Genomic DNA, 144,179 nt, shown 5'->3' on the forward strand with positions numbered 1-144,179 from the left:
GATTTGCGTAGCTGGAATCACCTGCAAGAAGAAAGAGACATACAGTAGCCCTGCACAGTGGTATGGGCTATGACTCCTGAAGGCATACACTGACATACATTGGGTGGGGACTGAGGCTCACCTATTAGCTACACTCTGTGCCTCTGTAGTTGTGCTATCAGCTGTGGGACACTGCTGTTCCTTAGGACAAAGGTATTATGTACGACACTGGATACTTGTCAGTGACATGTGAGATGTACTGGTCAACAAGGCACACCATCTGGACATTGAGTGAGTGGAAACTTTTCCAATTCCTGTACACTTGTTCATTGGCCCCGGTGGGGACTAAGGCAGTATGGGTCCCGTTGATGGCCCCAATAACATGTGGTATGTGTCCCATTGCATAGAATCCAGCCTTCACAGTGGGTAAATCATCTACCTGGGGTAATGCAATGTAGCTGCACATGTGTTTGAGCAAGGCAGACAAAACACTTGCAAGCACAATAGAGAACATTAGCTGTGACATCCCTGCAGCCAAGCCCACTGTCACCTGGAAAGATCCAGTTGCAAGAAAATGGAGAACTGAGAGTACCTACACAAGAGGGGGTATTGCTGTGGTGCTATGGATAGCAGGTAACAGATCAGGCTTCAATTGTTCACACAGCTCTGTGATTGTGGCCCTATCCAGACGATAGGTGAGTATGATGTACCAGTCCTCCAGTGTAGCCAAGTCTTCAATGGGTCTGTACATGGGTGTGTGTGTCTTCCTATTCCTCCACAGTGGTTGGTACCTAAGGGATCCAAATGGAAGAAAGGAGTGACAACAGGAACCATGAACTCAGTATAGTCGTGTGCACAGATCATGATTGTATGTTGGATACTGGAATTGTGTAGGTGAGTACATTCGACTACAATGAAGCACTTTTCAATCTGTACATGTGTACCAGCATTAGAAAATGGCACCCGCCTGTTCTAGATTCATGGACAGGTGGAAGTGACCTCACTTCACTGGTATTGGAGTCATGGCAGGAGGTGGTCTGCACTGCCGTGCAATTCCTCATTGGCTAACATTGCGCTCTAAGGTGAATGGGAACCAATGATGATCAACACCGGTGGTGGCGGTGTTCACCACCGTGGACATTACCGCCATTTCCTTTCTACCACTTCACTTGATCCCTGACATTCCACAGGATGACATCTCCACTGCGTGTGCTGCTGTGACCTGTGTCTGGAACCTGCCATGGCTCTTACGACAGGGGAAAGGGACCGGGTCCTACCCCAGTATGCACAGTTGTATGGGCCTCCAGACCAACAGGTGAGTACACCATGGGTACGTTGCATGCGACATGGCTGCAAGGAGATGTGTGTGAGCTGGCAATGTGTCAGGTGGGGGGATGCCTGGTGGCAGCGCTAATGCAGGGGTACGGGTCATGTGTGTGCCTGATGAGGGGATAATGCTTTTTGTGGGACATATGTGTGACAGGCTGCATTTTCAGGTTCATGTTGTCCCACCTTCTGTGTTTCCTCTGCAGGTCAGCACCCATCAGAAGAAGAGGTTGTGGCATGCCATCGCCAAGGACGTGCGGACCCTAGGGGTCTATAGCAGGTGGAGCATCCACTGCAGGAAACGGTTGGAGGACATGAGATGCTGGGCCTGGAAGACTGCGGAGGCCCAGCTGGGGATGGCCTCTCAAAAAGGGAGGAGTGCTCGTCGGAACCTGACCCCTCTGATGACCTGCATACTGGCGGTGGCCTACCCTGAGCTGGATGGGCGCTTGAGGGCATCACAGCAGCCACAAGGGGGTGAGTACAGTGTGTTTGTCATCCATCTCTGTTGCCTGGCATAGGATTTGGGCACAGGGTACTAGTCAGTGGATGCCCCAATATGCCAGTTCAGATATTGCTGCATGATCCAGCTCAGGTTAATAGGGTGGAAAGCATGTATTAGTTAGCTAGGTAGGTGGCTTCCCATCTCAGACAGGGCTTAGCTGGTCCCAGTTGGTGTGTAGCTTGCCGTGTTTAGCTCCTACCTGCTGTTGTACTTAGCCAATGGTGTACTGGTGTGGTCTGTACTGCCCATTCTCAGTCTCACTGTGTGACAGTGATGTATCTGCCATCTGTGCTGTTGGTGCTGAGATTGACCCTGTGCTCCCTTTCTCTCTTCCCCCTCTCTCTCCTTTTGTCATCCTGTCCATGTGTGCATTAGTATCATCTGGCGATGGAGCTGGGGCACCGGTGAGTGAGGGAGCTGCAACCCATGGGGCCCAGGAGGCAGAGTCCACCAATGCCAAGGGGACCAGTGGGACGGAGGGTAAGGGGAGCACCACGGCAGAGGTGATACCACTGACTCTGATTCATCCTCCGATGGGAGTTCCTTGATGGTGGCGACCCCTCTGGGACCACCCCAGCTACAGGTTCTACCTCCACCCCTACTAGCCCCCCACCGAGTTGCCCATGCCCACTCACCCAGGATTTGGGTATCTCCTTCGCCCTAGGCACCTTAGGCCCTGTCCCAGTCAGCCCTGCTGCCATCAGCGAGGAGGGTATTGACTTCCTGAGATCCATCTCTGTAGGACAGTCAACCATAGTGAATGGCATATAGGGGCTGGCATCCCAGATGCAGCAATGCAATGCCTTCGTGGAGGGCATCCACGGTGGCTTGGCTGCCCTACAGAGATTGTTTCAGGCTCTGGCCTCTTCACTGACGGCAGCCAGTGTCACTGTTTCATCTGTCCCCTCCTCGAAGTACCACTACCCAATCCCAGTCCCCTCACCCCCAACCCATCCCACGCACACATTCTGACAAGCATGCACCTAAAACAACACGCAAGACTTGCACAGACAAACACAGGCAGCACACTTCAGTCCACAGGCACTCACACAGCCAACACACAGATGCACATACAACATCATCTACTGCCTCTACTGTGTCCATCTCCTCCTCATCCCTCACAGTCACATCCTCACTCATACCTGCATGCACTGCATCAACAGTCCCAGAACCTGCCACCTGCACAGCCTTGTCCACAGTCTCCACAACAGCAGACCCACATACATGTACCCCACACACCACATGTGCAGTCACCTCCACCACATTTCATCCCCCACACCCACCTCACTTGTAGACACCACCACAACATCCATCCACGCATCATGTTTGCCTTCCCCAACCCTGTCTGCCCTGCCTCTCCAGAGACACACACACACTCACACTCAGACATGTCCATGCACCTGCACCCAAGACCATCACACCTCCGCCTCCTACAACCACTCCCTCTACCTCCACTCCCATCCCTCCTCCCACATCCCACCTCATTGTCCCTAAGAAGGTTTTCATTGCCCACCTTGACCTCTTCAACCACTCCCTCTACATCTACTCCTGTCCCCCCTCCCACATCCCACATCCCACCCCATTGTCCCTAAGAAGCATTTCCTTGCCCGCCTTGACCTCTTCCCTCCCACTCCCCCCAGCCTGCCCATAACAGGAAGGTCCTACCACCCCAGCCCAGTACCTCAAGCGCCCAGTCTGAGACAGCTCCACCCCCAAAGTCTCCGGCTGCCACTAAGAGGCACATGAGTGCGACGTTGCCCCCCCCGCACCAAGGACACTCTGCCCCAAAATGGAAGGCTAAAGTGCAGCCCCCAGACTAGCAAAACCATGGGGCCACCTCTAAAGCCTAGGGCCAAGGATGCCCCACCCAAATCCCAGGACAAGGAGGCCCCTACAAATTCCAAGGCCAAGGAGGCCACAACAAATTCCAAGGCCAAGGAGGCCACACCCAAATCCCTGGCCAAGGAGGCCCCACAAAAATCCCTGGGCAAGGAGGCCCCACAAAAAGCCAAGGCCAAGGAGGCCCCACCAAATCCAAGGCCAAGGAGGCCACACCCAAATACCTGCCAAAGAGGCCCAACGAAAATCCCTGGCCAAGGAGGCCCCACAAAAATCCAAGGCCAAGGAGGTCCCACACAAATCCATGCCCAAGGAGACCCCGCTCAAAAGTATGGCCAAGGAGGCCCCACTCAAAACTGTGGCCAAGGAGCCCAATCCAGAACAAGATTCCATGGAGCAGCTAGATACCTTGTTTGCTAGATGGCTGTACTTACCGTCCAAGTCTTCATCAGCGTTGGTGCTCTAGGATGGCCATGGTGTGATACAGCATCAGGAAGACTTGCAGTTTTAGATTCATGGTTGCCGCGGACTCCTGTGTATCCCTGGAGGTGAGTGTCTTCTTTAACATGATGCATTTCCACCAGGCTTTTGGTGTTGTTGCTACCGCCCCGGAAATCGTGGCAGTGTGGTATGTCATAATATGGTGGGCGGAACCTTGTCTTCCGCCTGCCTGTAAGTGGGTACCGCCATGTTCAGTGTTCATACCGTGCTGACGGTTGGTGTGGTACATTGGCTGTCTATGGGAGGGCTCACCGACATGGTCATTATTTGGCAGTGATTACCAACAGCCTTTTGGCAGTGATACTGCCACATTAACCCTGGTGGTCAGAAGAGTGCCAGTGTCATAATGACCACCTGTGTCTCTGTTTTTGGTGTGGGAGCGTGTATAGGCGCAACCTGGGCAACCCTCACCCTTACAGTAATTGCAAATGGTACTCCCTGGTGTGCTAGTGGGCTTTCTGACCCTCCGGGAGATCAGTGGCTATTCCCCCACCTGTTCCCCAGGGGAGAGAAAAAGACTGTGCTCATTCTTTAATGGAATGTCGGGACACTGTCATGCCCATTCCAGCAGCCCCCATCCCTACAGTAGTAAAACAAATCCCTAGTGCCTAGCAGGCTTTCCGCCCGCCAGGGGGGGAAAGATTGGGGGGCTAGTGTCCCCATCCGTCCCCAAGAGGGGCAGAAAGACTGTGCTCATTTTTTGGGGTGTAGGGCTATTATAGGCCCGTCATTGGCAGCCCCCACCCATATTGTAATTACAAAAGATATTTCCCGCTGTGCTAGTGGGCTTTCTGTCCCACAGGAGGGTCTGCTCACCGGGGGGAAGAAAGACTGAAAGTTACCCAAAAAAAGGAAGAGCCAATGTCCTTCCCTGAGGGGCCTCTCGCCCTCCCTGGTGTCTAGTGGAATGGATTCCTTCTTGAGGATTGCCCTTCTTGGGCGATCTGCAAACAGGGATCCACTTAGTAAAGATACCATTCAGAAGGGTAGATTCTCCCCTTTCCAATGATACCTCTCCCATCTACCGTGGTGCTCAGATGGTTGAGATAGCCACCTGGACACTGAGTCAGTGAAAGTGAAATGAGCCGATCTGCTCATTTTGCTTTTGTTTTCAGAGAAATAATATCAGCGTGCCATGTGTACGGATCATTATTTCCCTGAAAACCAAAAAAACTGCCTCGGGAAAGAAGAATCTGTCCCCAAACTCCTAATTCTGTCTTTTGCGGGAGGAAAATCCCCTGTGCCGGCACCAAAGGGATTTCTAGTACGATGTGTCCAGATCACTGGGAGCAGTCTGACGCATATGAGCAGGGCAGCTTCAGATGACTCCCGGCTGTACGACACATGCAAGTGGTTAAAAAGGTGGATTCAATAGGCCTTTTTGGGAGCTCATAGAATTGCAGAACAAGGTAAAATGAATGATTTCCTGTTGAGACGCCTGGTCGCGGTCACAGTGAGTTAGATAAGATGCCTCTTGCCAGCACTGAGGAAATGCTAAAATCTGGGCCAACAGATTTAACCTAAATCTGGTCAGCAAAAATCAAGCATGACTAGTGGTGACAACTTTACGATAGGGTTCCATGAACAAATTGGTTTTCAGCAATAGGTAACCAACACCTTCTGGAGGACCTTGGATTCCCTCTCTATCAGTCTGCATCTTAAAAAATTATGAGTCACCGAGCCCCGGTCTGCCTTTACAATCTTTTCAGCACAAGAAAACAAATCCCCTCTTACTAAAATCTGAAACAATGCCTTGATATACTTAGTTGTGCTCCTTTAGTCCAGCTGTCATACCAACATAAAAGGGGGCGGAGACCTACAATGTCAGTAAGATAAATGATCCCCAGCTCTTCACGCACTCTTTAGGAGTGATGCTCTGTGGGACCAATAGAAGGCATCTCAAAGTCCCATCTGGAACATCTGAAGTTGTTCATGCCTTGTGCATCACTAAATTTTACTTCCTTTTTCTCCTTTCTTTTTCTCTTAGGGCCCTGATGGATTAGATTGGCTGAAAGCAGGGGTTGGTATATAACTACATGTGTCTCGGTGGTGGCAATTTTTACCAGACTCAGGCTCTCATTTCGACTAAAGTCCCAGGTCGGGATGACCGCATATGCGGTCGTCCCTCTGCGGTACCTATTGCCAGTTTCCCTCTGGGCCAGTGAGCAGAAACAACGTTTCCACCTGCCGACCTAGAGGAAAACACACCACAACATTGAAGCTGGCTTGTAATCAAGCCAGCAGCAATGTTGCAGTGCATCGGGTGCTAGGGCACCCGATGAGCTTTTCACTGCCTGCAAATTGGGCAGTGAAAAGCGCAACAGGGCTGTCAATGGGGCCCCCGGCTTCACCTTTCTGCCAGCCTCTTCATGGGGGTAGGCCCCCATGCAAAGCCTGGAAGAAAGGGGACTCGTAATCCAGAGGGCAGCGCTGCATGCTATGCTGCCCAGGCGTATTGAGACCGCTGGCACCGCCAGGCTGTCGGCAACCTGGCAGTGCCGGCGGTCAGTCTGTGGCAACTCTGCCACAGTCATAATAGGGCAGTTGGACTGCCTCTTTCGGTGGCGGTCTGAGCGCCACCGCGAGTCTGGTAGTCCATGGACCGCCAGACTCGTAATGAGGCCCTCAGTGTTTTTATCCCGATTTACATGAGTCACAGTGGGGGTCAGAGGTGACAAAGTTTTTGGGGCTCAATGTGCAAGTATAAACCTGAGTCTAAGCATGAGAAGCCACCTTGTCTATTTCTAAGGATAGTATACCCACATCTGAAGACAGATAAGTTAGGATGGATGACTTGCTTGCCTGGGGGCCATACCATCATTCTCCATGGGGGCTCCTTAATGGGACTTGCTTTCCTTTTGCCCATGATGATGTAGATCTGTCCCAGTGGTCCTAGTATGCTAAAAGACAGAAGGGGGGCGGTTCTGTTTCAACTGGCCGCTGATAAGCACAGGCGGTCCCACCCTTGGCCTGGGCTTTGCCTGGGCTTGGCCTGGGTGCATGCTGCAGCTGCCCTGCACTGTAGGAGGCCAGGGAGTGCTTAGCACACATTGGTACTGGTGGGCTCACCCCTCCTCAGTCACTGTAGAGCCCCAAGGCTCTGAGGGTTATATCTACTGTGGTCACTTATGGTGGGAATTGTAGGGTTCCTTGTGGAGCTGCTAGGGGTTTGGGCCCCCTCTCACTCTCACTGACCCAAACAGAGTCCCACATTATAGTAGGCGGAGCTTGCAGTGAGTGTGTTGGTGCTGGGGCCCCATCCCCTCCTTCATCATTTCAGCACCTCTGGGCACTGAGGGTTATGGCTACTGTGGTCCCTTATGGAAGGACTTGTAATGCTCCTTGTGGTGCACCAAGGGGTCAGGTCCCCTTCTCACTGACCCAGAGTCCCATACTGTGGGAGGCCAAGTCATGCTTTGAGCACATTGGTGTTGGTGGCCCCACCCTCTCCTTGGTCGTTGCAGCACCTCCAGTCCCGGACAGTTATGGCTACTGTTGCCCCTTACAGCGCGATTTGTAGTGCTCTTTGGTGTACTCCAAGGGGTCTAAGCTCCCGCATACTCACTCAAACAGAGTCCACAGTTTGTCTACTATATACACTGACATATGTAATCAGAGCAATTTATGTTTGTACATGACTGTAGACACTTTACTAACAAATGATTTTCTTAAAATGATGTAAAGATTTATGAAGAAGTGTGAATAAGGGTATCATGAAGGATGTAATCAGAGATGTAATTTGAGATAGAATTAGTAATGTCATCAACAATGTTATTTAGCATGTCATGAATGATAATATATGTGAGATCAATGGAAGTGCATGACGGGATGCAATTTTTATGGAACTAAATTGAAACTTGTTACATTCAGTAGGTGTTTGTTTTTTCTAAATGTATGTTTTAACAAATGTGAACATCTAACTCTAACATTACTTTTACTTTACACTAGTATGTTAAGATCTTATTACTAAACATAGTTATAACATCACTTTAGCCTATGTTTTTCTCAGTGAATTCCTGTGTTTCTTTGATCCTATTCTAAATTACATAATTTTAACCTGACCTCCATTAACATTTGGCCAAGCCCTGTGCCCAGTCCTTTGCGGCGGCCAACCCCTGCCAATTACATACTTTGAGATTTCATAAGTGATGGCATCAATGGTGTCATTTAACATGTGATTAGTGATGTAAAATATGAGATGATAAGCAGACCGTGATGGGGAAGCAAGTTAAAGTCAGTGTAATAAATTCTAACTACTGAAATAAACTTTTTTCAGTTCAAACTTTTAATTGACAAAACCCTACTATAACATGATGTTCATACATATTTTTAGTATATATATGTGTATATATATATATATATATATATATATATATATAAATATATATATATATATATATATATATATATATATATATATACTACTAACCAGTGAAGGTCTCAAGGATCTAAGGGGGGTTGTCCTCTGAGCATCAGTCAAAGAGCCAGGCGTAAAGGTCATTTCTGAATTGGGGTAGCAATGGTGACTGCCTGAGGAGGTGTAAGGGGCAGGATGTTCCATTTCTTAGCCACAAGGTAGGCAAAGGATTTCACACCAGCTCAGGTCCTCTGTATGTGGGGTACGGTGGCTTGTGCATGTTGAGTGGAGTAGAGAGGTCTGGTGGGGGAGAAGAAGCTGATGAAGTGGTTGAGGTAGGCAGGTCCTATGTCATGGAGGGCCTTGTAAGCGTGGGTGAGGAGCTTGAAGTTAACTCTCTTCTTGATAGGGAGCCAGTGGAGGTCCCTTAGGTAACTGGAGATATGTTTGCGGCGGGGAATGTCAAGAATGAGTCTGGTGGAGGCGCTTTGGATATGCTGTAATTTCTTGATGTTCTGGGTGGTACCGGTGTAGAGAGCATTGCCATAATCGAGTCCGCAGCTAACCATGGCTTGGGTTGTGGTTTTGCAGCAGTCCTTTGAGATCCATTTGAGGATCTTCTGAAGAAGTCGGAGTGTGTGAAAGCAGGAGAATTTGACTGAGTTGACTTGGCAGGTCATGATAAGCAATAAGTCTAGGATGATGCCATGGTTGCGTGCTTGGTTTGATGGGGTGGTAGAGTGGCGAGGGTCGATGGCCACTTGGAGTCATCCCAGGCTGACGCGGATGGTTCCAGGATGAGGATCTAGGTCTCGTCCGAGTTGAGCTTGAGGCAGCTGTCCTTCATCCAGGTGGCGACGGCTACCATCCCGGTGTGGAAATTCCTCTTAGCAGTGGTGGGGTTTTTTGGTCAGTTAGATGATCAGCTGGGTATCATCGACATAGGAGATGATGTTCAGTCTGCCGTCCCTGACAATGGATGCAAGAGGGAGCATGTAGACATTGAAGAGTGTGGGGATCAGGGAGGAGCCCTGTGGAACTCTGCAGTTGATCTTCGAAGGTTCTGGTAAGGCAGGAGTCTGACTCTCTGTGTTCAGCCAAACATTAAGGAGCGTATCCAGTGTAGGGACTTTCTGTGAATGCTGGCTGTGTGAAGCCTGGAGCAGAGGTGTGAGACAGTTTCAAAGGTAGCCAATAGTTTCAGTAGGATGAAGGCTGCTGAATGGCTGTGATCAAGGAGTGAGCGGATGTCCTCTGTGGCAGTGAGGAGCGTGGTCTCCATGCTGTGATTGCTCTTGCAGCCTGATTGGGAAGTCTCCGGGTTGTTGTTGTCCTCAATGTGCTTATGGAGCTGAGTGTTGATGGCCTTTTTGATGACCTTGGCTGGGAAAGGTAGTGGAGAGATGGGGTGGTAATCCATGAGGTCCAGGGGCCGGCCGTGGGTTTCTTCAAGAGCAGGTGGATCTCGGCCTGCTTCCAGTCTTCTAGGAAAGTGCCTCTCTCTACGGAGCAGCTGAGGATGTGTCAGAGCTCGGGTGCAATGGATGTGCTGGCTTTGTTGAATATGTGGTGAGGACAGGGGTGCATAGGGGCCCTGGAGTGCATAATGCTCGTTATGATGTGGGTCTCATCTGTAGTGAGGGTGATCCAGCGGTGTATGGTCTGCAGTGGTTCAATGGGATGGATCTGGACGGTTGTTGGAGGATCAAAAGCTGTCGAATATGTCTTTGATTTTCTGGTGGAAGAAGTTGGCTAGCCTGTCGCAAAGGCTTAGAGATGAAGTGATGCTTGCTGTTTCTATTTGGGGGTTGGCAAACTCTTTAACCATGGTGAAGGGATCTTTGGTGTTGTGAGCAGTGGCGCTGATCTGGTCCTGCAAGGCAGTTTTCTTTGTGACTCTGATGAGGTGGTGTTGGGATTTGGTGGCCACTTTGAAAGCCTCAAAGTCTTCCAGGGACTTGCAATTCCTCCATCTTTTCTCTAGCTGTCTTCAGGTGCACCTGGAGTCCTGGAGTGCGGGGGGAGAACCAGCTAGTCTTCTTGGAATGGTGTTTGGCAGAGGTCTTACATAGAGAGGTGCCAGGGTGTTGGTGCATTCAGAGATCCAGTGATGGGAGTACTGTGCTGAGATGTTAGCATCTGCAGTGGGAGGCAGGGGAGATTTGTAGAGGGTATTGGAGAGCTGTTCCTCGGTGATCCAGTTCCATTTTCTGCTTGGCGCTTGGAGAGTGTTGAAGTGGATGGTCGGGGAGGTAATAGTGGAATGGATGCAGTGGTGGCCAGTCCAGTGAAGTGTGGAGGTGTAAACGGTGATGTTGCTGGTGGAAAAAATGGCATCAAGCATGTGTTCTACGATGTGTGTTGGCCAGTTGTTTTAGTCCTATTGTGGCAAGGTTGTCAAGCATGGAAGCGGTGTTTGTATCGTCGATGATGGAGTCGCTAAGGGATGGATAGGGGCCGGGTGGCCTGTAGATGAGGGTGCCATGGAAGGTTAACTTGGGGGTGGGGTGTATCTCGAAGTGAAGGGGCTCCACCTGAAGGGAGTGTTCTTCTGTGTTGGTTGTCAAGTGAAAGGAGGTTTTGTGTAAAATGGCCTGGCCCCTTCCTGGGCGAGAAAGCAGGTCTTTGTGGAGCAGTTTCTAGACACTGGTGATGGCGATTGTGATGTCTGATGTAGATGCTGGGGTTGTCTAACTTTCAGTGAGAAAGGCGATGTTGGGGCAGGTAGAGTCGAGTAGGTACCAGAGTTCTACAGCGTGTTTGTGGAGTAAACAAATGTTGAGGAGGATGCAGTTGAGATGCTCCCAGATGGTGTTTGATGGTTCTGTGGTAGGAGGGTCCGGTTTTTGGTGTAGTGTGAGGGTGCGGTGGCAGTGGAGGCAGGAGAACGTTCAGTGGGTGTCTCTGGGTGATGCGAGATGGCAAGCAGTGGATCATCCTGTGTTCAGCTCATGGAGGGTCTTCGTGTTGTAGCAATGGAAGGTTGGAGGGCCAGGAATAGTGGCGTTGGGCACGGTCCAGCCCTGGGTGGTACAGACGGGCATTCTTTTGGCGCTCCTTCGGCATGCCAGCAGCTGCACAGCATCCACTATTAAGAAGAGGAGGCAGGCAAGGGGTTTATTCAGCTGGGATGTGTGAGGGCAGGAAAGCATTTAGGATGGGGGCCAGGGACCACAGGGGCAGCAGCGGCACGGAAAATGCAGGGAGAGTGAAAGGAGAGAGAAAGAGACAAGAAAGAAAGACAAGAAAAAATGAAATAAAAATGACAGAAAAATAAACAGAAGTAAAAACCAGGAGTAAAGAGGGACAACAAGATACTTACGGGCAGATGGACACTAGACCACCAGGGATGAGGTGCAGGAGGGAGCCTGCGGGTGGAGGTAGGCCTCCCTAGCAGGGGCAACAGCAGCAGCAAACAGGTGCAGCTCTACAGAGGAGAGCGAACAGATTCTGACCAGGAGGTCACCATTAAGAAGGGGAGGGAGGCATGGGGTCCAGTCAGCTGGGAGGCAGGAGAACAGAAAAGTGCCTCACAGGGAGAGAAGGGGTAGGGCCGTAGGGGCAGCCGCGATGCAGGAAAACATGGGGAGAGTGAAAGGAGAGAGAAAGAGACAAGAAAGAAAGAAAAGAAAAAAATAAATGAAAATGAAAATGAAAAAAATAAGCAGAAGTAAAAAGCAGGAGTAAAGAGAGACAGCAAGATACTTAGATTCAGATGGCCACTAGGCCACCAGGGATGAGGTTCAGGTGGAAGCCTGTTTGTGGAGGTGGGCCTCGAACTGAGTCAGGCAGGCTCTCAGTTTGCTTGCAGTAGAGGCAGCAGCAGAAACAAACAAGTGGAGCTGCACAGAGCAGGGCGAACCAGGAGGTCCTATAAAAATATATCTATCCAAGAAAGAAGTGACTCAAACAGATGGTCTCACCAAAGAACAAAAACACATTTCCACTACAACGTTTTGGCTTCCACCTTCCTCAGGTAGTACAAGATGGTTTGCTCAGTGGTTGCACAGCTGACACTGCTGGATTTTCTAAAAGCATCATGAGTGAATATTCTACTTGGAATGTGGAATCAATGCAGTCGTGAGAACTCTTCAGATATGCAGAAATCAAGTGGTATTGTCAGTGATGTTCAGTCCATCTAGATGCAGTGATTTTAACCATTACATCCAGAAGTTTTCTCTGATGTGCAGTAGTTCTTCCTTTAAGACATCTTCCACAGGGAAAATCTTCAGATCTGATAGTAAATGGTCCACAAGGTTAAAATGATTGACTACAGGCTGGTCAAGTTCCTTCTTAATAATTGCTGATTTGGGGTTCCTGAAATATTGTTATATACTAATAACAAGTGTTTTAGTGTATGCATATATGTATATATGTATGTATATATATATACATAGATATATATATATGTATCATACATATTCATATTACATATAGATATATATAGTATGAACAGATAGATAGATAGATAGATAGATAGATAGATAGATAGATAGATAGATAGATAGATAGATACACATTTACACAGGAAAATAATTTTTTGTCATGAATGATGTCATAGAATGTGGGACAACTGGGTGGATTGTAGAAGCGCCCTCACGTTTTGCCCCCATTTTTAGCTGCCCTTTCCTGATTGGTCAGCCTCTGGCAGCCTGGCTGCCTTAATGAGGAGTGAAGTGGCCTGGGCTGAGACAAAGTGGCATCTGGTGAGAGGGGAACTGCCTCAGTAGATGGCAGAGAAAAATGGGGGTAGAGTAGCCAAACTGGTCTTCAAAGGAGGGAAAGCCACTTGGGACGTAAACTGGACCTCTCCCATCTCCTGCTCCCCACAGACAGATGGGAGACCCAATATTAGATTAGGAGAGGGGCTGGAAGGGGTGTGTTAAGTGAGGCTTAGCCACACTGGTGGTGGGCTCAGTCAGATCTAACCTCCATGGATGAATTTTTCCCATGTTGGATTTTGGGAGAATGTTACTTTCTGGAAGTGAATTTTACCACACTGAAAGTGACCACTCCAGAGGGTGTTGCCCTGCATCCCATTGGAAAGGAGTACCCTGTGACTGACAACCCAGGAACAAGGATGCATATGCATAGAAGAAGGACTGCCCGGCTGAACCACTGGTCTGCCCCTGAAGGACTGCATTACCAAGGACAGTTGCACACTTTGGGCTTCACCAATAAGATTACTCTGCTTTGCTTCTGAAACTCCAAGAGTGGACTCCCTGTAAGCTACAGGTACAAAGGAGTTGCCCAGAGTGCCCTGCACCAAGTCCTGCTAGTAGAGACCAGCTGGCCAGCATCCAGGAGCTATTTGAGGATTCTGACCAAGTGCATTTTGGGAATCGTAGCCCCAACTCCAAGCAGCAACTCAGAGCTTCTGGAACCTTGGATTAAGTTTGTGGACACTTCAAGGACCCAAGAAGGACCTCTGGAAGAATATCTAGAAGTTTGGAGATGTTTGGAGCAACTGTTTTTAAAAGCTCCATAAGCTGAAGAGGTGCATTGGGGGAGATGTAGTCCCAGACCTCAAAAGGCTAACAAGAACCTCTGAACACTTAGCTGGTGTTGTGAACCACTTTCCTGAATCAAGAAACACTTCTGAAAGTAAGTGTAACAGTGTTACATAGTGGGTGGCCGGATCTCTGGACTTTGTCCCTGTCCAGTGCAACTTTTTTTTTGTAACCCTTTGAGCGCTATTTCCTTCCAAGCACCAGATTTTCTTTTCATCTTAAGAAATTCATTTCACAGGCTCCCTACATTGAATTTTTGCTTTGTTGCGTCATTTTAAGGACAGCAAATATTTCCTATTTTCCATGAATTGGTGTTGGATTTTTATTGAGTGTTGGATTTTACTTATTTACTCTTTTGTTGATATTAAATGCTTTACACACGTGCCTCCTAAGAAAAGCCTAACTGCCCTTGGGCCAAGCTACCATTGGTTGAGCACTAAATCATTAATTGAGATCGTGACTCGACCTAGTTGGGGATTGTGGCCTATTGCTATGTGTAGGTACCTACCTGCCCTTACCAACAACCCACTTTCCAAAATAGAACATGTCATGAATGATGTCATATGTGAGGTCATCAGCAGTGCATGGCTGGGGCGCAAATTATAGTTAGTGCTGCTAACTATAGCTGCTGAACTTCTGTGTTTTAAAGTCCAAAACATTAACATTGTCACTGAGAAATTATCCTTACTCTGACATTACTGGCTGTCCAGTGCTAAACGGGAGCCACGGGTGGTGCTGATTTTACCACTTATACAGTGCTGCAAGAAACAGGATTTAAAAACAAAGCAGAGGCCTGGTTGCTGAGGTTGGATGAAGGTTGTACGGTTCCAAGCCAAGGATGAGTATTGTTCACAAAGTTCCAAGTCTGTTGCCTCAGGGACAGAGTATCCCTTTTTAACTTAGGTGCTGTCGACAACGTCCTGTTATCAAAAATATGGATCTCCTCTTGGTCCTTCCCTGAAGTAAGTTGTTCAGATCTGAGGTTCTGGTGTTAGGGGTGCCCTTTAAATCCTAGATTTAGGTGACCTACGGGTGTGGAGGCTAGTAGTCAATGGACAGAAAGCCACCTCCTGCTGCTAATCTGTCCCTGAGGTGACCACATCCAGTGGGGTGGGTCATTTTTTATACCCAGAACCCTCTTTTCTGCCACTCCTAAACATGGCAGAAAACTACGTTTTGTGTACAGACCAGGCTGCTCAACATGGAGGTGTGGTCAGCCTTCTGGGGTTTACACCACCTTGTATATCTAATTTCTCACCTGTCCAAGAGTAAATGTGCCTGCAGCAGCGAGGGTGTGTTTCCTCCACTGAAAATCAGCTCTGAAGCATATCAGAGGAGGAGCAGCCTTTGAAGCTCACCACCTTCATGTGCCAATTCATGAGCTTGCTTTGGAGGAGAGAGCTATGACCTCCTTCCTGCCCTTTGTTCAGACTGCCTGGCAGGAGCTCAGGATATTGTCATGGAAGCAGCAAGTTGGGGAAAGTGTTTACTGGTCAGCCAGAGCACAGCGAAGCTGGGGCAACCAGGTGAGCAACATCTATGTTCACCACCGGGGTGCATGCCATGCCAGTCGGGGCACAAGGTTCATGCCAATGGTGAGGAGCCATGTTGTTTAATACCTAACATGACATATTTTAGTCGTACCACGAAGGAGCTGCCAATCTCGAGTTTGACTGGTTGGCAGTCCATAATTTTATGGACCGCTACCATTTATACTAGTTTCAAGTGGAGATGCCTGACATATATTATCGGCAGTGATTTGACTGTGCCAAACATGTTGAGGGCACAGTTGAGTTTGAGCAGTTTGCACTTCTTCTGTAGCCTGCAATGCCAGGCCCACTATAAGTAGTTTGCTTGGGTTGCTCAGGGTGGCACAAAACTGTGCTGCTACCCTGGGGACCCCTTTACAGCCTACATCCCGAGGACCCCTGGTACCATATTCTCCATACTTATAAGGGACTAAATAATAAGGGAATTAAAGGGTACAGAGGATAATTAAGGGAAAGGAGGAGAGGGAAATGAAATGTAAATAACCCTAAAACAGCCTATCCCCAAACTAACAATACTCACAACAGACTCCCAACAGTAAAAAGACAAAATTAGACACCAGAAATGACAAAAATATACTTACACAGGATACCACAGACACTTAGAAAACACCAAAAGACAATATTAAGAGCACACAGGAGACAAATTCACAATATTCACAGAGGGACAAGTCCAAATACAGTCACACAGTCAAGAAAAATCACAGACTGCAAAGTGAAAGTGAAAGTACACCCACTGTACCAATTCTGTAAACAGAATATCCTATTACATCACTTCCTGCCTCAAATGCGGTGCGTTTTTATTATGATGCGTCAAAATATTATAACGCTTACAGTCTGTGCGTCATTTTTTTTTTACGCACATGCTTAGAAATTACCCCGCATCCATATTTCCAAATATTTTTCATTGTTAACCAATTTCATGGGGTACAGTGTGGGAATGACCACTCGGGCCAATGGATGTATCATGGCAGTGAGCGTAATTTTTCTACGCTTATGCGGTGTTTTTTGACTCATATGCATCTTTTTTTACGCGAATGAGTCAAAATGTATGTCTTTTACTGGATTTGGTTCATTTCTAAAATTTTTATAGTACATGACAGCTGTAACTATACAGAGATAGGCTGTTTGCACCTCCATTGTGCATTCCAGTGTTTAGGCACATGTGGCAGATCACACTACTGCGGACCATGATCCTCTAGTTGTTGTACCAGATTTGCACTCTTCACTGACGCAATAGATACCCAAACTTTTGGAATACAAATTGGTATTACCCAGTTTTAGCAGGTTGTGCGTCAATAGAGGATAGCAAGGCTACGCAGCTTAATACAGTAACTCATTGCCTGTGGCTCAATGTGTGTGAATTGGCTATTTCAATTTTAGTTGTCCCACTGTGTGAACATCACAAGACATGTTTTCATGAATGTGTTTGTATGCATGTGTTGTCAATGTGGATAACATCAGATGCTATTCAGTGTGGAAATGAGTAAGGAAATGTGTTTGTCATACACGTAGCAACAAACGCTATGTGAACTTCCCAGAATTTTGGAACAAAAGCATCTTCCATGACAAACCATGCACAGGATAGATAGAGGACGGTTGATCATGGCAATGTTCCAAGACTAAGCCATCACATGTCCTGGAATGTTGGATACCACTTCCTAGTCACTTGTTTGGATATGTTGGAAAATGGGTTATTGGTAAGGGCAGGTAGGTACCTACACCTAGCAACAAGCCACTAACCTCCACTTAGGTCCAGTTAGATCTCAGTAAATTAACCCCAGCTCAACCCTTGGTAGCTTGGCAACGAGCGTCAAGGCTTAATTTAGGAGACAGTGTGTAAAGCATTCAAATATCACAAAACAGTAATTAAATAAAACACTGGAAGCAGTTTAAAAATCCAAAACCAATCTATAAAAATAGTTTATATTTTTATCTTTAAAATGACACAAAAACGAATAAAATCGGATAAAGGGAACCAGAGATATGAATTTTTAAAGAATTATTATTTTTCTAGCGCTTAGAAACAAAAAGCGCCAATCGGGTCATCTGGTTGCACCTCGACCGGGGAAAAGTCAAAGTTTCAGGCCGACGGTGATGGAGCCCTGCTCGGCTACAGGTCGCGGGAGGCCTCGGTTAAAAAGTTACCTTCTGACTTAGGGGGTGATTCTAACCCCCGGCGGTCAGGGTCGGCGGGAGCACCGCCGACAGACCGGCGGTGCCCCGCAGGGCATTCTGACCGCGGCGCTTTGGCCGCGGTCAGTGCAGGAAAACCGGCGGTCTCCCGCCGGTTTTCCGCTGGCCCTTGGAATCCTCCAAGGCGGCGCAGCTTGCTGCGGCGCCGAGGGGATTCCGACCCCCCCTACCGCCATCCAGTTCCCGGCGGTCCGCCCGCCGGGAACCGGATGGCGGTAGGGGGGGTCGCGGGGCCCCTGGGGGCCCCTGCAGTGCCCATGCCACTGGCATGGCACTGCAGGGGCCCCCGTAAGAGGGCCCCTAAATGTATTTCACTGTCTGCTGCGCAGACAGTGAAATACGCGACGGGTGCAACTGCACCCGTCGCACAGCTTCCACTCCGCCGGCTCGATTCCGAGCCGGCTTCATCGTGGAAGCCTCTTTCCCGCTGGGCTGGCCGGCGGCCTGAAGGCGGCCGCCCGCCAGCCCAGCGGGAATGTCAGAATTACCGCCGCGGTCTTTCGACCGCGGAACGGTAACCTGACGGCGGGACTTTGGCGGGCGGCCTCCGCCGCCCGCCAAGGTCAGGATGAGGGCCTTAGTCTTTATTTTGAAGATTTTCTTCAGCGGGACGAACCTGCCAGTCCTATCCGACCTCCTGGAGCCCTTCTCCGGATACGCGAGGCTGGATTCCTCGGTGGAGATTTTTACCTTCGGACTTAGTCGATTTTTCGAGGTGAAAATCCTTCGACCGGGGTAAACCTGGATCTTGATCCGATGTCCATGGAGCCCTTCTCGGATACGATGGCTGGGAGGTCCCGGTCAACTTTTTCAGAGATTTTTCTTTACCGGGACGCACCACCAAATCAGGCCGGGTCGCGGTTGAGGCAAGCCGGCTAGAATTTCCGCGGCGGGTCGGTCCCTCTATGGAGCTTTTTAAAAAAAATTCTCAAATCTTCTCCAAACTTCTGGGGCTTCACCCAGATGTCCTTTTAAGGTTATTTTGGGGTCCACAGCTCACCCCAAGGGTCCAGAAGTTCTGAGATGGTCCTTGGGGGGTGCGGACTACAACTCCCAGAATGCACCTGGCGCAAACTCCTTTTTGGCCACTGGGCAGTGGTCAGCTGGTCGCTTTCTTCAGGAGTTGGTGCAGGGGACTCTGGTTAGCAATTTTTCACCTGTAGCAAACAGGGAGTCCCTCCTTGAACCAGTTGAAGCCAGGCAAAGTCCTTCTTGTGGTGATGCCCAAGTGTGCAGCTAGTGCACTCCTTCTGAACGCAGGTTCCAGGTGCAGGCCAGGGGTCCAGCAGGGCAGTCCTTCTTCTCCTTTAGTTCTTCCTTGTTGGAATCTGATGGGGATCTGAGTTGTGGGTGCAGGTCTGCCAGTTTTATCCTTGCTCCTGGGTGAAAAGCAGGGGGGTCCTGGTTCTACAATCAGGTACAGGGTCGTTCCCCTGTGATGACCACTTCCTGGGAAGTGTGGCAAAAATCCATCCCAGAAGGCAACATTCTCTAAAAATCCATCATGGCTGAATCTGATTTTTGGAGGTTACATCTGGCTGAGCCCACCCACTGGAGTGGCTAAAAATCATAAACACACCCCTCTCCTGCCCTCTCCTAATCTAATCAAGGGGGCACCTAGTTGTCTGGGGTTGCAGGATGTGGGGGTGTTGCTGGTTGCTCCAATTGTCCTTCTCTGCCTTTGAAGACCAGTTTGGCAGCCCTCCCCCTTCCTGCCTCACCATCTGCTGAGGGGAGATTCTCTCCCACAGGCACATTCCTTTGTGTGAAGCCAGGCCACTTCACACCTCATCAAGGCAGCTTGGCTAAGCTGCTGCAGGCTGGCCAGTCAGAGCACAGCAGCAAAAACAATGCAGGGCTGAAATTGGCAACTTTTTAGGTAAAGTCTAAAACTCTTTACCTGAACAAGTTATATTAAATCCCACAACTGGAAGTTGTGGGATTTATTACAACAATTAATTTGATACCAAATTCTTAGTATGCATCTTTTAAGGAGACTTTAAAATTTAAAACAAAGTCTCCCCATTCTAGCCTATGAAGGCCATTTACTACAATGAGGGAAACACAAATTTGGCTGTTTTTACCTCACCAGGGCTTATAAAACTATTTTTATAAAGTCCCTGCTTATAGTTACATGGCACCCAGCCCTAGGGGCACATAGGGCACACCTTAGGGGTGACTTATATGTAAAAATAAGGTAGTTTAAGACTTTGGAACTACTTTTAATTCCAAAGTCGAATTTGCATATAACTTTAATTTAAAAGCAGCCAGCAAGGCAGGCCTGCCTCTAAAATGACACTGGGCACCTCAGCAGTGCACCTATGGGTGCACTACCTATGCTGTGGTCCCTAAACCTACATGCCCTACCATATACTAGGGACATATAGGTAGGTTAACTTAGCCAATTATAATTAGCCTAATTTGCATATCCATTTTACACAGAGCACAGGCCCTGGGACTGGTTAGCAGTACCCAGGGCACCATCAGAGTCAGGAAAACACCAGTAAAAAGTGGAAAATGGGGGCAAAAGTTAGGGGGCCTCTGCAATCAGCCCTGTTTTCTCACAGGATACTACCCATGAGTCAGGCATTTGAAAATGCTATGTGGGTACGGTGTTTGTGACACAGAATCATAAAAACAATCCACAAATGTAATGTAACTCCACAGTTTGAGTCATATAAATTACCTATGTTTCTCTTGTGGCAGTGGAGGACAGGCAGACCAAGCAGCATGTGTTCACATATTTCCAGTGGTTAATTGCACATAGGTGTCCAGTTCAAGTGTGTGGGGCCATGTGTAGCCTGTGTCATTATTGGGGTCCATGTTGTCACAGTTACGTGCAGGTCTGGTCATGAGTCTGTGGAGCCATTCCCTGCATTAACAAAGTATCCTTCACAGATGAATTGAACGAAAGCCAAAGAGGAATTGAGAACACACATGGGGATAGTCCAGCTATGGCACTGCAGATGTTTTATGAGACTGACAACAGGGCAACCTTGGTGTGTTCATAAAGTTAATGGATCAGTAATTTAAAACCAGCAGGTTTCCTCACAACATTTGTACACAGGGTGGCCTCTAAAATTCCCACTGCAGCCGGGAACATCAGTGCCTCTGTGCTGATTAATCTCACAGCTATTCACAATGCAAGCCCCATCAATAGGTTGGGGCCGATGTGAATCAGTGTGTCGACCGTCAGGGTACAAACATGTTTTGATATTTCATGCACATTATCAAACGTTGTTTGTTGTGCTGGAGGCACCATACCCAATCCATGCATACAGCCATGGTACACTGTCACTATTTGTCACTCGTGCATAAATGAAACCCAGACAAGGGATGGGCCGTGATTAGGCCATTTGAAAACATGTCCCACCCCATGATACGATACGTGAACTGATTACGCTATACAATGTATTTGAGTATTCATTATAGACCTACCTTTCCCCAGGAGGAAAGTGAGGGCATGAAAAGCAACTCTGAGACAAAAGTAGCCACATGGAACCTTTATGGTCACAGAAAGACAGGGACCAATCAGGCTTACAGGTTGGAGGCTCTGTCAGGAACTAACATGAACAAGGCAAATACACAGTGAGCAAACTAAGACTGGTCAAAGCTGGAACAACAATGTGGAAATTGAAAACTGTATTTGTCCTGTGTGTTGCAACGTTACACAAGGCCTGTGTTACACAAGTGATTTATACGGCAAAGCATAACAAGGATATACATATAATGACAGCTTCTATGCTGTTCCAGGCAGCAGCAAGGGCAGTGCATGTTCAAATGGCTGGTCTGCATGGAAGTGCTCACAGGTTTGTGCAGCTTCAGTCTCTGACAAGTCCTGTAGGTAAGAATCAGGTTCAAAGGGCCAACAGTGGGAAGCAATGTACAGGTGATTACAGGTCCTACAGACTACCAGGCAGTGCATTATCTGACCAGAAGTCCATGCAGACAGATGAACTATGACTATGGCATGCCATACTAAAGAGGGAAGCACACTGGAGTCAGAATGTGAGTCTGGGTGTGTGTAGATGAAGGATTATCTGGGTACAAATAGTCCATTTCCAGGGCCCCCAGTGAAGGGTGGGAAGACACTGAAAACATGGCAGTCGCAGGACTTATGACTTGGGATGGCATGTGCATGGCATGTGCAGGGGATGTCTTGTGAGCAATGCTAGTCATACCTGGGGCACTCGTGCTATCCATTTGCAGCTTACATGGACTTCTTGTCACACATACTCCTTGCAGAGATAGCTGATGTCTCACTTACTGCTGTTAAGGGTGTGGTCATACATTCCTTTTACCAATGCAATAGCACATCCAGTGCCTCATATATGAGGCATTTTTTTCCTTATGAATGATGGTGTCTTAGTTGTGTGCCATATGCTGCAATGAACCATGTTGCCAACATGTATGGGGTCCTCTGATATTGCCCTTCACATGTGAAATGGACAGGATATATGTCATTTACAGTGTGTGTGAAGTTGGGTGTACATTCATACCCATCAAATGTGATGTGGATTTTTCAGTATCCTAATCTGTGTATCTGCAATGCTCCATGAGACTACACTCTGATTATGAATCTTAGGGATAATGTGATGCATAACTGATTACCCAGACCATGTTACAGTGATCAGAATAGGTGTTTAATGACATATGGTAAGACAGTGGTGATGGTGACTATAGTTAAAAGAAGTTTTGTACAATGTGTTGTCTCCGACGCAATGCTGTTGCAGTGTTTGGATGGTCCCCCTCATGTTGATGGAAAGCATCCTCCTCTTTCCCATCTTCAGCCATTTGTGGGTCTGGTTCATAGAGGGGAATGTTCCTCCTTACACAAATGTTGTACAGGATCGCACAGGTCAAAATAATCTTGCAGACCATTTCTAGTGAGTGTAGGAGGCTGCCCCCGGTGATGTCGAGGCACCTGAATCTTGACTTCAGGATGCCAAAGGTCCTCTTGATTATGGTGTGTGTCCTCCAATGTGCCTCATTATAGGCATGCTCTGATGCTGTGCTTGGGTTTGCAAATGGTGTCATGATCCATGGCTTGATCCCATTCCCCTGATCAGCTGAAAGAGAAAATGAGTGAGAAAATTTTGATTTTGCTCGCACCATGATTAGCACTTTGCATTGCAGTTTTTCTCTTGTGTTGTCTGTGACTCATCTGTGTTTGTGTTATTGTGTGGAATCCTAGGCTTCTAGGATGTACCTTCGGCATTGAGATGTTTCATTATCTGAACTGGTGTTTGGCTGATTGACCTGATGTCAGAGGTATTTTTGTAGACTTGCAGTACATTGTGTACTCCCATTCATTATGTCATGTGAAAGAGGTGTCCATGTGTCTTAACTGGGGGTGACATGATACTTCCATACACGGAATCAATTGCACAGTGGTGGTAACACGGTGGCATCCATATGGCCTGTACATCCCATCCAATTTAACATATGCAATAGAATTTGTTAAACATCAGTGAGGCCCTTTGATTTGGCTAGGTGACATTGTACAACACATCTCCATATGTTTGCAGCACTGGCGTGTTGACAATTGACAATGCACAAATATCCCATGTGTGACAAGTTCTCTGCAGACCTATTTATCTGCCCTTACTGAGTTGACTAATGTTCAAACGTGTACCTATACTACTGAACCTGGTCCAGTCCAGCTGGCTAACTTGGTTGTGAGGTTGACGGTTTGAGTGTCAGAAGGTCCATATGCCTGTACATCTGTTGTGTGTATGTGTAATTGTCTCAAACCTTATGTGTAGGAATGTGCACTTTCAATATTGTCACATCAATATGTGTTCTTAGCACAGACCACTTGCTTATTGGTAGTGGGCAATGTCAGAGCAGGAGTGATGTGAGATATTGGTACAGCCTCAATGATTCCATGTCACCTTCATTAGAGTTATCATCAATCATCATCATGCTATGTGTCTCATGGTGTTTGACCTGCAGCGAAACACATTACACACCCCTTACACAGTACGTATTGCTTGGAAGGGTGTATGATTGAGTTTTATTGATGTGATATTGAAAGATTCATGTTCCAAGTTGTACTGCCAGTTGAGGCCATGCCATTGTCATTGTCTTGCTTTAAATTGGTCCCTTGTGTCTCTGGAGTGGCATCTGTTGTTATTTGCATCTGTTATTGGTCCATAGGTGTGTATCCTATTGGGTGAGGATATCACACATGACTAACAGTGTCTTCCTAGCCATGTGTCAATGTAGTGGTGTATGTGTTGTGTGTCCTACAGGGTTGCTGTGCTGCATGTATATAAGTAGGTTTCTCTACTTACCAACAAGAAGGCCATGTCCATATCGTCCATCCTGGAAGTGTTGATTGATGGTGCTGTGGCGGACAATGAATGAATCATGTACACTCCCAGGATACTTTGCCACGATGTTGGTGAGGAATCCCCGGTGATTGACAATGGCCTGCACCTGTTGCGGTATAGATGCTCGGTTGCAGCAGCAGGTGGCAAAATGCGTACATATGTGAAGTTAATGGCACTAAGCACGTGTGGGAAGCCGTTGATTTGGTAGAAACCCTGTTTGGTCTACTGCTGCTTCTGCTGTGTGTTGGGGGAGCTGATGTGGTGGGGTGTGAGGGAGATGATGGCATCCAATACCTTGGGTAGGAAGGCAGAGAATGAGGGCTGTGAGATCCCATCATCCAGAGCACCAGTAGTTTGAAACAAGCCACTTGCCAACATGTGGAGGACAACTAGAAGCTTGGTCTCTGGTGGAATGGTGTGGGGTGTCTGCAAGCTGGGTGCCAACTGTGGCTCAGTGTTGCGCAGCAGCTGCTGAATGGCTTGCCAGTTGAGTCTGTACCTCTGGATGATGTCTTGTTGCCGGAGTCCCTGAAGGTTTGTCTTGGTCCTGAATATCCTCTCCTGCCTTCTGCGTTGCATTTGGGTCCCTGCTGGTGTTGTGGAAACTGCTGCTGTTGGTTCTGTGCTCCATGTCTTCCTTTTAGAGCTCTGCTGTTGCTTCAGTGTGTTTTCCTTACGTACTGGTGTGTTTGCCCCTGTGAGAGAACAGGGTTGATTGGAGAGGCCCCCTAACTTGTTGCCCCCATTTTCCACTTTTTGCTGGTGTTTTCCTGAATCTGATGGTGCCCTGGGTACTGCTAACATATACGTCACCCCTAAGGTGTGCCCTATGTGCCCCTAGGGCTGGGTGCTATGTAACTATAAACAGGGACCTTATAAAAATAGTTTTACAAGCCCTGGTGAGGTAAAAACAGCCAAATTCATTGTTCCCTTATTGTAGTGAATGGCCTCCATAGGCTAGAATGGGAAGACTTTGGGGGTCATTCTGACCCTGGCGGTCATGGACCGCCAGGGCCAACGACCGCGGGAGCACCGCCAACAGGCTGGCGGTGCTCCCATGGGCACTCTGACCGCGGCGGTACAGCCGCGGTCAGATACGGGAAACCGGCGGTGTCCCGCCGGTTTCCCGCTGCCCAAGGGAATCCTCCATGGCGGCGCTGCAAGCAGCACCGCCATGGGGATTCCGACCCCCTTACCGCCAGCCTGGCTCTGGCGGTTTTGACCGCCAGAACCTGGCTGGCGGTAACGGGTGTCGCGGGGCCCCTGGGGGACCCTGCAGTGCCCATGCCACTGGCATGGGCACTGCAGGGCCCCCTAACAGGGCCCCACCAAGATTTTCAGTGTCTGCCAAGCAGACACTGAAAATCGCGACGGGTGCAACTGCACCCGTCGCACCCCTTCCACTCCGCCGGCTCCATTCGGAGCCGGCATCCTCATGGAAGGGGGTTTCCCGCTGGGCTGGCGGGCGGCCTTCTGGCGGTCGCCCGCCAGCCCAGTGGGAAACTCAGAATAACCGCGGCGTCTTTTGACCGCGCAGCGGTATTCTGGCAGTTCCCGCCCGCCAAGCTCAGAATGACCCCCTTTATTTTAACTTTTAAAGTCCCCTTAAATAACAGATACCAAGAGTTTGGTATCAAATTAATTGTTATAATAAATCACACAACTTCCAGTTGTGAAATTTAATACAACTTGTTCAGGTAAAGAGTTTTAAACTTTACCTGAAAAGTTGCCAACTTCAGCCCTGCAGTGTTTTTGCTGCTGTGCTCTGATTGGTCAGCCTCTGGCAGCCTGGCCAGGAAGCCTTGATGAGGTGTGAAGTGGCCTGGCTTCACACAAAGAGATGTGCCTCTGGGAGGAGATCTCCCCTCAGCAGATGGTGAGGCGGGAAGGGGGAGGGCTGCAAAACTGGTCTTCAAAGCCAGAGAAGGACATTTGGAGCAACCCAGCAACACCCCCACATCCTGCAAACCCAGACAATTAGGTGCCCCCTTGATTAGATTAGGAGAGGGCAGGAGAGGGGTGTGTTTATGATTTTTAGCCACACCAGTGTGTGGACTCAGCCAGATGTAACCTCCTAAAATAACTTTCAGCTATGATGGATTTTTGAGGAATGTTGCTCCCTGGGATTGATTTTTGCCACACTTCCCAGGAAGTGGTCATCACAGGGGGAAGGACCCTGCCCCTGATTGAAGAACCAGGACCCCCCTGTTTTTCACCCAGGAGCAAGGATAAAACTGGCATACCTGCACCCACACCTCAGTTCCCTACCAGATACCTACCGGGAAGAACTACAGAAGAAGGACTGCCCTGCTGGACCCCTGGCCTGCACCTGGACCCTGCACTTTGAAGGACTACACCAGCTGTACACTTGGGCTTCACCACAAGAAGGACTTTGCCTGGCTTCAACTGGTTCAAGGAGGGACTCCCTGTTTGCTACAGGTGAAAAATTGCTAACCAGCGTCCCCTGCACCACCGACTGAAGAAACCAACCAGCTGACCACCGTCCAGTGGCCAAAAAGGAGTTTGCACCAGGTGCATTCTGGGAGTTGTAGTCTACACCCCAAAGGAGCATCTCAGAGCTTCTGGAACCTTGGGGTGAGCTGTGGACCCCAAAAAGAACCTTAAAAGAACATCTGGAAGAAGATCCAGAAGTTTGGAGAACTTTGGAGAGTTTTGGAAAAAAGCTCCATAGAGGAACCGACCCCCCACGGCAACCCTAGCCGGCTTGCCTCAACCGCGACCCGGCCTGACTTGCAGGTTCGTCCCGGTGAAGAAAATCGGCAAAAAAAGAGACTAAGTCAGAGCGTAGGAAGTTGTCAGGGACTTCACAGCCAGCATATCCGAGGAGGGCTCCAAGAACGTCGGATCAAGATCTAGGTTTGCCCCAGTTGAAGGATTTTCACCTCGAAAAAACAACTAAGTCCCAAGGTAAAAATCTCCACTGAGGGCTCCCGCGACGCATATCCGAAGAAGAGTTCCAGGAGTTCGGATTGGACTGGCAGGTTCATCCCGCTGAAGAAAATCTTCGGAAAAACGACTAAGTCCTAAGGTAAATGTTATATTGTGTAGGTCAGAATGGCACAAGGTCATAAGGTATATAGAAGGTTACTATTTGAATGTGTGAGTGTTCGACTGGTCGGTGAGGAGACGAGTGGCAGCTGAGGAGTGCTGGCGGAGGCTGGGATGTTTCTCCGATGTTAACTTGTTTTACGGAACTTCAAATAAAAGAAGAGATCCTGTTTCATCTCTCACCGAGAGCCGTATAATTACTTTGTTGTAACACTGGCGACGAGGGAGTCTTATCTACGCGCCCCATCTCGGATTATGTGCTTGAAGAAAACATCCCAACTCCAGATAAGTCTTTTGTGACTTCATCGAGCGCGATTTACTAACATTTAATAGCCTTTCCGGACCTTTGCGCCTCAGTTATTTTTAATCTTAACTTTCGGCAACCCCGGCGCTCCTGTGGCCTAGCAACAATATAACTTGCACTTTGCATGTACATTCTAAACCAGCATGAGTAGCAGTACTCGTGCGCATTCGGCTCGGCACGAGTCAAGTCTTCTAAATCTTTGCGCACGCTGCGCGTCAGCTGGCAACAATCCAACTCGTGCTCTACAACTCAAGTCTCAATACACACACCGCGCTTTGGCTGCTATTTCTGCACGAGTCAAGTCTGCTAAACTCTCACGCGCGCTGCGCGTCGACAGCTCGTACTGTTGGATTTCTCCTATCTTCAAGTGTGCCCTCAGGTTTGACAGGTCAACGTTCGCTCCACGTGTTTGTCACAAACTTGCTCTTTCAACGTTGGCATGTTTCCCAGCACACATGGAAAAAGTGGCCTAGGAATCAGTCTCTTTTAATTATGGCACTGCACTTTCATTAAACGCTTGAAGATTTTACAAGTTTTGTTACTTTCCAGATACTACATTTTACTCAGTGCCATATACTGTGATTGACATTCTCCTATTACATTCACGATGCAAAACGTAGCGGTTCCTCCTTTTTTCCTTTCCACCCCTGGCGAACCTCTTATCAAATGGGGAAAGTGGAAAAAAGTTTTTGAACGTTACGCCAGAGTTTGCGGAACTTCCTTCAGCACGGAGAGGAGAACAGCTTTACTTCTGCACTGCTTAGGAACTGAGGGTCAAGAGGTTTTTGACCACTTACCTGATATACCTGATCACGAAGCAGTTAACTTAAATGAATATGAAATTTGTATCAGAACATTAGACTTACATTACTTACCAAAAGTCAATACTATATTGGAACGATATTACTTTGGCCAAAGACGACAAGTAAATGGAGAAACTGTTGAAAATGATGTAACTGACTTAAGACGCTTAGGGGCATATTTATACTCCGTTTGCGCCGAATTAGCGTCGTTTTTTTCGACGCAAATTAGGCGCAAAACTAACGCCATATTTATACTTTGGCGTTAGACGCGTCTAGCGCCAAAGTATGGGCAAATAGCGTCATTTTTTTCCGTGAACGCCTTCCTTGCGTTAATGAGATGCAAGGAAGGCGTTCCCGTCAAAAAAAATGACGGCGACGCAAATGCGTGGTATTTATACTCCTGGGCAAAAATCACGCCCGCGAGTGGGCGGGTCAAAAAACCCCGCATTTGCGCCACTTTTTAACGCCTGGGTCAGGGTAGGCGTTAAGGGGCCTGTGGGCTCAAAATGAGCCCACAGGTGCCCTCCCCTGCCCCCAGGGACCCCCCCTGCCACCCTTGCCCACCCCAGGAGGACACCCAAGGATGGAGGGACCCATCCCAGGGACATTCAGGTAAGTTCAGGTAAGTATAATTTTTTTTGTTTTTTTGTTTTTTGGGTGGCATAGGGGGGCCTTATTTGTGCCCCCCTACATGCCACTATGCCCAATGACCATGCCCAGGGGACATAAGTCCCCTGGGCATGGCCATTGGGCAAGGGGGCATGACTCCTGTCTTTACTAAGACAGGAGTCATGTAAATGGCGTCTGGGCGTCGTTTAAACTGGCGCAAATCAGGTTAAGACGATTTTTGAGCGTCAACCTGACTTGCGCCATTTTAAGACGCCCTAACACCATTTTTCCCTATGCCGGCACTGCCTGGTGTACGTGGTTTTTTTCCACGCCCACCAGGCAGCGCCGGTCTGCTTGCGCCGGCTAACGCCATTCAATAAATACGGCGCCCGCATGGCGCTTCAGAATGGCGTTAGCCGGGCCAAAATGTTTTGACGCTAAACTGCGTTAGCGCAGTTTAACGTCAAAAAGTATAAATACGGGCCTTAGCATGGTCCTGCAAATTTGGTTCATCTATAGATGAGAGAATTCGTGATCAGTTTATGCAAGGCTGTATCATTGATAAAGTGCGGGATGAGTTGTGGTTGTTAGATGATCCTCACCTTGACAAAGTCATTTCGCTAGCTAAACGTATTGAACATTCCTTAAAGTGTGTTGATGTTATAAAAAGGAATGGTCACAATGAAGTAGCTATGGTAAAAGATAATAAGTCACAAAACTTTAGGAATAATAAAAAACCTACACCCCAAAATTCTAATAAGAAAAGAAGGTGTTACAGATGTGGGAAGGAAGGCCACTTCGCTAATAATAGCACATGCCCTGCTATAAATGGTGTCTGTCTGTTTTGTAAGAAAAAGGGTCACTTCTTGGTTGTGTGCAATCAGTGTAAGTCTAAAATTAGTGTGAATGCTGTTGATCCTCATCTCACTGATGATGACGATGAGTGTGTGTCACAATCTGGCCAAGTAGTACTACATGTGTCCGATTCTAAACCTAATGGTCCTTTAGATTATATTACGATTGAAGGTAAATGAACTAAAGTACTCTTTGATTCTGGTGCCAAGATTACTATTGTCTCCAACCAGTTTTACCAAGAGCAACTCAGAGGGTGCATCAAGCTATTGAAACCAGATATTAGACCTTGTGCATATGGTGGGGAACCTATTGATTTACATGGATACTTCCAAGGGCTAATTGAATACAATCAGCGTTACACATCTGGGAAGATATATGTCTCGAAAAAAGGAGACAGTATAATTAGCTGGTGGCACTAGAAAGATTTAGGAGTCATGTTAGATCCGAACAATGTAGCCCCGATTATACTAAAAGACCAAACGACCATTGGATTGATTGATAGCACTTGCAATACATTGGATATGGAGAATTCCCTCCGCCGGGATTTTGCAGAAGTATTTTCTGACAGAATTGGATGCATGAAAGTTTACTCACACCGTATCAAATTAGTTTCTGGTTCTGTTCCTTACTGCAGTAAGGTTCGTAATGTTCCTTTTGCTATCTGAAGTCAGCTCAAAGATGAATTGGAGAAACTGATAGATCAAGGGGTAATTGAGGAAGTAGAAGGAACTGAATGGTTGGCTCCGATAGTCATTGATAAGAAACTCAACGGAAAGATAAGACTATGGGGGTCATTACGAGCTTGGCGGGCGGCTACCGCCGCCGACCAAGCTGTAACCACCGTGCGGCCGCCAATGCGGCCGCACTCCCGTGGTCCCCATTACAACGTCCCCGCTGGGCCGGCGGGCGCAAACCTAGTTTACGCCCGCCGGCCCAGCGGGGATGCGGCCGCAACATAGGAGCCGTCTCCTTATGGAGCCGGCGGTGTTGCGGCCATGCGACGGGTGCAGTAACACCCGTCGCGCTTTTCACTGTCTGCTATGCAGACAGTGAAAAGCTGCATGGGGCCCTGTTAGGGGGCCCCAGGACTCCCCTTACTGACAGCCTCTTCCTGGCGGTGCAAACCGCCAGAAACAGGCTGGCGGTAGGGGAGTCATAATCCCCAGGGCAGCGCTGCTTGCAGCGCTGCCCTGGCGGATTATCACTGTCGGGACTAAAACGGCGGGAAACCACCGGCCCCGGCGGTGCGACCGCGGCGCTACCGCCGCGGTCAAAATATGGGTCTCCGTACCGCCAGCCTGTTGGCGGTACGGAAACTACTTTAGCCCTGTCGGTCTCCAACCACCAGGGTTAAAATGACCCCCAATGTTTTGACCTTCGCAAGCTCAACAAATGTGTGGTTGTTGATAAGTATCCTCTCCCCAACATCTCTGAGCTAATAACCAGAGTATCGGGTGCAAAAGTATTTTCTACTATCGATCTAACCTCAGCTTACCACCAGGTATTGTTAGATGAATCCAGTAGAAGTTTAACTGCTTTCATAACGCCTTTTGGGACATTTAGATTGATCCGTTTACCATTTGGGTTAGTTTCAGCTGCCTCTGTGTTCCAAAGATTGATGGAACACATTTTAAGAGGACTAGAGGGTGTATACATCTATCAGGATGATATCCTAGTTTATGGTAAAGATTCCTTACAACATGAGATAAGAATTAGAGAAGTTCTAAAGAAGATTTCGGAACATGGTTTAACAATCAAATCTGAGAAATGTAAATTTGCTGTCAACACTATAGATTATTTGGGTCATACCATAACTGGTGATAGTCATATACCGAAGAAAGAACTAGTTGACTCTGTTCATGGCCTAGCACCCCCCACGTCCAAAGAAGAATTGTTGAGATTTCTAGGTATAGTGGAATACTATAGTACATTTATCAAAGGTTTTGTGAGTTCATACTGTCACATGAGAGGTTTGTTAAAGAAAGGAGCAGAATTCACATGGAGTGACGAATGTGAGAAAGAGTTTGGTAAAATCAAGGAATCTCTATCTTGTGCGCCTGCTTTGAAAGAGTTTGACCCAAATTCGCAATCATTCTTGACAACTGATGCGAGTAGTAAAGGGTTAGGAGCGGTGTTACAACAAGGTGGATGCGCTCCTGAAAACACTATTGCTTTCATATCCAGACGCCTTGAAGGGGCAGAAACTAAGTATTCTGTCATTGAAAGAGAAGCTCTAGCAGTGTTTTGGGCCATAAAGAAATTGAAGAAATTCTTGTGGGGTGGTTCTTTTGTAGTGAGGACAGATCACAAGCCCCTTTGTGAAGTTTTATGTTCTAAAGGTATTGATTCTGTGTCAGGGAGGATCACCAAGTGGATTGTTGGGTTGCAGGAATATGATTTTGTTGTAAAATATGTCCCTGGTGCTGATAACATACCTGCTGATGTATTGTCAAGATTAGTTACACCCAATTCTCATTTTCAAAATGATGAGTCGGTAGGTACTGACATGGAGAATTCAGAATGTGTGTGTGAGGTAGATTTTGAAATAATTTCCAAGGATAGGTGGCGTGAAGAATCTTTATCTGACAAGATATTAACTGAAGTAATGGAATTGTTACACAATGGTTGGAGAAGTATACAACAGGTAAGTTTAGAAAGTAAAAGTTATTGGAATATTAAAGATGAGCTAGCGGTGAGTCAAGATCTTCTATTCAGAGGTACGAGGTTAGTACCTCCACTTAAGCTTAGAGACCAACTAATGAACCAAGCTCATAGCAGTCATATGGGTATTTCTAAAACCAAAGAAAGGTTACGCTCCTCATACTGGTGGCCTGGTATGGATACCCAGGTAGAGCATTTAGTGAGAGAATGTGTACAGTGTGCGATAAGTGAAAAGGCAATGAAGCCCAGGGTACAACCAATGGTAATTAGAGAAAGCCCAAAAGGTCCGTGGACGGACATTGCATTAGATATTGTAGAACCCATTTATAGCGAGAATTCGATCGACTACATAATTGTTGCAGTGGACATGTACTCTAGATGGCCAGAAGTGTGGTTCCCTAAGAACATTGAGACGTGCAAAGTCATTGAATTTTTGAAGGATTTAATAACCAAGGAGGGTATTCCCTCAAATCTTCTCACTGATAATGGGGTGCAGTTGATATCCAAAGAAATGAATGACTTTTTGAGTGGGTGTGGCAGTAAACATAAACTTTGTGCATTATACCATCCAGAATGCAATGGAATGGTAGAAAGGTTTAATAGGGTCACAAAAGAGACCATCTCCATTGCAAAAGAAAAACAACTGGACTGGAAGCAGGAGGTACTGAGGAAAGTTTATGTTTATATACACCACCCTCACTCCTCTACTGGTCAAACACCTTTTTCTCTTTTCCATGGAAGACGTGGAAATACAATCCAAGAACCTAAATGGGTTAATGACCTATTAGACAGGAAAAGAAGGAAGGTAAAAAAAGGTGATTGGAGACTTAAACATCATGAAAAGTTGCTAAAGAGTAAACTGAACTTCGATGGAACAAACTGTGTAAAGAAAACACTCATTGAGGTTGGTGATTGGGTTATGATTAAACAATCCTTTACAAAAATGAGTGAGAGAAGGTATTCATCTCCAATAAAGGTTACAAAGCTCTTTAACAATGCTGTTAAGACCCAAGATAACAGGATATGGAATTTAAATAGAGTTGTCAAATTTACTCAAACCGTAAAAGGTGCTAAGGATAGTGTTACAGAAAGTAGTGTTTTTTGTGCAAGAAGAACATCTTCAAGGAAATTGCAAGAGAGTGAAGAGAATTCCATGAAAGAACCCAATTTGAGGAGGTCAAACAGAAATATCCAGATACCCGCATATCTTAAAGACTATAAGTTAGAGTGAAATTTCACTTTAATTTTCTGTTACATCCTTATGTTTCTTCTTTTGATATTGTATATTTAAAGATCTGGGAAATTTCTGTGTGTTTGGAGGGGAGGGAGACGTGTTATATTGTGTAGGTCAGAATGGCACTAGGTAATAAGGTATATAGAAGGTTACTATTTGAATGTGTGAGTGTTCGACTGGTCGGTGAGGAGACAAGCGGCAGCTGAGGAGTGCTGGCGGAGGCTGGGATGTTTCTCTGATGTTAACTTGTTTTACGGAACTTCAAATAAAAGAAGAGATCCTGTTTCATCTCTCACCGAGAGCCGTGTAATTACTTCGTTGTAACAGTAAACTTTTGACTGAGGCCTCCCACGGGCTGTAGCCGAGCCGGGCTCCATCGTGGTCGGCCTTAAACTTTGACTTTGCCCCGGTCGAGGTGCGACCAGATGACCAGATTGGCACTTTTTGTTTCTAGGCACTAGAAAACAATAATTCTTTAAAAATTCATATCTCCGGTTCCCCTTATCTGATTTTATTCGTTTTTTGTTTCATTTTAAAGATACAAATATAATCTATTTTTATAAATTGATTTTGGATTTTTAAACTGTTTCTTGTGTTTTATTTAATTACTGTTTTTTGATATTTGAATGCTTTACACTCTGTCACCTAAGTTAAGCCTTGTCGCTCGTTGCCAAGCTATCAGGGGATGAGCTGGGTTTAATTTACTGATACCTGACTGGACCTAAGTGGAGGTTAGTGGCCTATTCCTAGGTGTAGGTACTTACCTGCCCTTACCAATAACCCGTTTTCCAGCAGCCCCATTTTAACGCCTGCCCGCAGGCGTTATTTTTTTACGCAAATGGGGCTGTGCATCATTTTCCGACTCTGCCTCCTAGCCGTGCGTGATTTTTGTGTGGTAGCATAAATATGGCACACGGGTGTTTAAATAATTTTTTGGATGGGAACGCCTACTTTGCATGTCATTAACGCTAGGCGGTTTCCCGCATCCAGAAAATGACGCACACAGAGGGATTTTGATGTTTGCGGGGTCGGGAGTCATAGTATAAATATGGTGCAAGGTTTGCGCTGAATGTGCGTCAAAATTTTTGAAGCACATTTAGCGCAGACAGAGTATAAATATGCCCCTGGGTTTTACAACCACAAACACACACAGCAGCTACCAGAGAACTGCTCCCATTTGAGCAGTTCGTCCAACGGGGGCAATGAGACAGGGACACCCTGTACAAACTACTGATGACTGCTCGGCACACTGCCGCGCCATGTTATCTTTTGGGATCATTTACTAGGACTCACTATAGAGGATAAACAATGGCTCACACTTTAGTGAGACATCTCCAAATGTAATCGCTCTATGGATTTAAGAGAGGCGCGCTACAAACTCCTCTATGACTGGTATCTATACTTCGAAAAAATGTAAAAGATTTTTTCAGGTGCTTCGGATATCTACTGGAGGAGATGTGGGTTACAGGTAGACTTATGGTGGCACTGCCTGACTATTCACTCATTTTGGGAAGAAATACAGAAACAACTCAAAGAAATCTTGGGTAACCCAACACCCCGGAATGTGTCCTGTTGGGTTTTCGATCCACATCTCTGAAACACCAAACATTTAGTGATTGTTCCATTTTATGGCTGTGTTTAGGGGCTGCCAAGATGCCTCTAGAGCCCACATGGAGGAACCCTGAGGCCCCTTCTGTATCCCAGAGGCACTCACAACTCTGGCAAGCCCTTTCCATGGAATGTATAGCTGACATTTTGGCTGACACAGGAAAGGCTTTGAATATACCTCGGACCTCTTGGTGCAGTTACTTCCCAAAGGACTTCCGCTTTTCTCCTTGTTCCCCCCTACTCAGGTGCTCCACCTCTTCCAGGTATAAAATGGTTCCACCATGCCTGCGATGATCCCCTGCCACTGTCTCTGCCTACGCCCATGGACTGCAAACGCAATCTTATTCATGCTAACTTGGTTGAAAAGTGTTTAAGGTATGTTCGTTAATAACTTTTTCCTCTGTAGGATGTTTCTTATTATAAGAGTGGTACCTAGTTAGCTCTTATGCATCACTGAACGATACCTGAGATGCCTTAATTGTAACATATATGTTTGCATTGTGTAGGCCAATCGTTTGATATTCTGCACTAGTCTGTAGCTTGTAATAAGTTGCCAGTGAAATGACATTGCCTGTACCAGTTAAACTCCAATAAAGAAAGTTTGACAAAAAAGGCGATACGATACGATACAAGTGTCTGAGGAAGGACCTGAAGAGTGAAATTATGTGAATACATCAAAAAAGGAGTAATTTAGCAACTGCTTCAGATGTTAACTCAGAAAATGACAGCATTTCAACGAAGCAAAGACTTCCCTACAATTTATAAATATAAACAGTTTAAAAATACTATTTCCACAAACGAATGTCCAACCGATTTCTAAAAACGAGGAGATTAAAATAACAAATACGTTCTAGATCGACAAAGGGAGAGACATTTTTTAATGGTCTCTATCATTGCATTTCGGAGTTTCTAACAAAACATATAGAGGGTCATTCTGACCGGCCGCCAGGGCCACCGACCACGGGAGCACCGCCGACAGGCTGGCGGTGCTCCAATGAGCATTCTGACCGCGGCGGTTCAGCTGCTCATTGGAATCCTCCATGGCTGCGGAGCGCGCTCCGCAGCCATGAGGATTCTGACCCCCCCTACCGCCATCCAGTTCATGGCGGGAAAGCCGCCATGAACAGGATGGCGGTAGGGGGGGTCGCGGGGCCCCTGGGGGCCCCTGCCGTGCCCATGCCAATGGCATGGGCACGGCAGGGGCCCCCGTAAGAGGGCCCCAAAATGTATTTCACTGTCTGCCTTGCAGACAGTGAAATACGCGACGGGTGCAGTAGCACCCGTCGCACCTTCCCACTCCGCCGGCTCGATTACGAGCCGGCATCCTCGTGGGAAGGTCGTTTTCCCCTGGGCTGGCGGGCGGTTTAACTGGAACCGCCCGCCAGCCCAGGGGAAAACTCGTAATACCCGCCGCGGTCTTTTGACCGCGGCGCGGTAATTTGGAGGGCGCGATCCTGGCGGGCGGCCTCCGCCGCCCGCCAGGGTCATAATGAGGCCCATAGACTGTTTTAAATAACAAGTATATGCCAATGGTAGACTGTCATTTGGTATTTTCTGTATAGATCAAGAGTTGACATTACGCATGAAATACAACTGACCTCTGGGTACACGGTCTAACTTTCTTGCCTACTTACCATTCCATTTTCTGATTTCTTTACACTAACTTTAAATTAAGAGATGCAAAGAGCCACCATTCCCTTCCTTTTTTCAAAAGGAGATAAATCGTGGCGTGTTTGTTTAGAATAGTCCAAAGTCTTATCGGTGTAGTTGTTGACATTTAGGTATCCCATTATCTGTAAATAGGTTTCCTTTGAATCAAGATTGCATTCAAACACTGTGTTTCAAAATTATTTTGTTTCACTTTGATGTGTGGTTGTTATTTTTAACAGATTGCATTCAGTAAAGAAAATCTGAAAAACATCAAAGATGTGTTTCTTTATTACACATAATTGTTTTCTTGTACATAGTTTGTTTTTGTGTGCCCTGCATACTATCTCATTAATGTAATGTTTACTTGCTGATAAAGCTTTAAAACTTGTTTATAGGTGAAGCAAATCTTTCCATTAAACCCAAAATAAATATGGTGTAGTGGTTGAGTTCACCAGAAACCTTTAAGCAGCATATCCCAGAATAGCAAAAAAAAACAAGGCCTGATTCACAAAGGTAAACTTATATTTTTGTAAGTTTATGATTGTTTGCTATTCACAAAGGGATTTAAGAGTAGTAACTTTAGAAGTGCAGGGTCTCCACACATAAGCAGATAGGACTGGCCTATTAGTAGTGCAAGTTAAAATTCCTTTTAGATCTGACATCATTATGGTGGTCTTTCCTCAAACCTTTTCCTTGTTTGCCTCATATTTTTGCTGATTTCTTTTCATGGGCTTTAGGGCTCTGAACATTTTACCAGTGCTAAAATGCATATTGGCATATCAAATTTACTTACAAATCCCTAGTGAAGTGCACTACATGTGCCAGGGCTGCTAGTGTCTCAGGCCTGCCATTGCAGAGCCACCATGTGCAGTCATACTGTCATGTTGTCTTGGCATTTAAAACCCCTTGCCAAGCCTTAAACTCTTCTTTTATTACATATAAGTAATCCCTAAGGTAGGCCCTAGGTAGTGCATAGGGAAGGGCCCTATGTAATTGAAAGACATTACATGTCTACTCCTTCTCTACAGCTTATTAAGTGTAATAAGAAATCTCCAATGTTAACCTAAGAGAGGGTTAGGCCTCACAGTAGCAAACAAATGAGCTTGGAGGGTTTTCTCTACCAGCACAGGTAAAACATAAAAGTATACCTCCTGACATTTTATATACATAGAAACTCACCCTATGAGCTACCTAGGACCTGCCTTGGGTGTGGGGTATATGTAATTAAAGGGGAGGTTAAGGCTTTGCAAGATGTTTTTAATGGCAAGTCAATTTGGTAGTAAAATGCAATTACAGGCTCTGCTGTGGCAGGCCTGAGACATGTTTAAGGGCTACTTGAGTGGGTAGCACAAGCAGTGCTGCAGTACCACTAATAGCATATAATTTAAAGGCTCTGGGCACATGTAGTGCACTTTACCAGGGATTTATAAGTAAATTACATATACCAATTGTGAATGTACTAATAAAACCATATTTTAGGGGAGAGAGCATACACTGGTCAGCAGTGGTCAACTGCTTAGAGTCCTAGGTTCAATAAAAAGAAATCAGAAAAAATGTGAGGCAAACAGGCAAAAGGTTTGGGGGAGGGGCACCCTAAGGCTGTCAGATCTTACACATGTTTCCCACAGCTGAACATGTGGAGCTGCCTTAGTGAGGGAGTTCTCCTCACTAAGGCAGAATAACCAAGAGAGATCATCAGCACTAGTTCCGTGTGACCCAGGGCTGTGTTCCACTGTAAGGTCATTACCCTGTAGGGAAATGGACCACCTCAACAATTTTGGAATCTCAACCTTCATTTGCATCAGCCACCTGAGGGGCATGTGGTCTGTCTGATTCCAGAAGTGAGTTCGAAACAGGTATAGCCTTAACATCTTAAGTATCCAGGCCACAGCAAAGCTCCACTTTCAGTAGCATTTCACTTTTGTTCTCTTGGAAGTAACTACCTAGAGATAAACGTTACAGGTTGAAATAGGCCCTCATCATTAAGTTGTGAAAGTACTGCCCTTACGCCTTGTTCTGAGGCATCAGTTTGAGCAATGAATTCCCTGGAAGAGTCAGGGGCCTTGAGCACAGTAGCTGTCACATGGCCTGCTTTACGGAGTCAAATGCTTCTTGGCATGTCTCTGTCCTAATCACATTTTTGGGATGCTTTTTCAAAGTCAGCTCTGTCAAAGGGGCAACAATAGTTCCATATCCCTTGACAAGCCCCCTGCAGTAGCCAGGGAGACCTAAGAAAGCTCTTACCTCTGTCTGGGCTTTTGGGGACTCCCAGGGCATGATAGTCCCTATCTTGGCCTGATGGAACTGCACATTACCCCTTCCCACAGGTGTCGCAATTACACAACAGAAATCTATTCTATCTGGCACTTGCTGACCCTGATAGTCAGGCCTGCCTGATGCAGGACCTGTAGCATCCTGCAGGTGCAACAGGTTGTCCTTCCAGCTGCTTCTGACGAAAGCTATGTCATCTGAGTAAGTAGCACTGAAGGAATCCACACCAGCCAAGATTTGGTTCACCTCCTACTGGAAGGTGGTAGGTGCATTCCTGAGTCCAAAAGGCATCCCTTTAAACTGATAGTGGCCCTCTGGAGTAGAGAAGGCTGGCCTCTCCTTGGTACATTCAGTTAGGGCAATCTGCCAGTATCCAGAGATAAGGTCAAAAGTACTCAGGAACTGAGCAGCCCGTAATCTGTCATTCAGCTCATCATCATGGGGAATGGGAAGGTCATGAGTCCTTGTGACTAAATAGGGCCCCTTGTAACTTACACAGAACCTGATTTCCAGAGTAGTGCCCTCAGGGGCAGCTTCTGGTACTAGCACCACAGGGCTTCACCACGGGCTACTAGAGGGTTGAATCACCCCCAACTCTAGCACCTTAGAAATCTCATCTTTGATGCTGGCCCTCAATTTGTCAGACAGCCTATACATTTATAGATAGGGTGTCTCCTATGTCAAAATCATGTGTTTACAGCTGGGTAATCCCAGGAGTGGGGAGAACAGAGAGAACAATTGCCCCAGCAACTGGAGTCAATCCCTCTGCTGTTCTGAAGTCAAGGTTGGAGATAGGTTTATACCTTCCACTTGCCTATCATTTTCTTTGGATGCTATGAGGTCAGGAAAAGGCTCACACTCCTCCTCTCCAACTGTCACCAACACCATATTGACTCCAGACCTCACAAAGTTTGGTTTGAGACAGTTGATACTGAGCCCCAGCTGGGGGTGCCTGGCGGTCTTCAAGTCAACTAGAAAGGTGGCCTTTTTCTTCCTCTCAACAATATCAGAGGGCCCAGTCCAAGGATCTTGGAGGGCCCTGGGCTTTCTGCCCAGGCTGGAACTCCAGAGGTCTAGTGTTTGGTCATACCACTGCTTCGTTACCTCTTGGGTGGCCTCTAATGTGTCAGAAACGTGGCTCTACAACTTGTCCATGTGGCTTCTGAAGTCTAGCATGTAGCTACCCACATCTTAGGGCTTGATTTGGGAGCATGCTCTCACCCCTCCTTCACCAGACTGAGAGGCCCCCTTACAGGATGACCATACAGAAGCTCAAAAGAGCTAAAACCAACCCATTCCGTGGTATCTCCCTGTAAGCAAAGAGTAGACATGGCAAGAGGATAACCCAGTTACACCTCAAAGCCTCAGATAGGCCCTTGACCATGCCTCTTGAGGGTCTTGTTGAATTTCTCAACAAACCCAATTGTTTGTGGATGGTAGGGGATTGAGAACTTGTAGGTATCTTCACACTCCTTCCACATTGACTGCATATAAGCAGACATGATGTTTGTACCCCTGTCAAACACCACTTCCTTGGGGAAACCCACTCGGGTAATGATCCCCATTAGGGCCTTAGACACTGCAGGTGCAGTTGCATTACACAGAGGTATGGCCTCTAGGTATCTTGTGGCATGATTCACCAGAACTAGGATGAATCTGCGGCCAGAGGCTGTCTGGGGATCAATAGGCCAAAAAATGTTGATGACTACACTTTCAAAGGGGGTGCCAACACTGATAAGAAATTAAGGGGAGCTTTCAGCTTCTGCCCTGTCTTCCCACTGGTATGGCTGGTTGAGTAGGTCCTACATTATACATCTGAGGAAATCTTCATCTGGGGCCAGAAAAAAGTGTGGGACAAGCCTGGCAAAGTTCTTGGCCAGAACCAGAGTTCTTGCCTGGGGCATATAATGAGTCAGCTCTAGTAGGAAGGTTGTAAATGTGGTGACTACCAAAGGCATCACCTGCTGGTTGAGCTTCAACATGTTGCCTAATGTGCGCCAAGGCTCCGCCTTGCAGAATTCCTCCCTGTTGGACCCTCTTTCTACTGGCCATCCAGCAAGTTCAGGCAGGTCACAAGAGAGGCTATGTCCCCTGCCATGGGCTCTGGGTTAACTTCCTCTGGTGCCCCATCCACCTCAGCTGGGAGAAATTGATGGGTTGGTTTCCCATGCCCCCTGCACTTCCTTCTTTAGGCAGCTGTCTGGGCCATTCTTACAGGCTTCAGACTTCATTGACTCCCTTCCTGGGCAGCCATGAACCTGCTGTTTGCACACACCCATTCAAGTAACCCCAGCATTTCCAGGTGAGACCTGAGCTCTACTTCCTTTCAGGTAGTATGCTCAATCTGATTTAAATCAATAATCCACAGTCATGGCAAGGCTCACTGTAACATTCAGATGACCTCTGACCAACTCCCACTCAAATGGTTCAAGGGCCATTGGATAGTGACCATCATGGTTGTCTGCTACTGCAACCTGGTGGAATGTATTGGGTATAATTTGCTCTGGGGTCACCAGTTGACTCCTTACTATATTCATGCTGGCTCCTGTGTCCCTCAGAGCCTCAACACCTTGCTATTGCCAATACTTTGCATTCTTAGGGGCCACATGAATTTTAGGAACCATTTCCATGTCACCCATAGACACTAGGGCAACCCCTCTGAGTTCCTCCAACTTACTAGGGCAAACGTCTCCGCAATCACTATACTCGCCACACCTTGGGCCAGATTCACAAAGGTAAACTTAGACCAACATTTTTTAAATTGGGCCCCTGGTGTCTTTCCTCTAGTGGGAGATGGTGCTATTTTTGGGCACTTGGAATTCCTCATATACTACCCATCTTCAAAACCCTCATAGCCCTTGGGAGTTGTTTTTGACTCTTATCAGGGAAGCTCTTTTTCTGGTGGCCAGATTGGAATGGGACTTTTTCGTATGTGAACCATTTTAGGGGTATTAAGAGAACTCCTTCTTTTTATCTCCCCCCTCCACCCTGACCACTATTTTGGGATTCACCCCCCAGATGCCTTCTTGGACACTCTGGTGACAGACCCAGATGTCTGCCTCCTCAGCAAGCTTCCTAAGGTCAGTCAGTTTGCTATGATCCAGTTGTTGGTGCAGCTCTGTGTAGTGCTTTCCTCTTATCTAGTTTTTAAGCACATACATAAAACACCAGAAATGCACTTCTGAGTTCAAAGAAGACTTTTATTGTTGTTAATTCTTCCCCAACCACAATTTTTATGTATGACGAATTAGTAGCTTTCAAGACCGCGTTAATCAAACAAAATATATCAGTTTGCAATATACACACACCAGGTTATATTTATAAGATATTGAATGCAAAGCAAAACAAATACTTCACCGTGTGGGAAACTATTTACAGCTTCATCTTTCTAAGGTCTGCAAGCTGATGACCCCTTGTCAGCCGCGAGAAAGAGATTCATCTACCCACACGGGATTGCTGGCAGCTGGCTCCAAGCTCCAGCACGAGGTCCGGCAGATTCGAATCTGACTCTCTGCAGCCTGTTACATTTGTTACAAAGGTGTGCCCCCTCCTCTCAGACCTGGGAAACTGAGCAAGCCTTTTGGAGACTGGCCAGGTCTCCAAGACTACTCCTGTTCCCAAGCTCAAGCGAAGAAAAACAACACCCATGTACTCTCTCTTATCATGTCTAGTCTACTGTGAGAAAAACATCTTGGTTCTCTGGTGCAAAAACACAGCTTGGAAAAATACAGCTTGGATTCTCAACTGCAAGATCTAACTCCACGTTAAAGGCAATAGGCAGCTAACCTAAGTATCAAATGCAATGTCATGTTAAAGGCAATAGGCAGCTAACCTAAATATCAAATGAAATGTCTAGTGTCATGTCAAAGCCAATAGGCAGCTGAGCTGAATACAAAATGCAATATATAATATCATGTCAACGCCAATAGGCAGAATATCTAATAGCATGTCAAAGTCAATAGGCAGCTAAATTGAATATATCATGTCAAAGCCAATAGGAATGCAATGTCAAAGCCAATAGGCGGCTAGACTGGATACAGCATGTCAAAGCCAATAGGCAGAATACAGAATGTAATGGCTAATGCAATGTCAAAGCCCATAGGCGGCTCAACTGAATACAGAAAGTAATGGCTAATGCCATGTCAAAGCCAATAGGCAGAATACAGAATGTAATGACTAATGCAATGTCAAAGCCCATAGGCGGCTAAACTGAACAAAACATACCATGTGCTACTGGTGAACATTCAGCAACTAATATGCGCAGTGGTGAAACACAAAGTCATTGGTCAAAACAAAATTTAACAAATGGCAGTACACTCTGGAAAACAAGTATCTAGCACACTCTCCTTTAAATTAGGTTGTACAGCCCAGTATAGGCATCAACCTTCCTGTGCCTCACCCAGCTGTTCAGTGCCTTGCTAGCATAATCAAGGAAGTCCATCCATCTTTGTGAAGAGATCTTGTGGCTGCCCCTGAACCTCTGTCCATACTCTCAGGGGTGAGCCCAAATGTGGTGACTAAAATGGCCTTCATGAGGGTGTACTGTGTTTGATCCTCCACTACTAGTATCAGGAGTGTGACCCTCCCCACTGTGGACATATAGGGGGTGATTCTGACCTCGGCGGTAAAATGCCCTTACCGCCGGTCAGAAGACCGCCATAACACCGCCGCGGCCGCGGTCAACCGCCACGGTCATTCTGACCCACAACGGCCAAACCTCCAAAAATCCGTCCTCCACTGCAGCCCGCCACATCGGCGGGCAGCGATAAACTGGAGATGACCAAACCTCCACCGTCACGCCAACAGAAATACGCCCATGCCATTACGACCCACGAATCCACACGGCGGTCATTCAAACGCGGTATTCCATTGGCGCTACACCCCGCCGCGGTCAGAATACACACACATCACCAAAACACAGCCACATTGGACAATTTGAAAAACACACACCTGATACACATACACACACCACTCCCACACAATCAACCAACTATAAAACACACACCCACATCACCCACAAACCCCTGCGACCCCAATTACTGAGAGAAGGAGAGAGAGACACAGCAGACAATCCAAAGCAAGACACACTGAGGCACACTACACCATCACACACACCACATAGTAGCACAAAGCACCACTCACCAACACACTCCTCATCACATACACCACCCCACACCTCACCCACACCACCCCATGGCACCCCAAAGGCATCCACGATTTTCGGACCAAGAACTCCGGGTCATGGTGGAGGAAATCCTAAGAGTGGAACCCCAGCTCTTCGGCTCGCAGGTGCAGCACACCAGTATAGCCAGGAAGGCGGAGCTATGGCAGCGGATCGTGGACAGGGTCAACGCGGTGGGACAGCATCCCAGGAATAGGGAGGACATCCGCAAAAGATGGAACGACCTACGGGGGAAGGTCCGGTCGATGGTCTCCAGGCACAACATCGCGGTCCAGAAGACTGGCGGCGGACCCCCACCCACCCCTCCCGAATTTACATCGTGGGAGCAAGAGGTCTTGACCATCCTGCATCCTCAGGGCCTCGCAGGAGTAGCCGGAGGAATGGACTCTGGTAAGTCCCATCTCAACTACTATCTCCCCCACACCCCACCAGCATGCCAACCCACACCCCCACCCTCACCCCCAACCCCCCAGCACACATCCTTCCTGACAATGTCTCACCAGCACAACCCACCCATCCCAACACCAACTCCTGCATGCCAACACAAACCATGGGCACCCATCACCTAAGCATGACCACTGCACTAACCCCTCCCCCCCACTAAATACCCTCACAACACCTCCCTCCAGGGAATGCCTGCACTGGGGGACAAGGGCACCCAGAACACGCATGCTATTGCACACACAGAAACAATAACCAAACTCTCTTACCCCATGCAGGACCCGAACGACAACACACCAGCCAGGAGGGTCCAGAAGTTTCCATCCCACCACCGGAACAGGCCCACACTGAGGATAGCAGCTCTGTCGACAGTGAACCTGATGACCAGCCCGGACCATCGGGGACCTCTGGGCAGTCGGTTCCCCTCACCCAGACACAGGCCACACCAGACCCGACCCCCTCTGCCGACACCAGCACAGCTCCCACCCAGCGGGCCCATGCCTCTGTCTCTAGGACAGCTCAATCAGCGGTGTGTCTGCCACTACAGGGCACCCAGGCTAACCCGACACCCCAACAAAAACAGGGACCTGGGGGCAGTGGGAGCGGGCACACCGGCCAGGGGACAGAGGCCGGGGGAAACCGGGCAGCTCGGAGGGCTGCTGTGCGACAGGGGGGGGAGGAGAGGCCCAGGGAACCCACTCTCCAAGAGGCCCTCACCACCCTCATGGGGGCCTACCACCACTCCCAAGAAACGATGGCGACGGAACTGGCCAGGTTCACTGAGATCCAGGCACAGCAGGAGGAACGCTACATGGGGTTCAGGGAGGAGCTGAGAATCATCGGGACCGCAATGGGGGCCATCGTCCTGGCCCTCCACAGGATAGAGGACGCGTTGCGGGACCATGGTGCACCACACAGGGCCCCTGTCACTAGGCCGGACCAGGAACAGCCTACCACCTCCGCCGGCGCTAGTGGACAGGAGGTCCCAACACCTCGACAGCCCCCCAGAACCCCACCTCCTGCTGAAGAACAACCACCCCGTAAGAGGAGCCTGAGACCAAAGAAAAAGACAGAGTAGGATGTCAAGACCCCCGCCAGCAGGACATACCCCCTCAAGTCTTCCCACTGTCCCACATTGCCACCCTGTCCAACCATGAACTGCCTATGCTCCATCCTTCCACAGGCAAATGCACCTGTGAGACTGAGAACTGGACTCTGCCATGGATATTCCTCCACCCCCACCCATCACCCTTAGAATCACATGTACCGGTATCTAGCACTGTAAATAAATCACATTTTGCACACAAACCTGTTTTGAGTCATGCTGTATTATTAACAAAGGGATAACATATTACTGTTCAATTTCTGTTCTGTCAAGTAGTCATGACAACATACCAATGTCAATACGCTGTATTTCATGGGCGAACCAAGCAGAAGTCAGGTACTGAGTCAGACAGCACTGAGAAGGGAAGGGAAAGGCATAAATTAATAAAAAACATCTGTGGGGAACTACAGAAAGTACAGATGCAGGAGGCTAGAAGCAATTGTGAAATGGCGTGGGTGATTCTTACCTGGGTGTTACTGGAAATACTGTTGTATCACTCTGTCCCTATTGTCTGTGTCGTCCTCAGAGTCTTCCTCCTCTTCACTCTCCACAGGCTCCACGGCTTCTACAACACCACCATCTGGACCATCCTCCTGCAGGAAAGGCACCTGGCGTCGCAAAGCCAGGTTGTGAAGCATACAGCACGCCACGATGATATGGCACACCTTCTTTGGTGAGTACATTAGGGATCCACCAGTCATATGCAGGCACCTAAACCTGGCCTTCAGGAGGCCAAAGGTTCGCTCAATCACCCTCCTTGTACGCCCATGGGCCTCATTGTAGCGTTCCTCTGCCCTTGTCCGGGGATTCCTTACTGGGGTCAGTAGCCACGGCAGGTTGGGGTAACCAGAGTCACCTATTAGCCACACACGTTGTCTCTGTAGCTGCTCCATCACATAGGGGATGCTGCTATTTCTCATCACATACGCGTCATGCACTGACCCTGGGAACTTGGCATTTACATGGGAGATGTACTGGTCAGCCAAACAGACCACCTGGACATTCATCGAATGATAATTCTTTCTGTTTCGGTACACCTGCTCATCGTCTTTTGGGGGTACCAAAGCCACATGGGTCCCATCAATGGCACCAATGATGTTGGGGATATGTCCAAGGGCATAGAAATCACCCTTCACTGTGGGCAAGTCACCCTCCTCGGGGAAAATGATGTAGCTCCGCATGAGTTTCATCAGGGCAGACAACACTCTGCTCAAAATCTTTGAAAACATAGGCTGAGACATTCCAGATGACATGGCCACTGTGGTCTGGAATGACCCACTGGCCAAAAAATGGAGGACTGACAAAACCTGCACCAGAGGGGGAATCCCTGTGGGTTGGCGGATGGGGGACATCAGGGCTGGCTCCAGCTGGGCACACAGTTCATGGATAGTGGCACGGTCAAGTCGGTATCGAAGGATTATATGGCGTTCTTCCATTGTCGACGGGTCCACCAGCGGTCGGTACACGCGAGGATTCCTCCTTCTTATCCCAAGTCCCAGCGGACGGTGCCTAGGAAGGACAACATGGAGCACAGAGTCAGCCAAACCACAGGTACGTACAGACAGCTTGCACAGTTAAAGAATGGCAATGGGTTGAAAGGCGTGTATGTGTGGCAATGCAAGGCCTAGGCCTGTGTGTCGCAGTCAAAATTAAGCCATGTGGGCCCTTGAAATGGCGGCTGCCAGACCTGTGAAGTGGGACAATGGGATGTGAGGTCACTGCGCTGGAAGGGGCACACCGTGGCGGTAGGTGGTCGAAGACCGCGGCGCAAAGCCGCATTGGTTAACATTGAAGCCTATGGGTTTCAGGAGCCAATAACGAAGTGCGCCGGCGGTCGCGGTACGCACCGCCGCGGTACGCACCGCCGCGGTACGCACCGCCGCGGTACGCACCGCCGCGGACGTGACTGCCATTTTCTATCTGCTTAATCACTCGAGACCTGATCATCCACAGGAGAGGACCTATACTGCAAGTGCTGCTGTGACCTCGGTCTGGAAGATACAATGGCTGCTGTGACTGGGGAAAGGGCCCCTGCCTTCACGTCTGAAGAATTGGACAAGCTCGTGGATGGGGTCCTCCCCCAGTATGCGCTACTCTATGGTCCTCCAGACCAACAAGTGAGTACCCCGGGTGCTAATGGAATGGGCTATGCCTGTGTGGATTGGGGTGGATGTAAGTTGGTGGGGTGGGGGGCGAATGAGGAGTGCAACGCCCGACAGATGAGAGCATGTGCCATATGGCAAAGTGGGTGGGGGGGGCCAATTACATCTAACATGCAGGCCATTGATGATTTCCTCCTTTCCACCCTGTACATGTCTAATAGGTCAGCGCCCATCAGAAGATCGAGATTTGGCGTGCCATCGCCAAGGAAGTCCGGACCTTGGGGGTCCACAACAGACGGGGCACCCACTGCCGCAAGAGGTGGGAGGATATCCGCCGCGGAACAAGGAAGACCGCAGAAACACTGCTGGGGATGGCCTCCCAACCTAGGAGGGGTGCCAGTCGCACCATGACCCCCCTGATGTCCCGGATCCTGGCGGTGGCCTACCCTGAATTGGATGGGCGCTTTAAGACATCACAGCAGACACAAGGGGGTGAGTATCAGCACATTCTCCTATCTTTCTGCGCAGTGGAGGCGTCTGGGTGGGGGAGGAGGGCTGTGGGTGACATTAGGCCAGGGCGCTTTCTGTAGTGTAGTCCTCTCCCTTAGGCATGGCCCTGTGCCCCCGGCCCCCACCTCTGTAGGGTGACAAGTACAGCCATTGAAGGTCCAGCATCTCCCATGTGCGCGTTTGACGTCTCTTGGCCTGTTGTCTTAGTCAGTAGTACTGAGTAGTGTACCCCGAATGCGCGGCTTAGTGCATTAGGCACCTGTGTCTGTCCTCTCCGCCAACGGTGTTGACATTGCATGCACTCAACCTGGTCTTCTTTTTTCTCCCCCCACCCTTTCTCTTCATCTTCTTGTGCATGTGTGCATTAGCATCATCAGGCGGAGGAGATATGGCATCGGAGCACGAGGGAGCTGCAGGACACAAGGCCCCGGTGGGCCCAGGAACAGACACCGAGGGCACCAGTGATCCGGAGGGCGAGGGGAGCACCACGACGGGGACCGCTGGTGAGAGCAGCGAAAGCGACACATCCTCGGATGGGAGCTCCCTAGGGGTGGCGGCAACATCCGTGCCCCCCGCCTCTACAGGTACAGCCGCCACCCAGCGCACCAGCCCCGCCCTCCCAGCAGCCCCTCAGTCTTCGCTCCGTGCCGGTTCGCCCAGGAAGGCGCGTGTCTCCTTCGCCCCAGGCACCTCAGCCCCTGCCCCTGTTGCCACTGCTGCCCTCAGTGCGGAGCTCATTGACCTGGTAAGGACGCTCATTGTTGGGCAGACGACCCTTCTGAATGCCATCCAGGGTGTGCAAAGGGAGGTGCAACAGAGCAATGCGTACCTGGAGGGCATTCATTCGGGTCAGGCTGCCCATCAACGAGCGTTCACTGCTCTGGCCTCAGCACTGACGGCAGCCATTGTCCCTGTTTCCAGCCTCCCTCTTCTGACTGCCTCCAGCCTGTCTCTGTCTCCTGTTCCTCAGCCTATCCCATCCACACCATCAGACCAGCCTGCACACACCTCAACACCCAAGAGCAGCTCATCCAAACACAAGCACCACAGATCCCGCAAACACTCACCCGAGCAACACCCAGATGCAGACATGCCAACAGCCACTGCCACCCCTGTGTCCCCCTCCTCCTCGTCTCCCTCCTCCCTCCCTGTGACGTCTACACTCACACCTGCATGCACCCCAACATCAGCCAGTGCTGCCATCACCACCTCACCCTCCAGTACAGTCCACACTCGTGCAGTCACCACCCCCACTGCCATGTACACGTCCCCTGTGTCCTCTCCCACTGTGTCTGTCACCCCCTCTTCCAAGACACACAAACGCAGGCAGCCACCCACCCAACAGCCATCCACCTCACGACAGCCTACAGCACCAGCACCTTCACCCAATGACAGCACACCTGACTCTCCTACAACCACCTCCTCTACCTCCACTTCCATCTCCACTTCTCCTACCCTTTACCTTGGCCCTAAAAAACTTTTCCTGGCTAACCTTAACCTCTTTCCCCCCGATGACCTCCCCCATCCATCTTCAAAGAGTCCCAAGAGCACCGCAGCCACCACCAGCCCAGCTTCGGGTGTCACTGTTGTGCCTGGGTTCTGGAGCCCACCCTTTGCCAGCAGTGACACATCGATCAGCAGCAAGGACACGTCCAGCCCCCCCCGGCAAGAGGACCCGCAAAACCAAGGACCGCCGTGCGAGGACCGACAGGGCTGCCCCCAAGGAGCAATGTGCGGCCACTTCACCACCCACACCATCTGGGGGAGGCAAGGGCCCGAGAGCCCCATCAAAGGAGCGGAAGGGCAGCAGGAGCGCGGAGAAGGTGGACCCCACATGCCACATCCCAGCTGGGAAGGAGGACACTAAGGAGGCCAGGAGTCCGTCCCCGAAGGGTCCAGAAACGTCACGGTCCGAGGGCGACTGAACAGGGAGTCCAGGCCAGGTCTGGCTCCCTTGACCTGCTGGATGGGCACCGCTGAACAGGGCCCGCGGTGCAGAAGAGTACCGCTGAACAGGGCCCCGCCGTGGAGATAGGCACCGCTGAACAGGGCCCGCGGTGCAGAAGAGTACCGCTGAACAGGGCCCTGCCGTGGAGATAGGCACCGCTGAACAGGCCCCGCGGTGCAGAAGAGTACCGCTGAACAGGGCCCCGCCGTGGAGATAGGCACCGCTGAACAGGGCCCACGGTGCAGAAGAGTACCGCTGAACAGGGCCCCGCCGTGGAGATATGCACCGCTGAACAGGGCCCGCGGTGCAGAAGAGTACCGCTGAACAGGGCCCCGCCGTGGAGATAGGCACCGCTGAACAGGGCCCGCGGTGCAGAAGAGTACCGCTGAACAGGGCCCACCGTTTCAAGCACCGCTCCGCTGGGCCCTTCATTTCAAGCACCGCTCCGCTAGGCCCTTCATTTCAAGCACCGCTCCGCTGGGCCCTGCCGTCTCAAGCACCGTTCCGCTGGGCCCTTCATTTCAAGCACCGCTCCGCTGGGCCCCGCCGTCTCAAGCACCGCTCCGCTGGGCCCTTCCTCTCAAGCACCGCTCCGCTGGGCCCTTCCTCTCAAGCACCGCTCCGCTGGGCCCTTCCTCTCAAGCACCGCTCCGCTGGGCCCTTCCTCTCAAGCACCGCTCCGCTGGGCCCTTCCTCTCAAGCACCGCTCTGCTGGGCCCTTCCTCTCAAGCACCGCTCCGCTGGGCCCTTCCTCTCAAGCACCGCTCCGCTGGGCCCCGCCGTCTCAAGCACCGCTCCGCTGGGCCCTTCCTGTCAAGCACCGCTCTGCTGGGCCCTTCATTTCAAGCACCGCTCCGCTGGGCCCTTCATTTCAAGCACCGCTCCGCTGGGCCCCGCCGTCTCAAGCACCGCTCCGCTGGGCCCTTCATTTCAAGCACCGCTCCGCTGGGCCCCGCCGTCTCAAGCACCGCTCCGCTGGGCCCTTCCTCTCAAGCACCGCTCCGCTGGGCCCTTCCTCTCAAGCACCGCTCCGCTGGGCCCTTCCTCTCAAGCACCGCTCCGCTGGGCCCTTCCTCTCAAGCACCGCTCCGCTGGGCCCTTCCTGTCAAGCACCGCTCCGCTGGGCCCTTCCTCTCAAGCACCGCTCCGCTGGGCCCTTCCTCTCAAGCACCGCTCCGCTGGGCCCTTCCTCTCAAGCACCGCTGTGCTGGGCCCCGCCGTCTCAAGCACCGCTCTGCTGGGCCCTTCCTCTCAAGCACGGCTCCGCTGGGCCCTTCCTCTCAAGCACCGCTCCGCTGGGCCCTTCCTCTCAAGCACCGCTCCGCTGGGCCCGCCGTCTCAAGCACCGCTCCGCTGGGCCATTCCTGTCAAGCACCGCTCTGCTGGGCCCCGCCGTCTCAAGCACCGCTCCGCTGGGCCCTTCCTCTCAAGCACCGCTCCGCTGGGCCCTTCCTCTCAAGCACCGCTCCGCTGGGCCCTTCCTCTCAAGCACCGCTCCGCTGGGCCCTTCCTGTCAAGCACCGCTCCGCTGGGCCCTTGCTCTCAAGCACCGCTCCGCTGGGCCCCGCCGTCTCAAGCACCGCTCCGCTGGGCCCCGCCGTCTCAAGCACCGCTCCGCTGGGCCCTTCCTCTCAAGCACCGCTCCGCTGGGCCCTTCCTCTCAAGCACCGCTCCGCTGGGCCCCGCCGTCTCAAGCACCGCTCCGCTGGGCCCTTCCTGTCAAGCACCACTCCGCTGGGCCCCGCCGTTTCAAGCACCGCTCCGCCGGGCCCTTCCTCTCAAGCACCGCTCCGCTGGGCCCTTCCTCTCAAGCACCGCTGCGCTGGGCCCTTCCTCTCAAGCCCCGCTCTGCTGGGCCCTTCCTCTCAAGCACCGCTCCGCTGGGCCCTTCCTGTCAAGCACCGCTCCGCTGGGCCCTTCCTCTCAAGCACCGCTCCGCTGGGCCCCGCCGTCTCAAGTACCGCTCCGCTGGGCCCTTCCTGTCAAGCACCGCTCCGCTGGGCCCCGCCGTCTCAAGCACCGCTCCGCTGGGCCCTTCCTCTTAAGCACCGTTCCGCTGGGCCCTTCCTCTCAAGCACCGCTCCGCTGGGCCCCGCCGTCTCAAGCACCGCTGAACAGGGCACCGCTGTCTCAAGCACCGTTGATGGTTCATTGTGCCCACCATGCCTCCTCCTTGACCAGTGGAGACTGTCATCCACCTGATGGACTGTGGCTTTGCACTCCCCAGGATGGTCCAGTGGGCAATCCACCCACTGCAGAGACTTGAGAGACTGTGGCTTTGCACTCCCCAGGATGGCCCAGTGGGCAGCCCACCCACTGTAGAGACATTGAGAGACTGTGGCTTTGCACTCCCCAGGATGGTCCAGTGGGCAATCCACCCACTGCAGAGACTTGAGAGACTGTGGCTTTGCACTCCCCAGGATGGCCCAGTGGGCAGCCCACCCACTGTAGAGACATTGAGAGACTGTGGCTTTGCACTCCCCAGGATGGTCCAGTGGGCAGCCCACCCACTGTAGAGACATTGAGAGACTGTGGCTTTGCACTCCCCAGGATGGTCCCGTGGGCATGGTGGCTCCTCGTGGATCTGGCGTCGTGGACTCATGTGGCTGTGGTGCCCCCCCCTTCCTTTCCCCCTGAGGTGCCTGTAGTTTTTACATCTGATGCCCCTGCAGTGTTCTCTCCAAAGGACTCAGGTCTCCTGTGTGGGCTTTGCCCTTGTTTCTCAAGACTTTGGCCCACGGACATGCTGAATTCGTAGGATGTGCAGGACTTGGTACTTCAGTTATACACTGATGTGTATGTCATTTGTTTTGTTGTGGATATCTTTCATGGTTGTACGCTAATTTTCTGGAGCTTTTTGGTACATAAATATTTATTCCAAATATGATTATGTCCTAGCATTTTTCAGGGGTGTTTGGGTGGTGTCACTGTGACTTGGTGCTCTGCATTGGTGAGTACATGATTGGGGGGGGGGGTCGCATATGTGTGTGCCCGTAACCTTTCGTCCTCCCCCTCCCGTGTGTCGTAGGTGCAGTACTCACCGTTGTCGTCTGCGCCGGACTTCGTACTCGTGGTAGATGAGAAGGTAGACGAGAGCAGGTAGGATGTTTAATTTGGGTTCCATGCTGTCCTCCGTACTCGTGGAGTGTGTTTTGGTGAGCGTTTTCCCGTTCGTAGTCTGTTTCCGCCGTGTTTTTATCGGCGGTGCTCCCGCCCCGGAAAAGGTGGCGGATTGGTGAGTTATGATAGTGTGGGCGGTACATTGTCTGCCGCCTGCCTGTTGGCGGTGACCGCCGCGCTGTTTGTCTGTACCGCCGCGGCGGTCGGAGTGTTAAGTTGGCGGGCTGTGTTGGCGGTTCCCGCCAGGGTCAGAATTCCATTTTTTGGACCGCCAGCCTGTTGGCGGGTTGGCCGCCACTTTAACACCGACCGCCAGGGTTAGAATCACCCCCATACTGTCAACACCAGGACAGTGCGCGCTCTACGAGCATCTAGAATGCAAAAACCCAACACTCGCAAGATAATGTAATTTATGCATTGTGATGATATGTTATTGTTTAACCTTTTGCATTGCAGAATTCCATCCAAAAGATTCATTTTTAAGGTGCTTATAAATACTGTACATTTGCAATGTATTGCTGCAGACATTCAGAGTGTGTTAGGGTGTGGTCCCTTTCCAGGGCCTTCTAGAGACTTCCCCTGCAACATGCCTGGGCGTGGTTCTAGGCTGGGCCAAGACTCTATAAAAGAGAGTCAGCCCAACTTCCAGTGCTCACTATTCAGAGGTCCCGGTGCAGAGCAGCAGCTTCTTCCTGAGCTCCTGTCCCGGAGGCCTATTTGGATTTTCCAGTCTTCTGCACTCATCTCTCATTGGTGATCACTGTTTCCAGGCGGTAAGACGGTGTTTGGACATTTCCCAACACCGTAATTGAGAATTTTCATATTCTTGACTTTAATTCTTAAATGAAGAACAGATTACTTGTGCGCTGCCATTTTTTTGACATTTGTATGGTGGTTTGCAAATAGGGAGGACGCGCAATTTATTCCATAAAGCTTTGACTTAGTTATTACATTGTTGTTCATTGCGCGCTGATATTTCTTGACATTTACATGATGTTTTACGAGTTGGCAAGACCTGCAACTCGTTTCATGAGCATTTAACTTTGTTGTTCAATGCGCGCTACCTTTTCTTGACATTTACATGGTGGCATTCGAATCGTCGAAACACGCAATTCACTTCTCGTGTGTAATTAATACTGTTCATTGTGCGCTACCATTTTCTGGCATTTACATGGTGGCATTCGAATCGGCAACACGTGCGATTCTTTCCTTGAGTGTTTTTTCATGTTATTCATTGTGCGATACCATTTCTTGGCATTTGCATGGTGGCATTTGAATCGACAAGACGCGCAATTCTTTCCCTGAGTGCTTTTCATGTTGTTCATTGTGTGCTACCTTTTCTTGGCATTTGTATGGTGGCATTTGAATCGGCAATACGCGCAATTCTTTCCTCGTGTATAAATAATGTAAATTACTGTGCGCTACTATTCTAAGACATTTTCTTGGTAGCATTTCAAGTTGACACGTTGCGTGATTTATTCCTTGAATCTATGTTGTGTGATTTCATGGTGCACATTCCTTTATGGTGTTTAATACTCATATAAAAATCTGCAATGTGCGCAATTCACTTCCCAATGTTTTTTCTGAAAAGAACACAACAATACCAGAGTTCTAGATGTAATGCTGTGTGTTCCTGATATGTATTCTTAAAAGGAGATTTATATGGTTGTTTAGAAATTGCTCAGAGTGTTTCCTGATTCTCATGCTAAAGAAAGTATTCGAATCTGAAAGTCCTATTTAACTTTTCCTGTTTCCTCCTCAGGTATTCGGTCATCTAAAGCCTAGTCAGTTTTAGGACTATTCTAGGGTTGTTCATGTTTTTCGGAAAAAAGACGAAGCTTAGAGTTGTAGCATGGTACTGAATTCATGAGATGTAATTTTGATGTTGTGTTTTAACCTTTTGCTTCCTACAGGTCTCCTTCCCAGCTGTTCCCATCCTAATCCCCTTTTCCCCATTTGGACTCTCTTAGACTCTGTGATAAATCTAATCAGAGTATTGGAGCTGTCTTGTGGTGGAAGTGTTGGGAACGTGCACAGACCCCGAGGATCTGGTGACTCTGACAGAATAGTGAGCCCACAAATTATTATCCTCCTGGTTTGTGTATGTTCTCAGCATGGCCACACTGGACGAGCTAGTCAAGGCTATCACCCAGCTCCAGTCAGAAGTGGTATCATCAAAGGATTTGACAAATAGTCTAGCTGAGAGGGTGAGTCAGTTACAGAATAAGGTTGAGAAGAAAGAACAAAGTCCCACAGGTGTGTCTTGGCCAGGTACTTCTTCTCAGACTTCTGGAGGTAATCCGACTAACATTTCCCTCAATGTTCCTTCAGCCATTCCTTTAGCTCCCCCAGAACGCTTCTCAGGTGATCCCTTGAAAGCGCAATCTTTTCTGGTTCAAGTGGAACTTCACTTCACCTGCAGACCACATACTTTCCCCGATGCCCAGTCTAAAGTAGCTTTCTTGTTGTCATATCTGTCTGGAGATGCAGCTACCTGGGCTATTCCTCTTGTGCGTAAAAATAGTCCCCTGTTGTACAACTGGAAACATTTTGTTGATGAATTTGAGAGAGTTTTCGATCGTAGAACTGTAACACAGTCAGCAGATCGTGAATTATTAGACTTACGCCAAGGGAATCAGGACCTAGTGTCATATTTAGCCAACTTTAATCGGCTGGTCGCTGAGACATCCTGGCCTGAAGAAAAACAAGCGGCCTTGTTTTACAAGGGACTCAAAGAGGAGCTAAAAGACACCTTAGCGCAAATCGACCCACAACCTGCAAACTGTCAAGATTTAATAAACCTTGTCTTGAGGCTTGATCATCGTTTAAATGAACGAAAAGGAACGCGTAAAAAGACTGAAAAACATTCTTGGCATGCTCATGATAACAAAGACTCAAGAACTTTGAGAGAAAGAACGTCGGAACCGGTGGAAATTGGAACCATCAGGAGACCTTTGACCAAAGATGAAAAGGACCTATGCAGAAAAAATGGGCAATGTTTCTATTGTGGGCAGAAAGGTCATTTCACCAAAGATTGTCCAATCAGAACAAAGAGCAAGCGAGTCCCAGTTCAGAAAGTTGCAACCAATGCATCAGTCGAGTCAGAAAATCTAAAGCACCCAAGTTGCAGAGAAGGGTTGCTCTTGGGTGTCACCGTGGATCCTTCACAATCCAAACATCTCAAATTGGGAATAAGAGTTCAGGTCAAGAAAAAGCCCTATTTCAAGAAGGCTCTAGTCGACTCTGGGGCTACCGGAAACTTTGTTGACGCCCAATTGGTTCGTGCATGGGGGATCCCATTTATTGAAAAGAAGACCCCGGAAACCATCCAGGCAGTTGATGGAAAACTCTTGACTGGAGGTCCGATAACTCTTCAGAGTGTCCCCTTGACAATAATTTGTGAAGGTAAAAATCAAAGAAAGAAACATAAAGAGGAACTCATCCTTGACGTGATCCATGCTCCCCAGTATGGGATCATCCTTGGCTTGCCATGGTTAACTCATCACAATCCAGAGATTAATTGGGCAGAATGAAAGATTGTGTTCTCATCAGTGCTATGTAAAGAACATTGTCTCCAAAGGACTCAAGAATCGGAAGTTCGCCATTAGTTACATAGCTACCGCCGCAGAGAAAGAAGTTCAGTTGCCCAAACAGTATTCGTCTTATGAAGATGTATTTGATGAGAAGGAAGCAGAGAACTTACCTCCTCATAGATCTTATGACTGTCAAATTGATCTAGTCCCAGGGTGGATACTTCCCAACTGTCGTGTGTATGCCCTGTCAGAACATGAAAATCAACATTTACGAAAACACTTGGATCAATTCTTAGAGAATGGTTTCATCCGCCCCTCTAAGTCTCCCACAGCTTCTCCTTTGTTTTTTGTTCCAAAAGCGAACAGAGAGCTTCGAACTTGTATCGACTATAGGGGCTTGAATAAAATCACCATCAAGAACAAATATCCTTTGCCTCTAATTCCGGTCTTACTGGAAAAAGTAAAGAAAGCAAAAATCTACACGAAGCTTGATCTTCGAGGTGCTTACCATTTGGTCAGAATGAGAGAGGGTGACGAATGGAAAACGACATTCAAAACAAGATATGGCCTTTTTGAATACACCGTCATGCCTTTTGGTCTGTGCAATGCTCCAGCAGCATTTCAATTTTTCTTAAATGACGTTCTTAGAGAGTACCTTGATATCTTTGCCATAGTTTACATTGATGACATTTTGATCTACTCAGACAATGAGAATGAACATGTTCAACATGTCAAGAAAACTTTGGCAGCCCTTCGTAAACACCATTTATATTGCAAGCTAACCAAGTGTGAGTTTCATGTTAGCACAGTTGAGTTTTTAGGGGTTATCCTTACCCCTCAAGGTATGGTGATGGCAGAAAGGAAAGTAAAAGCCGTATCTGAATGGCCCATCCCAAAGACTGTTCGTGATGTACAATGTTTCCTGGGCTTTGCAAATTTTTACCAGAGGTTCATCAATCATTTCTCCCAGACAGTGGCTTCAATTACTAAGTTATTAAGAAAGAAAGAAAAATTTGTATGGTCCCCAGAAGCAGACCAAGCCTTTTCAACTTTGAAAGAAGCTTTCTCCACTGCCCCAGTCTTGACTCATCCAGATGCGGATCGACCTTTCATAGTGGAAGCTGATGCTTCAGATGTGGCGATAGGAGCAGTCTTGTCACAACGAAACAAAGACACTGGTCAGCTTCATCCTGTAGCTTACATGTCTCGGATGTTGAACGAAGCCGAACAGAACTATGTCATTGCTGAAAAAGAGCTTCTGGCGATTCGTGATGCCTTTAAAGAATGGAGACATCATTTGTTGGGAGCTAAATATACTGTCACAGTATATACTGATCATCGCAATCTTCAATTCATGAGTTCTGCCAGACTTTTGACTCCTCTGCAATTACGCTGGATGCTGTTTTTTGCCGAGTTTGATTTTGTGGTAACCTTCTTGCCTGGTAAAGATAATCGCAAAGCTGACTCCTTGTCCCGCCAAGAGTCTACCACATTGCCTGCAGTTCAAACCTCCAGAGCTATCATTGCTCCTGACAAGGTCCTATGTATCATAAAAACAGAAGATTTCTTTGAAGACATCCTCAATTCATTCACTGTTGAAAAATGGCAGGCGTGGGCCCAAGCAGATCCGAAAAGATCAATCAAGCAAGGATTACCCTTTCACGATGCTCGTTTGTTAGTGCCCACTACCAAACTTCGCAAGATAGTGTTTCATTGGTTGCCTGTTATACCTACAGCAGGTCACCCTGGTACTCCTAAAACTCTTGAATTAATCCAACGCTATTTTTGGTGGCCTACCTTAACAAAGGATGTAAAAACAATGGTAAACAACTGCAAAGTCTGTGCTCGCACTAAAACAAGTCATTCAAAACCGAAAGGGTTGTTACACCCACTCCCAACCCCAAGTCGTCAGTGGGAACACATCTCTTTAGACTTTATTACAGGTCTGCCAGTGGTTCAACAGCATTCAGTAATTCTGGTGGTAGTAGATAGTCTCACGAAATATGGACATTTCATTGCCTGTAAGAAATTACCCACCTCTAGTGAACTGGCAACTATCTAACTGAATAGAGTTGTTCGTTATCATGGACTGCCAAAAATGATCCTCTCTGATCGGGGATCGCAATTTGCCTCCAACTTCTGGAAGAAATGGTGTAAAACACTCCAAGTGACATCTACCCTATCTACTAGCCACCATCCTCAAACAGGTGGTCAAACGGAGAGACTAAATCAGACTTTGAAGCAATACCTACGTGCTTACGCTGAAAAAGCACTTAATTCATGGACATCAATGCTCTGGTTAGCTGAGTTAGCCTACAACAACTCATTCCGCACTTCTACTGGCGTTACACCCTTCTTTGGTTTGTTTGGCTATCATCCTGACACCTTGCCCATCACAATTCCTCAAGAAAGTTCTCTCACTCCAGCTGTGTCAGAAATCATTCAACATTTGCATCAAACTCAGAAATCGATTCAACAACATTTAGAAAAAGGCAAAAAAAAATACAAAAAGCATTATGATAAGAAACATTGTGTGGGACCGCAGTATCAACCTGGTGACAAAGTGAGGCTTTCCACAAAACATATAGGGCCTCATTCCGACCCTGGCGGTCATGGACCGCCAGGGCCGGGGACGGAGGAAGCACCGCCAACAGGCTGGTGGTGCTTCTGTGGCAATTCTGACCGCGGCGGTAAAGCCGCGGTCAGAAAAGGGGAAGCGGCGGTTTCCCGCCGGTTTTCCCCTGCCCCAGGGAATCCTCCACGGCGGCGCTGAAAGCAGCGCCGGCACGGGGATTCCGACCCCCTTCCCGCCAGCCTGATCCTGGTGGTTTACAACGCCAGGAAGAGGCTGGCGGGAATGGGTGTGGTGGGGCCCCTGGGGCCCCCTAACAGGGCCCCATTCAGATTTTCAGTGTCGGCAAAGCAGACACTGAAAATCACGACGTGTGCCACTGCACCCGTCGCACACCAGCAACTCCGCCGGCTCCATTCGGAGCCGGCTTCATCGTTGCTGGGGCTTTCCCGCTGGGCGGGCGGGCGGCCTTTTGGCGGTCGCCCGCCCGCCCAGCGGGAAAGTCAGAATGACCGCCGCGGTCATTTGACTGCGGTGCGGTCTTCTGGCGGACTCCGCCCGGCGGGCGGCACCCGCCGCCCGCCGGGGTCGGAATGACCCCCATAGACTTCAAGAAGAAGCACATGTTCAACCCCAAATTTATGGGTCCTTACACTGTTTTTCAGCAAATCAATCCTGTGACATATAAACTACAATTGCCAAAATCATTACGGATTCATCCAGTGTTCCATACTTCCCTCTTAAAAAAGGCAGTCCAAAAGGTCCACCCTCATCCAGCTCCTGTTCTAGTACAGGGGGAAGAAGAATATGAAGTCAAGAAAGTGTTGGACTCTAAACTGAGAGGGCATAACCTATGGTACTTAATCTCATGGAAAGGTTATGGCCCTGAAAGTAATTCATGGGTTTCCGCATCTGATGTTCATGCTCCAGTACTTGTGAGACACTTTCATCGTCTCAATCCAGATAAACCAGGCCCTAGAGCGCGCCTGGGAGAGGGGAGAACTGTCAACAACAGGACAGTGCGCGCTCTACGGGCATCCAGAATGCAAAAACCCAACACTCGCAAGATAATGCAATTTATGCATTGTGATGATATGTTATTGTTTAACCTTTTGCATTGCAGAATTCCATCCAAAAGATTAATTTTTAAGGTGCTTATAAATACTGTACATTTGCAATCTATTGCTGCAGACATTCAGAGTGTGTTAGGGTGTAGTCCCTTTCCAGGGCCTTCTAGAGACTTTCCCTGCAACATGCCTGGGCGTGGTTCTAGGCTGGGCCAAGACTCTATAAAAGAGAGTCAGCCCAACTTCCAGTGCTCACTATTCAGAGGTCCCGGTGCAGAGCAGCAGCTTCTTCCTGAGCTCCTGTCCCGGAGGCCTATTTGGATTTTCCAGTCTTCTGCACTCATCTCTCATTGGTGATCACTGTTTCCAAGCGGTAAGACGGTGTTTGGACATTTCCCAACAACGTAAATGAGAATTTTCATATTCTTGACTTTAATTCTTAAATGAATAACAGATTACATGTGCGCTGCCATTTTTTTTACATTTGTATGGTGGTTTGCAAACTGGGAGGACGCGCAATTTATTCCATAAAGATTTGACTTCGTTATTACATTGTTGTTCATTGCGCGCTGATATTTCTTGACATTTACATGATGTTTTACGAGTTGGCAAGACGTGCAACTCGTTTCATGAGCATTTAACTTTGTTGTTCATTGCGTGCTACCTTTTTTTGACATTTACATGGTGGCATTCGAATCGGCGAAACGCGCAATTCACTTCTCGTGTGTAATTCATGCTGTTCATTGTGCGCTACCATTTTCTGGCATTTACATGGTGGCATTCGAATCGGCAACACGCGTGATTCTTTCCTTGAGTTTTTTTTCATGTTACTCATTGTGCGCTACCATTTCTTGGCATTTGCATGGTGGCATTTGAATCGACAAGACGCGCAATTCTTTCCCTGAGTGCTTTTCATGTTGTTCATTGTGCGCTACCTTTTCTTGGCATTTGTATGGTGGCATTTGAATCGGCAAGACGCGCAATTCTTTCCTCGTGTATAAATAATGTAAATTACTGTGCGCTACTATTCTAAGACATTTTCTTGGTAGCATTTCAAGTTAACATGTTGCGTGATTTATTCTTTGAATCTACGTTATGTGATTTCATGGTGCACATTCCTTTATGGTGTTTAATACTCATAAAAATCAGCAATGTGCGCAATTCACTTCCCAATGTTTTTTCTGAGAAGAACACAACAATACCAGAGTTCTAGATGTAATGCTGTGTGTTCCTGATATGTATTTTTAAAAAGAGATTCATATGGTTGTTTAGAAATTGCTTAGAGTGTTTCCTGATTCTCATGCTAAAGAAAGTATTTGAATCTGAAAGTCCTATTTAACTTTTCCTGTTTCCTCCTCAGGTATTCGGTCATCTAAAGCCTAGTCAGTTTTAGGACTATTCTAGGGTTGTTCATGTTTTTCGGAAAAAAGACGAAGCTGAGAGTTGTAGCATGGTACTGAATTCATGAGATGTAATTTTGATGTTGTGTTTTAACCTTTTGCTTCCTACATGTCTCCTTCCCCGCTGTTCCCGTCCCAATCCCCTTTTCCCCACTTGGACTCTCTTAGACTCTGTGATAAATCTAATCAGAGTATTGGAGCTGTCTTGTTGTGGAAATGTTGGGAACGTGCACAGACCCCGAGGATCTGGTGACTCTAACAATATACCTCCACAAACCAACCCCGCAGGACTCCTCAGAAACCTTATGCACCCTTAGAGCCACTTCATTTGTGTAGAACCATTTGTCAATGTCATCCCCCACAGCGGAACTGGGTACAAAATCTTTTGAGAGCTAGACTGCCCTTTCTCCAGTAGACACTGTGAGTGTGCTACCACAATTGCTGCTGGAATCCATCGGATTAGATTTGAGATCCAGCCCTCTAAGACTGAGCTCATGTGCCTTTCTGCGCTCTTCCATGGCCAATCTCCTCTTCTCTAAAGTCTACTTCTTCTCCAGTTTTGAAGGCCCTGGCCTTAATGTTCTCTCCTCCTTCACGTCCTGCAGCTTCTTTGGCAATAGGTTCCTGGGTGACACACTGCTTCCTGCATGTGCATGGGCTTCCAGTCTTGGGAGGATGTTTCATCCATCCCCAAAAGGTTACATGTCAAGACACTCCGGCAGGTCATTTCCCAACTCCTTAATTTTCTGCCCCTTTCTCTCATTGTCTGTGTGGGTCTGGTGGGCCTCTGTCAATGCTCTCTGCAGTGGTGACTTGTTAGATCTCCATTAAGCAAGCAACCTCTTCTCCTGGCAACATCCCTTGAGCTGGGCTACTACGTAGCTATCTAGGTTGGCCAGCTCAAACTCTATCTTGGCAAGTGGGGTCACAGACACAACAGAGAATGAGAAAAGGGCTAATTTGAAAAAATCAAAAGTGCCAATCGAGGAGAGTTGATTCTAATTTGTCTACATATGGAGTAGTAGTTTACACCAAGTCACTGTATGGAGCTGGAGAAATACAAGTCCTATCCTCACTGCTTATAACTAACGCTAGGAATTGGGTGTCTGGTTGACAGAGGTATGCACCCTGTCTAAGTAGGAATGGCAATCCTAATCAGGGTAGGCCAGTTACACACTGTTAGACATGACAGCCTTAGGATGGTCATTCCCCAACTTTTTTGCCTGCCTCCTTCTACTTTTCTGGCACTGTTTTTGCTGGTTTTAGGACTCTGTACACTTTATCACTGCTAACTAGGGCTTACGTGCATATGCTGTCTCCCTTAAACATGGTAACATTGGTTCATTCCCAATTGGCTTACTTTTTTGATTGTATGCCCCTAGTGAAGTGCACTACAGGTGCCCAGGGCCTGTAAAATGACTGCTACTAGTGGGCCTGCACCACTGGTTCTACCACCCACATAAGTAGCCCCTTAACCATGTCTCAGGCCTGCCATTGCAAGGCCTGTGTGTGCAGTTTCACTGCCACTCTGACCTGGCATTTAAATGTACTTGCCAAGCCTAAAACTTCCCTTTTTCTACATATGTCACCCCTAAGGTAGGCCCTAGGTAACCCATAGAGCAGGGTGCTATTTAGGTAAAAAGCGGGACATATATATGTGTGTTTTATATGTCCTGATAGTGGAAAACTCCTAAATTCACTTTCCACTGCTGTGAGGCCTGCTCCGTACATAGGCTGACATTAGGGCTACCCTCATATACTGTTTGAGAGGTAGATTCTGATCAGAAAGGGGTAAATAGGTCATATGTAATATGACCAGAATGGTAATTCAAAATCCTGCTTATTGGTGAAATTGGATTTTATATTACTATTTTAGAAATGCCACCTTTAAAAAGTGAGCATTTCTCAGCACTTAAAATCCACCAGTGCCTTACAGCCTATCTCCAATCCACATCTGTGATGGGCTGGTTGAAAGCTCCCTTGTGCATTTCACACAGGATGTTCAGTCACACCTGCACACATCTGCATACTGAATGGGTCTTCCTGGCCTGGAAGGGAGGAGGGCCTGACACTTACATTTCAAAGGACAGTTTCCTGCCCTCACACAGTGGACTGGCAAACCCCCTACTGGGAGCCTGGCAGACAGGGTTGTACTGAAAGGGGACCTTGTGCACTCCAAAACCACTATTTGAAGTCTCTCCCACTTTTGGGTAAATAACCTGGGTCCCTGACCCCACCAACTCGGACACTTCTTAGGACAGACACTCTGAACCAGATCATGCAACCTGCCAAGAGGAGCTGCCTGGCTGCCCAAAGGACTCACCTGGACTGCTTGGCTGTAAATGACTGCTGCCTTGCTGGCTACTGGCTCTGCTGAGAAGTGCTCTCCAAGGGCTTAGATTTAGTTTGCCTCCTGTTCCTGAAGTCTCAGGGCCAAAGATACTTCATATCTGCAAGGAAACTCCTTGTGTGGTGAAAATCGTTGCACAGACTGCCGGATTTGTTTTTCTCTTTTTCTGCAATTTCATCTTTCAGCTTGACATTTTAACCCAATCCTCAACCAACACGTCCCTGGCTGGGTCTCAAGTAGGAGCTGGGGAGTTTGGCCTAGCCAAACTGGAGACATACACTGTCAGCCAGCTGAAAGGAATCTGCAAGGGGATGGGAGTACTTACCCAGGGGGTGCCTCCAGGAAGGAGGAGTACCTGGGCAGAAGCCCGTTTACAAGAGGATGTTGAGGTGGAGGAGACAGAGGATGGTTCCTCAGAGGATTTGCCACCAGCAGTGGGGGATGTTACCCCTGGAATTGTGCCCCCTGCTAAACCAGAGAGCAGTGTCTCTAGTCATGGCCTGACTGCAGAGGAAAGGAGGGAGGAGAGATAATTTCAACTACAATTGGCAAGGTTAAACATGGAGGCAGAGGACAGGAAGGCTGAGAGAGAAGCCAAACAAGCTGAGGCTGCAGCTGAAAAGAAACTTCTTCTGGCTTGCAAACTGAGTCGTCTCAAAGAGCTGGACCTCAAATCTAGGCAGTCTGAGTCCAGCAGTGATGTTGGCAGCATACATGCAGGACCTACTGGATAAAAGAAGGTTTGTATGCCCAAAGAAGTAGTGCAGGGTTATATGGTGGGAGATGACATTGATAAATGGTTTGCTGCATATAACATTGTACTAAAGGCCCATGGGGTTTCTGAAGACCAATGGGGGCGGGTCTATGGAAACATGTTCCAGTTGTTGGGAGGGACACACTCCTCACATTAGAATCAAAGGATCAGAACACATACTCGCCCATGAAAGCCATTTTGATTGCCAGGTGTGGGCTGACCCCTGAGACGTACTGTCAGATGTTCAGGGACAGCACCAAGCTCTCCACACAAACTTGGGTAGACTTTTTTGATTTCTCCAGTAAGGCAATGAATGGATGGGTGCAGGCAGTAAAGTAAATGATTATGTGGGGTGGTATAATTTGATACTTAGAGAGCATATGCTCAGTGTTTGCTTTACAGAGTTGTGCCAGCACTTGATTGAAGTAAGCTGAAAGATGCTAGGAGAATTGCTGAGGAGGCGGACCTCTGTACTAGCACCAGAGTGTCCAAAAAGGTATCTGAGGGGGACTGCCACAAAGGTGGTCAGGGTTCCCATCAGAAGAAAGAGGGGGGAGAAAAACTTCAAAATAAGGAGTTCTCAAAAGGACCCAAAATAATTCCCAGGGGGGTGGCAGTAACCAGTCCCAACCTGATTCTGAAAAGAAACCAGGGTTCTTTGACAAGAAGAAAAGGAAGTTTGTGCCTAAATGCTTAGAGTGCACCAAGTATGGTCACTACAAGGGTGACTCCAAGTGTCCACTGCGAGCACACACACCCACTGAAGGGCTGACACATGGGTTGGCTAGCGTAGCACTCGGGGAGGAGGTAGTCCCAGATAGCTTTGGGGAGCAGATAGAGGTAACCCTAGTGTCCCTGGGAGATGAGGAAATGGTGCCAAAAGCCCACATGCCTGCAAATACTTCAAAGTATAGGCAGTGGGTCACCATTAATGGGCAAAGGGTGGAAGCTCTTTGTGACACAGGAGTCAGCATGACTGCTGTCAGGGGTCAGCTGGTTTCAGCAGAGTAGGTCATCCCCAATACATTCCACCAGGTCATAGTTGCTGACAATTGTGAGAGTCACCTACCAGTGGCTCTCATTCCCTTTGATTTGGGGGGTCTCTGGTCCTCTAAAAGTAGTTGTGAGTCCTGCCATGCCTGTAGATTGTCTGTTAGGCAACAACCTTGAGCATACTGCCTGGAAGGAGGTAGAGCTCAGGTCTCACCTGGAGATGTTAGGTTTGCCTGAGTGGGTCTGCATGACCACAAGGTCCATGGCTGCCCGGGAAGTGAGTCAAGGGCATCTGGAGCCTGGATCAATGGCCCAGACAGCTGCACAGAAGAGGGGCAAGTGACACGGGAAACCAGCCCCAGAAGTTCCCACGGTGGTTGACGGGCTCCTTGAGAAGGAGGCCCCTGTGCCAACTGGGAAGGACATTGCTGCCATGGGTAACCTGCCTGAGCTTGCTAGCTGGCAAGATGAGAGTGGACCAGCCAGAGAGGAATTCTGCAAAGTGCAGAAAGAGTGCCCCACTCTTGAGGGTTTGAGGCAACAGGCCACAGCCCAAGCTGCAGGTGAAGCCTCTGGCGATCAGCATATCTGTTGGGAGACTGATCTCCTTTACAGTGAGCCTAAGGTACCGGAAGCTGGGGCAGCACGTGTGCTGGTGGTCCCCACTGATACCGGGCTTTCTGTGGGACCTGCCAGGCTAGTGGGAAGACAGGGAAAACGCTCAAGGCCCCCTTGGTCCCACTCCCCGTCATTGGCACCCCCTTTTAATGGGTGAGCATCAACGTCATTGGTCTCTTGGACCCCAAAATTGCCCTAGGGAACAGGTTTATCCTGGTTTTGGTGGACTATGCCACCCACTATCTAGAGGCGATCCCTCTAAGGACAGTGACTGCACCAGTGGTCACCAGAGCTTTAATGGGGATATTTACTCATGTGGGATTCCCAAAGGAGATTGTGCCTGACTGAGGCACAAACTTCATGTCTGCGTACATGAAGTCGAAGTGGGATGCATGTGGGGCGACTTACCAGTTCACCACCCCTTATCATCCTCATCCTGGAAATGTTCAACCTTGACCTAGAAAAGGCATTTGGGGCCACTTGTATGAAATATAGGATTTGCGACTCGCAAATTGCCAGTTAGAGCGGCTCGCAATTTGCAAATCGCAAAACCTTATGTTCAACAGTGTCAATGACACTGTTTGCGATTCGCAAGGGGGTCGCAAATGACCTACCTCATGAATATTCATGAGGTAGGTCACAATTTGTGACCCCCTTGGGAATGGCTGCCCTCACAGGAATGGTGGCCTGCTGGAAACAGCAGATCACCATGGCTGTGACTGCTTTTAAATAAAGCATTTTTTTTTAAAAGGAAAACAAGATGCATTTCAAAAACAAAAAATGAAATGTTTTCGTTTACTGACCACTGCGTGCTCTGAAAAAATGTGTGCAGTGCCATTCACAAAGGGAAAGGGGTCCCATTGGGACCCCTTCCCGTTTGCGAACGGGTTAGCACCAGTTTGAAACTGGTGCTAACTGCGATTGTTTTGCGACCACATTCGTGGTCACAAAACAATCATACATGGGACTGCGACTCACAATTAGGAAGGGAACAACCATTCCTAATTGTGACTCGCAAACCCTTTTTGCAATTCCGGTAAATAGTTTACCGAATCACAAAAATGGGTCTGTACATCCCAAAGTGCATTTTGCATGTCGCAAATGGTCTGATTCGCTGTTTGCGATGTGCAAAATGCTATGTACATGTGGCCCTTGATTCTCTGGAGTGGTCGTTTTTGTTCAGTGTCTTACTGCAATACAATCTGTGTCCCCGATTTCATTGACTGATCAGGCTGCTATACACATCTCTGTAACGGCTAGAGTAAAAACGTGTTCCCTCTTTTCAGATTCCATTAAGGTAGAGAGGAGCACAAGCAGGGCTTAACTCTGTCTCCCCTCCTCTTCACTTTGACCATAGATCCACTAGCCATTGCGCTGCTTGGGATGGGACACGATTGTGGTATGCCGTTGATAGACAGGATACACTCAGTGTCCCTCTATGCCAATGACCTCCTCTTTTATCTGAAAGACCTGACCAAGTTCCTTGACTACGTAGGTATCATACTCAACACTTATGTATGCATATCAGGATTGCGGGTCAATTGGTCTAAGTCCTGCATTTTTCCATTGGCTCCAACTGCACCAGACCCTGCCCCACTCTCAGTGGCTCCCGGTGTACCTGGCAGCCAACCACCTTCAGATATCTAGGCATCCAGATTTATCACACAGACATCAACTTATTTGATGTCAAACTGACAAGAACACTAACCTCACTCAAATCTCAGATGACTTACTTGAAGTCACTGCCTCTGTGTGTATTGGGCGGAATGGCGCTCATCCAAATGGCCCTGCCTATTATAGTTATTTGTCATCCTTCCACTACACAAACTGGGCTCGTTCTTTCATTACCTCAAACACGTCCTGTGCGAGTTACATCTGGAACACATCTTGTTGTAGAGTTGCCCTTTCCAAACTCTACAGGCCAGTGGTCTAGGGAGGGCTGGCACTCCCATATTCTGAACACTGTCACCTGGCAGCTCAGCTGCAATGGGTGGTGCACTGGTTATTCTTCAAGCACGTAGCTGATACAACCACAACATCTCAAACTTGGACACATCCCAAACTACTGCATCTATTCCACCCCTGTGCCAAACATTTGGCACCTCACCCCTTGCTATTACAGTTGGCATACAGATGCTACCACAGATGTTTATGTCTCACCAGACCAACAATTCCAAATGTGTCGGCTATCCCACTTTTGAAGTTGCCACAAAGCCCTAACACTACCACATTGACATAATTTTCATGCTGGCAGGATGCATAATTTCACACACTAGGAGATCTTTATGAAAGCGGTCCCTTCTACCAAAACTTAGTCCCTGATGGATGAAACTGGGCTCCCACCTGGCAGCTTTCTAGTTTATAGCTCTCGCAAAGGAGCACTCCAGTAGGCTTGGGGAGACCTAATGCATGAATCTCCCATTCATCTCGTGCTGCAGTACCTGCACGTGTTCAGGGAAAGGAGACACCTGGTACATTGGTTAGCAGACTACTTGCGGCCCTCACGGATCGTTGGGAAGGTAACAGAGGGAGACCCTTCACACGCAAATAGTGAACTGCATTACTCGAAGGCCTCAAACATATACCACGCAACATGTGATTTCAGGTAATACAGTTCTACATCACACAGAGAGCCTACTTTACTCCAGACAAAATTAATTGATACTATAGCAGGCCTGATGCCGAATGTCTGCACTGCCACTTGATCAGCACCGATCTTATACATATGTTATGGGAATGCTTGAGCTTACATCACTATTGGACTAAGATACTTGGCCGTTTGTCTCATTGTGTGAATAGTACAATACCAGAAAACTGGGAGCCTTGTATCCTGGGACTTTTCCGCAGAGGCAAAAGACAAAAAGCCACAAGCAGATTCCTCTATTTGGACACTGTCTTGGTTGAAAGTCTCATCACTCGCCATTGGCACTCATCAGAACCTCGCTATTACGAAGCGAGGCTACAATCCATGAGTTTTTGGGTGCAAGCAGAGGGAACTGCCTTCCGCCCTTTAGACAATCTTGGGCAGCATAAATACCCACTTGGTGCCAGCTGGGACACCATTCTGGCTGACCTCCACACACCCATGCCCACACCATAGTTACACCAAACCACACCGCAGATGAAATGGAATCCTCCTTACTAATTGGAGCACTGAATGAATAGCAACAGACTTGCCAGAAGCATCATTTGTCGCACGTCTTGGGCCACTCCCCCACTGCCAACAATGACATATGCAATTCCAGCTGCACTGATCGAAGAGCCTCCTTACCATCCTTTTAGACTTCATTGTAACTGTCTCTGGTTTTATAGCATATAGGGGTCATTACAACATTGGCAGTAAAAGCTGATTACCGCCGTGCAGAAGACCGCCAACACACCACTGCGGCCGCGGAATTCCGCCACAGTCATTATGACCCACAGCTCGGAATCCGCCAAAATCCAGACACCCGCACAAGTCCGCCACACCAAAGGTCAGTGATAAACTGGCGATAACAAAACCTTCACCGTCACGCCAACATGAATACGCCCACACTATCACGACCCACGAATCCTCGCAGCGGTCTTTCAACCGTGGTATTCCATTGGCGGTACACACCGCTGCGCTCAAAATACACATACTCTTACAAAACACATCCACATTGGACAAATCAAAATACACACACCTGATGCTCATCACTCGCCACTGGCACTCATCAGAACCCCGCTATTACGAAGCGAGGCTACAATCCATGAGTTTTTGGGTGCAAGCAGAGGGAACTGCCCTCTACCCTTTAGACAGTCTTGGGCAGCATAAATACCCACTTTGTGCCAGCTGGGACACTATTCTGGCTGACCTCCACACACCCATGCCCACACCATAGTTACACCAAACCAGACCGCAGATAAAATGGAATCCTCCTTACTAATTGGAGCAATGAATGAATAGCAACAGACTTGCCAGAAGCATCATTTGCCGCACATCTTGGGCCATTCCCCTATTGCCAACAATGACATATGCAATTCCATCTGCACTGATCGAAGAGCCTCCTTACCATCCTTTTAGACTTCATTGTAACTGTCTCTGGTTTTATAGCATATAGGGGGTCATTACAACATTGGCAGTAAAAACCGATTACCGCTGTGCAGAAGACTGCCAACACACCACCGCGGCTGCTGAATTCCGCCATGGTGATTATGACCCACAGCTCGGAATCCGCCAAAATCCAGACACTGACACAAGTTCGCCACCCAAAGGTCAGTGATAAACTGGCGATAACAAAACCTCCACCGTCACGCCAACAGGAATACGCCCACACTATCACGACCCACGAATCCACGCGGCGGTCATTCAACCGCGGTATTCAATTGGCGGTACACACCGCCGTGCTCAAAATACACACACTCTTACAAAACACATGAACATATCGAAATACACACACCTGATACACATACACACACCACTCCCACACACCCAATTCAATATAAAACACACACCCACATCACCCACAAACCCTTACGTCAACAATTGCGACAGAAGTCCAGAGGGAGACACCACCATCTACAAACTAGCATCCACAGGCACTCAACACCATCACTCACACAACATCCAAGCACCTCACACAACACACCTCTAAATATCACCCCACACATCACAACACACCCCACCCCACACATCACCCACACCACCCCAAGGCCTCGCATAGACACCCCAGGTTCTCTGAGGAGGAGCTCAGGGTCATGGTGGAGGAAATCATCCGGGTAGAACCACAGCTATTCGGATCACAGGTGCAGCACACCACCATAGCTAGGAAGATGGAGCTATGGTGAAGAATCGTGGACAGGGTCAACGCAGTGGGACAGCACCCAAGAACACGGGATGACATCAGGAATAGGTGGAACGAGCTACGGGGGAAGGTGCGATCCGTGGTCTCAAGATACCACCTTGCAGTTCAGAGGACTGGCACCGGACCCCCACCTCCTCCCCCAGAACTCACTACATGGGAGGAGCAGGTCTTGGCTATACTGCATCCTCAGGGCCTCGCAGGAGTAGCAGGAGGAATGGACTCTGGTAAGTCAAACCTTTAACTACTTCATCCCCCACCCACCTGCATGCTATCACATACCCCCACCCTCGCCCTCACCCCCATCACTCCAACTCCTCACGTATGTCCCAATATCACAAACCACCATCCCAAACCCAAGCCCTGCAGGTAACACCAAAGCATGGACACCCATCACCAAAGCATGTCCACTGCACATACCCATACATCCCCCTAAACCATTATCACACAAGGTCCTACACAGGAATGCAAGCACTGGGGTACACGGTCACCCACCCATTGCACAACATGGCACACACAGACGCAATAATCATGCCTTTATACCACTGCAGGACCCCTACCCAACGTCACCGGACAGGTGGGTCCAGATATGTCTACTCCACCCACAGAAGAGGCCCACAGTGATGACTGGAGCTCTGTCCAACTGGATCAAGATGACCAGCCCGGCCCATCTGGGAACTCGGGACAGTCGGTTCCCCTCACACTGGCACAGGCCACTACAGAGATTCCCCCCTCTGGAAACACCAGCACAGCACCCACCCAGCGAGCCCATACCTCTGTCCCCAGGACGCGTCAAGCAGCAGTGTCTCCACCACTACAGGGAACCCAGGCTAACCCACCACCCCAACAACACCAGGGTCCTGGGGGCAGTGGCAGTGGGTACACGGTTCAGGGGACAGAGGCCCAGGAACACAGGGGAACTGGGAGGGCTGCTGTGGGACAGGGGAAGGACAGGCCCAGGGAACCCACTCTCCATGAGGCCCTCTCCAACATCATGGGAGCCTACCACCATTCCCATGAGACGATGGCAATGGCACTGGCCAAGTTTCAGGAGACCCAGCGGCTGCAGGAGGAACAGTATTTGGGGTTCAGGGAGGAACTCAAATCCATCAATTCCACCCTGGGCACCATTGTAGGGGTGCTGAAGGAACTCGTGAACACCAGGAGGGACACTGTGGCACAAGAAGGGGCCCCTGACACTAGCATGGACGATGAACTGCCCACCACCTCCGCCGGCGCTAGTGGACAGGAGGCACCGCCACAGGACCACCACACCAGCACCCCACCCCCTGCAGATGGAGAACCACTCCGCAAGCGGTCCCTGAGATCCAGGACAAACACAGAAAACAATGCCAAGACCCATGCCAAGAAATGAGACCACCCTGATTGTCATCCTTCTGTCCCACTTTGTCACTCTGTCCATACATAAACTGCCCCAGCTCCACTTCCTATACCCCTTTGGACAATGCACCTGTGAGACTAATTGACTGGACTCTGCCATGGACATTCCTCCACCATCACCCCTGACCATTTTTCAACCCCCTCCACTATTTAGCACTTAAATAAACACCCTTACATCACAAAACAATCAGGAGTCTGTCTGTGCTTTCGAAAATGTGTATTAGCAATTACAGTGGCAAAATGCTATATCAAATGTAATGCCAACATACCTATGTCACACAGCTCGAGTCCATGGGGAAACAAAGCAGATGTCACACAGTGGGACCCACATCTGTGAAATCGTAAGGGAAAGTGACAACTCAGTGACCATACACTGGGTGAAAACGACAGACAGATGAGAGGTAGTAGAATTAAATTAGATGTAGCAGGCAGTGTTGTCTTCTTACCTGTGTCTAACTGGAAGTATTTCTGGATCACTGTGTTCCTGTTGTCTATGTCCTCTTCTTCTGCTTCCTTGTCTTCACTGTCCACAGGCTCCACAGCTGCCACAACACCTCCATCTGGACCATCCTCCTGCAGAGAAGGCACCTGTCGTCGCAAAGCCAAGTTGTGAAGCAGACAGCAGGCCACGATGATCTGACATACCTTCTTTGGTGAGTAGAATAGGGAACCACCTATCATATGGAGGCACCGGAACCTGGCCTTCAGGAGGCCAAAAGTCCGCTCTATAATCCTGCTAGTTCACCCATGGGCCTCATTGTAGCTTTCCTCTGTCCTTGTCCTGGGATTCCTCACAGGGGTCAGTAGCCATGAAAGGTTGGGGTAACCAGAGTCACCTGCAAATGGCGAGGGACAACTGTTAGACACACACTAACTCATAGGGACATCCCCAGACCCAGACACCTAGTCACACTGTATTGGGTCCATGTCCTCACCTAATAGCCACACACGGTGCCTCTGGAGTTGCCCCATCACATAAGGGATACTGCTATTCCGTAGAATATAAGCGTCATGCACTGAGCCAGGAAATTTGGCATTCACATGGGAGATGTACTGGTCGGCCAAACACACCATCTGCACATGTGGCCCATCAATGGCACCTATGATGTTGTGGATATGTCCCAGGGCATAGAAGTCACCTTTCACCTAAGGGAAAACGATGTAGCTCCGCATGTGTTTCAGCAGGGCAGACAACACTCTGGACAACACGTTGGAAAACATAGGCTTGGACATCCCTGATGCTATGGCCACTGTAGTTTGAAAAGACCCACTTGCTAGGAAATGGCGTACTGACAGCACCTGCACTTGAGGGGGGATTCCGGTGGGATGGCGGATAGCTGACATCAGGTCTGGCTCCAACTGGGCACACAGTTTCAGGATTGTGGTACGATCAAGTCTGTAGGTGATGATCACATGTCGCTCCTCCATTGTCGACAGGTCCACCAGCGGTCTGTGCACCGGAGGATGCCCCCATCTCCTCACACGCCCCAGCGGACGGTGCCTTTTGAGGAGAAAAGCGAGCAGAGAGTCAACCAACTCTGAGGTATGTAAACACAGCTTAATCAGAAAAAATTAGTAAATCGACATATGCCTGTATTAGTGTTTAAGCAAGGCCTAGATATGTGTGACGCAGTCCAAAATAATGCCATGTGGGCCCCTGAAATGGCGGCTGCCTGACCTGTAAAGTCGGACAAGGGGATGTGAGGTAACTGCGCTGGCGTTGTACACCGTCGCGGTAGGCGGTCGAAGACAGCGGAGCTATCCTGCATTGGTTGACATTGGACCCTATGGGTCCCAGGAGCCAATGATGATGTACACCGGCGGTGACGGTACGCACCGCCGTGGATGTGACCGCCATTCTCTCTCTTTTCAATCACTTGATACCTGATCTTCAACAGGAGAGGACCTACGCTGCAAGTGCTGCTGTGACCTCAGTCTGGAAGAAACAATGGCTCGTGTGTCTGGGGAAAGGGCTCCTGCCTTCAGCACGGAGGAGTTGGAGAAACTAGTGGATGGGGTCCTCCCCCAGTACACGCTACTCTACAGTCCTCCAGACAAACAGGTAAGTACACTGTGAGCATGCTGTATGGGCAATGCCTGTGTGGAGTGGTGTGGATGTTAGATGGGGGGGTGAGAATGAGGCGTGCATGACGGTGAGTGCATGTGCGTCATGGCAAGGGTAGGGATGCGGTCCAATGACTGTGACAGTGCGGATGGTAATATCTTCTCCTTTTTCCCTGTACTATTCTTGTAGGTCAGCGCCCACCAGAAGAAGGACATTTGGTGTGCCATCGCCAAGGAAGTCCGGACCCTGGGGGTCTACCACAGACAGAGCAGCCACTGCCAGAAAAGATGGGAGGACATTCACCGCTGGAGCAAGAAGACGGCGGAGTGGGGATGGCCTCCCAACGTGGGAGGGGTGTCTGTCGCACCATGACCCCCCTGATGTTCAGGATCCTGGCGGTGGCGTACCCGGAGTTGGATGGGCGCTTGAGGGCATCCCAGCAGCCACAAGGGGATGAGTACACTCTCATTCTGCTGATTCAGCGCGCATTGGAGGTGTCTGGGTGGGGGCGGTGGGCTGTGGCTTCCCCTAGGCCAGGGCGAGTTTAGTAGGCAACGTCCCTTCTTAAGGCAGGCCTTGTGGCACCCCACCCCACCTGTGTACAGTGCCAACTACACCTAGTCATGCTCCTGTGACATCCATGTGTGCAGCAATTGGGCACAGCCTTGTGCCCCATGTCCCTGGGATTGATTAGGGAACTCCAAGAGCACTGTGTAGTGCAGTGGGCTTCTGTGTCTGTAGTGCCAACGGTAGCGGTATTGCATGCACTCAACATGTCTTTCTTCTGTCTTCCCCCCCTTTTTGTGGTTTCCCTGTTCTTGTGTGCATTAGCATCATCAGGCGGAGGAGCAGTGGCACCAGAGCAGGAGGGAGCTGCATCCCACATGGCCCTGGAGGGCGACGCAACAGAGTCTGAATTCACCATTGGGACGGAGGGCGAGGGGAGCTCCACGGCGGGGACAGGAGCTGAGATCAGCGATATGGACTCCTTCTCTGATGGGAGCTCCCTTGCGGTGGCGGGCCCATCTGTGCCACCCCCATCTACAGGTACAGCCGCCACCCCCCTTCCAGCACCGCCCTCCCAGCAGCCCCTCAGCATTCGCCCCAGGCACCTCAGGCCCTGCCCCAGTCACCCCTGCTGCCCTCACTGCCATTGACCTCCTCAGGTCCCTCACTGTTGGGCAGTCTACCATTTTGAATGCCATCCAGGGTGTAGAAAGGCATTTGCAACAAACCAATGCATTCCTGGAGGGCATTCATTCTGGTCAGGCGGCCCTTCAGCGAGCTTTTCAGACTCTGGCCTCAGCACTGATGGCAGCTATTGTCCCTGTGTCTAGCCTCCCCCCTCCAACTTCCTCCACCCAGACCCAATCCCCTGTACCTCAGCCTATCCCAAGCACACCTACAGACCAGCATGCACACACGTCTACACACAAGGGAAGCTCTGGCAAACATAAGCACCACACATCCCACCGGAACTCACGCAAGCATCATACACATGCAGACACACCAACATCCGCTGCCTCCACTGTGTCCCCCTCCTACTCATCTCCCTCCTCCCTCCCTGTCTCGTCTCCACTCACACCTGCATGCACTACATCCTCAGCAACTACGTCCATCACCAGCACACCCACCACCATACCCCGCTCACGTGCAGTCACCACCCCCACTACCATTCACATATCCCCTGTGTCCTCTAACAGTGTTTCTGTGAGCCCACCTCCCAAGGTACACAAACGCAGCCACACACCCACCCAACAGCCATCCACCCCACAACAGCCTCCAGCCCATGCACCTTCACCCAAAGTCACCAAACGTACACTTCCTACAACCACTACCTCTTCCTCCACTCCCAAACCACCTCCATGTACCCGTCCCAGTGTTCCCCAAAAACTTTTCCTGTCCAACCTTGACCTCTTTCCCTCACCTCCCCCACCCCTAGAGTCTGCTAGGGCCTACCTCTCCAGGTCCCAACCCAGCACCTCAGCCACAACATCTGCAGGACCAGTGGTGCCAGTAGTAACCGGCTTCTGGAGTGCGCCAGGCAGCAGGTCAGCCAGTGTGGCAAGGAGCCAGAGCACGGACAGTCCCTCACCTGTAAAGCACAAAATGTTGGCCAGTGCCCGGTGGGAGAGAGGAAAGAAATCAGCCACCAAAGCCACTCCCAGGGGTACAGTTCGGAGTGTGGAGACAGCTGTGCCACCATCCAAGGTGGGGAAGGGGCACATCAAAACCGGCAAGTCTGGGAAAATCTGCACGGCAGACAAGACCGCCACCAGCACCGCTGCCCAGGACACTGCCGCAACAAGCACCACTGCCCAGGACACCGCCGCCACCAGCACCGCTTCCCAGGACACCGTTGCAACAAGCACCGCTGCCCAGGACACCTCCGCCACCAGCACACCCACCACCATACCCCGCTCACGTGCAGTCACCACCCCCACTACCATTCACATATCCCCTGTGTCCTCTAACAGTGTTTCTGTGAGCCCACCTCCCAAGGTACACAAACGCAGCCACACACCCACCCAACAGCCATCCACCCCACAACAGCCTCCAGCCCATGCACCTTCACCCAAAGTCACCAAACGTACACTTCCTACAACCACTACCTCTTCCTCCACTCCCAAACCACCTCCATGTACCCGTCCCAGTGTTCCCCAAAAACTTTTCCTTTCCAACCTTGACCTCTTTCCCTCACCTCCCCCACCCCTACAGTCTCCTAGGGCCTACCTCTCCAGGTCCCAACCCAGCACCTCAGCCACAACATCTGCAGGACCAGTGGTGCCAGTAGTAACCGGCTTCTGGAGTGCGCCAGGCAGCAGGTCAGCCAGTGTGGCAAGGAGCCAGAGCACGGACAGTCCCTCACCTGTAAAGCACAAAATGTTGGCCAGTGCCCGGTGGGAGAGAGGAAAGAAATCAGCCACTCCCAGGGGTACAGTTCGGAATGTGGAGACAGCTGTGCCACCATCCAAGGAGGGGAAGGGGCACATCAAAACCGGCAAGTCTGGGAAAATCTGCACGGCAGACAAGACCGCCACCAGCACCGCTGCCCAGGACACTGCCGCCACCAGCCCCGCTGCCCAGGACACCGCCGCCACACGCACTGCTGCCCAGGACAACGCCGCAACAAGCACCACTGCCCAGGACACCGCCGCCACCAGCACCGCTGCCCAGGACACCGTTGCAACAAGCACCGCTGCCCAGGACACCTCCGCCACCAGCACCACTGACCAGGACACCGCCGCCACCAGCACCGCTGCCCAGGACACCGCCGCAACGAGCAACGCTGCCAAGGACACTCCCGCAACAAGCACTACTGCCCAGGACACCGCCGCAACAAGCACCGCAGGCCAGTGAGCGCCAAAGATTCAGACGCTACTGAGGCTGCCACGAGCAGGATGAAGCACTCTGGGCACAAAGCCCCCTCCATAACCAGTGGAGAGATACATCCACTACCTCTGTCCTTGGTAGGATGAAGCACTCTGGGCACAAAGCCCCCTCCAGAACCAGTGAAGAGACACATCCACCACCTCTGTCCTTTAGCAGGATGAAGCACTCTGGGCACAAAGCCCCCTCCAGAACCAGTGGAGAAAGGCATCCACCTGAGAGACTGTGGCTTTCAACTCCCCAGGATGAAGCAGTGGGCAAACCACCCACTGGAGAGACTTGAGAGACTGTGGCTTTGCACTCCCCAGGATGAAGCAGTGGGCAAACCACCCACTGGAGAGACTTGAGAGACTGTGGCTTTGCACCCCCCAGGATAAAGCAGTGGGCAAACCACCCACTGGAGAGACTTGTGAGACTGTGGCTTTGCACTCCCCAGGATAAAGCAGTGGGCAAACCACCCACTGGAGAGACTTGCGAGACTGTTGCTTTGCACTCCCCAGGATAAAGCAGTGGGCAAACCACCCACTGGAGAGACTTGCGAGACTGTGGCTTTGCACTCCCCAGGATAAAGCAGTGGGCAACCCACCCACTGGAGAGACTTGAGAGACTGTGGCTTTGCACTCCCCAGGATAAACCAGTGGGCAAACCACCCACTGGAGTGACTTGAGAGACTGTGGCTTTGCACTCCCCAGGATAAACCAGTGGGCAAACCACCCACTGGAAAGACTGGAGAGACTGTGGCTTTGCAGTCCCCAGGATTGAACAGTGGGCAAACCACCCACTGTAGAGACTTGAGAGACTGTGGCTTTGCACTCCCCATGTTTGAACAGTGGGCAAACCATCCACTGCAGTGACTTGAGAGACTGTGGCTTTGCACTCCCCAGGATTGAACAGTGGGCATGGAGCCCCCTCGTGGTTCTGGCGTCGTTCACTCATCCGGCTGAGGTGCCCCCCCTTCCCTTCCCCCTGAGGTGCCTGTTTTTTTTCTATCTGATGCCCCAGCAGTGTTCTCTCCGTCTTGTCGGGTATCTTGTGTGGGCCTCGCCTATGCATTTTGGGCCCAGTGCTCCACGGACTATGATATTAGAATACCTTCGACTTGTATTCTTAGTGTGTATATCTGTTTATAGTGTAAATATCTTCATATATGTATATATTTTTGATTACTGCATTTGAATATATTACAATAGTTCGACTCATTTCCTTTTGTCCTTGCATTCTTCCAGGGGGGTTGGGGGGTGTAACTGTAATGTATCATGATGTATTAGTGTGTGTGTTTTCGTGGGTGAGGGTGGGGGTGGGGGTTTTGCGTGTTGCGTCTGTGTGTCACTGTTTTTTCCCTCCCCTGTGTCGTAGGTGCAGTACTCACCTTGGTCTTCGACGCCGGCGTTTATGCTCCTGGTAGAGGAACAGGAAGATAAAGGCTGGAAGCATCTGGAGCTCGGGTTCCATGGCGTCCTGGTTCCTCGTTGGATGTGTAGAGGTGAGCATTTCCCCTTCCAAGTCCTGTTTCCACCGTGTTTTTGTTCGCAGTGAATCTGCCCCAGAAAGGATTGGACTGTTGTAATTCTGTGGGCGGTACATTGTCCTCCGCCTGTCTGTTGGCGGTTACCGCCGCAGTGTTTGTTTGTACCGCCTTGGCGGTCGGAGTGTTAAAGTGGCTGTCTATGTTGGCGGTTTTCGCCACGGTCGTAATTCCAGTTTTTTTCCCGCCGGCCTGTTGGCGGATTTACCGCCGCCTTAACACCGACCCCCAGGGTTGTAATGACCACCATAATCTCTTCCCTTTACAACTCACGCGCCACCCTCCCACCCTAGTGTTCTCTTTTGCTAAGTGTCTCCTCCCTAATTCTCTCCTTTCCTCTCTCTCTTAATCCAGTTTTTATTTAAAAGTTGGGAGTCTGCATGTTATGGATGCTGCCTGTTTTCTAATGGTTTGAATCTAACGCTTTATTACTGACTTTGTATTTGCAACTATACTGATATGGAAACCGCTACAAAGACCCGCTAATTTTATGAGTTATAAACACACTGTATGGCACACCACTACAAGACTGTATCTCGGTTAACTGTTTCAGGTGCCAATAAGCTGTAAAGCGGGAATGACAAGATGTGTCCTGTTTATTATTGCTATTGTCCTCCTTAAGTATGCAATATTTCTGAAATAACAATACTACTGCACTACATACTAAATATGATCGCATAATCTATAAAGGACTCTTGCAATACCAATGATAACAATAAAACCATATTCAAACAATCAAAAAACAATGTTATTAAAAATAAATACAAATATAGTAATTGCTGACTATTATTATTTTTTACACAAATCTCTAAAATGAAAGGATCCCTTTATATATGGTTGCCCAGCAGATAATACTTCAGTACAACTAGCTTTTAAAGGATTTACCAACGCTTCATATAAACTTCTTATACTCAGTATCAATAGTTTTCTAGAAAGACAAGAATGTGCAATGCATTCTAGATATGTGCAAAGGGAACTCCACGATTAGATATGGTCAAGTATCTACATTTACACACTGGGAATAGGGGGTTTTGTACTTTTCCGGGCTACAAATCAGGGATGCACAAGTTGTACACGGACTGGTTTGTAAATGGAGATGCAATTGACAATGCGATCTTTGAAAATGACACATAACAATCAGCAAAGCAGATAGCAAGAAAAAGTATGGTGCACACCTATGCCAGTCTCACAATGTGCTTCTCGATAAGTATATTCAGAAGGAAGGAGCATGACTTTTATGTATAATACTTGGGTGCATGCACAGCCAAAAGAGAGAACAGTGTTCTCCAAATTGGAACCTTAAAGTCCCTGACCTAAATTCAGTAAGGGCTTGCACTCCAACATAAATATAATGTCCGCAAAAGTTCACATCAAAAATTGATGATCCAAGCTGTATTCCTTTATTGTTCTTCCTAGTAGAACCACAGGAAGCATATTTTACTTTGTTCTGAATATCTTCTATTCAAACTTTTCAAGCCTTGACACACTTCTTCAGACTGGCAAGTAGCCAATCAACTTCATCAGAGCTAGCAAGAAACATACATATCAATAATCATCTATCATGATTCACAGTTTACAAATCCAACCACCGTCTAATTTAAAAAATGTAGTCTTCACGATGAATGAAGCTGAGAGAACGAAGGCATACTCCTGCCATAATAAGACATGGGATCAATCATATGGATGGTATACCATACACAAGAGAGAGATTGTTAGGTGTTGAGTGTTATTGAAATTCATTCTAAAACCTAAACCACAACCCACAGATGAACAAGGTTAAAATGGTGAAAATTCTAGATTTCTCAGTGCACTTACCAAGGGTTCACCAACTATGGGCCTGATTTAGAGTTTGGTGGAGGGGTTACACTGTCACCACTGAGAGGATATCCGATCCGCTGAAATATAAATCCCATAAGATTGAATGGGATTCTGAGATGCAGGAAGTGTTTAAAGGATACATTGTGTATTTACTGTAAAAATATGGATGTGGACATGTGGCAAAATATTACTAACTATATTGTGAAAAAAGTGTGGTGACCAAGATTGAATGGTACCTTTAGTTTACAGTTATTTGCCGGTTCATTTGCCTTAACCACCAGCCCAAACACCAAAGGCTGATGGTTTCAGACACAGTCGAGGACCAGTCATCCACCTTGTTGATTATGTGTTTTATTTTTATTGTTATCACACTTATCTGCAAGAACATGCTAAGGTATGTACAATGTTTATGCCACTGCAGTATTGTGCTTGCTTTTTTCTCAAAATAACTCCAGTCCGAGGTCAAAAGAGGTAGATGAATTTGAATGGTTTCAGAAATTGCTTTGATTACAGAGGACATTTTCCTTCACTCCATAGCATTGTTTGCGTGTGAGCTTTGTCTAGTGCTATTGGTCTGTTGTGAATTACTTTGTGGCAGATATTTGTAGGTGAAAAGAGGTTTTGCTAGGGTTCCTGGCCCTACTTGTAAAACTATCCAATGTTTGTTAGCTATCATTTTCAATGTGTTTGAAGAGTGGAGAATGTTGTCAAACAAGACAAATTATAGAGTGCTTGATTTAGATGGATTTCTCAAACAGTCTCTATGCTATTGCTTTCTGCAAGTTTATAGGCTTTGCTGAACAGCCTTGGAGGGTACCACCTCTGGTTTAACTTTGCTTGTGTTTAAAGTGTACCAATTCTACCTGATCTATAGGAATTATCAGAATAATGTTTCTTTCAGGGATTGAAGACTGTCAAAACTTATCAACCAGTTTATGGAGGTGGGTTTTGTATAGACGTTAGTGTACAAGGAGTTGTTTCTTGTGTCAATCAGTATGTCTAAAAATGATAGGCTATGTTTGTCCATAGTCACAGAAAAACACAGATGCTCATTCTGTGCAGCCAAATCGTGCAATGTTTGCTTTATCACACATCCAAATTGATTAAATAGACATCAGTATGATGTTACCACATTGTAAAATGCTCATTGGCATCATTGAAGATGGGATTGTTTCAAAAGTATTGCATTGTAGATTCTGAAAGCTGGTGCCTTTCAAAAGCCTATTAAAATTCTGCTAATTTGGCAGAAGACATTTTTAGTAACGGTTAGCACAATCATGAACTGAACAAATGGGCACTCTGTCCATTCTGATGACTGTGAATCTCTACCTGTCCACTTTGTCATATCTAGAATATGGCACACCATGGGGAAGGGTAGGGGGCAATAGCATCAACATTTTTTATGCTATTGATGTACTGTTCAGGGTTAGTACCAAAATGTTGGTGCTAACCCTCAACAGTACATAGGGGCCCATTCTATATAGTGATGTGCCCCCGTTTTAATGTGTGCTCTGAGTAGGCTTTCAAATTACAGAAAAAATTACGCAAAGAAATCTCTTGGATTTCTTTGCACCATTTTTTCACCCCCCCCTAATGGGGGAACCCCCTCCTGCATACATTATGCCTGGTGCAGGCATAATGTGGTTCAAGGTGTTCCAAAGTGGTGCAATGCGTGCATTCCACCACTTTGTAAATCTGGTGTAGCATTTTTGGGTATCTAACAAAACATTAGCATAAAAAAATGACGCTCATGTATCATTATATGGTGCTAATCCCTCTTAAATCTGGGCCACAATGTTTGCGTCTTTGACGAAGGAAGGTATGCCCTTAATTAGTGGGTCTAGCAAGAAAACAGCAAACTGGAACAAGTATTAAATAGAAGGTCCATGCCTAACAATATAAGTTCTCCCAGGAGTGGTACTTTATTTTTAGGAGTTTGTAGAAGCACAGCGTACTTGGGTTGTCTGTATTTCAAAATTCAACCTCTTGTTTGGAAATCTAATTCTGTGTAGTGACCATTTATATCAGTGTTGTATTCGAGAGTTTGAGTTTTGAGGGTCACTAGAGAGATTACAGTGGCTACCTTCTTCTAGTCGTAATCGGTGCCATTGTACTCTGTGGGTGTTGTGTTCTGTAGTATGATTGCCACAACTTTATCTGCTTCATAATAATACCTGCTTGATTGACCTTGTGACACATCATAATATGAGTACCCATTTGTTCTCCCACAGTTTATTACATAAAAAAGACATTACAACCTATATCCGTAATCTATACCAGTAACCAGGTTGAGTGCATTTTTAAAACTACATTTACCTTGACAAATGGTGGCATAAGACTATGGCCCTCATTACACCCCTGGCGGTAAATGCTGCCTACCGCCGTGCTGACAGCCGCCAAGATACTGTGAGCGTGGCGGTATACTGCTACGGGTATTATGACCCACACAGAGAAATCCGCCACTACACAGACACCCACACAAGTTCGCCAGCCCAAAGGTCAGTGATAAATTGGTGGTACCAAAAATGACACCGTTACGCCAACAGGAATACGCCCTCAGTAGCAAGACCCACAAATCACTGTGGCTGTCTTTCAACTGTGGTAAACCATTGGCGGTACACACCGCTGCGCTCAAAATACACACACATTTACAAGACACCACAAATTGGACAATTCAAATTACAAACACCTGACACACATACACACACCACACACTCAGACCACTATAAAACACACACCCACATTACCCACAACCCTTTCAATGAAAAAAGAAGATTAACAGAGAGAGACACAAGCCAGGAGCACCCACTCCATCTGAGCCACAGAACACCATCACCCATACACCATCTACGCACCTCACAGCACACACTACAACACATCACCCCACACATCCTCACACATATCACTCACACCACATCCATGGCACCCCAAAGACACCCCAGGTTTTCAGAGGAGGAGCTAAGGGTCATGGTGGAGGAAATCATCCGGGTAGAGCCACAGCTATTCGGATCACAGGTGCAGCAGACATCCATTGCTAGGAAGATGGAGCTATGGTGGAGAATCGTGGACAGGGTCAACGCGGTGGGACAGCACCCCGGAACAAGGGATGACATCAGGAAGAGGTGGCACGACTTATGGGGAAAGGTGCATTCTGTGGTTGCAAGACACCAGGTAGCTGTACAGAGGACTGGCGATGGACCTCCACCTCCTCCCCCACAACTAACTACATGGGAGGAGCAAGTCTTAGCAATAATGCATCCTGAGGGCCTCGGGGGAGTAGCAGGAGGATAGGACTCTGGTAAATCATATCTTTACTACTATATTCCACACACTACCTGCATGCCATCACAAACTCCTACCCCTACCCTCACCCCCATTACTCCACCACCTCACATATACCCCACTATCTCAACCCACCCATCCCAAAACCAAGCCCTGCATGTAACAACAATCCATGGACCCCCATCACAGACCTGCATGGACACCCATCACTACAGCATGCACACTAGTGACACTCACTTAGCCAAACCAAGCCCAACTCACACAAGGCAAAGCTGACAAGGCAATCAGAACCATACAGGGAAACACACCCATGCACAAGTTGGCACACGCAGACACAATAACACTGCATTTTCATCCCCACAAGACCCCTACTCAACGTCACTGTAGAGGAGTTGCCAGCAACGTCCAGCCCCCCCCCAGAGGAGGCCCACAGTGATGACAGCAGCTCTGCACGTCTGGATCACTATGACCAACCTGGCCCATCAGGGACCTCTGGACATTCGGTTACCCTGCCACAGTTCCAACCCACCACAGAGCCTCCCCGCTCAGGAAACACCAGCACAGCACCCACCGAGCGGGCCCATGCCACCGTTCCCAGGACACGTCAATCAGTAGCCATGAGAGGTTGGGGTAACCAGAGTCACCTGCAAATATCGAGGGACAACTGTCAGACACACACTAACCCTTAGGGACAACTCCATACCCAGACACCAACATACACTGGGTGGGGACCTTGGGCTCACCTATTAGCCACACCTGGTGCCTCCAGAGTTGGGCCATCACATATGGGATGCTGCTATTCCTCAAGAGAAAGGTGTCATGCACAGAGCCAGGATACTTGGCATTCACATGGGAGATGTACTGGTCCGCCAAACACACCATCTGCACATTCATAGAGTGATAGCTTTTTCTATTCATGAACACTTGTTCATTTCTCTGGGGGGGTGGGGGGGACAAATGCTACATTTGTACCATCTATGGCACCAATGATGTTGGGGATATGTCCCAGGGCATAAAAGTCAGCTTTCAATGTGGCCAGATCCTCCACCTGGGGGAATACAATGTAGCTGTGCATGTGTTTAAGCAGGGCTGACAACACTTTGGTCAACACATTGGAGAACATTGGCTGAGACAACCCTGATGCCATTGTCACTGTTATTTGGAAGGAACCATTTGCCAGGAAATGGAGCACTGACATGACTTGCACTAGAGGGGGGATACCTGTGGGCAGGCGGATAGCTGACATCAGGGCCCATATTTATACTTTTTGACGCAAAACTGCGCTAACGCAGTTTTGCGTCAAAAAAATTAGCGCCGGCTAACGCCATTCTGAAGCGCCATGCGGGCGCCGTATTTAAGCAATGACGTTAGCCGGCGTTAGCCGCCGGCGCTGCCTGGTGTGCGTTGAAAAAAACGACGTACACCAGGCAGCGCCGGCGTAGGGGGATATGGAGCTTGGGCGTGAAAAAATGGGGAAAGTCAGGCTGAGGCAAATTTTTCACCTCAACCCGATTTGCGCCATTTTTTTCCACTCCCAACCCCCATAGAAATGACTCCTGTCTTAGCAAAGACAGGAGTCATGCCCCCTTGCCCAATGGCCATGCCCAGGGGACTTCTGTCCCCTGGGCATGGTCATTGGACATAGTGGCATGTAGGGGGGCACGAATCAGGCCCCCCTATGCCACAATTTTTTTTTTTTTTAAATACTTACCAGAACTTACCTTATTGTCCCTGGGATGGGTCCCTCCAGCCTTGGGTGTCCTCCTGGGGTGGGCAAGGGTGACAGGGGGTGTCCCTGGGGGCATGGGAGGGCACCTCTGGGCTCCTTCAGAGCCCACAGGTCCCTTAACGCCTGCCTTTTGCAGGCGCTAAAAAACGGCGCAAAAGCGGCCGTACGTCATTTTTTTTGACCCGCCCACTCCCGGGCGTGAATTTTGCCCGGGAGTATAAATACGACGCACATGCCTCGGAGTCAATTTTTTAGACGTGAACGCCTACCTTGCATCTCATTAACGCAAAGTAGGTGTCCACACAAAAAAATGACGCAAACTCCATGGACTTTGGCGCTAGACGCGTCTAACGCCAAAGTATAAATATGGAGTTAGTTTTGCGTCGGAATTGCGTCAAAAAAAACAACGCAATTCTGGCGCAAACGGAGTATAAATATGCCCCCAGGTCTGGCTCCAATTGGCACACAGTTTTTGGATTGTGGCCAGATCAAGTCTGTATGTTAGTATAATGTGTTTGTCCTCCATTGTCGCAAGGTCCACAGGGGTCTGTACACAGGAGGATGTCTCCATCTCATATTCATCCTCAGCGGATGAAGTCTAGGGAGGAAAACGGTGAACAGAGGGTCATAATCACACATCAATTGCAATAATGATGCATTTCTTCCAGTACAGAACCAGTATGTGAATCCGAGAGTAAGTTGCTGTGCCAATGTCTGCTGTGACGCAGTTAGGTGCCATGGCCTGTGCCCCATGAAATGGCAGATGCCTGACCTGTGAGGATGGACAAGTGGAAATGAGGTAATTCCACTGGCAGCGTGAGCCGTTGCGGTGGGCAGTCAACGACCGCCACGCAACTTTGCATTGGTTTTCATTGGGCCCTATGGATTCCAGGAGCCAATAGCGATGTACACCGACGGTGACGGTACGCACCGCCGCGGACGTGACCGCCATTTTCTATCTCTTCACTCACTTGCTCCCTGACCTTCAACAGGAGAGGACCTACACTGCAAGTGCTGTTGTGACTTGTGTCTGGATTTCGACAATGGCTCAAGTGTTTGGGGAAAGGGCCCCTGCCTTCACTTCGGAGGAGTTGGAGAGACTGGTGGATGGGGTTCTACCCCAGTACACTTTACTCTAGGGTCCTCCAGACAGGTGAGTACACTGTGAGCATGATGCGTGGGCCATGAATGTGTGGAGTGCTGTGTGTGTAAGCCTCATATATGGGGGAGCTGAGGGGTCGTGGGCAGAATGCTGCATGTATGGTGGTCAATGTATTTGCCTAAGGGGATGGGAGGGATATTGTGGGCCATGAGTATGACAGTCCGGACGGTATGACTAATCCCTTTTCTGCTGTCTTTTTCCTGCAAGTCAGTGCCCATCAGAAAAAGGGTGTTTGGCATGCCATCGCCAAGGAGGTTCGGACCCTGGGAGGTTCTTGACAGGCGGAGCACCCACTGCCGCAAACGGTGGGAGGGCCTGCGCCGCTGGGCAAGGAAGATGGTGGAGGCCCAGCTGGGGATGGCCTCCCAACAAGGAAGGGGTGCCCATCGTACCCTGACCTCCCTGATGTTCCGCATCCTGGCAGTGGCCTATCCGGAGTTGGATGGGCACTTCAAGGCATCACAGCAGCCACAAGGGGGTGAGTACAGATTCAGAATCATGACTTTACATGTGTTAAGGTTTTACCTGGGTGGGGGATGTGGGCTGTGGGTGTCCCTAGGCCAGGACGAACATGGCAGGGTGGACCCCAATAGTGTTAGTGGCCATCTACTACGGGGCAGGGTCCTGTTTGTTTCAGGTGTGCAGCTGATGCTGTTATGCTATGTACCCATGGGATGGTGACTAGCTTTGTAACTGGTAGTGAATGGCCTAGTGCATAGGGCTGATCCCTGTTTGTTGTGTATGCCAACTGTAGTGCTGTTGCTGGCATTGACCAAGTGTATCCTCTGTCTCTCCCCACCTTCTTGTTTTGTCACCCTGTCCTTGTGTGCATTAGCATCATCTGGCGGAGGAGCAGAGGCACTGGCGACAGAGGGAACTGCATCCCACATGGCCCTGGAGGCTCAATCCACTGACGGTGAGGGCACCAGTGGGATGGAGGGCGAGGGGAGCACCACGACGGAGACAGGAGGGGACACTACAGACAGCGACTCCTCCTCCGATGGAGGCTCCCTGATGGTGCAGACACCTCTGTGCCCATCCCAACAACAGGTACAGCCGCCACCCCCGTACCAGCACTGCCATCCCAGCAGCCCCTCAGCGTGTTTCCCATGCCAGTTCACCCAGGAGGTTGGACACCTCCTTCGCCCCAGGCACCTCAGGCCCTGCCCCAGTCAGCCCTGCTGCCATCAGTGAGGAGGTTATTGACTTCCTGAGATCCCTCACTGTTGGGCTGTCCACCATTGTGAATGCCATCCAGGGTGTCGAAAGGCATTTTCAACAAAAAAATGCATACCTGGAGGGCATTCACTCTGGAGTGGCGGCCCAACTGCGAGCATTTCAGGCTCATGCCTCCGCACTGATGGCAGCCATTGTCCCTGTCTCCAGCCTCCCCCTCCAGCTTCCTCTACCCAGTCCCAATCCCCTCAAACCCAACATATCCCAAGCACACCTTCAGACCAGCAATCACCCAAATCAACACACAGAAGTGGCTCAGGCAAACACAAGCACCACACTTCATCACACAGGCACTCACACAAGTACCATCCCCATGCAGACTCACCAACATCCACTGCCTCCACTGAGTCCCCCTCCTCCTCCTCGTCCACCTCTCTCCCAGTAGAGTATCCACTCACACCTGCATACACTACATCCTCATCCACTACCTCCATCACCAGCACACCCATCACTACACGCCCCTTTCTGCAGTCACCGCCCCCACATCCATGCACACGTCCCCTGTGTCCTCTCCCACTGTGTCTGTGACCCCTCCTCCCAAAGTACACAAACACAAGCACACACCCACCCAACAGCCATCCACCTCACAACAGCATCCAGCTCATGCACCTGCACCCAAACACAGCAGACTGATACCTCCTACAACCACTCCCTCTACCTCCACTCCCAAACCTTCACCCTCTTCCCGCCCCAATGTCCATAAGAAGCTTTTCCTAGCTAACCTTGACATCTTCCCTACCCCTCCCACTGTCCTTCACCTCGGGCCAGGGTGGCCAGAACCCAGCCCAGCACCTCAGCCACCATGTCCACGTCCACTGTGTCTTTGCAGCTGCCAGAGGCTCTAAGGGGGCACCTGTCAGCCCAGCCAGTGTGCCACCAACCCCTGCCAAGGCCAAGAAGGTTTCACCACCTGGCAAGGGCAAGAAGGGGACAGAATCCAATAAGGAGAAGGAGCCACAACCACCCAGCAAGGCCATGTCAAAGACTCCAGCTGGCAGACCCAAGGAGGCACCACCGTCTGCGAAGGGCAGGAAGGGGCACAGAACATCAGCCAAGGCACTTCAGCCGTCCGAGCCTGCAGGTGAAGGGCTGGAGCCTCCACCTAACACTGGCAGCACCAGCACCGTGGCCAGCACCACCACCTGCACCGCCGCAAGCACCGCCACCTGCACCACTGAAAGTAGCACCACTTCCAGCAGCAGCAGCCCAGTGGGCAGCTGTCCGAGGCTGCAGGGGAAGGGCTGGAGCCTCCCCCCACTACTGGCAGAACCGGCACCTGCTGGCCGCAGTGCGGGTGGCGGTGCTGGTGGTTGTGCTGGTAGCCACCAGGCCTTCACCTGCAGCCTCAGACAGCTGAAGTCCCCTGCCTGGTGTTTTGTGCTCCTTCCTCACCTTGGCAGATGGTGGTGTCACCTTGGGTCTGGCAGCTGGAGTCTTTGAGGTGGCCTTGCTGGGTGGTTGTGGCTCCTTCCACTTGCTGGATGCTGTCCCGTTCTTCACCTTGCCAGGTGTTGGAATGGGTTTGACCTTGGCAGGGTTTGGTGGCACACTGGCTGGGTAGACGAGTGCCACCTTTGATACTCTGACAGCTGCAGGAACCACAGTGGATGTGGACATGGTGGCTGAGGTGCTGGTCTGGGTTTTGGCCACCCTGGCCAGAGGGGAAGGATGGGGGTAGGGGTAGGGAAGAGGTCAATGTTTGCAAGGAAAAGGTTCTTAGGGACACCGGGGCAGGAAGATGGAGAAGGTCTGGGAAGGAGGAAGAGGGAGTGGTTGTATGAGGTGTCAGTCTGCTGAGTTTGGGTGCAGGTGTATGGGCTGAAAGCTGTTGTGAGGGGGATGGTTGTTGGGTGGGTGCTTGCGTGTGTACTTTGGGAGTGAGTGTCACAGACACACTGGGAGAGGACACAGGGGACGTGTGCATGGATGTAGGGGTGGTGACTGCAGTGAGGGGTGTGTAGTGATGGGTGTGCTGGTGATGGAGGTAGTGGATGAGGATGTAGTGCGTGCAGGTGTGAGTGGAGACGCAACTGGGAAGTAGGTGGACGATGAGGAGGAGGGGGACACAGTGAAGGCAGTGGATGTTGGTGTGTTTGCATGGGGATGGTGCTTGTGTGAGTGCCTGTGAGATGAAGTGTGGTGCTTGTGTTTGCCTGAGCCACTTTTGTGTGTTGATTTCGGTGATTGCTGGTCTGAAGGTCTGCTTGAGATAGGCTGGGGTTGAGCTGATTGGGACTGGGTAGAGGAAGTTGGAGGGGGAGGCTGGAGACAGGGACAATGGCGGCCATCAGTGCGGAGGCCAGTGCCTGAAATGATCTCTGTTGGGCCGCCACTTCAGAGTGAATGCCCTCCAGGTATGCATTTGTTTGTTGCAAATGCCTCTCAACAACCTGGATGGCATTCAGAATGGTTGACTGCCCAACAGTGAGGGATCTCAGGAGGTCAATAGCCTTCTCACTAAGGGCAGCAGGGCTGACTGGGGCAGGGCATGAGGTGCCTGGGGTGGAGGAGATGCCCACTCTCCTGGGTGAGCGAGCATGAGCGAGCACGGGAAACATGCTGAGGGGCTGCTGGGAGGGTGGTGCTGGTGGGGGGGGTGGCTGTACCTGTTGTTGGGGTGAGCACAGAGGTATCTGCCACCGCCAGGGAGCTTCCATCAGAGGAGGAGTCGCTGTCTGTAGTGTCCCCTCCTGTCCCCGTCATGGTGCTCCCCTCGCCCTCTGTCCCACTGGTGCCCTCACCGTCGGTGGATTCGGCCTCCAGGTCCATGTGGGATGCAGCTCCCTCCGTCGCCGGTCCCTCTGCTCCTCCGCCAGATGATGCTAATGCACGCAAGGACAGGGTGACAAAACAAAAAGGGGGTGAGAGACAGAGGATACACTTGGTCAATGCCAGCAACAACACTACCATTGGCGTACACAACTCACAGGGAACAGCTCTATGCACTATTCCATGCACTACCAGGTACAATGCCAGTCACCATCCCATGGGGTACAATGTCTAACGCCATCAGCTACACACCTGACCAAACAGGGCCCTGACCAGTAGTAGATGCCCACTAATACTATTGGGGTTGGAGTGCTTCTGAGCCTGCCCAAAAAGGGACCTATCCTGCCATGTTCGCCCTGGCCTAGGGCACCCACAGTCCACATCCCCACCCAGGTAAAAGCTTAACACATGCAATATACTGAATCAGAATTTGTACTCACCCCCTTGTGGCTGCTGTGATGCCCTCCAGCGACCATCTAACTCCGGATAGGCCACCGCCAGGATGTGGAACATCAGGGGGGTCAGGGTACGATGGGCACCCCTTCCTCATTGGGAGGCCAGCCCCAGCAGGCCTCCGCCGTCTTCCTTGCCCAGAGGCGCAGGTCCTCCCATCGTTTGCAGCAGTGGGTGCTCCGCCTGTCAAGGACCCCCAGGGTCCGCACCTCCTTGGCGATGGCACGCTAAGCACCCTTTTTCTGATGGGCGCTGTCCTGCAGGAAAAAGACAGCAGAAAAGGGAATTAGTCAACCGTCCGGACGGTCACACTCATGGCCCACCATATCCCTCCCATCCCCTGATGCACATACATGGAGCACTCTGGCCAGGATGCCTCAGCTCCCCCCTACATGTGGCATACATACACAGCAATCCATACATTCATGGCCCACGCATCATGCTCGCAGTGTACTCACCTGTTTGTCTGGAGGACCGTAGAGTAACGTGTACTGGGGTAGGACCCCATCCACCAGTCTCTCCAATTGCTCCGCAGTGAAGTCAGGGGCCCTTTCGCCAGACATATGAGCCATTATCGCTTCCAGACACAGGTCACAGCAGCACTTGCAGTGTAGGTCCTCTCCTGTTGAAGGTCAGGTAGCAAGTGAGTGAACAGTTAGAAAATGGCGGTCACGTCCGCGGCGGTGGTGGTGGCATCACCGCCGGCGTACATTGCCATTGGCTCCTGGATCCCATAGGGCCTAACGTTAACCAATGCGAAGTTGTGCGGCGGTCATCGACCACCGACTGCTATGGCGCACAACGCCAGCAGAATTACCTCATTTCCACCTGTCTCTCCTCAGAGTCAGGCAGCCGCCATTTCAGGGGGGCACAGGCCATGGCACCTAACTGCATCACAGCAGACATTGGTGCATAAACTGACTCTCGAATTCACATACTGTTTATGTAAAGGAAGAAATGCATCATTATTTCAACAGAAGTGTGAATATGGCCCTCTGCTCACCGTTTTCCACCCTAGACTTCAACCGCTGAGGATGAATATGAGATGGAGACATCCTCCCGTGTACACACCCCTGGTCGACCTGGCGACAAAGGAGGACACACACATTATCCTAACCTACAGACTTGATAGGGCCACAATCCAAGAACTGTGTGCCCAATTGGAGCCAGACTTGATTTCAGCTATCCGCCAGCCCACAGGTATCCCCTCTCTTGTGCAGGTCCTGTCAGTGCTCCATTTCCTGGCAAGTGGTTCATTCCAAGCAACAGTGGCCATGGCATCAGGCATGTCACAGCCTATGTTCTCAAACGTGTTGGCCAGAGTGTTGTCTGCCCTGCTGAAACACATGCACAGCTACATTGTATTGCCCCAGATGGAGGATTTGGCCACAGTGAAAGCTGACTTCTATGCCCTGGGACATATCCCCAACATCATTGGTGCCATTGATGGTACACATGTAGCATTTGCCCGGCGGAATGAACAAGTGTTCGGGAATAGAAAAAGCTATCACTCTCTGAATGTGCAGACGGTGTGTTTGGCAGACCAGTACATCTCCCATGTGAATGCCAAGTATCCTGCTTCTGTGCATGATGCCTTTATCTTGAGGAATAGCAGCATCCCATATGTGATGGTTCAACTCCAGAAGCACCGGGTGTGGCTAATAGGTGAGACCAAGGTCCCCACCCAGTATATGTTGGTGTCTGGGTATGGGGTTGTCCCTAATGGTTAGTGTGTGTCTGACAGTTGTCCCTCGATATTTGGAGGTGACTCTGGTTACCCCAACCTCTCATGGCTACTGACCCCAGTGAGGAATGCCAGGACAAGGGCAGAGGAACGTTACAATTAGGCACATGGGCGAACAAGAATGATAATTGAGAGGACCTTCGGCCTCCTGAAGACCAGGTTCCGGTGCCTCCATCTGGCAGGTGGATTCCTGTACTACTCACCCAAGGAGGTGTGCCAGATCATCGTTGCATGTTTCACAACCTGGCCTTGAGATGCCAGGTGCCTTTTCTGCAGGAAGATAAGGCTGGAGGAGGTCTTGTGGCAGCGGTGGAGCCTGTGAACAGTGAGGAAGAGGAGGCAGAGGAAGAAGATGTGGACAACAGAAGTTCATTCATTCAACAGTGCTTTCAGTGACACACAGGTAAGACACTGTAACTTCACTTTCCATTGCAGTTTTGTGTTGGACATTGTACAAGGCAGCCTGATTTTCCATATTCTATGGCCACTTATTGTACCCTTTGGCATCTCTATTTTCAGATCTCTGTGCCCCACTCTGGCTCTTGGTGTGTTCCCTGCTACCCACTACAGGTCATACCTATGTATACATGGCTGTACAGTTGAATTGCAATGTTTACAGCTTGTTAAACAAAAACATATTTGAAGCAATTGACAGACTCCATACTTGTATTAGTTCCAAGGGTGTTTATTTATGTGCTACTAAGTGGAGGGGGTATTGCAAATGGCTGGGTTGATGATGGAGGAAGGTCCAGGGTAGAGTCCAGTCTATTGGTATCACAGGTGCATTGTCCAATGGGCCATTGGAAGGGGAGCAATATCAGTTCAAGGTGGACAGAAGGGTGACAATCAGGAGAGTCTTATTTCCTGGCGGGGTCTTGGCAAGTGTCTCTGGCTTCTGCCTGGATCGCAAGGACCTTTTGCGTGGTGGTTCTCCTTCTGCAGGGGGTGGGGTGCTGGTGGCCTGTTGTTCCTGTAGCGGGGCCTCCTTTCCACTAGCGCCGGCAGAGGTGGAGGACTTTTCTTCTGTTTGGCTAGTATCAGGGGCCCATTGGTGTGCCATAGCCTCCATCATGGTGTTGGCTATGTCTGCCAGCACCCCTGCAATGGTGACCAGGGTGGTGTGGATGTCTTTCAGGTCCTCCCTGATCCCCAGGTACTGTCCCTCCTGCAGCCGCTGGGTCTCTTGCAACTTGTACCTTATCTGGCCAATGGTCTCCTGGGAATGGTGGTATGCTACCAGGATCCCTGCAAGTGCCTTGTGGAGAGTGGGTTCCCTGGGCCTGTCCTCCCCCTGTCGCGCAGCAGTCCTCCCAGCTTCTCTGTTGTCCTGTGCCTCTGTCCCCTGAACCGTGTGCCCACTGCCACTGACCCCAGGTCTCTGATTGTCTTGGGTTTGTGGGATTGCCTGGGGTCCCTGTAGTGGTGAACACACTGCTGATTGACTTGTCCTGGGGACAGATGAATGGGCCCGCTGTGTGGGTGCTGTGCTGGTGTCTCCTGAGGGAGAAGGCTCTGTGGAGGGTTGGGCATGGTAACAGACGGTTCAGAGATCCCTGATGGGCCAGGTTGGTCATCGTGATCCAGGCATGCAGAGCTGCTGTCATCACTGTGGGTCTCTTCTGGGGGGGGACTGGATGTTGGTGCACCTCCTCTCCGGTGATGTTGAGTGGGGGTCCTGCGGGGATGTAAATGCAGTGTTATTGTCACTGCATGTTCCATCTTGTGCAAGGGTATGTTTCCCTCTATGGTTGTTATTGGCAAGGCAGCTTTGGCTTGTGTGAGTTGTGATTAAGTTGGCTAAGTGATGGTCACTAGTGTGCATGCTGTGGTGATGGGTGCCCATGCAGGTCTGTGATGGGTGTCCATGCATTGTGGTTGCATGCAGGGCTTGGTAGTGGGATGGGTGGGTTGGATGGTGGGGTATATGTGAGGTGGTGAAGTGATGGGGTGAGGGTAGGGGTGGGAGTTTGTGATGGCATGCATGTAGGGTGGGGGGGATAACGTAGTACAAATTTGACTTACCAGAGTCCAGTCCTCCTGCTAGTCCTGTGAGGCTCTCAGGATGCTTGATCGCCAAGACGTGCTCCTCCCATGTTGTTAGTTGTGGGGGAGGAGGTGGGGGTTCACCAGCAGTCCTCTATACGGCTACCTGTTGTCTTGCAACCACGGAACACACCTTCCCCCGTAGGTCGTTCCACCTCTTCCTGATGTCATCCCTTTTTCTGGGGTGCTGTCCCACGGCGTTGACCCTGTCCACTGTCCTGTGATCAGAGTAGCTGTGGCTCTACCCGGATGATTTCCTCCACCATAACCCTTAGCTCCTCCTCTGAAAACCTGGGCTGTCTTTGGGGTGCCATGGGTGTAGTCAAATCAAATCATTAACATTTATAAAGCGCGCTACTCACCCGTGCGGGTCTCAAGGCGCTAGGGGGGAAAGGGGGGGTTATCGCTGCTCGAACAGCCAAGTCTTTAGGAGTCTCCGGAAAGCGGAGTGGTCCTGGGTGGTCCTGAGGCTGGTGGGGAGGGAGTTCCAGGTCTTGGCCGCCAGGAAGGAGAAAGATCTCCCATCCGCCGTGGAGCGGCGGGTGCGAGGGACGGCAGCAAGTGCGAGGCCAGCGGAGCGGAGGGGGCGGGTGGGGACGTAGAAGCTGAGGCGTCTGTTGAGGTATTCCGGTCCCTTGTTGTGGAGGGCTTTGTGTGCGTGGGTGAGAAGACGGAAGGTGATCCTTTTGCTGACTGGGAGCCAATGCAGGTGTCTCAGGTGTGCGGAGATGTGGCTGTTGCGGGGTACGTCGAGGATGAGGCGGGCCGAGGCGTTTTGGATGCGTTGCAGGCGGTTTTGGAGTTTGGCGGTGGTCCCGGCGTAGAGGGTGTTGCCGTAGTCCAGGCGACTCGTGACAAGGGCGTGGGTCACTATTTTTCTGGTGTCGGCGGGGATCCAGCGGAAGATCTTGCGGAGCATGCGGAGAGTGAGGAAGCAGGCGAAGGACACGGCGTTGACTTGCTTGGTCATGGTGAGAAGAGGGTCCAAGATGAAGCCGAGGTTGCGGGCGTGGTCTGCGGGGGTCGGTGCGGTGCCGAGGGCCGTGGGCCACCAGGAGTCGTCCCAGGCGGACGGGGTGTTGCCGAGGATGAGGACTTCCGTTTTTTCAGAGTTCAGCTTTAGGCGGCTGAGCCTCATCCAATCTGCGACGTCCTTCATACCCTCTTGTAGGTTGGTCTTGGCGCTGGCGGGGTCCTTGGTGAGGGAGAGTACAAGTTGGGTGTCGTCGGCGTAGGAGGTGATGATGATGTCGTGCTTGCGTACGATGTCGGCGAGGGGGCTCATGTAGACATTGAAGAGTGTCGGGCTGAGCGATGAGCCTTGAGGTACGCCGCAGATGATCTTGGTGGGTTCTGAGCAAAACGGAGGGAGGTAAACTCTTTGGGAGCGGTTAGCGAGGAAGGAGGCGATCCAGTCCAGGGCCTGGCCTTGGATCCCGGTGGAGCGTAGGCGGGTGATTAGGGTGCGGTGACAGACGGTGTCAAAGGCAGCCGAGAGGTCGAGGAGAATGAGGGCGACTGTTTCACTGTTGTCCATCAGGGTTCTGATGTCGTCTGTGACTGAGATGAGGGCGGTTTCCGTGCTGTGGTTGGTTCGGAATCCGGTTTGTGAAGGGTCGAGCAGGTTGTTGTCTTCCAGGAAGGTGGTCAGCTGTTTGTTGACGGTCTTTTCTATTACCTTGGCTGGGAAAGGTAGAAGAGAGATGGGGCGGAAGTTTTTCAGGTCGCTTGGGTCAGCCGTAGGTTTCTTTAGTAGGGCGTTGACTTCAGCGTGCTTCCAGCATTCGGGGAAGGTAGCAGAAGAAAAAGAAGAGTTGATGACGGTCTGGAGGTGCGGGGCGATGATGTCGTCGGCTTTGTTAAAGATGAAGTGCGGGCAGGGGTCCGAAGGGGCGCCGGAGTGGATAGAGTTCATAATGGATTTGGTTTCTTCCGTGTTGATGTGGGTCCAGTTGTTGAGGGTGGTGTCCGGGGAAGCGGGTTCAGTGGTGTATGGTTGGGTCTGGTGTCCGAAGCTGTCGTGGAGGTCGCTGATCTTGCGATGGAAGAAAGTGGCGAGGGATTCGCACAAATCCTGTGAGGGCGTGACGGCGTGTAGTGTGAGTGCTTTGTGTGAGGGTGTTTGGGGTGATGTGTTGGGGTTTGTGCTGTGAGGTGCATGGATGGTGTATGGGTGATGGTGTTATGTGGCTCAGATTGAGTGGGTGCTCCTGGCTTGTCTCTCTGTCAGTTGGCAATATTTCTTTTGTGTCAGGGATTGTGGGTATTGTCGGTGTGTGTTTTATATTGGATTGGGTGTGTGGGTGTGGTGTGTGTATGTGTGTCAGGTGTGTGTATTTTGAATTGTCCAATATGGTGTAGTTTTGTTAGTGTGTATGTATTTTGAGCGCAGCAGTGTGTACCACCAATGGTTTACTGCGGTTGAAAGACCGCCGCGGTGATTCATGAGTCCTGATGCTGTGGGCGTATTTTTGTTGGTGTAACGGTGTGGGTTTTGGTACCACCAGTTTATCACTGACCTTTGGGCTTGCGGACTTGTGTGGGTGTCTGTATAGTGGCGGATTTCTCTGTGTGGGTCATAATACCGGTAACGGTATACCTCCGCGGTCACGGTATCTTGGCCCCCGTCAGCACGGTGGTTGGCGGGATTTACCGCCAGGGTTGTGATGAGGGCCAAAGAGTATTCCTCACCGAGATGTATAAGCATACTGTCTAAACTGTATAAAAAATTTAACAACTTTACAATGTAAACTGATATGGTATGTCAGGAGATTTTCGGTTAAAACATGGTAAATTAGTTCCGTGACAGTAAGATGCTCTATACATTAAGGATTTCACACCTTAAATATTCAAATTTTAAGTGTACGTTGTGTTTCCTCTAAACTCACGATTCTCTAATTCGACGGTAACATGCAGGGTTGTTGTTTCAATATATATGTTTATTTTTCTGTCTTTGGAGCTAACATTACATATAACGTTAGCCGTCATTATGTGCAACTTTAAGTTGGTCATGATAAATTATTTAAACCTGATTATGCAACACCTGCTTGCCTGACGGACATTGCCACATTTTGTTTTAATTTGTTCAAGGGACTTCTCAGCAAATGTGCATACATATTTATTCCTGGCCTCGTGCTTGGCGAGTGTTCTATACAATGTGCACAGCCACTTCCAATTCTGGGCCTCCTGTGATTCGGTATAATCACTTCCCCATCCTGTTTGTTAATGTCCCTAATTTCAGCTTTGCATGAAAATAGTACTACACCATGAGATGAGTTTGATTTCCAAAGGGAGACTGCTCCCGATTGGCTACAATGAAAATGCAACCTTTTATACGCACAGAATAAAAGCCCCCCAGGAGCAGAGACAACGAGAACATTTTGCTGAAAAGAAAACTGTTTATCTACATTGCTTATCGAGTCTCAAGATGATTGACGTAATGGAGTTGCTGGGTTTCTTCATGCACCTAATTTTTCTTGTATTCCCTGTGAACTATGTTTTCCATCAATACACACTACATCATTTCTCTTTGCATATTTATGTAACTACTATCAGCAACTTTTGTCTCCTCTGCCCTCCCCTTTCGAAACTGTGGCTTTGTAGAATGATGAAGCTCTGAATGCAGAGAGACATTTAATAAAATGGTACTTTATATTACATTTTTCTTGTTATTTTTGATTTATGGCAAGGACCAGGCTGCACAGGAAATGATTTCAGTTCTTGTTTGCTTCATACATTGCTCCAAATTCTTCACTGCAAAATGTGTTGGCATAGTTGGAGTGCTCTCTTCCCAGTAGATCCTTCCTTTGAACCTGATATAAATCTTAAGCCAAACGGAGGAGGGCGGAGGGGTGGGGGAACAGAACAGCTGCTCCGTCGTATTGCAGGTCAGTTCACCTTTTTGTAAAAATGTACCATCTGTGTTCTGGGCAGGTCCAGCAAAAACAGGTGATGCTTGGCAGGACGTCTGATAAGTGTGTGGCATGGAGCCCTCAGTGCGAAAATATTTCAACACATATTCATTTCAAAACTGAGGGACGAAATCTATTTAACAAGAAATACAGACATGCAAGAATGAGAATTGGAAGGATACATGCTATGATCTAATAACATTGTTTTAATAGGGATATATTATTTTAAGGGGATAGACCTTCAATTTGAAACGGCTGTTATTGGACCTGACAGCCTTAGGGTGGTCATACCCCAAACATTTTGCCTGTAATTTTTGCTATATCTTTTTGGTGGCTTTAGGAGCAATTCACCACTGATGAACAGTGCTAAAGTGAAAGTGTGTCTCCCCTAAACATGGTAACATTAGTGTATCCACAATTGGCATATTTAATTTACTTGTAAAGCCCTTGTAAATTGGAATACCTTATACTCAGGGGCTGTAAATTAAATGCTACTAGTGAGCCTGCAACACTGATTGTGCCACGTTTAAAGGACTTAAGTAGTCCTTTAAACATGCCTCAGGCCTGTGTGCAGTTTCACTGTCATGTCGACTTGGAATTTAAAACCTCATGCCAAGCCTCAAAGGCCCTTTTATTACATATAAGTCATCCATAAGGTAGGCCCTAGGTAGCCCAAAGGACAGAGTGCCATGTAATTAAAAGGTAGGACGTCTACTTTTTAAGTTTTTATAGGTCCTAGTAGTGAAAATCTCCCAAAGTAATTTTTCCACTACTGTGAGCCTACTCAGCTGTGAGGCCTCCTCAGTATTAAGAATTCTTTAATATACTTTTAAGCTGTAAATCCAGATCATAAAGTAGTAGCTACATCATGTTGCATGTCATTGGAATTGTAATGATAAATCCTCTTCACTGGTAAAGTCAGATTTACCATTATTATTTTAGAAAAGCCACTTTTGAAAGGTAGGTGTTTTCCTGCTTTTACTGCTCTGTGTGCCTTGCAGCATGTCTCCAACACAAATTTGGGGGAGGTGACAGCTACACTTTGTGCATTCCCTGGAGACTGCCACAAACACAGGCAGGTTAGGTGTATCTGAGCTCTCACCTGCATTCATTTGCATTGTGATGGGCCCCCCTAGGCAGGAAGGGTGGAAGGGAGCTGACACACATGAATAGGGAAGTGCCTGTACCCAACTGAAGGCCTGATTACCCCCTACTGGTTGTCTGGAGGCAGAGATAGGATGAAAGGATCTCTGTGCACTTCAATGGCAGTTCTTTGAAGTCACCCCCACTTTAAATGCACATTTGGGTATAGGTACTGGGGTTCTGACCCTACCAAATCAGTACACTGCTAGTACAAGAAGAACTTTACCAGAGAAATGACTGCTGTCCTGTAAGAATTGCCACTTTGCCTGGACTGACTACTCCAAGGAATTGCTTCCCTATTTTACTGAGCCGCCCTGTTGCCTGCTGATCTCTGCACTGCTGAAGACAAGGACTGAACCCATCTCAATCAAATCCAGAGTGACTCCAAGGGCTTGCTAGCTTGTCCACTTTTCCTCTGCAGCCTCAGGGACATCAAATACTGCCTGCTACTCTCCTGGTGCAGCTAGACTCTGTCATCTGCGAGTCCTACCCTAGCCTAAGGTGCCCCCTCCAGTTCTGGGCCTACAAAGTGGGTTATGAAGCTGATTTCTGAAAAAACAGATGCATCACCACCACTATGTCAGTCGGAACTGACTCATCGCCCCTTGACGCTGATGCTGAGGCTGTTCAACAACAGCAGATCCGCAGCCTGCTCAGCTCGATGCTGATGCTCTGCATGGCTCGACAACAATGCATTGTATTCATCTACATGGAACTCAACACTGACACTGACGCAGGACCTGATTTCGTGGAAAAGATCACCAGATCACCTTCGCATTTGCTCTTTGAAGTTGATGCTTGCTCCTACAAGGTACTTATTCAGCGGACCCTGCGTGGGTTCTGTAGCCGGTCTACCCTTCATCTCGGTCAGCCTGAACTTTGGATTTGCAGTCCTCACGGTCTCAAGTAACCTTTTGACCTCTAGTGACTCCTAGGCACTCTTTTTAGTTTAATCTTTAAACATTCTAATTTCGACATCTACTAATTCGATTTTTGTTGTTGTTTTGGTCTTGTTTTACTCAGATAAGTATTCTCTGTGTTTCTAATCTTGCGTGGAGTCTTTTGGTGGTGTTTTCATTGTCTTACTCTGTGCGTGCGTGTTGCACAAATACTTTACACATTCCCTTTTTAGATAAGCTTACCTGCTCTATGCCAAGCTACCAGAGAGTTAGCACAGGTTATATATTAGTGTGAATCTAGCTTACCCTGACTAGACGTGGTGGTTCCCTCTTGCACAGGGTGCATACTCAGACAACCAGAAACCCCAGTTCTAACAGCTGGTGTAAAAATATGCAATTTTTTTGTATAATTGTCTCTTTTATTTTTACTCTGTATTTGCTGATATTTTCGGCAGTTGTAGATGTAAAGATGGCCCCAAATGTGGTTGGCATACTTGACTCTTTAATGACGCCAGTCATGTAACACAGTAAATGCACTCACAGGGGACGTGTTAGATATCAGATGTCTCATGTGAGCTGCGGAAAGGATTTACACCACCCACTTGAGTGTCTCAAAAAGCAAGATTCCTGGTCTCTCATGGAAGCACTTAACCCTGAATGATTTACACCAGAAAGTGCAGGGTACACATACAATAGCTAATCCATTTAATGTGTGGAAAAGCTTACTTTCAACATTAGGGAAATTACCTAACTTGAATGAAAGTGGAGAATACCAAATAGTGGAACTGGTTGGTTACTACAGTAAGAAAATTAAAACTGCATTTTGCCTGGTTGGACTTAGTAGCTTTTCCATACTGTAATTCTCATTACTGTAAATATAATTTTCCTAGTTGACTTTAAGCAGCAGCAACTGACACCATCCGCACACTCTTGGATTATTTATCAAGACACATAGTTCAATGGTGAATAATTTGTTTTCTGTAAATATAGTCAAAGGATAAGTTTATAAACAAATGTTAATTTCTGCCCAAGCCAAGATGTGTGCAGAAACCAGTTATGCTGGGACAACTAATATATTCACTCCAGTGACTCGCTATTATTTATCTTAGATCTTAACCTATAGTATCTTCGGTTTATGAGATGCTGTCGCCCGCCATTTTTTCAACATTCTATTTCAGTGGTTCCCGACTTGTGGTCCGGGGAACACTGGGGGTCCGCGAAACCTCCTCAGGGGGGTCTGTGACTGATTAAATTGAATAATACCAAGAGATTAGGTCCCCAGCTTTCAGTAATGACTTAGTGCGGGGTACCGAATGTCCAATAATGATTCAGTGGGGGTCCCTGAAAGTCAAAAGGTTGGGACCCACTGTTCTAGTTCATCAGGCATTTATCAGTTCGCCAATTTATCAAAAGAGAGTGTGACCAAAAACCTTGAGAACAAAATAGATTCAGGAAATCAAACACAATTAAAGCAGTGCATTGACGTGTGCCTGACTGCTGTTTATTAAACTCAACAAGTTCTCTTTGACAAACATTGAGCTTTTGCATTTGCCAAAAGAAAAACATAATTTCCTTAAACTTAAAGACTCAAAACAAGACAATCAAAACTCAGTGTACTTATGTTGGCTTTTATCTGGCAGCTACATGCAGATTACACTGTGAGCAATCTGCGCTTTATTTTTTCTGCATAACTGCATATTATCCCCAGGTTACAGTTCCTCTTTTATAAGTGGACGATAATGACAAAGTTAACATACAGTGCAGTTTGAAATATAGAGTATAAAGCACAGAAAGCATATATTAAATCTTCCCTTTGTAGCTTTCAAATAATTATCCTATATTTTTTTAATTACCAAAAACAGTAGTTCCCAAACTTTTGACTCCTGAGGACCCCCACTGAATTATTACTCTAGGCCGAGGACACCCAAGCAATTTGTATAATTTAACTTTCAAACATTTAAACAGCAATTTGCAAAAAATACACAAATAAGTACACACCAAACAAATACTCTAATAACTAAATATATAATAATTTTATATTGAAAAAAATGAAATTTTTTAATAATGTGAAGGTTGATACTGCCTCGGCAAATAACTTTTCAAAGTTTGGTTTTATTTAGGAAAGCTGAATCCTCAGGTAACATTCTACATTTCCCAAACAATTTCTGTTTTTATTTTTTAGGTACATAAGTTCTGAGAAAGTTTTTTCACATACATATGTGTCGGGGAAAGGAAGCAAAATCATAAATGCATCTCTTCCGTTCTATAGCCTCTCTGTCACATGTAATTCATTTGTTTTATAACACCTCTCATATCAGTGGAGGGTGACGAAGCACATTAAAGGGGACTACAAGGGTGTAGGAGTCATATGTCATCCACAATGGTAGGAATTTTCTAAGACTGTTTGGCTTGGAGAAGCTCAAACACAGGATTGAGAACATAACACAGTGGTTAGCATTGACTTTAATAATAAGAATGTACTTCTAGGCAAACAAAACTTTTTTTAGCAATATAAGGAAAATAAAAGCCTGAGTAAAAACATAACTTTCTAAACTTTCTTGTCCCTCCTCACAGGTCAGACAGCAGCCATTTCAGGGGTGCACATGGCATGGCACCTAACTGCGTCACAGCAGACATTGGCCCATCAACTGATTCTCGACTTCACATACTGCCACGCAACTTCGCATTGGTTATCATTGGGCCCTATGGGTTCCAGGAGCCAATGGCAACGTACGCAGGCGGTGACGGTACGCACTGCCATGGACGTCATCGCCATTTTTTAACTATTCACTTACTTGCTTCCAGACTTTCAACAGGAGAAGACCTACACTGCATGTGCTGCTGTGACCTGAGTCATGAAGAGACAATGGCTACAGTGTCTGGGGAAAGGGCCCCTGCCTTCACTGTGGAGGAGTTGGAGAAATTGGTGGATGGGGTCCTACCCCAGTACACGTTACTCTACTGTCCTCCAGACAAACAGGTGAGTACACTGTGAGCATGATGGGTGGGCAATGCATGTTTGGAGTGCTGTGGATGTAAGCCACATGTTGGGGGGTGCTGATGCGTCCTGGCCTGCATGAGAGGTGGTTAGTGTATGTGCGTCAGGGGATGGGTGGGAACTGATGGGCAATGAATATGCTGGTGAGTAATTTCCTTTTCTGCTGTTTTTTCCCTCTAGGTCAGTGCCCACCAGAAAAAGGGTATTTGGTGTGCCATCGCCAAGGAGTTGCGGACCCTGGGTTTCTATCACAGGCGGAGCACCCACTGCCGCAAGAGATCGGAGGACCTGCGCCGCTGGACCAAGAAAACGGCAGAGGCCCAGCTGGGGCTGTCCTCACAATGTGGAAGGGGTGCCCATCGCACCATGACCCCCCTGATGTTCTACATCCTGGCGGTGGCCTATCCGGAGTTGGATGGTCGCTTGAGGGCATCACAGCAGCCACAAGGGGGTGAGCATAGATTCTGAATGCTGACTTTGCGCACTTTAGGAGCTAGCTGGGTGGGGGATGTGGGCTGTGGGTGCCCCTAGGCCAGGGAGATTATGGCAGGGTAGGTCCCTTGTGTGCAGACTCTGAAGCACTCCAAACCCTATGGTGTAAGTGGGCATATACTACTGGACAGGGTCCTGTGGGTGTCAGGTGTGCAGATCCTGGCATTAGGCATTGTACTCCATCACCAGCACGGCCATCACAAAACACCCCTCATGAGCAGTCACCACCCCCATAACCATGCACCGTCCCCTGTGTCCTCTCTCAGTGTGTCTGTGACCCCTCCTCCCAAGGTAGACAAATGCAAGCACCCATCCATCTCACACCAGCATCCAGCCCATGCACCTTCACCCAAACTCAGCAGAAAGACACCTCCTGCAACCACTCCCATTTCCTCCACTCCCAAACCCTATCCATCTTCCCATCCCAGTGTGTCTAAAAAACTTTTCCTTGCAAACTTTAACCTCTTCCCTTTGCCTCCCCCCTGTCCTTCCCCTCAGGCCAGGGTGTCAAGATCCCAGGCCAGCACATCAGCCACCAAGTCGGCATCCGCTGCGGTACTTGCAAGTCCCAGGGGATCAAAGGGGGCACCCATCAGGACTGCTAGTGTGCCACCGACCCCTGCAAAGGACCAACACATTCTCCACCTGCCAAGGTGAAGAAGGTGCCAGCATGCAGCACGGCCAAGAAGCACGACCCACCCAGCAAGGCCTCCTCCAAAACTGCATCTGCCAGTGGCAAGGTCCTAGCAGCATCTGCCAAGGTGGGGAAGGGCAACAAAACTCAAGGCAAGACACGTCCGCCTCGAGGTGAGGGACTGGTGCCCCCCATTAGTACTGACAGCCCAGCAACCTGTCCCACGGAAAGCACTGACACCTGCACCACCATCTGCACCGCCATCTGCCCTTTCACCTGCATTGCCATCTGCCCTGCCACCTGCACCGCCTCCTACACCGCCACCTGCACCGGAGCTGCCACAACAACTGTCAGCAGCATCATCCCCAGTGAGTAGTCGTCCGAGGCTCCAGGAGACAGCCTGGTGTCTCCCTCCACTACTACCAGCACCTGCACCATGGCCAGCACCGGCAGCATCTCCGCTGCAGACACCGCCGCAAGCACCGCCACCTGCACCGCCATCTGCAACACCACATGCCCAGCCAGTGCCACTACATCTGTCATCAGCAGCATCCCCAGTGGGCAGCTGTCTGGGGATGCAGGAGGTGGCCTGGACCCTCCACCCACCACTTGAAGCACCACCACCAGCACCGGCACCACCAGCAGTTTGCAGCCTAAGTCTGCAGGATGGAGTGTGGCTCTGCCTCAATGGAGTATCATGCTACCTGTCCCCTGCACATCTCGTGCCTCAGACACCCAGGTGAGGGAATGGGAACTGCCACACCCCAGGTGCAGCATCACTGGGCACAAGGCCCCCTCCAGAACCAGTGTAGATATGCATCCACTATCACTATCCTTGGCAGGATGAAGCAGAATGGGCACAAGGCCCCCTCCAGAACCAGGGGAGATATGCATCCACTATCACTATCCTTGGCAGGATGAAGCAGACTGGGAACATGTCACCCACTTGAGAGACTGTGGCTTTGCACTCCACAGGACCAAGCAGTGGGCAGAGCACCCACTAGAGAGACTTGAGAGACTGTGGCTTTGCATTCCCCCGGACCAAGCAGTGGGCAGAGCACCCACTGGAGAGACTTGAGAGACTGTGGCTTTGCACTCCCCAGGACCAAGCAGTGGGCAGAGCACCCACTTGAGAGACTTGAGAGACTGTGGCTTTGCACTCCCTAGGTCTAAGCAGTGGGCATGTTGCTCCTTCGAGGAGCGGTGTCATAGTACCATCTTCCGACTGAGGTGCCCCCCCTTCCCCTGAGGTGCCTGTGTGTTTTCAACCTGATGCCCCTGCAGTGTTCTCTCTGTTTTGAGGCAGCAGTCAAGTGTGGGCTTCACCCATATTTATTTGCCCACTGGGCCACGGACATTTGCAAACGACAGTGTACGGCCTTCTGTACATATTGTAAATATTTGTATATACTGTTGTTTACAATCATTAACTTTATCTACATATCTCTAAATATCACTATTTGCACTCAATTCCTTTTGTCCTTGCGTTCTTCCCGGAGGTTAGGGGGTGTAAATGTAATGTTGATGCATGTTTTTGTGTGTATGGTGTTGTGGGTGAGGGTGGGGGTGGGGGTGTTGCGTGTTGGGTGTGCGTGTTACTCTCTTTTTCTACCCCCCTGTCTGCTAGGTGCAGTACTCACTGTGGTCGTTGCCACCACCTTCTTTGATATTCCTGGTGTATTAGCAGATACACCAGCATCGGCAGGACCTGTAGTTCGGGCTCCATGGTGTCCTGGTTCTTCGTTGAGTGTCGAAAGGTGAGTGGTTCCCCTTCTGTGTACTGTCTCTGCCCTTCTTTTGATAGCGTTGGTACCACCAAGAAAATCTAGCGGATTGGTAGGTTGTGATAGGGTGGGTGGTACATTGTCTTCCGCCTGTCTCTTGGTGGTTACCGCCGTGGCATTTGTTGCTACCTCGGAGTGTTAAAGTGGCTGTCTGTGTTGGCGGTTTCCGCTGTGGTCGTGATCCAATTTTTTTACCACTGGCCTGTTGGTGGTATTACCGCTGCTTTATCACCTACTGCCAGGGTTGTAATGAGAGCCTAAGTGTCTTTTCTCACATGTCCATAACTCTGACAATCCTTGATTAAGGAACATTGCAACAAATCTGTGTAACACAATAATAACACCAGTGTCAACGACTCAATTGGAACCATTTCAGATAGCCCATTCAACATGGAGCACAAAACGAAGGTCAGTTTCCTCCAATTTGCTGGTAAGTTCTTGAACAATATGCCCGGTACCTTTTGACTATATCTCTGCAGGTACCTATTCCTCACTGACAATCATTCTACTTGCAATAATTTGGAATTCAGAGTTAAAAGGGGCATCAGCAATGTTTTGGTGAGTTAACATCTCCATGTTCACCTTGTATAATGTTGATGACCAGAATTTATCAAGGTGCAAAGGTATAGGTGTAAAATGTTCGAAGTAGTCAAGGTCAATTCTTCCGCTTGTAGACATTCGTTGATTCTCCCACATTCTTTGACAAATAACTGTCAAAGACAATGTGCAGTTCTTGCATGGTGCGCACTGATTTTGATATCTGTAGAAAAGTCTGAATGACCTCTCAAAGGACACGCATAGATGACATCTTGACCATTCACAATAGTGACATAAAGTCCACAACAACAGCAGTTTTCAATGAGGACACATTTTTTAATTGAATTTCTTCCGGTGAAAGTTTTAATTTGAGCCCTAGTATGAGCTTGTCCTTCACTGGTTTCATTGCAGCATCTCTACCAAATAATGTGTTTGTTAGAAGAAGATCATGCAGCAGAGTGTCCTTGATAAATTCATCCCTTTCTTTTGTTATATCCATCTCTCTATTTACTTGCAAAAGCATTTTTATTTTACCTGTTTTGTAGTGGCTGGTTGGACAAAAATCTTACTATGGACAATAAAACGTGGAAGTTTAGCTTTAGTGGATATGTCAAACAGCTTTTTCCTTTTCAGTACTAATCTCTCCTGCTTCAGTTCTGCCTATTATTTTGACCCATGTTCAAGGACATCTAGTAGATGTGCCTTGATATTGTTATCTGCAAATTGTTTGGTAACAAAGTTGTGTAGTTGTAAAGACTCAGTTATTTCAAAGGGGTTTCCTTGCTGTTGCATGACATGAAGGCTATCAACATGTTTATTAAAATGTTCTCCTCTCCCAAAATTTTGTGGTAAGGAACAGTTGCACAATGGTCCATTAATTTTAAATTTGTCATCTCTCTGAAAACATTGCAATGTGTACTATGTGATTATGCCTTGTTGATACACCAATCCTATTCATTGAAGTGATTAGCTCTCTACTTTTACACTTGTCATAGATTGTGTGGGTAATCAAAATGTGTGGTGGAGTTTTCTTTTTGCCATGATGTAATTCATAAAACATGATTTGGAAAAGACAGTACTGATGCACAGCATAAGCATGTTGCTTCATGGGATTGTCTTCCACTTCTTCAGTTAGATCTTCAAAGCATGTAAATGTTGTTGGCTTCTATTCCGAACTCAAGAACTATAGTTTGTAACAGTTTTGCTATGCTGATAATATACAATGATTTAAAAAAATGTTAAGACAACATCAGGCATTCTTTTTGGCTCCCATCATTTGCAGAGCTCTGGGGCATCACAAAATGTGTCATTAGGTTTAAAAGCTAAGGCTTTCAGGATGTTTCTTAAAATGGTTCCTGCAGATTTTACTGCAGCATATGTTGTTATTTTGGCAGCAAGATCTTCAGGAGTCAATTCAGATGAGAACATCATAAGTGGCTCATTCTTTTTGTTAGACTGACAAAAATGAATTCTGTCATTGTACATTCTCACCAGGAATTTTTCATCAATGTTGACCATTTTTTTCTGATCTCACTGAGTGTGAACCAGTAGTCAGCACTCAAGAGTGGCTGTAAACGTAATTTGCTTTTTCAAAGGGTGCAAACTTAACTGAGGGTTGGTGGTTACTTTGCTGCTAGGAGGTCACTGCACATTCATATTTTAAAATGTATGCATGCATGCAATTTGAGTGGGCATACAAATCTGCTGCAGATACATTGACCTCACTGTTTAGAACAGCTACTTGGCTGAAAACGTCATCTTGAAAGAAACTAGCTACAGATAAAAACATGTTTGCCCTTTGAGACGAACATATTCTGTAATTTGTTCTTTTGTCAATCCCTTTGACTGAAATACACATAACACTTTGAAGATCCTCTGCTTCTCTGGTCAGTTGTTGGAGGTGGACGAGGGGTAGCCATCTAACTTCTAAGTGGATGGGCAATGGGTTTGGCTATCGTCCCTTTCTCAGAAGACTCACATTCTTGTTGTGATTCACTGATTTCTGCTATTTTGTGACAAACGTTTTTGATTGTATACGACTTGTAGCACTTGTTGTTACAATGATAAAATAGTTGATCCACTTGACCAATCAGTTTCAATCTTTTGTGAACTTCATCCCGCCGTATTTCTGCAGCATCTCAAACTCTCTTCTGTCCAGCTGCAGTTGATGTTAGCTTTTCTTTTGGATTTATTTGGCATGTGAAACATTTTTCTTTGTTGAAGTAGCCCTCAGATTTTGTAGATAGGAACACTCTGTCAGGAGTTAAAGCTTCTCTGCTACCACCTGCTTTGTTCATGTTTTCAAATTTGAATCAATGGAAAACCTGAAATAAAAACAGTATTCAAATAAATTACCAATATGATGCGTAAAACACAACATTTTAGAGCCGCCATTTTGGAAAATGGCAAAAGAGTTGCTCAGATTAGTTATTTTCTGTCTCTAGAAGACAACTTGACCCCAAAACCTTATGGTTCCTGAAATATTACATCATCACTGCAACATATCCACAATTTTTAAAAATGTCATCTAGAAAAAATAGGCCCAGATTAACAATGTCTACCCAAGCTAATTTTTTCCTCTAATGATACAAAAACGCACATCAAAAATGAAAATATCTGGACAAACATTTTTTGATGGAAGTACATCAAGGGTCCAGGACTACTACCCACTTTGCCAAAGTGGGACGATTTTGATGATGTACTTTTGATATCTCCATGTCACATTTTGGGCCGGTTGTTATTTGTGCTAGTCTTAGCAAACAAGTGGAATATTGTTTTCTTTGGTAGAAGTGTAAGTATGCTGGGTGATAGGAATTGTGTGGCTCTCTACAGATTCTAACATTGCCCCTGTCAGAAATGTGAGAAAAATGACTGATCTTAGCCAAACTGTGAGGTTTGCAGGGCATTGTCAGCAACACACATTAGTAGAATCCATACAATTTGTACTACTCTAGACTTTCCTTGGTGTGTTGCCTCGGAAATGCCTGGGTTTAGTAGGTTTTCATGGCTAGTGGCTAAGCTTGGGTGCAAGCACCATGGCTATGCATGTAGTCAAAGTGGGTACATTTTCATTGTCAATATTTGATGTCTCTTTGCTGCTTTTAAGGGGTATTCATTTTGCAGTGTGGCACTGTTTTTATCAGAAGTGTGGGAACATTGTATGATAACAAACTTTGTGGATCACCACATATTTTGATGTTTCTCTCAAAGAAATGTGACAATAATTAGTGATGTTAGTTTACGATTTGCAGGACTTTGTGGGTAAGAAACTGCAGTGGGGTCCACACAAGTCATACCACCCTGGACTCCCTTGGGTGTCTAGTTTTAAAAAGCATCTGAATTTGCTATGTTTTGCTGAGTAGCGGCCACGTCTTGCCCTACATTTCTCAGTTACACTCATTGCCAATCATTTTTTATTCCAAAACATTTCTCTCTCCATTTTGTGGTTTGGGTCCTTTCCTTTTACAGCTGTAAGGCCCAGTCACACCAGTGGGGTACAATATTTGTCTGGAGAAGTTTGGGAATGCTAATTAGTAGTAATTGTGGGAATTATGGGTAGGAATACGTAGAGAGATCAATGTGAGTTACACCACCCTGGCCTTCTCTGGTTGGCTAGTTTTCAGTCATACTTGGGGTTAGTATGTTTACCCGTTAGCAGCCAAGCCTTAGCCTAAATTCCACAAGTTACCTCATGGTCAAGAAAGATACCTTTGCATGCAAAAATTGTATTTTCTTCATGTTGTGATTTGGTTGTTTTGCATTCACTGGTGCTAGGTCCATTTACATGAGTGGGATGCCATTTTAGTTTGAAGAAGTGTGGGTATTCCGGGTCGTAGGATAAACATGTAATTTTATCTACAGTATGAGGTTTGCAGGACATTTTTGACAAGAGACAGTAGTGGAATCCATGAAAGCAACTCCACGCTGAACTCCACTAGATAGTTAAAATTCAGAAAGCCTGGCTTTCATAGATTTACCTAAATGGCAGCTGAGTCTGGGTACTAATATTGCAGCAACCCTAAACACCAAAGTGTGAGGCACAACACATTTTGTGACTTTTCCTCAGGAACAGATCTGTAAAGTAGGTGTTAAGCCCAGCCACAAAACTGGGGTACTGTTTTTATCTGGAGGAGAGTAGGTATGCTAGGTAACAGGAATTCTGTGAATACACACATAGGGCCTAATTACAACTTTGGAGGAGGTGTTAATCCGTCCTAAAAGTGACGGTAAAGTGACGGATATACCACCAGCCGTATTACGAGTCCATTATATCCTATGGAACTCATAATACGGCTGGTGGTATATCCGTCACATTACCGTCACTTTTAGGACGGATTAACACCTCCTCCAAAGTTGTAATCAGGCCCATAATCTGGAAAAGTATCATTTTAGCCAAGGCTTGCTGTTTATTAAGTCATTGTTTGTAGAAAACCTAATTAGATTGATACAAGTCACATCACCCTGGATCCCCCTGGGTCTGTAGTTTTTGGAAATCATTGGGTATGCTGAGTTCCCATTAAGGCAGCTGAGTCCAAGCCCTAATACTGCACCTACCCATACCGCCAAAGTTGGTTGATTTTGATGTGCTGTAATGTATGTCTTCACTTCATTCTTTGGTGTTGCTCCTATTTCAGATGCTAGGCCCAGCCACACAAATAGGTGCAGTTTGTATTGTATTGGGAGAAGTGCACACATATTGGGTGGTAGGAATTGTGTTGAACTACTCTGATTCTAGAACTTTCCATCAGAGAAATGTGAGAAAAAATATGATTGTATCCAATATTTGAGATCTGCACTACATTCTTGAAAGGACAGTGGGGTTAATGCACGTCAACTATCCTGGACTTCTCAGAGTGTCTAGTTTTCAGACACATTGGGCTTTAGCATGTTTCCTTGGATAGTAGTAGAGTCTGGTCTCAAACACTGGGGACAACTACACAGAAATAGATGTTTGATTTTTGATGGGACATATTTTTGCCTCCATGCTGTGTTTCGGGGCATTCCTGTGTTAGGTGCCTGCTCTAGCGACACACGTTTTCATCTGGATAAGGTGTGGGCCGTGCAGAACTAACTTTGACACAAGATGGCGGGATGTGCTGCAAACGAAGGGCAGGGATAAGGTGTCAGCCACACAGAGCTTATGTCATGCTCCGCAGCTGAACTGACATTGACGCAAGATGGCCGTGATGCCCTGCAAGTGAGGAGCAAAGGCCAGTGAGCGCTGGTAGTGTTGGGGTCAAATTACATTAAAAAATCCTTGCAGAAATTGCGAGGCAAGAAGTAAGGAGCGAGACATCAGGATGGAACCCCAGCAGGCCCTGGCAACAATATAGGGGAAGTTGTGCATGCAAGATAAAAGAAAGGCAAGCGCTTGAGACTGGAAGATAAAAAAACCATCACAGCACAGGTAACTGTGGGGGAGTGTGTAAGCAGCTGGGATAAGCACGAGAGAAGCTGCAATCAGAAACTGTGACTGCATTAAAGTCAGGCCACATGTTTCTGACAGGAACAGGACTCAACCAGCCTTAAAAACAATAACATCCCCTGTTCAATTACGGACATGGTCTTAATAATAGGAACAGTGGGAATAAACAGCATCCCTGGAGGGTATTGGTGCAACAAGACTTTTGCTGTTGGGTGGGGGTACACTACAAGCAGTGTGTCCTTGGCAATCGAGGAAAGTGAGAAAAAGCAAGTGATCCAGACAATAATCAACAGAGTTGAAATAGAACCAAGCCTAGGTGAAGGGGGGTAGAAAGCAACCTGTGGTGGAGCTTTAGGCTACCCTTGCAGGTAGAGTTGATCGAGAGGTGCAGCAGAAGTGGTTTGTGTAGCACGAACGTGGTTTGCGGCCTGCTTGGGATAACTTCAGCTTCCCCATCAAGTGACCAAAAAAGAAAAAGAAACTGCAAACAAGATCTAAAAGAAATGAAATGTATCTCCAGGGATGGGTCAATGAAAACCCGTGCCCCAAATCAAGTTCACCAATACTGCAAAGGGACAAACTGTGTTGAATCAAGGGAATAAGTCCCTTAGATGTAAAGATGCCTCTCTAATTGACATATCAGGAGTGGTCGGATACTACAGCAATAGTATAGGCAAAGATGCTCTCTTCAGCCTCCTCTAAGGCCCAGACAAGGTTAGATCCATCTTATTCAATTATAGCAGAACAACTCCTGGCTCAGATGGCTCAGGTGCTACTATGAAGCAGCTCCCGCCTCCAAATGCTGCCATTACTTACAAGAGACCCCCGGCACTGAATGCTATAACCCAAGAAGTCCTTAACAATAAGCCAACATATCCTCTGTTTACAATGAATAACCCCTATTGTAAGGGAACGACTAGTGAAAAAGTGGTAGTGAGAATAGGGGATCAAACTCCAGCCTACTGATGAATGCAACAATGATGAGTGCCCTTATGGACTTGGGTAGAGAAGAGGGACAAGCCTGTAAATTTGCAATGTAACTTAATAATATAGAATATGATCAGATTGTGTTAAATTATGAATTATAACAATTTCTTTTGTATTCCTTTTTTCATCTGTAAAATGATACGTTCGGGTAAATAAAATATTGAAAAAAAAGAAAAGTTCTAAGGATTTCGGGAATGACCACCAATTCTGCAACTTTCTCTCATGGAACTATGAGGAAGTGTGTGATTTTAACCACATTTTGTGGTTTGCAGGGCACTGTTGGTAAGAAAAGTTAGCGGGATCCACACAAGTCAGACCCTGGACTCACCTTGGTGTCTAGTTTCTGGAAATTTCTAGGTATAGTGAGTTTCCCAGGATTGCAGCTGAGCCTAAGCCCAAAGTTGGTTGATTTTGATGTGTCATAATTGATGTTTCCACATCATTATTTGTGGCTGATCGTGTTCCAGTTGCTAGACCCAGCCTCCCAAGTAGTAGGTATAGTTTGTAGTGAGTAAAATGTGCAAATACTGGGTTGTAGGAATTATGTGAATTATGTGGACCCCTCTGATTCCAGAACTGCCTTCATAAAATATGTGGCAAATATATGATTTTAGCAAATACTTGAGATTTGTAGGAAAATATTGCTAAGAGAAGCGAGCGCTATGCATCTGTGACTGCTCTGGATGTCTGGTTGTCAGAAGTGTCTGTGTTTAGTGTGTTTTCTTGGCTAGTAGCTGAGACTAGTCCCACATACCTAAAACAACCACAAGGTGATAGTGGGTTTATTATGATGGTCCATATTTGATATCGCTATTCTGTGTTTTGGGAATATTTCTGTCATAAGTGCTAGCCATAAGTTTTTATGAGGAGATGTGTGGGATCAATAAATGTTAGCAATTTTGTGGATAGCAAACAGGTTTCATAGGATTCCTCCAGATACATGAGGAAAATAAAAACGTTTAGCTCATGATTGAGGTTTTCAGTATATTCCGGTTAAGAAAACATAGCAGTATCTGCAAGACACACCACTCTCAACTACCATGAATGTCTAGTTTTCAGAAATGTCGGGGTTTAATATGCTTTTCTGTGTGGCTACCCTATTTATGAAAAAAAAAATATATTAATGCCAAATATTTGGTGTCCCCACAATGCATTTGTTAGACTTTTCTGTTATGGGAGCTAAGCACAACCACAGATTTTGAGTACTGTTTTTTATCAGGATAACTATGTGTACTTTAGGATGTAGGAATTCTTTCAATTGTCACAGATTCTGAAACTCTCTGACATGGAAATGTAAGGACAAATAATTTATCTTTAGCCAAACTTTAAGGTATTCACAGCATTCTTGTAAGAAAGCTAGTCAGATTCACAAACATTACTCTACCCTGCACTGCCCTATATGTCTATTTTTTTTTGCATGGATTTAGTATGCTTTCCTGGGTGGCTATGGACATTTGGAAGTGGAATCCAGATGCAGTGATGCACATTCATTCTCACATGATGAGGTTTGTGCAGGACGTCAATATAAATGAGAGGAAGGTGCCTGTCCTGAGGAGCATGGAGCTTTCTGGAGTATCTTGAGAGGAAGTATCTCAAGCTTGAGGACACAGATTTGGTAGATAGTGATGAAGCCGTGGAGTACCAGCTCACCAGAGTTGAAGTAGAAATACATGATAAGGTGACCATGGTAAATGTAGAGGTAGGAGAGAATCAATGTGCTGGTTGTCTGCAGGAAGATACTGGCTGCAGAGGTCACCACTTCTACTCCAGAGATAGTGGCATACTGGTGCCCCCATATAATTCCCTACTATATAGTACACAGGTACCCAGGGCATTGGGGTACCAGGGGATCCCCATTGGCTGCAGCATGTATTATGCTACCCATGGGGAGCCTATGCAAAGTGTTCTGCAGGCCTGCCATAGCAACCTGCATAAAAAAGGTGCAGACACTCCTTTTCACCATAGGTCACTGCACCAGGTCACTATAGGTCACCCTTATAGCAGGCCCTCCAAGCCGAGAGGGCAGGGTGCAAGTATGATTCCATGCACTCTGGTACTCCTTAGAGGACCACCAGCATTGCTCCTACCAGTCTTCTAGGGTCTTCCAGGCAGCCCAAGCTGCTGCCACCCCTCAGACAAGTTTCTGTACTCCTACTGCTTGAACAGCTCAAGCCCAGTGAGGCAGAACAAATTATTTCCTTTGGGAGAAGGGGGTAAAACCATCTCCCTTTGGAAATAGGTGTTACTTGGCTCAAGAGGGGTAGCCTCCCTAAGCCTCTGTTATGCTTTGAAGGGCACATTTGGTGCACTCCATGCATAAACCAGTCTACACTTGTTCAGGGACCTCCAGTCCCCATTCTGGTGCGAAACTGGACAATGGAAAGAAGAGTGACCACTCCCCGGTCCATCACCACTCCTGGGGCGGTGTCAGAGCTCCTCCAGAGGACCCTGGTTTCTGCCATCTTGAATCCAAGGTTGCCAGGGACCTCTGGGAGCATCTGTGGGCCAGGCCAGGCAGGTGACTTCAGAATCCCCTCCTGATAGGTGGTCACCTGGCTAGGTGACCAATCCCCCTTTCGGGGCTATTTAGGGTCTCTCTCTTGGGTGGGTCCTCAGATTCAGTTTGCAAGATTCCAGCAGGACTCCTCTGCCACCTTACTTCAACTTCTAGCCACTGGAACCGCCACTGGACCCTCCAGGAACCGACAATCTGCATCCACAAAGAAGACTCTTCTTGCAACATTGTTTTCACGGCTCCTACCAGCTTCTGCAACATTTCCCCGTCTGTGCGTCCTCTGAGGGTGGCAAGTCTTCAGCCTGCACAAGAAGGAAGAAGGAATCTCCCTTGGAGTGAAGGAGTCACTCACCCTGCATCCACAGGCACCTACTGCAATGATGACCTGCTGCATGGATCTCCTTTCAGCCTGAGCTGCTTGAATCGTGGATCACGGGTGGTGGCTCAGAAGAGTCTTTCTGGTCCTCCCTGCCAGCTGGCCAACTTTGGTGGAAATAAGCCCTTGCCTTCCCACGAAAGACAGTAATGCATTGGCTCCTTCTGCGACTTCTGTATCCCCCATCCTGTGGGACTCAGGTGGGTGTTGCCTCTGCTTCTGTGTGCCCTTTGTGTTGCTGAGGGTCCCCTGTTACTCCCCCTCCTGGGTTGAGTCCTCCTGGTCCTTGCTGGTCCCTGTCAGCATCACATTTCCACTGACCCCAAACATGCATTTGCCAAGGCTTGTTGGTGGAATTCCTGCACTGACACCCATCTGCAATCTTAATTCTAGTGTGGGACATCTTCAACATTCCTCAGGAACTCTTCTCCAGCTCAACGGCTGCAGTGCTGACCTGTTCTTCCTCACTGTCGACCAACTCCTGCAAGTACAGCTGAGTGGGTAGAAGATCCTACTCCTCATGGACTCCACTGACACTTTTGGATTTGGTCCCTTATCTCCACAGGTCTGCATCTCCAGGAATCCACTCTTGGTTTCTTGCAGTCTTTTCTGGGTGTCTTCTTTTCTTCTTTTCCTTCCTTTTGGTTGGTTTGGGGAAATTCCAGTGATTTACTCCTGTTTTCCTGGTCACTGGGGGGTACTGTGTCACTTACCACTAAGGTTTTCTAGTACTCTCAGCTCCCTTCTACACATTCCACTTACCTACGTGGGGGTCCTGTGTTCGCATTCCATTGTTTTAGTACATGGTTTGGACTCCCCCTAGGATCACTATTGGTTATTTAAATTTGCACTGTTTTCTAACCTTTGCTATACCTATTACTATTTACTATGTAAATAATTAGTGTATTACTCACCTCCTATTTGAGTGTTGCCCTTCTAATATCTTGTGGTATTGCGTGACCAAAAATAAAGTAAATTTATTTTGGTACAACTAAGTGTTTTCTTTCATGTGTGTAAGTGCTGTGTGACTAAAGTGGTTTTGCATGAGCTTTGCATATCTCCTAGATAAGCCTTGGCTGCTCATTCACAGCTACCTATAGAGAGCCTGGCTTCTAGACACTGCCTACACTTCACTAAGAGGGGATACCTCCGCACTCTACTACTTCCAACCAGTGGTGAAGTCTGTGTGCACATTCCCATAAAGATGGTAAAATAACCCTTGTGTCAGGCTGAAACATTCCTTTTTAATATATATAAGTCACACCTAAGGTAGGCTCTAAACAACCCACAGGCCAGCATGCATAGTAGTAAAAAGTAGGACATGTGGCTTTTAAGTTTTACATGTCCTGATAGTGAAAAACTTCTAAGTTCATTTGTCATTACTGCTGGGCCTACTGGGGACTGTTCATCACTGTTGGCCTAGCTCTCGCATAGGATAATACTGGATTACCTTATTACATTTAACAAGTACAAACGGAAGCAGGCAGGGAATATCATGTTTGCTCTCAAATTAATTATAATTTAAAATACTCTTATAGTAATAGTGATAAAGTCAGATTTTATGTCACAATTCTGAAAAAACAACTTTTAGATAATCTGCATTCGCTTGTCAGAACCATTTGTACACTCATAGCAGCCATTGTTGCCTGCTGCCAGAGTCATGGGTCACATGACTGTGAATGGCTTAGCTGTTGGCCTTTCAGAAGTACTCCCAGACAGTGAGACAGAGAGGACTAGCTGCTGGCAGGATAAGCCATCTTGCCTGGATGGCTGTGGGCAGGGCTGTTCCTTGCCTCTCCCACATTTCAAAGGACCACCTCAAGTGCCCACACAAAGAAAACTGAGAGTAGCCTTTTGTCATTCCAGATGTCTTGGAGCCTTGACAGAGGAAGCCTCCAATTTGCAAAAATAGAGACCATTTTAATGAAAAATATTACATCAAAAAGGGGTATTAGGAATATGAATATTTAAATTTTAAATAAAAATAGCACCAAAAGGAGTATAATTCCAGCTGCTGGGAACTGGTCACAATGGATCAGGACAAAGGCAAGTTTTCAAAGTCAGCCGCAATGGAGCGTGGTATATATACAAGGACCAGGTTGGTCCTAGTAAAAGCCTGTTGGCGGTGCTTCTGTCATTCGCGGCCATGGCGGTCTTTGACCGCCAGGGTCGGAATGACCCCCAAAATGTTGCCATCCGATCAGTATCTGCTGCATTTTGGTGCATCAACCATAAAAAGCGTGAATAGTAAATATAAGGGATTCTTGCCATGTATCTTTGGAATTGAACATGATGGGATCACTGCATTTGCTACATATTTTGCCAGATTTGCGGATTTCACTGCATCTATTGCTTTTATCTCAAATGTATAAATATAATACTGCTGTAACTTTACATTTTTTGCTGCATAAGTTAAATAAGCTCCCTGCATAATTTGGTCCTCCATGCCACATGACCCTAGTAGCCTGACAATGGAAAAGCATTGCAAAGTGGATTTGGGGCAGTGATTATGACGATTTAATCCATACGTCACAGATAACTGTGAAAAAAATTCCATACTTCACAGTTCCTTGTGAAATATGGAACTCATTTTGTATATTTTACATTAGATAATTGCCTAATTGATTTTAGTATTCTAGTGTATTTGGAACTTCCATTGTTTGTCTAAGCCTGCAGATATGCAATGTTTTGATAAACGTATGTTTTGCTGGTCGATAATGTGTTAATGATTATAATGCATTTTAGTCAATAATGTGTAGTATCATAACTCACATATTAAATATAAACTACATTGAAATGATCTTAAAAGTATTTTTAAAAATCTACGATGTGGTTTTTCATTTGTAGTACATTGACATTATAGAGTAGATGTAATTGTATATATATATATAGAAAGGAAGAAAGTAAAGTGCAATGTGGGAGAGTGCAACATTTTACTGAGGGTTCTGAGTTTACAATATTTATTTTCACTCATGTGGAAGGACTCATTGGTAGATGCATATATCAAGAATGGGGCTGAAGGGTGAGTTTGTTTGAAGTGCTGACTAATATACTGAGAGCAGCACTGTCATTGTGAAAACATTTTTGTTTAAGGCCTGCTGAAAGGAAAAGCAAATGCTCTGGCATCCTTCCATTTATCTTTCTCATTGGTTTAGGGAAGCTAAATATCCTGCAGCACTGTGAATTATGTGAAATAAGTCTCTGTTAGGACCTCTTCTTTGAGGAATACAAGCTTTGAAACTACTAATAAAACATTCACTACGGAGTCCTAAATATTTAAGAACCGGGCGAGGTGTGGCCAGCATGGTGACCAAGATGGCCTCATGGCTGTGAAGCTCTAGAGACTATGCCTGATCCTGCTACCCTGGGCCGCGTCTAGCCCTGACATGCCTGCTGTTCTAACTCCCTAGGTGTGTGGGACTGCCCTGCCAACTCCCCAATCATGGCTTGGACCGGGACATGCCACAGACACTGCTCCCTCATCGCTCACCAGCTGCTGCAGCTTGATGCAACCCTCAGAGGCCCTGTGGAGACATGGGTGCGCGGCTCACTCCTGCAGCTTGCTCATTCCAGCAGCTGGAGACTGCAGCCGACACTTCCCCGGGAGCCTCACTAATATGCTGTGAATCTCGCATGCACACTTTTTAATGGAGCCGCATCTCCTAGGCTGCTGGCCATTCTAGGCTTCAAGAGGCAGGAGGCAGCTTACATGTCCACATGGCGGCCACAGCATCGGTACCCAGCACTCTTTGGCACTTAAACTTTAGAACTACCAGTGAGTACTGAATGTCGTAGTGGCCAGCTTGCCTTCTACCATTGCCCCACCTGCTATGTACTGAATTAACCTACTTGTGGCCTGGCCTTGCACAGTAATGCACCTCTAAAGTTTGACCACTCTGAATACATACTGCCCCAGTGTTACAGGAGAGGTGATCCTGGAACAATCACTAGGGGCCTGCAATTGTGTATCACAATACAGCACTACTATGTGGCCAGAGCCAAGGGGTTTCTAATTTGTCATTCTCACCACATCTGCACAGCCTGAACACCTTGGTATCCTTTTCACATCTACTGCCCTTCTATTGAGGGGACGGCACCATACCATAACTTCACTATGATAACCAGCAGTTGGCTTAATTGCTTCTCCTGCTTTGAGCAATTAGTGAGGTGTCATAAGGCCCAGGCATGATCGAGCCTCCACACTAGAACAGTTTTCTTCTTCTACTGCAAATTCAGCCATCGTCCCTGGTGTCACAAATAACCATAATTTAACCTGTCCACCCCATTAAGAAGCACTCTTGAGGGGACCATTTGGGACATCACTGCACCACTTTTAAACTGGTGCCGCCATAAACTGATGACACTACTGCACCATTAGGGGCATGAAGGGCCCTACAGACCTTAGACAGAAGAAGCTGTCTTTTGACACAACTAGTTTATTTCAAGTTTTTATATTTTTTATTTGCATAGTTACTTAAAACCATAGCAATGATAAACAGTCATGCAAACCATAAATGCAAATAGCAAAATGTGGTACTCACAACTGAAAATTAAGATCTTATTTTTTACGGAAACGTTGGGATTCCAAGCTTGTATAGAACAACAACATTTGCTAATGCCTAGTCTAAAACTACTTGTTTGGAGACCAGGAGTGATAATAGGTAGCAAGGACACCTAATAAAACTGCTTTGTACCTGGTTACAGGCTGAGGCCCCAACCCTGACAGCCCAACTACAAAAACAGGTACCAAAGGGCCAATCCAGTGATATATAGAGGCCAAAAATTTATTGTGCATTCCTTGGAGCTGCTTAATATAAAAGAAGCCAAGTGAGCCCCATTACCGACTGGGCCCATGTGCAAATGGTGCCAAGCTTCCACATGGCAATTGCTGCAGTTTTGAGGCATGAGACTGCTTCATACCTATTTTGAGGCAGAGAGCCTTGCCCTAATCAACCCAAGTTCAAGAAACAGATACCAAAGTGCCAAGTGTTGCAGCAGATAAAAGCCAAAAGTCATGTGTGCATTAAATGGGGCCAGTCAATAATAAGCACAGGGTACACCCCTGCCTTGGGGAGCCCATGTGCAAGTGTTGCCAAATTCATCCATGTGGCCGTCATTTCAATTATGACAGTAAATAGGTAAACACATACAATTACAAATGGATACCAGGAGAATCTAGGTCAAGGCACCTCAGTGTCCTTTTTCTGCATTTTCTTAGGCACCAATGTAAGACATTTGACAAATCAACAGATCATTTGAGTGTCTGCAGGGGTGAAGCAGGCCATCACAGCCTGTCTCCTAGAATGAATCCCCCTTTGCTTGAAGGGAGTTTTTAACAACTGTCTTCTTTCCTCCACCAGTTCCTTGCATATACACAAAAGATGTGGCACATCTTCCATGTCCATGCCACATAGTCTGTAGATCTTTGTTGCATTTACTCTCAGATGGTAGGGGAGGTGCTGGGAGTCAAGCAACAGCTCCAGACTATTTTTTCAAAAATTACTCTTTACAAAATCTAGAAAAGGCTAGACTTAGGTATTTCTGTTTTACTGATATGGTGTAGGTGTGCAAAATCATCTAAGTATGACCTCTGCCAGAGGTCACCTTGTCTTCCACTAATGATTGAAACTTGATTGATTTCCGCCGGGCCGGGGATGCGGGAGCACCGCCAACAGGCTGGCGGTGCCCCGCAGGGCATTCTGACCGCGGCGGTTTGGCCGCGGTCAGACCAGGAAAACCGGCGGTCTCCCGCCGGTTTTCCGCTGCCCTGGGAATCCCCCATTGCGGCGCAGCTTGCTGCGCCGCCATGGGGGATTCCGACCCCCTCACCGCCATCCTGTTCCTGGCGGTTCCGACCGCCAGGAACAGGATGGCGGTGAGGGGTGTCGTGGGGCCCCTGGGGGCCCCTGCAGTGCCCATGCCAATGGCATGGGCACTGCAGGGGCCCCCGTAAGAGGGCCCCACTTTGAATTCCAGTGTTTGCTCAGCAGACACTGGAATTCGCGACGGGTGCAACCGCACCCGTCACACCTTCCCACTCCGCCGGCTCCATTCGGAGCCGGCTTCCTCGTGGGAAGGGTTTTCCCGCTGGGCTGGCTGGCGGCCTTCTGGCGGGCGCCCGCCAGCCCAGTGGGAAAGCCAGAATGGCCTCCGCGGTCTTTCGACCGCAGAGCGGCCATATGGCGGTTCCCTCCAGGCGGGCGGCTCCTGAGTGACCCCCTTTGTGTTTTAAACATAGTGTGACTGCTTGGGGTTTCTGACAACTCGGTTCACCCGGTCGTAGCCAGAGAGTCTTTAAGATAGGTTCTGGTCAGGGATGTGTCTCTCTGTTGCAGCTCCTGCCATAAGTAGTGGTTAAGAGTACCAAGTGGCTCCTTCCTGATTTTGTCCAGAAGATGATGAAAGCTCTTTGTTGTGAGAAATACTGTTTCAGCATACTGAACTCCAGCCCGATCTGTGCCAGCGAGGTATACTTTGGCAGGCTAAAGATTACTCTATATTCTTTCACCAGTGTGCTGTCCAGTATTTTGTATGTGCTTACCCCTAGCTAGTTTGCAGCAATATGTTAATGTCAGTAGGAGGTTGGCTTGCAGTGAGTGGCGAAGAGGGGACAGTGTTGGCCCTTTCAGCTTCACTTTTAGGTTCTTTAGCAACACTGCCATTACTAGCCCATTTGATTGTACTGCTTCCCTTTGGCATGTAAAGGTGTCTTTCTTGTCCACTATTACCCCTATATATGTACATTCTGTTACTGATGTGACAGCTGTATTGCCCCAGTACCAGGGTGGTAACTTTTTATCAGAGGTTTCTTTTTTTTTTACTGTGTGGAGGAGGTGTTTCAGGCACCCTGGAGTGTGGCTGACTAGAACTATATTGTCAGCATAAAGGAAGCGCAGCAGCGAGAAGCCCCCCAACCTCCAGACATGGGAATAACAGTTGTCTAGTGGCAGTGTCAGATCAGCCAGAGATAGGTTAAAGAGTGTGGGCAGGACACACCCCTACTTTAAATCTTTAGTTGTTGATATTCGCCTTGAGAGGTGTGTCCCTTCACCCAGCTTCATCACATCCAAGAGAGTTTGGAGCATCACCCAACTTGACAACTTACTCCTGGCCCGGAGGTGAACTGATTGTTTTGAAGCGTTTATCTTGTCTGTAAGGAGTGCAATGGCTATGATGTTGGTAGTCATCCCAGAGGTTTTTGAGAACCCAGTTTGATTGAGCAGGATTATTGCATTTTCGGATGCCCAGACCAAACGTTCTTCAAGTAGGGTCCTTGTAAAGTATTTTGCCTCATTATCAATTAGGGAAATTAGATGATAGTTTTTGGGCAGTGACTTATCCCCTCTTTTGTATATTGGGGATATTAAAAATCCTCTCCAGAAATCTGGGATTGTACCGGTGAGCCTGATTTCAGAGAAGAGTGGCTCTAGTGCTTCTGCCCAGATGTCTGCATTCTGTTTACATCTTGCCACGTGGTTGGCATTAGGGCCAGATGCTCCATCTCTCCAGCCTATGCCTATTTGCCTTCTGATTAGATTGGCACGTGTAGACCTGGGGGAGAGCCCTGAACCATTTGTAGACAAGTATTTGTGTGTTTTGAAATTCCCTTCTTTTGGAAAGGAGATTCAAAGTGTGTTTGTTAATGTCATGCCAGCTGCCCACTCTGTAGTGGGTATGATACCACCTTAATTAAAGTGCCCCCCCAAGAATGTTGCCCAATTCTTTTCTGCTATGTGCAAGGTTATGCCCCCATGTGATGGGCATGTCATATTGTTTATCATTCTCCAGAAACGAGCCCCGTCATTGGGTTTGATGTCAGCGAACAGTTTTCACCAAACCTCATCCTCCCATATTGTATTGGCAGGCCTCTTCTGCTTCTTCAGTGTCGTTTTGTGCTGACATTGGGAAGTTTGTAGAGGAGTATCCTCAGGATTTCATTGTAATGATCTTAGGGTTCTGTTTATGATTCTTTTAAGTGACCTTAGCTTGGTCCGATGTGCCTTTGTGATGCACCCTGCTGTGACTTGGTTTGAGGTGGCACAGGAGAGGTTTCTGCCAAACTGTGGAAAAAGGACATCCACCTTCTTAATTTGCTTCCTGCCAAGTTTCTTTGTGCCCGCAGGAGTGCCAATGCAGACTGGGACAGTTGTTTTATTTCAACTGGGTGAACTTGATCCTTTTTTAATTTACTGAAAAGTTGATTTCAGGAATTGGCGGCATCTGGGGGAATGTGGGAATAATTGTTAGTAGTGATACATCTTGAGAACGATGGTCGCTGTCTCCTTTGTTGCCCAGTCGAATCGAAACCAGTCATTAGAAAAAAAGAAGATAGACATCTAGGATAAGGACCCCACGTCAATGATGATCCTCATCAGACACCGAAGACCCTCCACCAAGTGACGCCGAACAGTCCTCTACAGATGGTATGTCTGCCATTATGATGGAACGGTGTGCTGGCTTCAAATCCATAGACGCAAGCTTCAACACCCGTACTAGCCAATTAGAATGCATGGGAGAGCAATTGGACAGACACACAGAATGTTTGGAATGTGTGGAATGCAGAATATTCAAGTTGGAGGAGGATGCTGTTGATGTGTGGGAGCGATTGGAGAAAGTTGAACCCCAACTTAAGGTCACCCTGAGCACAAATGAGGATCTGGAGGCTCGTTCATGCTGCAACAATATACAAATTGTGGGACTTGCAGGATCCATGAACATTGGACACCCAGATATCTTTGTGGAGAACATCTTGATTGAACTTTTTAGTAGACAAACATTTAAGAATACCTTTGTGGTCGAACGGGTCCACACATTGCTTGGACTTCAACCTGTACCAGGTGCCCCACCCCGCCCAAAGTGGGGCCCCTCAATAACCAGGGCTCTATGCTATCCATCCTGACAGGGTTCACACAAGCTTTGCAGGAGGACCAGCACAAGCTAAGTGATGTGAAGCACACACATCAAAAACAAGGCTTTTTAGTACAGCATGCATTATCAGGTGGAGGCGAATGAATGATGCTATACCTTTAAGTCACCAACAGAGGAGGTTCAGTTATGCAGGCAACACAAGAATGGTGCAAACTTCCCATCCAGCACTCCTCCAGATCATTCCCCAGTTTCCATCTTCATTAGCTCTCAACAGAACACACTACCCTGACCTCCCCTTCAGAGGCTCTGTTTGGTTCGATTACCCCCCACCACATTGCTAAACTTGGTGCATCATGGTTCTGGTGGTTTTCCTGCACACTCAATGGATGAGGCTGTCATTTACTGTGGTGGAACCTCTCTGATTACAGGTCCAATGTCCAGAAGAGCAGTGCCCTTGTAGCGTTGCTATACCTCCAAGATGTACACCCAAATGTTTAACGGTTTAATTTATGGGAGCTTTAAGGTGATTCACCAGTTGCCTTTCTTCTTGTGTGGATAGGGGTTGGGGATTGATTTCTTTATTTGTTTTTTTTTTTTATGTTTGTTATTGCTGCTTACACAGATCATGCTCATTTCATGACATTGAAGACTTTCCTACTAACATGTCATTTACCCAAATACCACACAGCATGACCATGCACTCTGATGGTACATGGGGACCCAATCTTAAGTGTATGACTTAGAGTTTAAAGGGTTTCAATAACCATGAAAAAGGAAAACAGTTCTTTTTATACTATTCAGGCATGACATCAATCCAAACTGGGTATACCAAATGGCTTCTGCAACCTCATTATGTTACTATTTGTGGTCGAACGGGTCCACACATTGCTTGGACTTCAACCTGTACCAGGTGCCCCACCACGCCCAAAGTGGGGCCCCTCAATAACCAGGGCTCTATGCTATCCATCCTGACAGGGTTCACACAAGCTTTGCAGGAGGACCAGCACAAGCTAAGTGATGTGAAGCACACACATCAACAACAAGGCTTTTTAGTACAGCATGCATTATCAGGTGGAGGCGAATGAATGATGCTATACCTTTAAGTCACCAACAGAGGAGGTTCAGTTATGCAGGCAACACAAGAATGGTGCAAACTTCCCATCCAGCACTCCTCCAGATCATTCCCCAGTTTCCAACTTCATGAGCTCTCAACAGAACACACTACCCTGACCTCCCATTCAGAGGCTCTGTTTGGTTCGATTACCCCCCACCACATTGCTAAACTTGGTGCATCATGGTTCTGGTGGTTTTCCTGCACACTCAATGGATGAGACTGTCATTTACTGTGGTGGAACCTCTCTGATTACAGGTCCAATGTCCAGAAGAGCAATGCCCTTGTAGCGTTGCTATACCTCCAAGATGTACACCCAAATGTTTAACGGTTTAATTTATGGGAGCTTTAAGGTGATTCACCAGTTGCCTTTCTTCTTGTGTGGATAGGGGTTGGGGATTGATTTCTTTTTTTTTCTTTTTTTTTATGTTTGTTATTGCTGCTTACAGAGATCATGCTCCTTTCATGACATTGCAGACTTTCCTACTAACATGTCATTTACCCAAATACCACACAGCATGACCATGCACTCTGATGGTACATGGGGACCCAATCTTAAGTGTATGACTTAGAGTTTAAGGGGTTTCAATAACCATCAAAAAGGAAAACAGTTCTTTTTATACTATTCAGGCATAACATCAATCCAAACTGGGAATACCAAATGGCTTCTGCAACCTCATTATGTTACTATACAAGGAACCTACAGTGGAACTGTGGGTAAAAGGTACACTCACTGCAGCCTTTTCAATAACTAGGGGCACTCATGAAGGTTGCCTCTTCCCCCTCACTATTCTTTATTGCAATGGACCCACTGGTGAGGCATCTGCAGGAGTGCTACTTGGGCAGAGGCCTACAGTTCTGACATGGAACATTTTTAGCCTCATTATTCGTGGATGATATTCTCTTATTTGGGTGTGATACATCTGTTAATCTCCCTCATCTTATTTACAAGATTGTGCAGTTTTGGCTCTTTCTCCGCTTACTGCCTATATGGGGCAAATCAAACTTTTTCCAGTTACAGAAGCCACTGTACTTAGCAGCATTGACCATCCCCTATGCTAGTGCACTGATTCCACTACATACCCAGGCATCTTTCTACACAGGGCCAAATCTGGTCATATGCAGAGATTACAGTCCTGTGATTGATAAGCTTACCTCAAAGATAGAACAATGGATCAAACTTTCACTATTGGTAGTAGGACGCATTGCCATTATTAATATGGTAGTATTGCCCATTTTTTTATATCTATTTCTAAATGTTCCTGTCATGCTTACAAACAACTTCTTCACCACACTGCAGGGCCTATTGACATATCTCATTTGGGTGGTATGCCAGCAACATATTTGGTGAAAAACCTTAATACTACCTTACAGTGTGGCAGGTTTGGAGTCCAACACATGCAAATATGATATGTAGTGGTTCAATGTCACTTTGCCTACCATTGGTATTACCCTGATACTAGGACACCATACCTTAAACCTGAAAGGGGGCAAGCATGCAACTCCCCCCTCCTCTCTCTTACCTCAAGGGCTGCCTCATGACCCTTCTGATATACAGACTCTTTCCACAACATCTGGGCCTGATTTAAACTTCAGAGATACCAAGGTAGTAGAACCCTCTACTCCACTCACACATACTACTTGTTGGACCTGGACCATTTGCAGGCTCATCCCAAAACTTTTTGCCTATCTCCTGTGTTTTACAGACCCTCTTTTGTTGGCTTTAGGACTGCTGATCAGTGCTAAAGTGCATATGCTCCTTCCGTTAAACTTGGTATGAATGGCTTACACGGCAATGGCACATTTAATTTACCTGTACATCCCTTGTACCGTGGGATCCATTATACCCACGGACTGTAAATTAAATGCTACTAGTGGGCTGCAGGGCAGCTTGCACCACCCACAGACGTAGCTCTTCGCACCTGTCCCAGGCCTGCCACTGCAAGGCATGTGTGTGCAGTTTACTGCCACATTAGCTTTACATCCAAAATTACTTGCCAAGCCTGGAACAACCATTTTACTACATATATGTCACACCTAAAGTAGGCCCTATATAGCCCTATTGGCAGGGTCTGTATGGGTAAAAGGTAGGAAATGTGCATTCATTGTGTGACATGTCCTAGCAGTGGCAAGCAGCGTATTTGGTTTCTCACTGCTGTGAGTGCCGCACCTCTCATAGGTTTACATTAGGAATTCCCTTATATATGTCTAAGTGGTCATTTCTGATCTATGACGAGTACTGTAGGCATGTTTAGTATTTTTAGAATGGTGGGGAGAAATTGTGCTAATTGTTGTGGGTGGATTTTTTAATACTATTGCGATGATGACACTTTTAGAAAGTGGGCATTTCACTGTGCTTATGACTCTTGTGCTTTGCAGCCTGACTCCAATCCATGTCTGGGGTAGACTGACAGCTGGACTTTGTGCAAACTTTCCAGACAGCCATCACTCAGCGTAGGGAGAGGTGTACCAGGATTACATCTGCATATTGAGCTGTCTTCCAGGGCTGAGAGATTGGGAGGTGAGACACAGGTACATTTGTATAGGCTGTGTTCTGCCTTCACAAAAAGGGCTTGTTTAACCACCTACTAATGTCTCGAGCCAGGGCTGGGGTTGGGATGGGGTTTTGTGTACTTCTTAAGTTCCTTTGAAGCACCCCCTTAGATCAAAGAAAATTACAGTATTAGTAAAGGAGTTGTACACCATGGTTTTAGGCACTGTGTGGATTTGGCACCTAGATACTGCTGGAGAGTACTTTTATGTCAAGCGAACCATCATTGGGACTGGCCTGCTGTTGTGCTAGCCTGCTTGGTCACAAGAAGGACTGCTATTCTGCCTGCAAGAACCTTGATGTGCTGGCTTGCTGCTAGCTTCCTGCATCTTTGTGCTTGCCAGTTGTTTTCCAGGGCTAGGGTGGTGTTTGTATGTCCCCCACCATCCCTGTTCGGCTGGAGATGCTCTCACTGAGCGGAAGGTGAGAGTTATGAGGGGTCATTATGACTGTGGTGGATGGAACAGCCCGTCCGTCGTAGTCGCAACGGGCAGGTTGCTGCCAGTGTGGCTGCTTTCCCGCAGGCCCCATTAACAGTTTCCCGCTGGGTCAGTGAGCGGAAACGATGTTTCAGCCTGCTGGCCCAGCGGAAAATGCCCAAAAGCATTGTCTTCAGCTCATATTAGAGCCAGCGGCAATGCTGTTGTGTGTAGGGTGTACAAGAACCCATCGCAATGTTTACCCTCTGCAAAGCACACAGTGAACATCGTGATGGGGATGGCCAGGGAGGGCCTGCACTGCCCATGCCAAGTTTCCAAGTGCAGCTGCCAAGTGCATGGGAAGTGCAGGGGCTGCCATGGGTGCCCCTTGCACCATGTCTCCGCCAGCCTTTACATGGCAGAGTTACCACCATGTAATCGCCAGTGCAGAAGGGACTCGTAATCCCCCTGGTGGATTAGGACCGCCAGCACCACTAGCCTTTTCCTGTGGAGGAATACTGGCAGTCCAACCATGGCGCCACCGCCACAGTCGTAATGTGGCTGTCGTACCGCCACATTGGTAGAGGTCCAACCGCCACTGCAGCCCTTGCGGTCTTAAGACCGCCAGGATCATAATCAGGCCCATAATCTTTTGCTGGAGCTGCGCCCCCAGCGCATAGTGAGCGTTTTGTAAAGAGTACAGGAAGAATGTGGTTAGCGCTCCTAAGTCCTCCATGGCCGCATGCCCTCCCCTCCATGAATTTTTCCCTCATGTGGAGTGTCCAACAAGGAAGGAGGAGTACAGTATTGTCACCAGGAGCAACAAGCTAGTGTGGACAAAGATTGCTACTTTCAGTGCCCCTGGAGCACAAGCAGTCACCTCCTTTTGGTCTCTGCAACCCTCAGGGTGGTGACCTGTAAGTGGAAGAGCTTTGGTGATGCAGGGGCCTATGGAACTCCTCAGGTGGTGGAGTCCCCCATGTCGGCCCTTGTTGAGCGTGGAGTACAGGAAGGACTTCCTGTGTATTCACGTGTGCGCTGGCAGGCAGAAGGCCCCTGCCTCGGAGGACCGGCAGCGCCAGATTTACCAGGCTTGAGTCTACCTCTCTCCACCCACATGTGAGGACCACCAAAGATTCTGAGTGCCTGCAGGAAGTGTGGGGGGAGAGGGGCTGCAAAATTGCAGAGTTGGGCAGCTGGGAGGACCAAAGGAGAACTCACCCATGAGAACCTGCAACTACCCTGGCACCATTTCTAACAGCACTTAAGAACAACCCGTGGTTACCACTCACGCGTGTGGTGTAACCGAACAGTTGCTACACATCGACTACACATGACAGGTGACCTTTTTCTGAATGGTAAAATGAAACCTATCACAGCACTATCAGAGGGAGCACACTGACTCTTATGGATAGATTCAAATTTCATCAATTGCATAACAATATGCATACAACCGTACCTACATATATGGAGGAGTCACCAATTTCATTCCCCCATCCTTGGTAATATCTATTCCAGATAGTAGCAAGCTGGTTTCCCAAATATACCAGACATAGTTACAGTTAAAACCCACCGGAGCGGAAAAGTCTTAAGCAGCACGGGAACAAGACATGGGACAATCCCTTCATTAAAAAAGCTGGAATTATTGCGATATGCAACCCAAATTGGCATCTAATAATCACAGACACAAATTACTCAATTACAGATTTTTACACTGTGTTTATACTACACCAAAAGCGCCGACCAAGCTTGAACCCACCAGTGCACATCACTGCCCGAAATGTAAAGCAGTTTAAGATGATTTTCCACACTTGAGTTGGAATTGTAATGCCGTTAAACTCTACTGTGGGGAAATCTTCTCTAATGTCTCTACTATGCTAGGACAATTTTTTGATCCTGATCCGCTGATGTCACTCCTAGATTATATTAAACCACTGGCTTCTAGCCAGGGAAGGTTTGCAGCAATTGCATTTCTGTTAGTCAAATGGTAAATTGTACTTTTTTGGGGCAGTCCTCGCCTCCCAACTGTTGCTACTTTGCTCTATGACATATCATTCTTTGAAACTACAAGTGAGTTACATGACTCCCTGAAGTCTATAACCTCTCGACCAAAGGATATATGGCAGCCACTCTGAGACTATCTTTTGACACTGAGCCATGATGATGACCAAACAGGCATGGACTGACACGCCCCAGAATGTACATGGTACCATAAGTAATGTGTGTTCTCTGGTACTCGAGCCGAGCTCCTGAACTCTTGTACTTTGTATTTTGATTTGCTATCAGAGTGCCTTGGTATGTCTCTTTATGCTGTATTAGTTCTTCCACTCAATATTCCTGACTCAGATATGGAATGTCATTGCATATTGACGGCTGTGTAAACAGATTTTTTATTTATCTAAAATGATAAATAAAGTTTCTAAAGAAAAAGGTATATAAGAACAGAAGACACATCACTCAGGAGAAACAACTTGAGAGAAATAATTCATTTTGTTTATTTGACAAAATTGCATAAATCGGAGGCAAAAGCCAACAACATACATATAGACATTAGGCTAGAAGACACCTAATTACCCTAGGATGAAAGTGAGCATTACTAATTAGGCATACAAAGTCACATGCTGATGAAATGGCACAGCCAGGAAATAAGCCAAAGATACGAAGGTGGTCATTACAACATTGGCGGTAAAAGCCGCTTACCGCCGTGCAGAAGACCACCAATACACCGCTGCGGCAGCGGAATTCTGCCACAGCTATTATGACCCACATCTCGGAACCCGCCAAAATTCAGACACCCACACAAGTCCGCCACACCAAAGGTCAGTGATAAACTGGCGAAAACAAAACCTCCACCGTCACTCCAACAGAAATACTCCCACACTATCAAGACACACGAATCCACGCAGCGGTCTTTCAACCGCGGTATTCCATTGGCAGTACACACCGCCACGCTCAAAATACACACACTCTTACAAAACACAGCCACATTGGACAATTCAAAATACACACACCTGATACACATACACACAACACTCCCACACACCCAATACAATATAAAACACACACCCACATCACCCACAAACCCCTACGACCAAAAATCCAGAATGAAGCACAGAGAGAGACACCACCAGCAAGTACAACAGCATCCACAGGCACATAACACCATCACCCACACAACTTCCACACACCTCACACAACACACCACTACATATCACCACACTTATCACCACACACCACCCCACATATCACCTACACCACCCCTTGGCACGGCAAAGACACCCCAGGTTCTCGGAGGAGGAGCTCAGGGTCATGGTGGAGGAAATTATCCGGGTAGAGCTACAGCTATTTGGATCACAGGTGCAGCACACCTCAATTGCAAGGAAGATGGAGCAATGGCGAAGAATAGTCGACAGGGTCAACGCAGTGGGACAACACCCAAGAAATCGGGAGGACATCAGGAAAAGGTGGAACGACCTACGGGGGAAGGTGCGTTCCGTGGTCTCAAGACACCACCTGGCGGTTCAGCGGACAGGCAGTGGACCCCACCTCCTCACCCACAACTAACAACATTGGAGGAGCAGGTCTTGGCGATTCTGCATCCTGAGGGCCTCGCAGGAGTTGGTGGAGGAATGGACTCTGGTAAGTCAAATCTTAACTATTACATCCCCAACCCTCCCTGCATGCTATCACATACCCCCACCCTTGCCCTCAACCCTATCACTCCAACTCCTCACAAATGTACCAATATCACAAATCACACATCCCAACACCAAGCCCTGCATGCAACAACAAAGCATGGACACCCATCACTAAAGCATGCCCACTGCACATACCCATACATCCCGCTAAACCATCATCACACAAGCTCCCACACAGGAATGCAAGCACTGGGGTACACGGTCACCCACCCATTGCACACCATGCCACACACAGATGCAATAATCATGCCTTTCCACCCCTGCAGGACCCCTACCCAACGTCACCAGACAGGAGGGTCCAGACATGTCCACTCCACCCACAGAAAAGAGGCCCACAGTGAAGACCGCAGCTCTGTTCAACTGGATCTAGATGACCAGCCCGGCACCTCGGGGCAGTCAGTTCCCCACTCACAGGCACAGGCCACCACAGACCTTCCCCCCTCTGGAAACACCAGCACAGTACCCACACAGGGGGCCCATACCTCCGTCCCCAGGACACGTCAATCAGGTGTGTGTCCACCACTACAGGGAACCCAGGATAACCCACCACCCCAACAACAACAGGGACCTGGGGGCAGTGGCAGTGGGCACACGGTCCAGGGGACGGAGGCACAGGAACACAGGGGAACTAGGAGGGCTGCTGAGTGACAGGGGGCGGACAGGCCAAGGGAACCCACTCTCCACGAGGCCCTCTCCTCCATCATGGGTGCATACCACCACTCCTAGGAGACGATGGCAACGGTACTGGCCAAGTTTCAGGAGACCCAGCGCATGCAGGAGGAACAGTATATGGGCTTCAGGGAGGAACTCAGAACCATCAGCTCCACCCTGGGCACCATCGTGGGGGTTCTGAAGGAACTACTTAACACCAGGAGGGACACTGTGGCACTCCAAGGGGCCCCTGACACTAGCATGGACGATGAACTGCCCACCACCTCTGCCGGCGCTAGTGGACAGGACGCCCCGCCACAGGACCACCACACCAGCACCCCAGCCCCTGCAGAGGGAGAACCACCCCGCAAACGGTCACGGAGATCCAGGAACAAGACAGAGCACGATGCCAAGACCCTCGCCAAGAAATGAGACCACCCTGATTGTCATCCCACTGTCCCACTTTGTCACCCTGTACATAATAAAACTGCCCCAGATCCACTTCCTATGCCCATATGGGCAATGCACTTATAGACTAATAGACTGGACTCTGCCATGGACACTCCTCCGCCATCACCCCTCACCATTTAACTTCCCCCTCCAATATTTTGCATTTAAATAAACACACCTAGAGCAGAAAATGATCTGGAGTCTGTCTGTGATTTCAAAATAGTGTATTTGCAATTACAGTGACAAAATGCTCTTTCAATTGTAATGTCAACATACCTATGTCACACAGCTCTAGTCCATGAGGAATCTAAGCAGATGACACACGTTGGGACCCACATCTGTGAAACCTTAAGGGAAAGTGACAACTCAGTGACCATACACTGGGTGAAAACGACAGACAGTATAGAGGTAGTAGTGTAAAAGTACATGTAGTAGGCAGGAATGTATTCTCACCTGTGTTTCACTGGAAATATTGCTGGATCACTGAGTCCCTGTTCTGCATGTCTTCTTCCTCTGCTTCATCCTCATCACTGTCCACAGGCTCCACAGCTGCCACAACACCGCCATCAAGACCATCCTCCTGCAGAAAAGGCACCTGTCATCGCAAAGCCAAGTTGTGAAGCATACAGCAGGCCACGATGATCTGGCACACCTTCTTTGGTAAGTAGAATAGGGATCCACCTGTCATGTAGAGGCACCTGAACCTGGCCTTCAGGAGGCCGAAGGTCCGCTCGATCACCCTCCTAGTTCGCCCATGGGCCTCATTGTAGCGTTCCTCTGCCCTGGTCCTGGGATTCCTCACTGGGGTCAGTATCCATGACAAGTTGGGGTACCCAGAGTCACCTGCAAATGGCGAGGGACAACTGTTAGATACACACTAACCTGGAGGGATAACCCCAGACAACCCACTGCCTTGCTTCCAGGGGCACACTTAATAGCCACACACGGTGCCTCTGGAGTTGACCCATCACATAAGGGATGCTGCTATTCTGCAGGATGTAGGTGTCATGCACTGAGCCAGGGAACATGACATTCACATGGGAGATGTACTGGTCGGCCAAACATACCATTTGTACATTCATCGAATGATAACTCTTCCGGTTTCTGTACGTCTGTTCACTCCTGTTGGGGGAGCCCAAAGCCACATTGGTCCCATCAATGGCACCTATGATGTTGGGGATATGTCCAAGGGCATAGAAGTCACCTTTCACTGTAGGCAAATCCTCCACCTGAGGGAAAAAGATGTAGCTCCGCATTTGTTTCAGCAGGGCAGACAACACTATGGACAATATGTTGGAAAACATAGGCCGGAACATCCCTGATGCCATGGCCACAGTTGTTTGAAATGACCCACTTGCAAGGAAATGGAGCACTGATAGCACCTGCACTTGAGGGGGGATTCCTGTGGGATGGCGGATTGCTGACATCAGGTCTGGCTCCAACTGGGTACACAGTTCCTGGATTGTGGAACGGTCAAACCTGTAGGTGATTATCAAATGTCGCTCCTCCATTCCTCACATGCCCAGCGGACGGTGTCTATGAAGGACAACAGCGACCACAGAGTCAAACAACTCAGAGGTACGTACCCACAGTTTACCCAAAACACCAATCATACACAAAAGCTGGCCTGTATGTGTGTTGAGACTAGGTCTAGGTATGTGTGACACAGTTGGAAATTAGGCCATGTGGGCCCCTGAAATGGCGGCTGCCTGACCTCTAAAGTGGGACAATGGGATGTGACGAAACTGCGCAGGCGTTGTACACCGTCGCGGTAGGCGGTCGGAGATCGCAGCACAATGCTGCATTGGTTAACATTGGACCCTATGGGTCCCAGGAGCCAATGACGATCTACGCCGGCGGTGATGGTACGCACCGCCGTGGACGTGACCGCCGCGGACGTGACCGCCATTTTCCATCTGTTCAATCACTCAAAACCTGATCTTCGACAGGAGAGGACCTACACTGCAAGTGCTGCTGTGACCTCAGTCTGGAAGAGACAATGGCTCGTGCGTCTGGGGAAAGGGCCCCTGCCTTCACATCGGAGGAGTTGGAGAAGCCTGTTGATGGGGTCCTCCCCCAGTACACGCTACTCTACGGTCCTCCAGACAAACAGGTAAGTACACAGGAAGCATGTTGTATGGGCTATGCCTGTGTGGAGAGGGCTGGATGTAAGAAGGAAGGGGGCAGAGTTCTGCGTGCATGAAAGACTGTGGGTTCATGTGCCACATGGCAAGGGTAGGGATGGGGGCCACTCACTTTGACGGTGCAGTTGGTAATGACTTCTCTTCTTCCCCTGTATATTTCATGTAGGTCAGCGCCCACCAGAAGAAGGATAATTGGCGTGCCATCGCCAAGGCCCTGGGGGTCTACCACAGATGGAGCACCCACTGCCGGAAAAGATGGGAGGACATTCGCTGCTGGAGCAAGAAGACGGCGGAAGCTCAGCTGGGGATGGCCTCCCAACGTGGGAGGGGTGCCCGTCGAACCATGACCCCCCTGATGTTCAGGATCCTGGCTGTGGCCTACCGCATAGTTGGATGGGCGCTTGAGGGCATCACAGGCAGACACAAAGGGGTGAGTACACTCTCATTCAGCTGACTTTGCACGCAGTGGAGTTGTCTGGGTGGGGGAGGAGGGCTGTGGGTTTCCCTAGGCCAGGGCGAGTTCCGTAGGCAAGGCCCCTCCGTAAGGCAGGCCATGTGGCCCCCCACCCCACCTCTGTAGAGTGCCAAGTACAGCTATTCATGCCCCTGTGTCATCTATGTGTGCAGATGTCGTCCATAGCCTTGTAGGCCATTTCCCAAGAATTGCACTGTAGAGCCCAAGAGCGCAGCGTAGTGCAGGGGGCTTCTGTGTCTGTCTTGTCCGCCAACGGTAGCGGTAATCCATGCACTCAACATCTCTTTATTCTGTTCCCCCCCCCCCTTTTTGTGGTTTCCCTGTTCTTGTGTGCATTAGCATCATCAGTCGGAGGAGCAGTGGCACCGGAGCATGAGGGAGCTGCATCCCACAAGGCCATGGAGGGCCACACTACGGACTCTGAATTCACCAGTGGGACGAAGGGCGAGGGGAGCTCCACGGCAGGGACAGGAGCTGACACCAGCGACAGGGACTCGTCCTCTGATGGGAGCTCCCTTGTGGTGGCGGCAACATCTGTGCCCCCTGCATCTACAGGTACAGCCGCCACCCCCCCACTAGCACCGCCCTCCCAGCAGCCCCTCAGCCTTCGCCCCGTGCCTGCTCACCCAGGAGGGTGGGCATCACCTTCGCCCCAGGCACCTCAGGCCCTGCCACAGTCACCCCTGCTGCCCTCAGTGAGGAGGCCATTGACCTCCTCAGGTCCCTCACTGTTGGGCAGTCTACCATTTTGAATGCCATCCAGGGTGTAGAAAGGCAGTTGCAACAAACTAATGCATTCCTGGAGGGCATTCATTCTGGTCAGGCGGCCCTTCAGCAAGCCTTTTAAACTCTGGCATCAGCACTGATGGCAGCCATTGTCCCTGTGTCTAGCCTCCCCCCTCCAACTTCCTCCACCCAGACCCAATCCCCTGTACCTCTGCCTATCCCAAGCACACCATCAGACCAGCTTACACACACCTCACCACACAAGGGAAGCTCAGGCAAACATAAGCACCACACATCCCACAGGCACTCACGCAAGCATCACACACATGCAGACACAGCAACATCCACTGTGTCCCCCTCCTCGTCATCTCCCTCCTCCCTCCCAGTCTCGTCTACACACACACCTGCATGCACCACCTCTACAGCCACTACGTCCCTCACCAGCACACACACCAGCACACCCCGCTCACGTGCAGTCACCACCCCACTACCATTCACACGTCCCCTGTGTCCTCTCCCAGTGTGTCTGTGACGCCCCCTCCCAAGATACACAAACGCAGGCACACACCCACCCAACTGCCATCCACCTCACGACAGCCTCCAGTGCATGCACCTGCACCCAAAGTGACCAAACATACACCTCCTACTACCACCACCTCTTCCTCCACTCCCAAACGCCCTCCAGCTACCCGTACCAGTGTGTCCAAAAAACTTTTCCTGTCCAGCCTTGACCTTTTTCCCACACCTCCCCCACCCCGTCCATCTCATAGGTCCCGAACTAGCACCTCAGCCACAACATCTCCGGGACCAGTGGTGCCTGTAGTCACAGGTATGTGGAGTGCACCGGCCACCAGGACAGCCAGTGTGGCACAGAGCCACAGCACAGCCAGTCCCCCCCCCTGTGAAGCATGAGAAGTTGGCCAGTGCCCGGCGGGAGAGGGGGAAGACTCCAGCCACCAAAGCCGCTCCCAGGGGTCCCGGTGGGAGTGTGGACTCAGCTGTGACACCTCCCAAGGTGGGGAAGGGCCAGAAGAAACCCGGCAAGTCTGGGAAGAGCAGCACGGCGAAGAAGACCGCCATCATCCCCGCTGCCCAGGAGGCCACCGCCAGCCCCAGCCCAGCTGCCCAGGAGGCCACCGCCAGCCCCAGCCCAGCTGCCCAGGAGGGCCCCGCCAGCCCCAGCCCAGCTGCCCAGGAGGGCCCCGCCAGCCCCAGCCCAGCTGGGCCATGAAGGACCGCCAGCACAAGACCCGCTGGGCCATGAAGGACCGCCAGCACAAGACCCGTTGGGCCATGAAGGACCGCCAGCACAAGACCCGCTGGGCCAAGAAGGACCGCCAACTCAAGCACCGCTGAACAGGGCACCGACAAATCAAGTACCGCTGAACAGGGCATCGCCAAATCAAGCACCGTTGAACAGGGCACAGCCAAATCAAGCACCTCTGAACACGGCAAGCACCGCTGAAAAGGGCACCGCCAACTCAAGCACCGCTGAACAGGGCACCGCCAAATCAAGCACCGCTGAACAGGGCACCGCTAACTCAAGCACCGCTAAACAGGGCACCGCCAAATCAAACACCGCTGAACAGGGCACCGCCAACTCAAGCACCACTGAACAGGGCACTGCCAAATCAAGCACCGCTGAACAGGGCAAGCACCGCTGAACAGGGCACCGCCAACTCAAGCACCGCTGAACAGGGCACCGCCAAATCAAGCACCGCTGAACAGGGCACCAACAACTCAAGTACCGCTGTTCAGGGCACCGCCAAATCAAGCATCGCTAGCCCATGAGCGGCAAGGGCACTGATGCAACTGGGACCGTCACGGGGTGAGTGATGCACTCTGGGCACCAGTCCCCCTCCAGAACCAGTGGAGAGATCCATCCACTACCTCTGTCCTTCACAGGATGAAGCACCAGTGGAGACATGCATACACTACCTCTGTCCTTCACAGGATGAAGCACTCTGGGCACCAGTCCCCCTCCAGAACCAGTGGAGACATGCATCCACTACCTCTGTCCTTCACAGGATGAAGCACTCTGGGCACCAGTCCCCCTCCAGAACCAGTGGAGAGATCCATCCACTACCTCTGTCCTTCACAGGATGAAGCACTCTGGGCACCAGTCCCCCTTCAGAACCAGTGGAGACATGCATCCACTACCTCTGTCCTTCACAGGATGAAGCACTCTGGGCACCAGTCCCCCTCCAGAACCAGCGGAGACTGTTATCCACTTGAGAAACTGTGGCTTTGCACTCCCCAGGATATGGCAGTGGGCAAACCACCCACTGGAGAGACTTGAGAGACTGTGGCTTTGCACTCCCCAGGATATGGCAGTGGGCAAACCACCCACTGTAGAGACTTGAGAGACTGTGGCTTTGCACTCCCCAGGATTGAACAGTGGGCATTGAGCCCCCTTGTGGATCTGCCGTCGTGCACTCATCCGGCTGAGGTGTCCCCCCTTCCCTTCCCCCTGAGGTGCCTGTTGTATTTCTATCTGATGCCCCTGCAGTGTTCTCTCTGTTTTGATCTGGTATCGAGTGTGGGCCTCGCCCATGCATTTTGGGCCCAGTGGTCCACGGACTATGAATGGTGCAATACCTGGACTACTATTCTTGGTGTATATTTTGTTAATAGTGCATATATGTATATTTTTGCGTACTGCATTTTAATAAATTACAATGGTTACACTAATTTCCTTTTATCTTTGCATTCTTCCAGGGGTGTTGGGGGGTGTAACTATAAGGTATAGATATGTATTAGTGTGTGTGTTGTAGTGGGTGAGGGTGGGGGTGGGGGTGTTGCATGTGTGTGTCCGTGTATTTTGCCTCCCCCTCCCCTGTGTCATAGGTGCAGTACTCACCGTGGTCTTCGCCGCCGGCGTTCATGCTCCTGGTACAGGAGCAGGAAGACTATCGCAGGGAGAATTTGGAGTTCCAGGTCCATGGTGTCCTCGTTCCTCATGGAGTGTGTAGAGGTGAGCGTTTTCCCTTCAAAATTCCTGTTTCCGCCTTGTTTTTATCCACGGTGAATCCGCCCCGGAAAAGGTGGCGGATTGGCCTGTCATAATAGTGTGGGCGGTACATTGTCTTCCACCTGTCTGTTGGCGGTGACCGCCGCGCTGTTTGTTTGTACCGCAGTGGCGGTCGGAGTGTTAAAGTGGCTGTCTTTGTTGGCGGTTTCCGCCACAGTCGTAATTGCTCATTTTTTTCCACCGGCCTGTTGGCGGTCTTACCGCCGCTTTAACACCGTCCGCCAGGGTTGTAATGAGGGCCTAAATCTGTTAATTAAAAATGATAGAAATAACTTCTCTGATGGCATGAATGTTGTCAAAAGAATGCAGATACTGCAACCTGCAGCAGACAATCAAGCAGACTGCTGACAGAAGAAAACCAATGTGAATTTGAAGGTCAACAGCAATGGCGCAGGTGAACACATCCTGAGGACTAAAAGAAATCAGGATAAGCCAACAAATATGCAGGGGTGGCTATTAGAACTAATACTCTGCTGGACTCCCACTTTGCTGTGCTGACCAGCTGCCTGCTGCCCTCTTGCCTGGGATTGAGAAGGACTGGTCCTGCATCTCTACAACCCTGAACCCAGAGTGACTCCAAAGGACTATTGACTGGTCTCCTGTTTTCTGAAGTCTCAGGGACACCAAAGACATCAACTCACCCTGCTACAGGACCTGGACATTGCTTTCTGTAAGTCTTGCCCTGCCAAGTGGTGCCAACCTAGTCCTGGGCCCTGGAAGTGGGTATAAAGCACTGCTCCAACCAGAACCCATGCATATGCATTGCAACTTCTTCACCTTTGCGTGAATCAGAATCAACACATCCTTGTCCTTGTGTGGAGCTGATCTGGGGCGTCACCTTCAGAACCATCCTATTGCATTCCAAATTGATGTATTACTGACTGTGTCAGTATCACATTTGGAACCAGTGCATTGCTGCAGTTGCGTGGAGAAAATCAATGCATTTCGTTCACTGTGTGTTTTTACACAAATATATCACTTCTGCTGCACCTCACACAGTCATTGACGATGACACATCCCAGATCAATGTACTTTGGTTCAGCGGGCCCAAGTGGATTTCTGTATCTGGCCCACGCTCAATTGCAGTTGGCCTGAACTTTTGACTGTGTCATGGTCCAGTGTGATCACATTTCCCATTTAAGCACTTATTGCTTCCAAACTCTATTTTACATTTATACTTTAAGAATTCCTATTTCAACTTCTACTTGATGTTTTTTTGTTCATTTGATCTTTTTTAATTATTAAATTAAGTTATATTTCTCTAGTCTGGTATGTATTATTTTTTGTGTGGTGTTTTCACTGTTTTACTGTTTGCACAAATACTTTACAAATTGCCTCTTAAGTTAAGCTTGACTGCTCTGTGCCGAACTACCAGAGGGTGAGCACAGGTTAACTTAGGGTATGTTGTACAAGAAGCATACATCTATCAATGTCAGAACCATAAATATAAACAGCCCAAATGTGTTTTTTTTAAACCCAAAACATTCATATTTCAATACAAAACATACTAAAACAAATGTAAAACATGTGTTAAAAATAAAGGAATGCCTATGTAATTAATAATTCACCAAAAAATTGATCCATATTATAGTCACATTCTACCCATTAAAGTTAATAAGCACAAGCCCTAAAATAGCCATTATCAGATATATATGAAACACAAAGCAATCAATCATAGCACTTGACAAACCTGTCTGAGGAAATAGGAGAATGTCACTATGTGATAAAGGAGCAATTAAAACTCTAATTTATCAATCAATCAATCAAGAAATTTGTATAGCGCGCTACTCACCCGGAGGGTCTCAAGGCGCTGGGGGAGGGGGGACCGCTACTGCTCGAACAGCCAGGTCTTGAGTTGCTTCCTGAAGGCGAGGTGGTCTTGGGTCAGACGGAGGTGGATGGGGAGGGAGTTCCAAGTCTTGGCTGCCAGGTAGGAGAAGGATCTTCCTCCCATGGTGGCTTTTCTAATGCGTGGCACGGCGGCGAGGGCGTGGCTGGTCGATCGTAGCTGGCGGGTGGGAGTGTAGAAGGTCAGGCGGTTGTTGAGGTACCTGGGGCCC

Source organism: Pleurodeles waltl, chromosome 2_1 (genome assembly GCF_031143425.1).
Source record: "Pleurodeles waltl isolate 20211129_DDA chromosome 2_1, aPleWal1.hap1.20221129, whole genome shotgun sequence".
Classification (NCBI taxonomy): Eukaryota; Metazoa; Chordata; class Amphibia; order Caudata; family Salamandridae; genus Pleurodeles; species Pleurodeles waltl.